General features: G+C 40.8%; 16 protein-coding genes across 20 annotated transcripts in view; 5 read left to right on the forward strand and 11 right to left on the reverse strand.

Moving 5' to 3' along the window:
* The window catches only part of scn12aa (sodium channel, voltage gated, type XII, alpha a), a 30,164-nt gene extending 20,669 nt beyond the window's left edge, over window positions 1-9,495 (forward strand). Inside the window, 12 exon segments of the mRNA XM_027019691.2 lie at window positions 525-639; window positions 971-1,125; window positions 1,997-2,036; window positions 2,039-2,074; window positions 2,077-2,168; window positions 4,947-5,069; window positions 6,223-6,495; window positions 7,012-7,065; window positions 7,181-7,322; window positions 7,423-7,523; window positions 7,619-7,889; window positions 8,264-9,495. Of these exon segments, the coding sequence (XP_026875492.2) occupies window positions 525-639; window positions 971-1,125; window positions 1,997-2,036; window positions 2,039-2,074; window positions 2,077-2,168; window positions 4,947-5,069; window positions 6,223-6,495; window positions 7,012-7,065; window positions 7,181-7,322; window positions 7,423-7,523; window positions 7,619-7,889; window positions 8,264-9,495 (2,634 nt within the window).
* Window positions 9,496-18,245: 8,750 nt separating this feature from the next.
* LOC113583392 (activin receptor type-2B) lies at window positions 18,246-27,596 on the reverse strand. The gene is made up of 11 exons (XM_027019709.2): window positions 27,164-27,596; window positions 24,748-24,955; window positions 24,313-24,422; window positions 23,882-24,033; window positions 23,459-23,602; window positions 23,071-23,214; window positions 22,488-22,633; window positions 22,250-22,364; window positions 21,822-21,960; window positions 21,415-21,545; window positions 18,246-20,795 (listed from the first exon to the last, which is right to left on the reverse strand). Exons 1-11 carry the CDS (start codon window positions 27,213-27,215, stop codon window positions 20,592-20,594), a joined length of 1,545 nt encoding a protein of 514 aa, XP_026875510.2. The 5' UTR covers window positions 27,216-27,596; the 3' UTR covers window positions 18,246-20,591.
* Window positions 27,597-31,734: 4,138 nt separating this feature from the next.
* Window positions 31,735-33,577, forward strand: ly97.3 (lymphocyte antigen 97, tandem duplicate 3). The gene is made up of 4 exons (XM_027019710.2): window positions 31,735-31,905; window positions 32,446-32,501; window positions 32,880-33,002; window positions 33,305-33,577. Exons 1-4 carry the CDS (start codon window positions 31,841-31,843, stop codon window positions 33,409-33,411), a joined length of 351 nt encoding a protein of 116 aa, XP_026875511.1. The 5' UTR covers window positions 31,735-31,840; the 3' UTR covers window positions 33,412-33,577.
* Window positions 33,578-35,403: 1,826 nt separating this feature from the next.
* Window positions 35,404-38,309, reverse strand: LOC113583371 (gamma-bungarotoxin-like). The gene is made up of 4 exons (XM_027019674.2): window positions 38,202-38,309; window positions 37,749-37,801; window positions 35,765-35,884; window positions 35,404-35,558 (listed from the first exon to the last, which is right to left on the reverse strand). Exons 2-4 carry the CDS (start codon window positions 37,795-37,797, stop codon window positions 35,458-35,460), a joined length of 270 nt encoding a protein of 89 aa, XP_026875475.2. The 5' UTR covers window positions 37,798-37,801; window positions 38,202-38,309; the 3' UTR covers window positions 35,404-35,457.
* A 3,575-nt stretch (window positions 38,310-41,884) lies between these two features.
* LOC113583381 (cytotoxin 7-like) lies at window positions 41,885-43,090 on the reverse strand. Its single transcript, XM_035528452.1, has 4 exons — window positions 42,980-43,090; window positions 42,630-42,682; window positions 42,298-42,408; window positions 41,885-42,086 (listed from the first exon to the last, which is right to left on the reverse strand). The coding sequence occupies exons 1-4, from the start codon at window positions 42,997-42,999 to the stop codon at window positions 41,986-41,988; spliced, it is 285 nt and encodes a 94-aa protein (XP_035384345.1). The 5' UTR covers window positions 43,000-43,090; the 3' UTR covers window positions 41,885-41,985.
* A 997-nt stretch (window positions 43,091-44,087) lies between these two features.
* Window positions 44,088-45,290, reverse strand: LOC118241727 (cytotoxin 7-like). The gene is made up of 4 exons (XM_035528501.1): window positions 45,185-45,290; window positions 44,833-44,885; window positions 44,501-44,611; window positions 44,088-44,289 (listed from the first exon to the last, which is right to left on the reverse strand). Exons 1-4 carry the CDS (start codon window positions 45,202-45,204, stop codon window positions 44,189-44,191), a joined length of 285 nt encoding a protein of 94 aa, XP_035384394.1. The 5' UTR covers window positions 45,205-45,290; the 3' UTR covers window positions 44,088-44,188.
* Window positions 45,291-48,229: 2,939 nt separating this feature from the next.
* Window positions 48,230-49,444, reverse strand: LOC118241733 (weak neurotoxin WNTX33-like). 2 transcript variants are annotated; one of them, XM_035528523.1, is made up of 4 exons: window positions 49,335-49,444; window positions 48,983-49,035; window positions 48,651-48,761; window positions 48,230-48,431 (listed from the first exon to the last, which is right to left on the reverse strand). In XM_035528523.1, exons 1-4 carry the CDS (start codon window positions 49,352-49,354, stop codon window positions 48,331-48,333), a joined length of 285 nt encoding a protein of 94 aa, XP_035384416.1. In that variant the 5' UTR covers window positions 49,355-49,444; the 3' UTR covers window positions 48,230-48,330. The 2 variants fall into 2 exon arrangements, with proteins under 2 accessions (XP_035384416.1, XP_035384415.1); XM_035528522.1 differs by having other exon boundaries at window positions 48,962-49,035.
* Window positions 49,445-52,391: 2,947 nt separating this feature from the next.
* LOC118241732 (weak neurotoxin WNTX33-like) lies at window positions 52,392-53,606 on the reverse strand. 2 transcript variants are annotated; one of them, XM_035528519.1, is made up of 4 exons: window positions 53,497-53,606; window positions 53,145-53,197; window positions 52,813-52,923; window positions 52,392-52,593 (listed from the first exon to the last, which is right to left on the reverse strand). In XM_035528519.1, the coding sequence occupies exons 1-4, from the start codon at window positions 53,514-53,516 to the stop codon at window positions 52,493-52,495; spliced, it is 285 nt and encodes a 94-aa protein (XP_035384412.1). In that variant the 5' UTR covers window positions 53,517-53,606; the 3' UTR covers window positions 52,392-52,492. The 2 variants fall into 2 exon arrangements, with proteins under 2 accessions (XP_035384412.1, XP_035384411.1); XM_035528518.1 differs by having other exon boundaries at window positions 53,124-53,197.
* Window positions 53,607-56,560: 2,954 nt separating this feature from the next.
* On the reverse strand, window positions 56,561-59,307 carry LOC118241749 (alpha-neurotoxin homolog 8-like). The gene is made up of 3 exons (XM_035528579.1): window positions 59,201-59,307; window positions 58,869-58,979; window positions 56,561-56,661 (listed from the first exon to the last, which is right to left on the reverse strand). Exons 1-3 carry the CDS (start codon window positions 59,247-59,249, stop codon window positions 56,561-56,563), a joined length of 261 nt encoding a protein of 86 aa, XP_035384472.1. The 5' UTR covers window positions 59,250-59,307.
* Window positions 59,308-70,092: 10,785 nt separating this feature from the next.
* Window positions 70,093-75,649, reverse strand: pigr (polymeric immunoglobulin receptor). The gene is made up of 8 exons (XM_027031964.2): window positions 75,407-75,649; window positions 74,111-74,455; window positions 73,863-73,944; window positions 73,157-73,383; window positions 72,903-72,991; window positions 71,649-71,698; window positions 71,544-71,552; window positions 70,093-71,272 (listed from the first exon to the last, which is right to left on the reverse strand). Exons 1-8 carry the CDS (start codon window positions 75,453-75,455, stop codon window positions 71,260-71,262), a joined length of 864 nt encoding a protein of 287 aa, XP_026887765.2. The 5' UTR covers window positions 75,456-75,649; the 3' UTR covers window positions 70,093-71,259.
* A 197-nt stretch (window positions 75,650-75,846) lies between these two features.
* Window positions 75,847-77,331, reverse strand: dad1 (defender against cell death 1). Its single transcript, XM_027031965.2, has 3 exons — window positions 77,022-77,331; window positions 76,546-76,706; window positions 75,847-76,052 (listed from the first exon to the last, which is right to left on the reverse strand). The coding sequence occupies exons 1-2, from the start codon at window positions 77,230-77,232 to the stop codon at window positions 76,576-76,578; spliced, it is 342 nt and encodes a 113-aa protein (XP_026887766.1). The 5' UTR covers window positions 77,233-77,331; the 3' UTR covers window positions 75,847-76,052; window positions 76,546-76,575.
* A 212-nt stretch (window positions 77,332-77,543) lies between these two features.
* Window positions 77,544-82,814, forward strand: abhd4 (abhydrolase domain containing 4, N-acyl phospholipase B). 2 transcript variants are annotated; one of them, XM_027031963.2, is made up of 8 exons: window positions 77,544-77,624; window positions 79,792-79,880; window positions 80,036-80,140; window positions 80,374-80,665; window positions 81,161-81,345; window positions 81,542-81,653; window positions 81,770-81,956; window positions 82,130-82,814. In XM_027031963.2, the coding sequence occupies exons 2-8, from the start codon at window positions 79,841-79,843 to the stop codon at window positions 82,217-82,219; spliced, it is 1,011 nt and encodes a 336-aa protein (XP_026887764.1). In that variant the 5' UTR covers window positions 77,544-77,624; window positions 79,792-79,840; the 3' UTR covers window positions 82,220-82,814. The 2 variants fall into 2 exon arrangements, with proteins under 2 accessions (XP_026887764.1, XP_026887763.1); XM_027031962.2 differs by having other exon boundaries at window positions 77,586-77,720.
* A 723-nt stretch (window positions 82,815-83,537) lies between these two features.
* tgm1l1 (transglutaminase 1 like 1) lies at window positions 83,538-100,517 on the reverse strand. The gene is made up of 14 exons (XM_027031961.2): window positions 100,299-100,517; window positions 94,971-95,263; window positions 94,507-94,698; window positions 92,859-93,110; window positions 91,341-91,459; window positions 90,276-90,383; window positions 89,634-89,811; window positions 89,050-89,188; window positions 88,491-88,683; window positions 87,905-88,058; window positions 86,137-86,421; window positions 85,370-85,530; window positions 85,128-85,264; window positions 83,538-84,611 (listed from the first exon to the last, which is right to left on the reverse strand). Exons 2-14 carry the CDS (start codon window positions 95,260-95,262, stop codon window positions 84,464-84,466), a joined length of 2,358 nt encoding a protein of 785 aa, XP_026887762.2. The 5' UTR covers window position 95,263; window positions 100,299-100,517; the 3' UTR covers window positions 83,538-84,463.
* A 1,908-nt stretch (window positions 100,518-102,425) lies between these two features.
* On the forward strand, window positions 102,426-111,817 carry LOC113591462 (nucleolar protein 9). Its single transcript, XM_027031960.2, has 11 exons — window positions 102,426-103,338; window positions 103,585-103,821; window positions 104,072-104,293; window positions 104,593-104,700; window positions 106,090-106,231; window positions 106,350-106,542; window positions 106,687-106,827; window positions 107,011-107,130; window positions 107,518-107,727; window positions 107,894-107,999; window positions 109,574-111,817. Exons 1-11 carry the CDS (start codon window positions 103,131-103,133, stop codon window positions 109,726-109,728), a joined length of 1,842 nt encoding a protein of 613 aa, XP_026887761.2. The 5' UTR covers window positions 102,426-103,130; the 3' UTR covers window positions 109,729-111,817.
* A 17,458-nt stretch (window positions 111,818-129,275) lies between these two features.
* Window positions 129,276-131,055, forward strand: foxl2b (forkhead box L2b). The gene is made up of 2 exons (XM_027031958.2): window positions 129,276-129,495; window positions 129,635-131,055. Exon 2 carries the CDS (start codon window positions 129,640-129,642, stop codon window positions 130,519-130,521), a length of 882 nt encoding a protein of 293 aa, XP_026887759.1. The 5' UTR covers window positions 129,276-129,495; window positions 129,635-129,639; the 3' UTR covers window positions 130,522-131,055.
* Window positions 131,056-134,938: 3,883 nt separating this feature from the next.
* LOC113591457 (ATP-sensitive inward rectifier potassium channel 10) overlaps window positions 134,939-139,357 on the reverse strand; it is an 8,262-nt gene continuing 3,843 nt past the window's right edge. The window contains exons 4-6 of one of the 2 annotated variants that reach the window (XM_027031956.2): window positions 138,959-139,090; window positions 137,796-137,973; window positions 134,939-137,378 (exon numbers count right to left, since the gene is read on the reverse strand). In XM_027031956.2, coding sequence (XP_026887757.2) covers window positions 136,984-137,378; window positions 137,796-137,973; window positions 138,959-139,090 — 705 coding nt within the window. In that variant the 3' untranslated portion in view covers window positions 134,939-136,983. Of the gene's footprint in view, window positions 137,379-137,792; window positions 137,974-138,958; window positions 139,091-139,357 lie in introns of both variants that reach the window. The other variant, XM_027031955.2, reaches the window with a different exon arrangement.

The following is a 139,357-nucleotide window of genomic DNA, read 5'->3' on the forward strand; positions in this document are numbered from 1 at the left end:
TCCTCTCTCTGTCACACACACACACACACCACAGCTGCATCCATACACTGGCATTACAGAGCCGTCATTATTGGATTGTGCTGGCACATTCAAGCCAGTAAATCCCACTAAATCATCTGAAATATCTGGCCATTACTGCTCGCTGAAGATCTCTTTAAAATTGCATTAAGAAGACAGAGATGTGGCCCCACCATTCTGAGCTCTGTCAGAGACAGTCACAGTTCATACACAGACTTTGGCTTGCACTGAACTGCTGATCTCAGATAATGCCTCTGGTCAATAACCTTTATGGCAACCCCATGTTCCACACTACAGAAATGAAATTGCAGTATCGAGCTAAATGGTGTGTACACATATGACACTGCCACCTTGAGTTCATACAGAAGTATTTGTAGTTTTCTGGGTTGAAGTTTACAGGTTTATTTAAGATGCTTGTCCAGTGTTGGGCTCAGCTGGTGTGGATAGCGGGAATGGCTGAAGTGGATGAATGGCTGAACTCCAGCCTTTTCTCTTGCGTCCTTCAGGAAGTGGTCAGCCTATCAGAAGGAAGTACCATGGACCTTAGGAAGTCATGGGAGGTAGACAAGCAGTCCATCCTGGACGAGGATGCAGTGGAGCCAGAGGAGTGCCTTCCTGAGCGTGAGAAAACGATGGCGTTCAAATTAACACTGAGGTTCTTGTAGATCAGCCACCCAGGTGAACTGTCCTCCATGTTGTAGCGTTCAGGTCCACCTCAGGTCACTTGATCCATCAATGTCTCTTGCAGACATGGACTTTTTAAAACAGCTGAAGGTAGGGGATTGGTAGCCACTGATTTAAACCATGTTTGGCAAAATTGTCTTAGTTATTATGGCATTAGATAACATGTAATTATGTGGGCACCCAGGCCGGATCTTCCTGAGCTGGTGGTGTTTGTTGTCTTACCCCTCATTTTCAGCCACTGACTCTAGTAATATTGGGTTTTGCACAGTCTGTGTGAGTCACTGTGAGTACTGTGAAGTCTACACCACACGGGGCCTGGGTCTGGCTGGGTGGACACTGAGGAAGACCTGCTACCAGATTGTAGAGCACAGCTGGTTCGAGACCTTCATCATCTTCATGATCCTCCTCAGCAGTGGAGCCCTGGTGGGACCCCACACACACAGTCTCAATGCATGGTTAAATGGCATTGGTGGAACGCCACACACACAGTCTCAACACATGGTTAAATGACATTGGTGGGAGCAACACACACAGTCTCAACGCATGGTTAAATGGCATTGGTGGGACCCCCCACACACAGTCTCGACACATGGTTAAATGGCATTCCCGGGACCCCCCACACACAGTCTCAACGCATGGTTAAATGGCATTGGTGGGAGCAACACACACAGTCTTGACACATGGTTAAATGGCATTGGTGGCAGTGGTAGCTCAGTGGTGCCAAGTTGCCACTGTTGGGCCCCTGAGCAAGGCCCTTAACGCTCAATTGCACAAGTTCTACTCAGTCATAATTGTAAGTCACTTTAAATAAAAGTGTCAGATAAATGTAAATGGGTGGGATGCCACATACACAGTCTCAACATATGCTTAAATAACATTCCAAGCACTGACAATAACAGAGACTTGTGTGAAAATAACAGCAGAATTTATTTTTTTGCTCTGGTCAAAAGTTTCTGCCTTTAAATATTGCATTTTTGTTCCCAGCCATGAGAAGAGTGGAAGGTAGATTTATGCTACATGTTTATGTCTAGCTTTATATTACTCTAGCTACAGGCAGTTTAACCCTCACCGCACTAGTTATATCATTTCCCCTGGTCATGTGGGATGTATGCTAATATTTACAGCATGCATAAATCAATGACATCTGCCAAAAGTTCTTTGAGTAAATAAAATATTGCAGCCTTACAGCTCAGATTTTAATGCGCTTTCATGTCATTTTTGAGATTGGACGGAATATGCCTGTTGTGTTTTCTGATTTAATATATGTTTCTTTATTTGTCCCTTTTTTCGTCAGGCATTTGAGGACATTTATATTGAACAGCGGAAAGTCTTGAAAGCGTTCTAGAATATGCTGACAAAGTGTTCAGCTACATATTGTGCTGGAGATGTTTTTGAAGTGGATTGCATATGGCTTTAAGAGGTACTTCACAAACTACTGGTGCTGGCTGGATTTCCTGATTGTGGATGTGAGTACAATGTTCTCTGCCACTTTGAATCAGTCCTTAGTATCACACTGTTGAAATCAGTAGGCTATAAATCAGTGATACATAATCTCTGTTTATGGCACTGATACTGACTTCTCCTATGATGACTAACTCTAGAACTTATTGTTTATTGCACAAATTTTTGTCTGAGATAGAGCTTATGCATTTTGCACTTCTAGGTATCAGAATTGATCAACAATATTCTAGTTCATTGACTCTAACGTACTGTATTGACTAGGGTGTATTCTATGAGGAAATGACAAAGCAATTTTGTAAGTCGCTCTGGATAAGAGCATCTGCTAAATGGCATAAATATAAATGTAAATCTAAATATCATGTTTTGAGATCAGTTGGTAACAATACTTTATTTTACATTGGAACAAAAAGCCTTTGTATTAGGTTGCTTGTCATAATGTGATTAATTAGGTGTTAGTGAAGATAGCACGGTGAGATTTGTAATTGGAGAAAGTCTTGTCACTAAAGTTCTCCCAAGGTAACTTCACTGTGGGAATCAGTTCTGCATTAAGGATGTACTCTTCCCAATAATTTATTTTGATCTGCAATATAAAAACTACAATATTTGATCAGGTTCAGTGAGTTTATTCTATGAAATTAATTTAACACTGGAGACATTTGGTGGATGCTGGGTAAGTGTTAAGTGGTTCAGTTCTAGTGTAGCAATGCTAGTGACAGAACTGGATACAATGGATAATGTGGTTAATATTCAATTAAGTGTAGCGTTTCCACACCCATAATTTTTACAGACCATAAACAATATTGTGAGGGTAATTGCTGCAGATTTGAAGTGGGGTTGGGTTTAAATTCTCTTTTTCACACACAGACACACACACACACACACACACACACACAAACACAAGCATATGAAGTAATTTGCACTGACTTTGTGGCAAGTGAAAACTATCAGAACCTCTTTTTACGTACATAAACCCTCACTGTGTCTCTCTTGGTCTCATCTTCCCCATATAATAGCATATATAGATCCCCATAGATCTCTACATATACCTTTAACCATAGAGTAAGTTCAAAGGTCAAAGGTTAGAGGTGAGCAAACCCTTAAAATGAGCTGCGACATTTGCATCATGGCAGCTTTTCTGCTGCACTCATTCCACTTTGAGATATAAATTTTATATAAAATGAAAATGCCCCTATCAATGCCAAGGTTAATCGCCACTAGATTTAGATTTGTTTCTTTACTAGCAAGTTTTTTATTTTACTATTACTTGCAACACTTCAGTCTTTAAATTAAATCAATTTAAATACTACATTTCAGCATGTGATGTTTGGGTTGCTAGTCTATGGATGGTCTCATGAAGTTGATCTTAGCTTAGCATGCTCATAAAAAAGCAAAATGCTATCAAATGCATAGAGTAAATGGGCAATTTAGTTTCACAGAGAATAAAGAGTAATCATTAGCTTCTTTAGATGTGTGCTTTATATTACAGTATTATAGTTTCTTTGTTTAATTTGTTCTTATATTTTAGAGCCACACATAGTGACACATTATATTTTTCTTATTAAGATATATAAAAAAATGAATGAAAGTGTTCAAGTTTGGTTTATTTGTCACATACATAGTCATACACAGTATAACTCGCAGTGAAATGCTATGTTCCACATAGCAAAGGTGATTCTCTGGCTATGATTTTTAAAATATTTTTTCCTACTCTAATAGATTAATTGTTGGCTAAAATTTGTGTGCTAGAACATGAAAAAATATCCAGGGAATTCAGTCCTCAGGGGTACCAGGGCTCAAAAGAGCACGCAAACTCTCTCAAGACAAAGTACTGTGACTTCCAAAAAATGTACAGTGAAAATTAGAAGTAACTCATGAAACCTATGAGTAAAAAGTAATCCATTTAAAACTGCTCATTGGAAGTACTCATTTATACATTGTTTTTCATTTATGATTCATTGTATTTATGATATTCTATTTACCATTGAAGTTAGTTGGACTTGGCATCTGTAAAATTTGTACTATTGAGCCTGACTTAATTGAAATTATATCATGGCCTGAATCAAATTTTTATTTGGGGTTGATTTGATTTTCTACATTTAGCTAGTGTTTTTTTTTTTTAATCCAAAGCACTTACAAATAAGACTGAATACAACTTGAGCGTTAAGGGCCTTGTTCAGGGGCCCAACAGTGGCAAGTTGGGGCTTGAATTGGCAACCTTCTGATTACTAGTGAAGTACTTTAACCACTGAGCTACCATGGCTAGGTAGGCTACAAGCAGTTTCCCAGTCTCAAGATATGAAATTAAAAGTATAAAAAGAAATCATTGCTAATAAAAGAAGGGACAAACTAGTACATTTATTATGAAGGAAACAGAGCTCAGGTGAAGTAATATTATTTTACTCAAACATATTAAAAATAATAGTCAATGAACTAATGATGTAGCATAAGTTCAGAAATGGTTCTCAGCATAAGTAAATATTGGATAAACGTAATTACAGCAATAACTACACCAACACCTATTAACTCACTTTTGGCATTAGTTGAAGGTCTTTGTAAATTTTAGCACTGCTTTAATGCCCTGAGAACATTCCAGGGACTACCACAGAACCAGTCTCAGATTAGCATGAAAATTAAACTTCTTCCAAAAGCAATACCAAACAAATGCTTAATGACATGTTCTTTAAGATAAGGACCAGTGAATATATGGATTATTAACCATAATGTCAAATCTTAAACAACTTACCTTAAACAGAGATGCTTCCTTCTCTGTCTTTATTTTGCAGGTATCACTGATTAGCTTGATTGCTAACTCTCTGGGCTACTCAGACTTTGGTGCTATTAAATCTCTGAGAACTCTGAGGGCCCTCAGACCCCTGAGAGCCTTGTCCAGATTTGAAGGAATGCGGGTAAGAATGCTGCTCTATCCTTGCTGTGATTCACTTGACAGAAAAACTGAACAGTCTGCATATGCCACCAAGAAAGCAGCTTTGGTATCCATTGAATTGCTTGATTATTGTGACTAACATTCCATGTGTTTCTCATAGTTATCTTACATTAGAACCAATATAGAACAATAATACAGAAAGGGGGCATAATATGTGTGACAGACGAGGGTTAAGCAGGATGCGGGGACGAGGCACGTCGAACAGAAACATAAGTTTTATTCACACATGAAACATACATGGTTTAACACAGACTACTTAGATCAAACACTGACAACCTTGACGATACGACACGAGACTTATATACACTCATGACGATTACACACAACAAGGATCAGGTGCACAACACAAGAGGGCGTGGCAATACGAACACACACAAACATGCACACAGATTTGAGGGGGGAGGGGCCGTACTGTGACAATATGTATAAAATGTTTATCATGAAATGATGATATTAATTATAAACTTATTTATGGTGAGAGAATATCACCACAAGAAGGGGAAAAATACAGTTTTAGTGAATTATTTTATTGTAACAAAATAATCTATCCCCCTTGTGTCTGATAGAAGGAGACTCAGCATTAATGAGTGTCTTAATCCCCAGTCATTTCAATTGTACAGTTTCCCTTTTTTATGACATCCAACAGCTCACTGTGCACAACAACTTTGGTACACCCTGAGAAAGGTTGAGTTAATTTTATATGCATACCAAATTTGTTCCAGCACTACATTAAATTCTAACATGGTTATCATCATTTGTATCTTCTGTTTGGCATGAAGTACACAACTTTCTGTATGTTCCAATATTGTTGGTTGGTAGTATAGGATAGTATAGCTGGGTGTGGCACCCTAAGGTCTAACATGTTTGTATTGTCTAATATTGCTGGTTTGTAGCACAAAACAGTATATCTTGTTGTTGCACTGTGGGGTCTAACATGGTTGTTATGTTTTATATTGTTGCATTGTAATGTGATTGTGTTGTAATATGGAATATGACTGGGTGTTACACTATAAGGTCTAACATGGTTGTATTATCATATTGTCGGAATGCATTTTGGAAGAGTATAGTTGGTTGTGGCACAGTGGGGTCTAACTTGGTTGTATGCTATTGGTGAGGTGGTGGTGAACGCACTGATCGGAGCCATCCCCTCCATCATGAACGTCCTACTGGTGTGCCTGATCTTCTGGCTCATCTTCAGTATCATGGGTGTCAACCTTTTTGCCGGCAAGTTTGGGAAGTGTGTGAACAGGATGGGATACATCCATAATGCCTCCATCGTGAACAACAAGTCTGACTGCCAGGCCATGAATGACACCCAGTTCTACTGGACCAAGGTGAAGGTCAACTTTGACAACGTGGGCTTAGGCTACCTATCGCTTTTGCAAGTCGTAAGTTCCTGATTTTTTTCTCCATATCCACATTCAGTTTCATTTAGTCTTCACCATTATAAAATTAGAAACTTACAATGTATTTGTTTTACATGAAATCCTCTCATTCAATTGGAGGTTATTTGGTGAGGTAGACAAGCAACCATGCTCCTAGCTCTGCTGAGTCACCTCACCTCCTCCCTGGGCCGAAACCTATCATTTACCTCTGGAAATAGTCTGCTCTCAGTCATTCACAAAAGCATGTAATTGCCTGTTACCAAGGCAATGCCTTTCCATGGCGACCGCATCCTAATGGTATTGTACAAACTCTTGGCTGAGTCTTTGTCTTTAGAAAGGATAAATGTAGGCACGCTATATCTACTTCAGCTCCTGATATGACAAATACATTTTATACCATCGTGATTTCTCAGAAATATATTCCTTTAGAGACATTGTACTCTCAGACTGAAATGCATGACTACTGCCATGCTCTGAAATTAGACTTGTTTAAAATAACCATGTGGCTTTGCTGCAAAGGCAACTTTCAAAGGCTGGATGGAAATCATGTACGCAGCTGTGGATTCCCGTGGGGTGAGCATTATTAATTCCAGGAAAAATCACATACACCATAGGTGAAAAAATCTGTGTTTTCAAGAGAAAATCAAAATCCACCCTTCTGAGTCATGTGTTGCTCTCTGTATTACAGGTAGAAGAGCAGCCCACCAGGGAGATCAACCTCTACATGTATTTGTACTTTGTTATCTTCATCATCTTTGGATCATTCTTCACCCTCAATCTATTTATCGGCGTCATAATCGACAACTTCAATCAGCAGAAGAGAAAGATAGGTGCTGGTGTTTAACTGTTTTGGCAAAAATAGTTCAGCTATTATGTAAATTAATGATTTTTAGTTAAAAAATAATGCTGATGTCTTTTTGCAATTGCAAGGTGGACAGGACATTTTTATGACCGAGGAGCAGAAAAAGTATTATAATGCAATGAAAAAACTGGGGTCGAAGAAGCCTCAAAAACCCATACCAAGGCCAAAGGTAACAAAACTGTTCCCAATGGCATACATCATTGACTAATTATTATCTTAGCTTATTAACCTTTAGCAGCTAACACACTCCTTTCGTGTATCCAGAACACTCTACAAGGTTTTTTTTTCGACTTGGTGTCCAAACAAGTCTTTGACATCTCGATCATGATGATGATCATCTTGAACATGGTCACCATGATGTTGGAGACAGATGAGCAGTCCACTCAAATGGAGCGCATCCTCAACAACATAAACCTGGCCTTTATCGTCATCTTCACCACCGAATGTCTCATCAAGATCTTTGCTCTCCGATACCACTTCTTCACCATCAGTTGGAACATCTTTGACTTTGTGGTGGTCATCCTTTCCATTGGTGGTTGGTACAGGCACCGTTTGAATAAGCTATAACTCTGTTATTACTGTGGGTTTTCCAGACTAGGGTTTACTAGATAGACCAACACAGTTTAATGTTTTCCTCAAGTTGGAGTCTTTGATTCAGATTGGTTTGATTAATAAAACACTAAGCTGTTTAATGCTGCATGCTTCTAGATATAGAGTTTTGCACTAATGGTACAGTTCAAGCTTTTTGTCTGTCTCCTTCATGTGTATTCAAAAACAGGTACAAAACTTAAAAAAATAAATATAATCCCTACTTTTTAAACAATTGCTGAACTTTAGTATCATGAGGTCAATGTTGATATTATTTAAAACTTTATATATTTTAAATGTGATTCTCATGTCTCCTCACAGGAATTGTCCTGGCTGATATTATTGAGAAATATTTTGTGAGCCCGACTTTGTTCCGTGTGATTCGACTGGCCAGAATAGGACGAGTCCTCAGGCTCATACGTGCAGCCAAAGGGATAAGGACGTTACTCTTTGCCTTAATGATGTCACTGCCAGCGCTGTTCAATATTGGTCTCCTGCTGTTCCTTGTCATGTTTATTTATGCCATTTTTGGCATGGCTAACTTCGCCTATGTGAAAAAGCAGGGTGGGATTGATGACATGTTCAACTTTGAAACTTTTGGGAACAGTATGATATGCCTGTTCCAGATCACCACCTCTGCCGGCTGGGACAACCTGCTGGATCCTATCCTGAACAACTCACCAGAGGAATGCAATCCACATGTAATCAACACAGGAACCAACACAAAGGGCAATTGTGGAAACCCCTCAGTAGGCATCACCTTTTTTGTTAGCTATATTATCATTTCATTCCTTATTGTTGTGAACATGTACATCGCTATCATTCTGGAGAATTTCAGTGTGGCTACAGAGGAGAGCAGTGAACCTCTCAGTGAAGATGACTTTGAGATGTTTTATGAGGTGTGGGAGAAGTTTGATGTGGAGGCCACACACTTTATTGAGTTTTCCAAGCTGTCCAGCTTCGCAGATTCGCTATCAGAGCCTTTGCGCATCGCTAAGCCCAACATGATCAAACTGATCTCCATGGATCTGCCGATGGTGAGTGGAGACAAGATCCACTGCCTGGACATTCTGTTTGCCTTCACCAAACGGGTCTTGGGTGAGTCAGGTGAGATGGATGCCCTCAAGCAGCAGATGGAGGAGAAGTTCATGATGGCCAACCCTTCTAAGATCTCTTACGAGCCCATAACCACCACATTGCGGCGCAAGCAAGAGGAGGTGTCAGCCATCGTGATCCAGCGGGCATACAGAAGGTACCTGGTCAGGCGCCGAATGAAACAGGCCTCCATCCTCTACCGAGAAATAAGCCAGGATACAGCTGGGGGTATGGAAAATGCACCAGCAAAAGAAGGGCTCATAGCACGTATGATTAAAGAGCACCATGGCATGTCAGAGGAGGCAGTTGCGGAACCTCTAAAATCATCTCCTCCCCCCTACAAAACCCTCATCATGGCTCCCAGCGACCTGTTCCAAATGCTGGCACCTACCCCCATTGTCAATACGTCCTGCAAGTCTTGCATCTCTGTAGACACTTATGAGGAGACCTTTCTTTAGGAACAACATTTTTATATATATGAAAAAGTGTATTTGAATTTTTTTTGTTTACTGTGTCTAGAAGTGTTAGGAAGGACATTTTCCAATAGGAACACCTTTACTGTTCAAAGCACACAGGAAAGAAGCAATGCCATTTGCTACATTGGGATATGCAAAGGTGCACAGGATGTAACTACTGGACTCTTACATTAGTTTACTTCTATGATGTTACCTTGCAGATTCCATAAGGTATTATTGTAACTACCAGCAGTTTCAGAGTAACAGTGTGGTAGGATGGTCAAAATAACATAAGTGGACAGTTGAGGTTAAAGGTCATGCAAGACCATACAAATTGTAAATTAATTGACTAGTATTTACCTCACAAGATGGCATTTACATCTATATTGACTATATGACAATATTGATGGATTTGTAGTATATCTTTTTCCTCAGAGGATAATTATATACAGTATATTGTCAAAAGTATTTGAACACTTGACCGTCACACCTGTAAGAACTTGTTCAACATCCCATTCCAAAACTACAGACATTAATATGGAGTTACCCCTCACTTTTTAATTGTTATAACAGACTCCATTCGGAAGGCTTTCCACAAGATTTTGGAGTGTCTGTGGGAATTTTTGCCCATTCACTCAAAAGAGTATCTGTAAGATCAGTCACCGATGTTGGATGAGAAGGCCTGGCTTGTGTTCAAATTCAACCCTGAGGTGTTCAGCGGGGTTGAGGTCAGGACTTGGCAGTCCACTAGAGTTCCTCCACACCAAACTTCTCACACCATGATTTATGGACCTCACTTTATTCACAGGGGCATGGTCATGCTAGAACAGGAAAGGGCCTTCCACAAACTGTTGCCACAATGTTGTAAGTGTGTAACTATGTAAAATATATATGCCATAGCATTAGCAATTCTCATCATTGGAACTAAGGAGTCTAGACCAAACTTTGAAAAACTCAACTGTCCTAGACTCAACTGTTCACTCATGGAAACCCATTTCATAAAGCTCCTGACACACAGTTCTTGTGCTGATGTTGCTTCCAGAAGCAATGTGGAACTCTGCGGTGAGTGATTTAACACCCTTCAGCACTCGGCAGCCTTGCTCTGTGGGTTTACATGGTTTGCTGCTTTGTTATTTCTCAATAATAGCACTTACAGTTGACCGGGGCAAACCTAACAAGGCAGAACGGAATTTCCCAAACAGATTTGTGGCAAAGCTGCCATCTTTTGACCCTGTGTAAGTCATGAAGTTCTTAAATACAACCAATTCCAGTACCAATATTTGTCTCTGGAGATTGCATGGCTATGTGCGATATTTTATACATTTTTAGCAATGGGTGTGGTTGAAACACCTGACCTCAGTAATTTGTAGGGATGTCCAGGTACTTTTGGCCATATAGTGTATATTTTGTATTGTCGTATATACATTTATATCCTAAGAAATATATATATATACACACACACACACACACACACACACACACACATATATATATATATATTTCTGCAGTTAGATTTATATATATATATATATATATATATATATATATATATATATATATATATATATATATATATATATATATATATATATATATATATAGCTGATTCCTATGTAGTCTGTGAGATTAAGAGGAAAATATCATTTGAGAGTGATTGTGAGTTAGAGAGTAAACTGTGCATTTTATATGGACATATATTTAGTAGCTCATTTTAATGAGCACAGCACAACAATGGGGTAAAATCTTCAGTCTCTGAATGGAGGTGTGTATATTTTGTAAGCAATAGGGACTGACCTTATGTTTCAGTGGTGCATAAAACCCACTAATCTTTGCAGTTTTGTTCTCTGGAAACTGTGGGCTGATGTCTGAAGCAGGACTTTTATTGTAAGATCTGCAGTACTTGCCTGTGGATTGATGATAAAAATCATACTCAGTCTGAAGCGGGACTTTTATTTTAAGAAATGCAGTATGTGCCTGTTCCTGGGATTTCGTGGTTCTGAACACCTCTAACAGAGTGGGAGAGCACGAGACGCCGTTGTAAGCAATATTCTAAAACCTGGTTAATATACACTTACATTACTGTTACACACCTGTCATATTTTACCCAACACTCATTGTTTTATTCACTAACAACTTGTACAATATTACTGAGATATACAATATCTAAATATAAAACTGTTTTTACATGTTTTATTTAGTGTTGAGTATATTGTTAAAATTATAATTTAAAAAGTATTAAATGGCATATTCTGCAAACATCTTTGTACAGTAATTTCCCATCAAATTTTCTGCAGTTAGATTTTAAACACAAAAAAAGCCATTTAAGATTCATCATTTGCCCCCTAAACAACTGTTTATGAATGTGAATTAATTTGAATTGTATAAAATGGAACATTGACTCCAATCCTTTCAGTAGTGATTCCAAACTTTTAAATGGTAGTATGTGTCCACATATGAGATGAATGGTCTGAATATTCTGTGGGTCTATAAACTTAAACTTACATTTAATTTCATGTCTTTAGTTGGCCATAACTGCATAGAATTATCATTAAATGAGTTTTGAAAAGTAGACTACAATGTGTAAAAAAAATCAGTTGATTTTGATGGATTTGAGTACATTTTCAAATGTTTTTAAACTCATTTATAAAACATCTGTACAAGAGAAATAAATTAGAATGTAATGAGGTATATCTATTACAATATGTAATATTTTATTCATCTGAAAAATTCTGAAACATTACATAAAGAAACAATAAAAGATCTTTCATGGACACGAACTGTAAATAATGTTTCTGGTATTTCAGAAGCTTTCTCTGGGTAAACTCAGAAGTCTAAATTACTACACAAATAAATTACTGAATTAGCCTTAAAAACTGACAAAGTGACAATCAAGTGACAAAGCACTGGGGGAAAAAAATATTTTGTTTTAATTGCAGATGCAAAAGTACATGTAACTGTTTCTCTCCCGCAGTAGTTTTTTGTCATACATCAGTAAGCAGGAACACTAGGGTTTGGACTACTCCTATCTACTGCAAATAAAATTCCTTTCTTTCTTTTCCAGTTCATATCTTCAGTGCACAAACTCCCTTTTTAAATGTACCACCATCTTGGTGTTTGACACGAGATAATCATCTGACCTTGATTATCTCAGCATCTCACTTCTCTTTAGAGATGAAAACATGCCCCCCCCCCCCCCTCCCACCTCCAACCTAGCACAGGTCAGGCACCAATACACATAGTTGCTATGCCTTTAATGTCAGCATTAGGATGAAAAATAAACAAACAAATATTAGGAGTGCGCCTTGGTAACTGATATGATGTTTAAGCATTTCAACATGTGGCCTGGACTAAGCTTTACCAGAGGGAGAACAATATTAGCATTATTGATAATTTCATCACTACATAAATGCAGTTGCGGAGTTGCTTATGAACCTAAGCAAGTGGAGCTTAGCTCAGGAGGGAAATCATTGTGTGCTAAAATGGGAAAGAAGTATCAAATTTTGTAACAAAGTAACAAATTTTGCAGAGATATCTGCCAGAATCTGGAAGAATTGTGGATCAAGCCTCAGTAATCTGTGTGTGAGTCCCATGATGTTGGTATGTTGGTCACCTTGACAACACACTGACACTCCGGGTACACCAGGGGAATCACTGATATGTTGCTGTGTTCCCCTTCAAATCCAAAGTAGATATGAGTGCCTTTATTTAGAAAGGTGAAAAAGAAAATAGAAGAAAAACCAGGAAAAGAAAGATGAATCGGAGAAATGGTCAAAAGCCAGAGAAAGCCAGAGTGAGAGTGAGAGTGAGAGTGAGAGTGAGAAATAAACAAGAAAGAGAAAGAAAGGAGATTTGAGAGAGAAGCAGAGGCTGAGACAGAAGGGAGGGAGCAGGAGAGAAGAGGAGAGGTAAGATAGAGAGAGAGGGAGGGAGAGAGAGAACGAGGGAGGGAGGGAGAGAGAGAGGGAGCAGGAGAGGAGAGAAAAGGTAAGGGATAGAGAGAGAGGGAGGGAGAGAGAGAGAGACATGTTCATTTAGGCCCAAGCTGCGACTAGGCTACTGCGAAAGAAAAAAGCCACAGGTTAAGCCCTGGGGTCTCTAAAGCACCATTAGACTCGTTTTAGGAAAAAAGGGCAAGAGAGGGAGAGAGAGAGACAGAGAGAGAGGGAGAGAGGGAGAGAGAGACAGAGAGAGAGGGAGAGAGAGAGACAGAGAGAGAGAGAGAGAGAGAGGGAGAGGGAGAGAGAGAGACAGAGAGAGAGAGAGAGAGAGGGAGAGAGAGAGAGAGAGAGAGAGAGGGAGAGAGAGAGAGAGAGAGAGAGAGAGAGAGAGAGAGGGAGAGAGAGAGAGAGAGACAGAGAGAGAGAGAGAGAGAGAGAGGGAGAGAGAGAGACAGAGAGAGAGAGAGAGAGGGAGAGAGAGAGAGAGAGAGAGACAGAGAGAGAGAGAGAGAGAGAGGGAGGGAGAGAGAGAGACAGAGAGAGAGAGAGAGAGAGAGGGAGAGGGAGAGAGAGAGACAGAGAGAGAGAGAGAGAGAGAGAGAGAGAGAGAGAGAGAGAGAGAGACAGAGAGAGAGAGAGAGAGAGAGAGGGAGAGAGAGAGAGAGAGAGAGAGAGAGGGAGAGAGGGAGAGAGAGAGAGAGAGAGAGAGAGGGAGAGAGGGAGAGAGAGAGAGGGAGAGAGAAAATAATCACATCATCATCACTCTTACTGGTATGTGGGAGGTTATAACTCACATAATTCCAACCGAAGCCGGCCGGACAGCCACTGCATTACATCCCAGGCTCGCTGACCTTAAGGAGTTTAAAAATTAAACACTAGAAGCTTTAACGTTCAGAGTGTCCATCATTTCCCTTCCCCTCTATCAGACCTTTCTCGTAGTCTTTCATCACGTAATCTGATGCAAAAATGGCCTTTTCGTTATGACATAATTACACCATACACTGGGTGTATATAACTGATTCTAGAGACAAAAGTTAATAGTGAATAGTGAAAAAGTGAATAGTGCAACCATCTGTGCAAAAAAATAAAAACATAATCCGTGTTTGGGGAAAAAAAAAGAAAAGAAATGCAGAGTCCATCTGTTGTGCAAAGCACTGTGGTCTCAAAGGGACCTTGGCGGAGAGAGGTGGCGTTGTGTCTGCCCTGCTGAAATATGACAAATATTTACCTCAGTTTTGTTGATTTCATCCGTAAATCCTTGATATTATTAATGGTTAACAATACCAAAGAGTGCACTGATATTGTGTATTGGTATTTCAAATGTATTACATAAATATATTAAAAATATATGTTAGAACATTAACACAAAATTGTCTTTTCATAACTGATAGGAATGGATTTGACTAAACTACCCTTTAAAGTCACTTACTGATGACTTCAGTCTACAGGCAACAATAGTGAAGCTACAACATGCACTGCTTTTCCTGGAAGGATAAATTAAAATGAAGGATAAAGGTGGATAAACTCACAGACAAAATCAACAGGCAGAAATGAAGTCAGTTATAAAATAATTGTACATTAATAAAAAAAAAAAAACAACCCACACATATAGGAAAATAAGGCTTTTAATCCTGAAATCTTAAAGACAGAAGACAGAAAAACAGACAGAAAAACAGACAGATAGAAAGAAAGACAGACAGATACTGTGGGGGTCCCAAACACATTAACCGCACATCTTTTCACCATAAGAATGTGATCTACCTACAATGATTAAAATAATTATTCATTCTCTCTCTCGGCTTAAAATTCTTATACGTGAATGGTATTTGAAAGGCTTTTTAATGCCCATTGTATAACCGAGTATAATTTTTCGTTAGTAATTTAATTAATCAGTAATTTGTTATTAGAATTTAATTCATTACTCATTTCATTCGTGAACAGTAATTGCATTGATATCGAAAGAACAAGCACGTTTCTTCAGAAACCACTGGTCTCAATACTAATTCTAACAAACAAACCTCTCTTGAAAAGCTTTTATCCTGTATATTGGAGACAAGGATTCACGGCATCATGGATGCGAAGCAGCAAAGCTATTTCCGTGCTAACAGCGCCCCCTTGTGACAAATTATGTTAAATTAATGAGTGAGTGACTTACAAGCCAGGTCCATGAGATTCTTTGCATCTAAGAAATCTTACGCGTTTTTTTTTATTTTATTTTATTAAACTTTAAAAGCCACAATTCCACAACAATACTGCCCTCAATGAACAACAAAGGCATCGTGCCACATAGATTCAGATTAAATTAAAACAAACAAACAAAAATACTCAACATACAATTAGGCATCTTGTAATGTCTACAGGGTTACATCCTAAACAACTGATAAACAACTGGGGACTACCAAGTAAATAGATTAAAATAATTAGAAGAATACATTCTATGAGAAGATAACATATCACTTTTTAAGTCGCTCTGGATAAGAGCGTCTGCTAAATGCTGTAAATGTAAATGTAAATATAAATGTGTAATAGTATATATTTACTTCTCAGCATATTTGCTTTTCTGCATAGGTTTTTGCTTAGTGTGTATGTATTTCGTCATGGTATGTAAAATATACATATTTGAAGGGAGATATGTCATTATGAATGTAATTTTTTTTAACAACGCATCACAATTTCTCATATTTCATAATGATTGTCAAAGATTTTAGAAAGATCTTGAGAAAACACGATCATTTAGTTTTTGGGTTTTTTTTTTAATAAAAGCTTTGGTATTAACAGAGCCATATGAAAAAGATATAGAAAAGGCTTTCATATATGTTGCTAAAGATTTACTGATCAGTCAGTAGGAATTCTAAGAAAGGGTTCACACTATCCTTTACTGGCAACAGTCTCAATCTCCAGGTGGTTACCTGAATGAACAAAACCACTGCTTTGGACTGAAGCCATTTTCTCGAAAGATGGTTGTTCAGTTTTTGTCAAGTAAGCCAGTTAGGATTCAAAGTCAGATTGGACAGGCTGCTGATATTTAAACGCGGAGCCACAACACTGCACAGGTTGTGCTTTCTTTTATCAACATCCAGCACATCACTCAACTCACCACAGGGTTGACAATTAGACAAAGAGCTGCATCACGCGTTACTGGGACAAATCCAACACAAATCACATCTAAGCAGAGTGGTGTTCATGCTATGTACAGATGATTCACAAAGACATGCGACAGAAGCATATATGCAGCCTATTGTAGCAATAGAGCAGGATCACATGTAGTCTACTGCAGCAGAAAGGCTCCATAATATGCTGTGTAACCCAGCAAACCACACATCTGGAGTGGCATGTGGATCTGTTTGCTCAAATAAGTCAAAACAAACGGTACCAGACTGAATCGAATCAACCACCCGTACGACAATCAGTCGACCTACTCACTGCGTTTGCTGGCCATGCTGCATTGACATCCAGATACATTCAAAAAGCATAATGTAAGTGCTTACGTTTTGTGAGCTGTTACATTTACAGCAGCCTCAAGTTGCGCTCAAGGTTGATTTGGTCAGCTCTGCGCCTGCATTAAACATTCTCCTCGAGTCTTTAGAGAGAGCTAAACCTTTACTCCCTCTCTGGTGGAAATATGCGACTGCAAGCAATTTACGGAAGAATAATCAGACGTGAATTGCGCCTCACATAGTTTAACAGCCTAATCTAATGGACAATTCAGCGAGTTAACAAATGAATGTCTTCCGAGGAGGTTATCAATTGCCTTATCCTAGCGACCGCAGAATTAGGTGTTATGAAAAGAAAAACTTTATTGTGCACATCTAACATCGGTGGGCCAACCTTCCATGAAGCGGTTAACGTTAACGTTTAATGTTAACTATCAGAGTGGCCAGTCAGCGCACAGTGCACAGTGTGGGAAGGCGCTATCTGTGGCAAAGCAAACCATTACAAAAACCTACTGAAGCCGATGCGTTGTGCCTTAAAACCTGAAACAACCTCATTAAGTAACATAATTCGTATGTTTACCGTATCAGTAAAGAAAATTCTAGGCTAAAATATTTTACCTGTTTAGTAAGCGTCAACACAGCAGAATAACTTTTGATTCCTTTTGTCTTAGCGTTGTCGCCGTCTCTGGAAATCATTCAATTTCTGACCCTTCTTGTCAGATCTATTCCGTTCACACTTTTTTTTTTTTTTTTTTTTTTTTTTTTTTTTTAAATACCTGTAGCCAGATGACACAAAAGAGGTCTTTCCATTTCAAATGTATCCGCGCTTTTAAATTTGCCAAATTGAAGACCAATAATCGAAACCTGAAATTCCCCATTACTGACATTGATAAATTATTAAGTAATATACAAATATTGTTAGTTCCAAAACTCTCTGTTCACTATCCCAGTGCATACAGTCCATATAAAAATAGAAGAAGCAAAAATAGCTCATTTAGAAATCACTTTCCTCTGATGATATGAATACAAACTCATTTACATAACCTGTTGAGCCTACAGCAGTTTAGCCACACCCATTTACATTGTACTTCTCAGGGGCTTTAAGATGTTAGTGCTAATTTATCTTCTTATACCCATCTTAAACGCAACATAATAGAAACAGCCTGTTTAATTCGAAGGGATAATCGTCACGTAAAATTGAATTATGACTGTGTGCCTTCATGTCCCAAAAATAAGCTCTGCAAGTGTACACGATAAAATAAGAAAACTGTAGGATATAGGCCTTTTAATTCAGCGCTGCAAGCCACGCCCTGAAAGGTAGATTAACTCACTCAGAGGAAAGACACTTTTAGAGGCAAGTTGTATTGCAGATGTATTTAATTAAATGAAATATTGAATGGGGGAAAAAATGAATAATAATAATAATAATAATAATAATAATAATAATAATATCAATAAAACAACCCAGCAAAGGACAAGACAAAAGAATTACACAAGCAGCAATGAATAAACTGAAGAACAAGTAAAAACAAAAACAAAACAAATTGCTTTCACTTCTGGTATCTTCCCTGCCACTGGAGATCTACTTGGGAGAGCACCACACACAGGGCACATGTACCTCGCCAGTGTAAGGCAGACTAACATCATTTTATGACAATCGAGCTCACAGTACCATTCCTTTTGGAGTGTACTGGATCAGTGGCTTAAAAATTGACCCATGTCAAGGTCAGTAAATACTCAATTTGGCACACACCAATCTGCGTACAGCTGTGGTACTTCATAAACTCAAATCCACGATCTCAGCGTAAACCTATGTGGACATTAGTCAAGCTTATCAAAACTGGCTCAGGTAGAGGTTAGGCAGGATGCTACTGTATACCTACACTAAAATATACATCACATAAATACAAACATAGCTGAAGAAAACATTTGGAAAGGTCACCATTATTCCAGAGTGGTTAAAATGAGGTAGGTTACACCTTTTGTAGAATAAAAAAGTAACAATACTATGAGAATCAACTGCTATTGCATGTACTCACTATGCACAACCACACGGACCTCTAGTCTTTACATTAGGTACACTGTGAGCACATAAAAAAACCCAGCACTTTCTTAAAAAAAACAAAAACAAAAAAACAAATAAAAAATCAAAATCACTTTCTTTAATAAAAAGAAAGGTCAAATATATATTAAAAAGTAGCTAAACATTTAAATACCATCATTTCTACCAGCAAAACCAAACAAAAACCAAACTGAACAGGGGAGGGGAGAGGGGAAACAGAAGTAGCATACTTTTTAAATAAAGGTCAAGGTTGTTCTATTGTAATGAACTTGGTTCTTTATAATATTAATCATCTCTCGTTTCAAAGGGATCTGACCACATACAAAACAGAAGCACCCAGCAGCAAACACGCCGAGTGCCAACCCTGACTACACAGCAGCACAATGAATGTTTATTCTTTGTTGCATGGCGAAGTCTTTGCATACAACACAAGGGCGCAATCTGTGCGTCGTTCTACTGACAGGACCCTACTGCTCCAGTCTATTGCTAAGAGCTTAAAACGCTAGACATACATGCAAGACACTTAAAAGATTAGACTACACACCTGCATTTACCTGAGAACTGTAACAGATCGCAAACACTCCCTTTTTTATCCTGATGTTAGTGCTATTGCTCATTATACAAGCAGCACCTGTCTGCACAAACACACGTCTTGCTCTTACCCCGAATATCTGAGACGACCGCCCTACCAAGCAGAACGTGTGGGAGTAGTACTGAATCAAGCATGTTGTAAATCATTCCCACCTTTCTAGAAACAAAGGACCATTTTATTCTGTGCCACAATTTTCCCGTTAGCCTGCAGATGCTACACTTGTTTTCAGGTAACCAACGGGAGTCCAGGGAATCCTAGGGCAACATCCAACATGTCCATGTCTATATTCCAACACCTCTGAAATATGGAATACTCAGACGGATGAAAACACCAAGATCAGTCAGTCAATCCGAGGCTCTAAGCATCTAAAAATCAGACAATCTGAGGCTCTAAGCATGTAAGATGTTGGCGCCTCAACTGAAGAAAATTAACACAGTCTTGCTGTCTGACAATTCCAGTGCTGTGCTGAATCCCAAACAAGCTTTTTAGCCTTCATAAAACAAAACAGACAGGCAAAGAGATAAATCATGAAAACTTTAAGAAAAGATTGCAAAGGTTTTTTTTTTTAAAAAAGGGAAGCTTTTGTTTAACAGTCTTTCAATTGGCCTCCATTTTACTAGTTCACTGACTAATCCATCATGGCGGCACAAACAAATGAGGAATGTGGTTTTCATAGGCCTTTGGATGGAGGTATTGGTGGAGTGAAGGCAGATAAAAGTTAGAGAAAAAAAAACCCTTAAAAGACAAAATCACACTTAAATTCTAAAATACATTCGAAACAGACGAGGTAACGTGTGCTAATGCTACAGCACTGTGAAGTGCTCACCTGAATGTCCTGTGAGGAGTCCGCTTTCTTGTTGTAAATTTGTGCTTTCCAAATGGAAAAATACAGTAGACTTAGTGTGAGGTTGCTGAAACTGATCAGACATGTAAAAACAAACTCATTCAATCCCCCCAAAACCCAAGCACACGATCAAAACAGCAGCAGAGTTCACATTATTGGACAGTCTTTACGATGTCTATTCAGTCATTATGGATACTGAACCATGGTGCACTGGCCTCTAAATTCTGGTTCATGTGCTGGACTCTTTGGGTGGTAGTTCTGAGTCGCTGTCTAAAGTAACCATGGACACCAGGCATTCCGAGGTAGAACTGCTGTTGGTACTGGTTGCCCGGGTAATGGTCGAGATGCGTTCCTGCACACAGCCTGCAGACAAGCGAGCTTCAGCGTCATGGTCCCAGCATTCGTCCACTGTCTCACACATCTGAGCCAAACCCTGAGAGAGAAAGAGAAAGAGAACCAGTTTACAAAACAGTTTTACAGTGCTTGAGTAGTGCCAAAAACTTTGTATTACATTACAAAAGGAAAAAAACAGCATTAGTGTGTCAGACCTCTACATGAATAAAGCCAGTCACTTCAATATGAAAACCAAAAGGTCTGATGACACGTCAAAAAAAAAAAAAAAGCCCTAGTGAGGTTCTGCTGACGGAACTCTCCTATGTCAAGGCCCGGTCAACCCTCTGGGGGAAACCGTGCTTTTTGCCAGTCTTAAAATGTCAATACACCACTACAAAATCCCAGAATCTATATCTTTGCATCTCTTTTATACTGATTTTTTAAAACAAATAAAGAAATAAAACACTGAATGAGCAATATGTATGTTAGTGTTTGGTCTGATTAGTGTGCAATCCTGGAAAAACAAGAAGTTAATAATCTGAAGAAACAAACTCCAACTACTATGTTTATTCTTTTTCTTTTTGTGGACTATGAAGCTAAAAACCATAAATTGGCTAAGAAAGTTATGAGCTTTTCCAGTTTATAGCGACTGCATTTGAATTTGAAGAATATAACTACATGAAGTTCTTGTAAGCAGGAAGCTTAAACCTTGTCCTCACCACATGTTTGAGCCAGCAGGGCTTCAGGATGGGTCTCATCTTCTTATGGACCACTACGTCCTGTAGGTCCTCCAGAGATGGGTGCTGGCCAACCTCCTCCTCAAAGGGAAGCAGGTACTCATCCACGGGCCCTGAAGACAGACACAGAATGCTAAGGTCACAGGAAAGAACATATGGAACTCAACTCAGCAGCACTGACTAAAGGCTAAAAATCTCTCATCCTAACCAGGGGTTCTTTATCCTGGCTCCATTGTTGCGAGAGAAAATGAATGCGATGAGAATTTGTCATTTCCAAATGATGGAAGGTTCAGGAACTTTGTCACCCTCTAGAAAGTTCTACAACTTTCTAGAACTTTGTCACCTTCAAGTGACAAAGTTCTACAGCTATGTATGCTCTAGAGACTCACCATCAGAAGCAGTGCAGCGGGACAGCAGCTCCCAAAGCACCAGGCCCAGAGCATACATATCAATCCTCAAAAACGCATCCCTGTGAAAGTTTATGGCGCCCTCTAGCACCTCTGGGGCCATATAGCGCCTAGTGCCAACCTGCAGCAGAACACGAACACGAACACACACACACACACACACACACCTTCTGTAGGTTGCAAGGTAGGGCCCATTTCTAGATGCAAAAGTGTCACACTAAGAAGCAAGATGCTGAATGGAGTTGATCAAAGTCTCCTTGGATTTAGCCTAAGAGTACCTTAAACTATACAGTCCAAAAATTAAATAACCAATTGCAGCTTTAAATTGTGCCATTCTGTCAGATTTTAACAGAAAATGATTATACAGCATATGGTTTCATTATGTAGTCTGGTTGTTTGTTTTTGTTCACCTGGCCATGAGTGTCCCCTGGCGGTTTGCCTGGTTCAAAGCGTGCTGCCAAGCCAAAGTCCCCAATAACAGCTGCCAAATCATTCCTGAGCAGAACATTCTTACTCTTAAAGTCCCTGCGAACGTGAGAACATGATCAGACATCCGACGCGTGTCTCACACACACACACACACACACACACACACACACACACACGGCCGTATGGTCTACTCCATCAGCCGTCCATCTGGTTGTGTACCTGTGTGCGATGGCAGGCTTTGGCAGCTCCAGTCTGTAGGAGAGATCCTCGTGAAGGTAGGCCAGACCTCGGGCCATGCTCTCGGCAATGTGGCACAGTTCAACCCATGTCACTGTGTTCCCCTTCAGGTAATCTGTCAGAGAACCCTGGGTGCGCACACACAGACACACCTTAGATAATGTTCATTTGGAAGAAAAAACAAACAAACAAATCTCTGCTCCTGAGAATCCTGACACAAGCTCCAAGAGAAGCCATTTAAATGACTGATGTGACCATTTAATCTAATGATACTGTTTTGACAGGAATTGTCTCCTGGTTCACCTAAATGAACCAAGACCAAAGAAGGAAAAAGCTCAGACAAGCATTCATCACAGACAAAAACTACGTAACAGATAAAAACTGACATGTAAAAGGTTGTAAGTTCATCTGATCTTAATAAGGAATGATGTATAGAATAAAACAGTTTCCCTTGAAGCAGATTTGATTAAAAGCTACCAGACAATACAAGGGTCAGAGGGTACATTACAGTAATCTAATGCATGAGCAATATGAAGGTATGGAACAAATGAAACAATCGATATACCCGCTCATGAAACTCTGTGATGAGCCAGAGCTCCATCTGCAGGTTGGTTCCTCGTTTCTCAGCAGAGATGAAGCGAAGCAGGTTCTCGTGCCTCAATCCCTCTGTCAGGTAAATTTCTCTCTCATTCTGCCATGATTGCTTGTCCTAACAAGGCGCACACAAACGTAATGGCCATTGAAATGCAAAGTGTTTGGAATAAGAGCAGATCTATTTTAGTATTCTTTACTGTGGAGAGCATCATCTCTGGGTAGCATAAATGCAATCTACCCAAACCTGCTACATGTAGTTACAGTTCTAGTCACATTTTCCAGGAATGGCATTTATTACTGGTCATATGTGGTAGGGTTAGTGATTTAATATCCAGTCTAAAAAGGTCTTGGAGGCTGACCTGAATGGGGAATATCTTGACTGCCACATATTCACTTAGTAGCTGGGCCTTCCAAACGCACCCAAAGCGCCCCCTGGCTTTCAACTCCAGCAACTGCAGTGGCTTCAGACCCACCAGAGGTGAGGGAGGAGCAGGTCCTACATCCTAACAGAGCAAGGTACTGGTGAGGTTAGCATCAACAATACTTCAGGACATAGAAAAGAAAGGTTTTACAAAAATGTGTTCATTTTAGTTTTGTGATAGCATTTAAATGTGTTCAATGTATGCTGCTCAACCAAAGGCATTAATATAAAAGTAACTGACAGAAAATGTCAACAGCAAAATCAATGCCTACGGTCTTACTCTACATCATCTGTCACTTATAGCATGTCAGTGAGTGCAGAAAGAGAAAGAGATTTGGCTTTTAGGACAGCACTGTCAGACCTGGCCAACGTCCACCTGGCCGTAGGGTGGCTTGCGCTGGTGGTAGGTCCAGCAGGCTAGTACCAGGGCCAGAGAAAGAGCAACCAGTGGTAGGAGAGAGTAAACCAGCACGCCCAGCATAGACGACCCTGCTGATGGAGGCTGGATCTTCACTGCAGCAGACACACACACACACACATTAAATATACTACCAAATTAATCATTCACTTTCATATTCAGAATTATAACAGGGGGAAATATGGCCCCTATTAAGGGCCAAAGCTTCCAACACATACTGAGCCAAAATATGTAGGTGGAAAATACTCCAGGCAAGAAGTTATTCATTCTGTCCACCTGACAGCCTGTCTATGTTCAATACTTCATTAAAGAAAAGTGAACGTGAACCATGACAATCTGTCTGGTGTCTTAATTCTAGCAACACCCACTCTCACCTGCTGGAGCAACTGCCTCAGGAAGGTGTGTGAATCTTTCGTTGCAGTGATTTCCCTCACAGCAGCAGAAAAAGACCTGAGGGCTTTGCTCAGTGGCCACACACTCCTGTCTGCTCTCACACACACACGCACGCATACGCACACACGCACGCCCGCACACACACGCAATTAGAGAAGGGGGATGACCGGAGGAAATAAGTTAACACGCTAATTGGACATAGGAGACAGACATTCAATAATGAGGGATTCCTCAGAGACAGTACTGTATTTGAAAATGCAACAGACATCTCAGCCAACTAATTAACACAGCTACCGCTAATCATGAATGAGTGGCATTTACTGAACATTCTTGGCTGCTTCAAAACTGGTGGTTGACTCATTTATTGCATTTTTGAAATTTCCAAAGAGAAGCGGCTTCTCCTCCGTCTCAATCACCTGTCGTAGCAGTTGAAGTCATCAAGCCAGCATCCCTTCTTGACCAAGTGGATGGTTCCCGAAGAGTTGAGCCAGGACGCATAGCAATGCTGCCGCTTGTCCTTCTCTCCCTCACATCGCTCATAGCCACTCTGATTGGTTCTCTCTGCCCGCCAGTTATCGTTGTAATAAACACATTCTCTAGTGCCCACCTCCCCCTGACCTGGACCTGAGAGACCAAGAAAGGGATGGATTAGAATCACATTAGGCCAATTACAATTAGAATTACAAATCTGAACCAAAATGAGAAAAAACTGTTTTCATCAATAAAATTCTGGGTCACACAAACACTAATCTCCCATCTCTTAGACGTCACACACATTGTTCTGTTAAATACAAATTCCTAATAAAAAAAACCAGTGTGAAACACCTATTAAAAATATTTTTTAAAATGACTTTGAATTTTCCATACAAAACAACGAGAGACCGACAAACATTAAATATATAATTTAATGTCAAACAAATATCGGTGAAAGTTATTTCCTGTTCCAAACGTGCCAACTGATATTGTGGGCAGCTAAAACAAATGGCCGTTTATGAGTCATTCAATCATTTCTTGTACAGGAAGATCATAAGCATATACAGTATATTCCTCAAGCCTTCATTATACTCCCAGCTGCTGAGGTGTAAGTTAGGAAAAGTGACCTAAAAAAAAAAAAAAAAAAGATACTGGTCACAGAGCAGCCACAATAAACCCAGACATGTGACGCGTCAGTGGGGGAAGACTCCAAGTAATACCACTCTATACTTTATACCCCACCCCCAACATGAAATACGAAAATGCACCCAGTCCCCGCCCCCCAATACAAAAATGCACAGGGAACTGGGTCAGATCATGTTTAGACTGGAGGAACAAAAAGAACCGAGGTTCACACACACACACACACACAAGAAATCTCTTCAGTCAACATTTAAGTTTTTAAAATATATGTATCCCTTGTCTCTTTCAGGACTGTAACAGTAGATACAACAATTCACTTAACCACCAACCATCTAGGCCTCTTCACCCAACTCCCCCGCCCCAGGTAGGTTTCAGAAAGTGCTACACTACTGGTAAAGGCAGCAGGGATGTGCATTTTAAAACCTCCAGACAAGCTCTAGTAGTCCTGTTAGTCACTCTGGATGTCACATGAGAAGAACGAATTACAACGTCCCCCTCCCACACGCCAACAGCTTTAGGACTTTACATGTACATTTCTGCTCCCCTGTAGAGATGTGCGTGATGCCTCAAGACGAATTACTCCTGTTACATCTGAAACAGCACTGCTTCTCCAGAGCGGGCCAAAAGCTCTTTTGTTTTGAAAGTGCCCGCCCCTACTCGTAGACACAGGTAAAGAGTCTGGTAGTCCATTATAAATCATAAGATTTAGGGATTAGGGGCAAAGTATGTGCATTGTGCTTCACAGTAACACAACTCATTAGACTGAAGTATAAACATACAGTATATTTATAAAGTATGTAAACGAAAGGCACAGGTAAAACACCACCATCCAACAGAGGTGGTGGGTTAACAACAAAATATGCACCTCAAGTAGCCTGAGTAGTTGGTTAACTGTGATAATGTCCATGTTCAGGTGTAAAATTGGAGACATGAAACCCATGAACGTATGACAATGTATCGGCTCTCCAAATCAATCAATCAATCATGTAGGATTTAAAAAGCACTCTCTGCTTTTCTATAGGACAGATGGTTAAAGTGTTAGGGAAATTAATTTTTTCCCCCCTCCTCTGGCTACTTCCTTATCCCATACAGGTCGAGTCTATTTTATTTGTATAATACAGTGTTGTGTACAATCAGCCTTTACAAAGTAGAAGTTATGGTACAGTGCCCTAAGAAGTAAGTCTGACATTTAAAAGAAAAACAGATGTTCTGAAAATCAAGGCTGCTTTTAGGACAATATTGAGTGGCTTGTTCTCACACATCGGGAGATTATAGGACATAAAGTCTGCGTTACTTAAAAAGACGCAAAATGCAACAGCGCCCCTAGTGGCGTGGGACAGCGTTAAAAGCAGCTGTTCATGTCATGCCTCGCAACTCTTTCTTTGTGCCGAAGCCGCTTTTTAGCGTGGTTACTCTTGTGGTCAGAGAAAGCATGGTAGACTAGTTTCCAATTCGTATTCGATTATTTAACTCCATTTCAAATGAACAAGCAAGCACATGACAAAGAAACGGATGGTAAACACGGGCCAGTGTAAACCAAGGTACAACAAAAACACTGAACAAAATTTACTGATGCACATTTGATCCAGTCACTCTTTTCCTTTAGTTATTGGGCTTAGTCTGAGCTACAGGTTTTATTTTGTAACTAGCTGCATATACACTGAAATTGATACAGTTTTTGTTACACATGTTAAAATCAGTTCAAGCACCTCTTACCTGCGAACAAACTTCCCCGAATAAGTGCAAATGTCAGCCAGCGAGCAAACATATTCCCGCAACGAGGGAGGCTTGAGCAAGACTCTGTCTTTTATGGCGTTTTCCTTTGGAAAGCATTTACGAAAAATTACCCGTAGCACATGAACGCCAACAAACGACCCGGGGCCTCCGACCGATTCCGAGTGTTACAACAGCGAGTTTGTCAATAGCGCCTCTTTCAGTACCCCCGCTCCCTGGAAATACGCGCAACAAAGTGAAGTCGCTCACAAACACAGCATTTTACGTCGGCGGGGCAGCAGCAAATCCTTGCTAGTAACGCAGCGTATCGAATACTGCAGACCGGTCAACAACAAAAAAAAAAACCGGGTACCCTTATTTTTCTCCCGAGTTGCACAAGCACGCCGCGCAGCCGAAGGGGCTAGAGCTGACATGGGAAAAGCTGAACCGCGTCCAAAATGGCTTCTGAACGGCGAGCAATGCCATCACAGGAACCCGGATGTTTCTATAGGCTACACACTGAAATAGGGGCATAGAACCCCCTCTACCCTTACAATTAAATATCAGGTCTGTTAGCATATAAACACCTTTTTTTTTTTAAATAAAGCAATAAAAAGTGTGTATTAACTTAAAATAAAAGCACACACACACACACACATATATATATATATAATTTTAACATATTAAAAAAAACTCAACAAGTAGCATGTATCAGCATTTATCATTGTTCTAACTATTATACATACATTCAAGAACTGTGTGTGCTCCCTCCTTTCCTCTCTCTCTCTTCTCTGAGTAGCCTCACTATTAACAGCACAAAGGCCCCCGGCATCGACTGACCCCGGAGGTCATGGATTTTACCCATCACCATTCTCGCCACCAGTCCTGCACAGACAACACTTCCAAAGAGAGCTGCCACCCCAACCCCCTCCACCCCTGAACCCCGCATGCTCACCTGTCACTCACCAACCAGTCTAAGGCATTCCTTCTCCTCCCCTCACAAAGACTCCCCCTGTTTCATGTGCTCACTGAAAACACAGGAGCCGTCTCCGGCCTCTTAGCTCACCACTTAAAACAGTTGCTGGATGTAGCAAGTGGTGGAAAGTAAACCAGCCAGGACTTATCAAAACTGTTTCAACTTAATCACATGTAATATAAATCGCTACACCTACGTGCTTAGTAATTTTATTTAATTGGTGGAAATATGCAAATATACAATTTACAGCAGGCAGTACAGAGTCATTCCCACATGCATATATGCAATGAAAATAAAAACAAACCAAAAAAAACCCTGTATAAAAGCATTTAAATAGATCGGTTCAACTGCTCCATTTATCTGACACTTTTATCCAAAGCAACGTAGAATTATGACTGGGTACAACTTGAGCAATTGAGGCTTAAGGGCCTTGCTCAGGGGCCCAACAGTGGAAATCTGGTAGCGGTGGGACTTGAACCAGCAACCTTGAAGTAGTGGACTGTAGCTGGGAGAAGGGCAGTGTTACTTGATATAGAGACTTTAGCTTTGTGCTTAGTAAATCGAACACTTATTAGTAAATCGAACACTCATTAGTAAATTGAACACTTATTAGTAAATCGAACAAAATTCAACAATTACTGATACAGCGTTTATAAAGTGTCACAGCACAGCTTTGAATGGGTGACTAAACTCAGTCAGATAAAAATGCAGACAATGCGAGTATCACACTGTTCGTTTCATGGAAGACGTGGAGGCATTGTGGTATTTGGAAATGTGTACACTGACAAATGTTATTATCATGGGATACAATTGTAAACCAAAAGCTCCAGGAGTGTAATATAATCCGTGACTAGAGTCTCCGGCAGAGACAGGATTAAGCAAAAGGCCTGAGTGACAATGCTGAGGCTTATCTGTGGTCAGTACTGCCCAATGGCGTTGTCTTACAGGACATGTCTGTCAATGTTAGAGGAGCATATCATCCAAGGGTGGAATAATGGAGCTAATCTTTTTGCCTTTTGACAAGTGCGGGTGTGAGCACACTATATCTCGGGCATGGAACAGGAGTGTAGTGCTGAAGACAAACTGTGCACGAAGATTTTGTTTGAGAAGCCATTTGTCTTCTAGTCCCTTTTATTCAAAGCCACTCCTTTACCGTGACTTGAAAAGAAAATGCTCGATGAATGATATCACAGCTTTATTGTACAGAAAGCTTATTCATGCTCGTGTTCAGTTCGAGGCACGCTTATGTTTCATTTCATAAAAACTCTGTTGGAAAATTGTGTTTGCTTCCTTCCTTTTCGTGCGTTCTATGCCTGTGACAGCCAGTAACTGAAGTTTATCATAATTAACAGGATGTAGGCCTGGGGTCCTTAGCTCCCTAATTTCATTTGTTCCTTTTTATTGCCCTTTAACTTCCAACATCTAGCCCTTCATAAGCCAAAGCAGAAGTGTCAGTGCAGGCAAAACACAGAACTGAGCACAGGGCCCTTGTTCTACATGAGAGCTCCAGTTCCAGTCTCAACACATGACACTGAACACACAAGAGGTTGTACTCAGGTCATTAATCACATTCTTCACCAGCAAGGAGGTAGACGAGAATTCCAATAACAGGAACTAAGCATCACCATTCCTTCTATTTGAGTTCATAGACTTAATATTTAACCTAAAACCAACTAACCCCTTTCAGATTGATTGAAGCCTTTTTTTAAAACAAATTTTACAGAGTGCTAATCAAGACTACTAATTAAAAACCTTGGCCTCAAGAACCTGATCCTAGGATAGGTTCTTGAGATTAGGTTCATGCTGCTTGATAAATATACTATAATCTATATAAGGGCTATGGAAAAAAATGGAAATTTTAGATTGTATTGAAGGGCGAAAATCACTGTTAAGATATTAAATGGTATGAATTCTCTTACTAAGTAGCATATACAGAAGCATACATCCTTAGGCCTACTGAATATTGATCTGTTCAGTCCTGTGCCACATAAACACACCTGTTTTAAACTCATTTTCATTCATATAGTAATCAGCATGTTTTTGTCTAAGATTTGAGGTTCTCTGGTGTATCTGTAGAAAAAGCAGAAATTATGTGGGCTGGAAAACATTTCACAAGGTTTATAAGTGTACACCCAACTATGTGTACTCTATGTGCACACAAAAAAATTGTGCAAATATATGCTCTCACATACACGCATGCACGCACGCACACACACACACACACGCATTCATAATGTTGGAAAGTATGTTTAATGTCCATAAGTCACAATCACTTGTTTTGTTTTTAGATATTTTATTAGACAGAAAATAAAACAGCAAGTGAATATAAAAGCCTGTTCATTAAAAAACAACAACAACAAATTTGGGACAACATTTGACACCTTCTAAATTTCAGACTTTATAGATATACAATCTTTATATAAAATCAATCAAATTTCCAAGACTATAACCACTCTAACACATTCTTCTGATGTTTAAACAACATTAATATTCCTAAATGAGCTATAAGAGAACATTTCAGACTCACTTAAAGACTATATTCTACTCCTATTTAAAGTGTAATATTTTAGAGCACTATTTATTATCAACATCAACAATGTCCACTTTGTAGAGTCATAAACATCTGGGCAATTTTAAAACACAAAGAAACATAAATAACTCTCTTTCAGAATAATACAGGCATTTGCAGAAAAAAAAAAAGATCCTGGATCTGTTCCACAGTGGTGGGTTGTTTGAACTCAGATACACCTACACTGTACAGAAAAAGATTTGCTCATTCAGTAGGTGAGATTACACCCTGCCCGTTTATTATGTTTCACTCTGCTGCTGTTTCCAACTGAGGCATCCTTAAATCAGGTCAAACTGTCCACTAGACAGAGAAAACACCAGAGCAACCAAGACTCTTTGGACAGTCTGATACATGTGGTCTATACACAGTGCTGGCTCCCTCTACAGTGCATCTATAATAGCAAGTGAAAGATCTTTGCCTAATGGACAATTTATATGCAGATACCAGAATTATGCTGCAGAGAGATAGACATTGTGTTGAATGCAAACTGCTCAGGATGGGGTCCGAAGGCCCAGAATGAACCATATGGAGCACCGGGTCAGACGCTTGTTTGTGTTTGTTTGGACAGTGACAAATGGACACAGCCAAAACAGGGCAGGCAGGCAGGCAGGCCCTTGCTGGAGATTAGGGGAAGTCACCAGAGCAAAAGATGCCAAAACACATCAAGTTTGTGATGTAACCAATAACCGCAGTGTGGGGAGAGAAGCTACAGTAGAAGCCACTGCTCACCTCTCATGTGCAGCAGCACCAAGTCTGCTTTGCAGATAAAGAGATCTGGAAAATTAGATTGCTATTGAATGTTGCCTGTTATTGCCTGTTATATGTGTGTGCAATTAAAGCTTCAGTTATTTTTGCATACAAACACACTGACAGCGTCGATGGGCAAACACTGGTGTGTGCAACTTGCCCCCTGCAAACACACACACACACACACACACACACACACACACACACACACACACACACACACACACACACACACACACACACACACACACACACACAGTTTAATGTTTAATGTCCAGACACTGTACTGCCTCTCTAGTTGATAGTCCATGTGTGCAGGCAGGCACACAATATTTGAGAGGGTACTGTTTGCCTGGCAGGTGGTGGGGGCAGGAATAAAGACGAACATATGCACAGATATAAAGGCCGAAGATTTCTGAGTGCACCAGTTTTCTGCAGCACTGTGAAGGAAAGGTAGGCTTTCAAATGCTCCTCTGTTTTCTTTTTCATATATATCATTCCTGTATATTTTGTATTTACAATTTGCTGTTTATGTTTTGTGTTTCCTATTGCCTGGTATTTCACTAGAGTCCATTTTGCAAAACCGTCCTGAGAAGCTATTACACTAGTCTGTCAAAAAACAATTTATAGTGAAGCAGAGTACTTTTTGTATAAAGCTGGTGAATATTGTGAACGGGTTTTAAAAGTAATGGAGCTGAGTTCAGACGTTTTAGTGTAATGTAGTGTATTTGTGCATTCTGGTTCAGCATATACTGCAAGATGAGGGCTTCCAATACCAGGATTCAATCTGGGCTTATGTGTGTCAAATATCACATTCAGTTTTCACACATCTAGAAGAAACGGGTTGTCCTAAAATGATCTGATGCTCAGAAATAAGCATGTTATTCTGGAAAAGTCAGGAAGTCACAAAATCTCAAAAGAGAATTCAAAAAAGAATTGATTGGCAGTCGCACACAGATGTGTCATCGGAAGTTTGCACTTGTTCTCTTACAGCAGCAAGATGAAGGTGCTGGTGTTTGCTCTTGTTCTGGGGCTAACGGTGTCCAGTGGTGAGTGTTTCTGTTGATTCCCTGATGAAGAAGATTCACCTCCATTATGCAAAAAGTCTGACTTGGAGCTACCCCACTGACCGTTCACCTTTCTTGACAAACACATGCTGTGAACCTCGTGTCACAGTGTTGTGTAGTAGTGAAGCACAATGGGATAGATAATAAAACATATGACAGTGGACCAGGGTTTCTGTAAGAAAAGTATTAAGTTATAGACACCAGTCAGTCAAATTTACATTCCTATTTTTAAATTGCTAGAATTCCTTGAGGTAATCATATGTTCCTGGTTTTACACTAATTTTAGACATAAATGGGTAAGTTTATAGGGAGTCATGGTGTGCACTCGAATAGGTGTGCGAATCTATACCTTCATTTCAGGCATGGCTCTGGACTGCTATCACTGTGTTCCTGCTAAAGCAGGAGGGGCTTGTGAGATCACCACGGTAACCTGTCCTGCTGGAAAAGATGCTTGTGCTGCAGCCAAGTTCCTCAGAAGCCCATGTGAGCTTGAAACACACACACACACACGGTGCACATAGTAATGATTGTGATAATTAGTACTATATTTGTTAAGGAGCTAATTTTAATAAGCAACTTCTATAGCACACTTTTTTAAAAGTATTGTATATGGTTTAAGACATTTTCTGTATAGGTGATTAACAAGTGGGTCCAAACTGTTCAACCTTACCTTAGATGACGTTGAGTTTTCATTGTAACTACTTACAATATGGACACTGTAAGACCTTTACCAACAGAGGGCGCTGTAAGGAGCCGTAATGCTGATCTGTGTTCCTCTAATGCAGTTGGACACTACCAGAAGTGTATGGCCATGGTTGCCTGCGAGCAGCTGAAGCTCAACGCTTACATCAAAGTCAAGTGCTGCCAGAATAAGCTCTGCAACACCTTCTGAGCCAGGAGACCTCTGACATTTGACATAGTGATGTGTCAGAAAAAGATGGTTGACATTTTGCCTGTTTGAGTGTTGGTTACTTTGTATGGAAAATATGGAAATAAAAAAAACAAAAGAATGAAGCATCAACAATCAACAACATGAATAAACATGTTTTAAAGCTGTTGTTCTTCAGTCTGTTCTTAAATTCAAAACAAAACAAACAAGACAAAACAAAACAACAACCCCCCCCCCCCCCCCCCAAATCCTACATGTAAGAGATGGTGTAAGAAAGTTGGTTGGACTCTTGTGACTTCGGTAAAAGAGTAAAACAAAGTCGAATTAGATCAGGATGTGATTGTGGACCTGCAACAGACCTATGACAAACATATAATGAGATTAAAGTTATTGATAGTGTGATACATCTAGATGTTCAAAAGTTCTTGTGGAATACTTTGGAAATATTTGTCTAGTGACTGAAGTTAAAGGCAAATTTAAGAAAATATGCAAAGACAGAGAAAATGCCTTTAGAGGGTTAAAATGCATGTTAGCATTATCTATATCATCAAAGCAAGAGAAGCCGTGTCACTATGTAATTTTAACGAGCCTGCTAATAATAGGAAGCAAGTACAAGTGACGATACAATAAGTTATCACAAAAAACAAGGCCAATAAGGACCAGACAGAGATATAAAAGGCAGGCAAAAGATAAAGTCAAAAAACAATCCAGTTTCCAATCAGAAGCAAACACGGATATGAGAGGCAGGCAAAAAAGTACACAAGAAAATGGTTCAGAAACATAGCTAAGGCACAAGAGACTTCACAATGAGTCTAAATACAAGAGAGCCTTATAAAGGGGTCAGGTAACATTCTTCAGGTGTATGAGGAGGCGAGGCTTGTAATCAGTAGCCTGGGGAGGCACAATGATAGATGCGTAGCAGAGAGCAAGGTTACACAGGTTTTTTGGGCATCCCATGTAGGCCATTTCAGCACTGAAGAAAATAAACCTATTATAAAATGATTTTTGAGTTTATGTCAGCACTGTCAAGAGAGATGGCATGAAGATATAAAAAGCTGTCTGATCTGATTCAGAATCTGTATCTGTGGAAGTATAAGGTCTCAGAAAGTCCAGCTAAGTCATGTGATTTTTAATAGGACCGCTTCCAGGCACCAGGCCAGTTCGTTGTGGCAATAACTGTCAGCATGTAATCTTGTTCATTAGATTACGTATAAAAACACACAACATCTTCAATGGACAGGAAATCAAAAACGGTTATGCCTTCTGGGGAAACTGTTGTGTTACATCATTAAGAAGAAAGAAATCCACAAACCACTGCTACAAACAACCTTACTTAAAAAGGTTACACACAGAGAATTAAGCAGCATTGGGTGAAGTATGAAATTGCTTGTAATCAAGCATTTAAATACAATTAATGCATAATGCTCACAGCTGTATATGTTTCAGCAGTGCTCAGCAGGCAAACTGCCCATCAGGATTCTGTGACTTCTGGCACTTTAAACTCAGTCCAGACTTTACTTACTTCACTTTAATCCAGACTGAGAGTCAGTGATTGATCAAGAATGTTGTTTAGGATCATCTAATGCAGGAGAGTCAAATACACCAGAAAAGTAGTTTTGGTATTTAAGTCATGTAACAAGCAGTACCACAAGACATAGAAGACAACCATCAAATGGACATTTTAAAAGAGCATTCTCACAGTTTATTTCTGAAAGACATAGCAACTTAATTTTAATTTTTAAATATTAGTTATCATCATTTATTAAAATGTATTCTTTCCTGTCAGTTTTTTAATCATTAGTTCTACATTAAATTATATTTTCCTCCCTTATTTTTAAGTTGTTGTTTATGGTGTTTTCATTGCACATTAAAGAGTCTTTGTGTTTTCATCTATCATGTTTTATTATCTGGAATTTGTTAGTTTAGTTGTTCTCACATTTCAGAGAGGTATCTATATTACTAATACAGACAAGGGGAACTGCAGAAACACAGAGATTGCATTCATGAGCACATCTTTATTACTGACAAGCAAGGTTCACCCCTTGTGGCTTAATTGCAGTGGTCTGACTGGCAGCATACGGCATTGATGCCAGGAGTCTTCATCAAAAGCATGCAGTCACTCATTCTGATACATCTCCTGATAATGTCGACTAAAAAGACAAAGGACAGATTAATAACTAGTACAAGCTCCCATACACAATGTGAAATAATTACATGTGGATGAATGTGGATTTTCTTCCAAACACCAGAATTACAAAAGACAGTGAACCCAGAGATATAGCAATTACTCATTACAGGTGTGTCAGCACAAACTGAGATGCCTAAATGTTTAGATAAAGAGCTACAACAAACATACAGGGATATCTGGTAAGAACACCGTTGATGCAAGCATTTTTTTCAGAGGGGCATTCTTCAGTGAAATTGGAACATGCATCACCAGGGAAACGAATACATGTGTAACACTTCAGGGTAGAGGCTGCAAGAGAAGAGCGGAGCATTGAGGAACAGCTGGGAACAAAACTTCATACGGAAGGCTTTTTTTGTTTGTTTGTTTTTTTTGCCCACCATCAGTTCAGAGGACTATTGAGACTTTGTTAGTTCTAATGCATAGTTAAAAGGTCAGTGAGAGTGTCCTATTGTAGAGGGAGGACAAAAGAACAAAAAATCTAAAAGGCAAAACAAAACAATAGTAATATTATGAATAGTAGATCTGTAGTACATAAACTGATCAATACACATGTATTACTACAGTACTGTGCAAAGGTCTTAGGCCACCATTGAATTATAAGTTATGTGGTATGGGGAATTTGGATCTAATATAGCTGTGCTTGGTTATAATGCTGCTTCTGAAAGTTTCAACTATAGGTGGTTAATGAAAGGTGTCTGTGTTAAGTTGGGGTAATTGTGTTAATTGTTGGGTATTGTTCTTGAGTGATGCAGACAATTTTTCTATTGATATATGCTCTAACATCAAGTTTTTCCAATGTGTTATGCTGATGAGATTTTTTGTTTTCCTGTTCATGAGTATGGTTTTCTTGGCGGTGATTAGTGCTACAGAAAGTGTTCCAGTATTTTTACTAGGTAAATTGATAATAGATGTGTCTCCATGTAGACAGAGTGACAGAGATAGGGGGATATGAGTGTTTTAATAGGATAATGGGAGTGTTCTAATTTCTTTGCATAAATGTTTGATTGGTGTACGGTGCCAGACGGCATGGATATAACTATCTGCAGTGTTTTGTGTGTATGGTCTACAGATGTCTGTGGTAGTGAATTCCATTGTATACATCTTTTGTCCAGTGTAAATCATTCTTGTGAATGATTTTATATTGTATGAGTTGTAAGTTGGTACAAGCGATCATGTGGAAATAGTTTTTACAGAAATCAGTACTGGGAGGGATTGAAAGGTCTTCCTCCTTTTGTCTAGGTAGTAAAATTATAGTTAGGTTTGATTTTGATATTAATCTATATATTTTAGATAAGGGCTTCTTTGGCAAAGAAATATTGGTCAATTTTGACATTGATGATGGCAATCTAATGTATTTTCTTGTATTAACTGATTTTTTGAGCAAAGAATAGATCTTAATTGATGGTATTCTAAAAAGGTTTTGCTCCTAGTGCCATATTTCTGAGATAGCTGTGAGAATTGTTTTGGGTTTTTTTAAGTTCATGTGATAAGATTTGCTAATATTTTTCCAGATTTGTTAATGTATTCAAGGTTTTTGTGTCTGAGTCTTTATAACTGTACTTTTGTTTTGTTTATCAGTTTGTACATCTGGAATTTGTGTTGTCTTTGGTCGTTTCATGTATAATCCGTGGAATTCCTAGGGGTAGTATTTTTGATGACGTTTCTGGAGAAGCATTTATTATTAGGAAGGATTCCCACTCTCTTAATGTAACTTCTGGATCACTGAGCAGAGGTGTGTCACCTGAATGTTGTTTTATGATGGTGATTTTTATTCCACATAAATGAGACAGGTACATGGTCACTAGTCTTGGTTACTAAACATGAAGGGATGGTTCTGTGCATGTACAATTTTTTGAATAATTGAATTGCTGATCAGAAAGTAATCAATGTGTGAGTATGAAATGTGTGAGTATGATTGGTGAATAGAATGTAAATTCTTTATTTACTTACTTACTTGGGTGTTTAAGCTGCCAACCTTCGCCAAGACCAAAATCATGTTTTTCAAGACCAAAAAATTTTCTGAAAACCTAAACCTGAATACCAATTTCTGTATAAATAATATAATAATGTACAATAATTTCAGACTGCAAATTGAGGTGTATTGGGTTATGACTGTGAAACTGAACTGAACTGAAACCTCCAACATACTCACCACTCATCACCAGCATGGCAAGAACCAGAGTCACAAGCAGGGTCCTCATTATTCTGCAGCATAAACAGTGAGGTTGTCTTTATGTACAAAGAATGATTCACAAATAAATATGTCTAAGGAACAAGCTCAGATTTATTCTGCAGCATAAGCAGGTTGGTAGTCATGTGAAATTATGATTCATAAATAAGTTTAAAGAACAAGTTCAGATTTAAATAATAAATTTTAAAAAAATAAATGCATAATTTGTTTCTTTTTATTTAAGAATTGAACAAGTATAAAATGTCCTGTTGAAATTGAACAAGTATAAAATGTAAAAAGATACAAAGATGTGTCATAAAACAGCTACATCAGTCAGAAGTCAGCCCAAGCTCTCATGGTGATCCTGTGCTGCTTGTAAAAGATCTCTAAATCCAATCTGGTCAACATTTGCAAGTATATGCCAAAAGGTCTTACCTTGAATTTGGATGCAGTGTAGTATGAATGCAGACTCTTGTCTCTGAGCTCTGGTTTTCTAGCTATTTGACTCACAGATAACTTCTTTTACTCTTATAAGCTCTCCCATGCAGGTGCCCTCCCTTCTGGTCACATGTCCCTAGAGTTGGTTTAAAAACCCACAATTATGTGTAACCAGGGTCTGGTTCAGCTTGGCTGCCACCATACAACAGAAGCATTACTCACAAGAACAACAAAAGAAGTCTTTATTCCTTGTTCAATATAGAAACTGGAGAAGTGTGGCATTCCATGCAAGTGTGGATTCCAAGCAGATCTATGGCACTGTGCCCACATACTTACTTAAGTTTGAGGAACATCAGTCTTGGATTTGCCCTCAATAAAAGTCGCTCTTCTCAGCATGTGCTTCCTGCTTCTGTTTGCCCTTCTTTACAATTTCTCTTATTCATTTATTTTTATTAAGAATTTTTAATCATGTTAATACTTTTATGATTTAATTAATTTCATTATTGTTATTTCATTAATGAACAAATGAACTATACTTTTTGTATTGTAATTCTTATTTTTTTCCTTTAGTTTTTTTTCATTTACTTTATTTCCATTTTAATAATTTATTTTAATTAATTTTTAATATTTCAATATCAAATGTGTTTTCCATTTAAATCAACTACATTTAATTTTATTTAAATAAATTGTTTAGGTAACTTTTTCTTTTTTTTCTTCTTATTTTGGCAAATACCTTATATATATATAAAAGCCTTGGCTTTGCATAAGTCAGGAAACTAGATGCTCAGATTCTTGGTGGTATTGATTGCATGTGCACAGAAACAGTCACCTATGTCTATCTATGCAGAGCAGACTTCAAAAAATAAAGGAACCATAAAACTATCAAAAATGGCAAAGAACACAAATCACATATATGATGCACCACAATACGTATATGGCTCAATATAAAACACATTTAGGAAGCATATTTTCTTACATGGTAACTTTGCAAAACTGAATTATAACCATTTTGTTTGGTTTTAAAGCCACTGATGTCAGAACTATGCTGACAAGGAGGATTTGGAATATGTAGTGATAACGAGTATAGTGTGTTAGTACAGAGTGTGGAGTGCTTTTGTAGTCATCTCGGTGCTTGCCATGTGATTGGACAAATGACTGTAAACTGGAACTGTAGATTTCATCAGGCAATCCACACAGGAAAAACCATGGCCCTAAAGGTCACGGTTTTTCCTGTGAATTGCTTGATGAAATCAAGGAGCATCAGTGACAGCGACAGAGATGACAAAAGTAGATGCATTTTAGAACCGCAGAGTGGAAACCCACATACTTAATTTGCAGTGAGGCAGAAGGAGGGTACTGGAAGTACAGTGTTCCCTGTTTCCATAGACACAGCTCTAAACACAAGAACGAAACCTCAGCAATTTGAACCATCATGTTTTAAGGATGTTGTTCTTTAGTCTGTTCTTACAGACTAACAAAATAACAAAAGACATAAAGTTATGAAGACATAACTAGAGGTCTAATGTGATTCAGAATAAGGTTATCTCTAAGTATAAGGGAGATACAGATTACCTAAATCAACCTAAATCATCCTCAATGAACAGAACAGTATCTTGCAGTATAAGGTCCTGGAAAGTCAGGGCTAAGTCATGTGATGTTTATTAGTACAGCTTTCAGGAACAAGGCCAGTTCTTTCCGGCAACAGCTACTGCCTTAAAATAAAATTGCAACAAATAAATTGCCACAGCAATCTGATTGTGGACATATTACCTCACAAAGCAAACTGTAGGAATTTCAACAGCCAAACCTGAAACAAAGTATTTATGCAAATGCATCAATTAAACTGACACACTCAAACAGAGCTATAATATGGGTAATGTATTATTTTACAAGATTGATATTATATATTCTTTTGAAAATTCTTAAATATCAGGTTCTGTGCATCTTGTGAAATAGATTGCATATAGACACACGTAACATCCTCAATGAACAGAAAATTAACTGCACTTATATCCACCTTGAAAACCGTTGTGTTACATCAAGAAGAATGCAACCACAAACCACTACTGTAATCAACCTGGCAGACTGAGAAAGGTTACACAAAACGAATAAAGCAACATGAACACAGTGTGAGCTTTGTCTTTTATTTTAGACAGAGGTCACACTGTGAAGCTTGGTGAAGCTGCTTCTTATAAACAAACATTTTTACAGGTGCTATTAAAGTGTTGTGTTTCAACACCCTTCTATAACTCATAATGCACACAGCTCTAAATGTTTCAGTAGAGCTCAGCAGCCAAACCACCCATCATAGTTCTGTCATGACTATTAGGGTCCAAGCAATTTAGTGCTTGGAACTCTTATGCTTAGGTGCAGACCAAACTATAAGTCCTAAAGACATGAACTTGGTCATTAAGTAATAGTCCCTCCTGATACTGAACGCATGATGCCAGCCCCATCAAACTGAGGTATTAAAAAGAGTGTTGACAGGATAATGGGGTTTAAACATTGAATTAGAAATGATAATAACATAAAGCATAAAGGATTCTCAGTCCTTGTAAAATACAGAGAGTGTACTCTTAGAGGCCTCTGCAAGCGTCTGCAAAGGATTCTGAATAAGTCATTTTAAAAGTTGGAATTCATCTTAAAACTTACTACCACTATTAATCTAACCATTATTATTACTCATATCTATAACTAAACAAAAAAATAAATAAATTATATTGTTTATACTTTCGTTTTAATCTCTCTTAAATATGTCTGAAAGCAGGAGGAGCATCTCTTTCTCTTTTCCTTCTCCCTCCACTCCATCTCTCTTCTCTTCTCCCTTCATGGCAGGCTATCGGCAGGCGGGTGTCTTCATCAGTCCTTGAGAATGTTTTACATGATTTGTAATTTTTAACTTCCTTTTACTGTATTTCTTCTGTAGTATCACACCTGAACATGAAATTATTCTCAGCTCACGCTAACAGTTACCATGTTCAGGCTAACCCAAGCTCACACATCAGCAGGGAAGCTAACTAGATAACGCTACCCAAGTTAGCTACATGTTAATTAAGCAACAATAGACACTGATTTTTTAGTGTAGTCAAATGTAACTGCTTTAACTACACTGCGTACTACATACTCAAAAACTAGTTAGCTTTAGTAAATAGTATGCAGTTAGGACAAACCCTCAGTGTCAGTGATTGAAGGCTTAGCATCTATGGCACTTTAAAGTCAGTAAAGACTTTACTTACTTCACTTTAATTCAGACTCAGAGTCAGTGATTGATCAAGAATGTTGTTTAGGATAATCTAAAGCAGGAGAGTTAAATATACCAGAAAAGTAGTAAGGCAACCTTTTGTATTTATGCTTTTGTATTTAAGTCATGTAACAAGCTGTACCACAAGACATAGAAGACAGCCATGAAAAGAACATTTTCACACATTTCTTTGCAGGACATGGCAAATTAATTTATTTTAAATATTAGTTATTATTATTTATTTAAATGTATTATTCCGTTATTTTATAATAATTAGTTGTGGTTGAATATTGCTTTTCATGCTACAGTAAAAAGTTGTGTTTTTCTCTTCTATCAAGTTTTATTATCCAGAACTTGTTAATTTAGTTATTCTTGCATTTCAGATAGGTATGCAATATAGCCAGCAGGATACAAAAAAACCCCAGCAGAAACACAGAAGTTGCATTCATGAGCACACCTTTATTACTAATTTGACATTTTTATCTTTGATTTGCCATATCCCCACTGCAGATCACACAAGCACTTTGCACTCCGTATGGCTTAATTGCAACGGTCTGTATGACAGCATACGGCATTGATGCCAGGAGTTCTTGACAACAGCAGGCACTCGGTCATTGTGCTGCATCTCCTGAAATAGTTGACTAAAGAGATGAAGAGAAAGGACAGATTAATAACTAGAATAAAGCTTCTATACACAATATGGAGGAATTACATTTAGAATGTGGAATTTGTCCCGATCATCTGAATTACAAACCCACAGATATGCTGGCATTAATGTCAATTACTCATTACAGGTGTGTCCAGACAAACTGAGATGGCTAAATGTTTTGACAAAGAGCTAAAAAGGCTTACAAGGATATCTGGTGAAGAGAGCAGAAATACAGGCATTATTGCCAAATGCGCATGTTTCAACAGTGTTGTAACATCCTTTATTAATACATCTGTTACATTTCAGGGTAGAACCTGCAAGACAGAGAAGAGTGGAGAACTGAGGAACAGCTGGGAGCAAAACTTCGTAGACATGGAAGACATTTCAAAAACCTGAATACTGATTTATGTGAGACGTGCCTGTGAGCTTTTGTGCATGTCAGTGTAATGTGCACATGCTTAATAATTTCAGACTGCTAATTGAAGGACATTCGGTTATGAATGTGAAACTGAACTGAAACCTCCAACATACTCACCACTCATCACCAGCAGGGCAACAACCAGAGTCACAAGCAGGGTCCTCATTATTCTGCAGCATAAACAGGGTGGTTGTTGTCATGTGAAATCATAATTCATAAATAAGTTTAAAGACCAAGTTCAGATTTAAATAATAAAACTTAAAAAAAAATGAAACTTTAAGTTTTAATTTATTTGAGAGTTGAACAAACATAAAATATCCTTTAAAAAGATACAAAGATGTGTCATAAAACAGCTACATCAGTCCGAAGTGAGCCCAAGCTCTCCTGGTGAGCCCGCGCTGCTTGTAAAAGATCTCTAAATCCAGTCTGGTCAACATCTTTTGCAAGTATATGTCAAAAGGTCTTACCTCGAATTTGGATGCAGCATAGAATGAATGCAGACTCTTGTCTCTGAGCTCTGATTTTCTACCTATTTGACTCACAACTAATTTCTTTTACCCTTTTAAGCTCTGCCATGCAGGTGCCCTCCCTCCTGATCACATGTCCCTAGTGTTGGTTCAGAAACCAACCCACAATTGTGTAACCAGGATCTACTCCATCACTGCAGCAGTGCTGCCACCACACAACAGAAGTGTCTCACACCAGAACAAGAAAATCACGAGTCTTTATGTTCAAATATAGCAATGATGTGACGGTTACGAGTACTAAGTTCCATGGAGAAGTGTGGCATTCCATGCAAGTGTGGATTACAAGCAGATCTATGGCATTGTGCCAAGATACTTGCCAAGTTTGAAGAAAATCAGTCTTGGAGTAGATAAGATTTTGTTGAAGTGATTCATCAGTCATGAATGTTAAATTTGCAGTGGATAGAACCAAAGTATACATGAGTTTAAACTAAAGTTTAAATATAGTTATTTTCATACTTGCCAAAGTCTCTCAAAACTGTCATGAAGACATCACACCATACCATGCATTTGGTAAGGATAGAAAAAACACTTAAAATTGCTTTTGAGTTTAGTCCAGTTGCAGTTGAGTACTATTGTCAAGAGAGATGACACAAAGACATAACTAGAGGTCTAATGTGATTCAGAATAAGGTTATCCATAAGTATAAGGGAGATACAGATAAGCTAAGACAACCTCTAACGTATCTTGCAGTATAAGGTCTTGGAAAGTCAGGGCTATGTCGTGTGATGTTTATTAGGACAGCTTTCAGGAACCAGACCAGTTCTTTCTGTCAATAGCTATTGCCTTAAGATCATTTGCCACATATAAATTGCCACATCAGATGTTTTAAATACCAGTTACCATTATTTATTTAAATGTATTATTCCCTGTTATTTTATAATTAGTTGTGGTTTAATATTCTTTTTCATGCTGCAGTAAAAAGTTGTGTTTTTCTCTTCTATCAAGTTTTATTATCCAGAACTTGTTAATTTAGTTTTTCTTGCATTTCAGATAGGTATGCAATATAGCCAGCAGGATACAAAAAAAAACCCCAGCAGAAACACAGAAGTTGCATTCATGAGCACACCTTTATTACTAATTTGACATTTTTATCTTTGATTTGCCATATCCCCACTGCAGATCACACAAGCACTTTGCACTCCGTATGGCTTAATTGCAACGGTCTGTATGACAGCATACAGCATTGATGCCAGGAGTACTTGACAACAGCAGGCACTCGGTCATTGTGCTGCATCTCCTGAAATAGTTGACTAAAGAGATGAAGAGAAAGGACAGATTAATAACTAGAATAAAGCTTCTATACACAATATGGAGGAATTACATTTAGAATGTGGAATTTGTCCCGACCATCTGAATTACAAACCCACAGATATGCTGGCATTAATGTCAATTACTCATTACAGGTGTGTCCAGACAAACTGAGATGGCTAAATGTTTTGACAAAGAGCTAAAAAGGCATACAAGGATATCTGGTGAAGAGAGCAGAAATACAGGCATTATTGCCAAATGCGCATGTTTCAACAGTGTTGTAACATCCTTTATTAATACATCTGTTACATTTCAGGGTAGAACCTGCAAGACAGAGAAGAGTGGAGAACTGAGGAACAGCTGGGAGCAAAACTTCGTAGACATGGAAGACATTTCAAAAACCTGAATACTGATTTATGTGAGACGTGCCTGTGAGCTTTTGTGCATGTCAGTGTAATGTGCACATGCTTAATAATTTCAGACTGCTAATTGAAGGACATTCGGTTATGAATGTGAAACTGAACTGAAACCTCCAACATACTCACCACTCATCACCAGCAGGGCAACAACCAGAGTCACAAGCAGGGTCCTCATTATACTGCAGCATAAACAGGGAGGTTGTTGTCATGTGAAATCATAATTCACAAATACGTTTAAAGACCAAGTTCAGATTTAAATAATAAAACTTTTAAAAAAAATGAAACTTTAAGTTTTAATTTATTTAAGAGTTGAACAAACATAAAATATCCTTTAAAAAGATACAAAGATGTGACATAAAACAGCTACATCAGTCCGAAGTGAGCCCAAGCTCTCCTGGTGAGCCTGCACTGCTTGTAAAACATCTCTAAATCCAGTCTGGTCAACATCTTTTGCAAGTATATGTCAAAAAGGTCTTACCTCGAATTTGGATGCAGCATAGAATGAATACAGACTCTTGTCTCTGAGCTCTGATTTTCTACCTATTTGACTCACAACTAATTTCTTTTAACCTTTTAAGCTCTGCCATGCAGGTGCCCTCCCTCCTGATCACATGTCCCTTGTGTTGGTTCAGAAACCAACCCACAATTGTGTAACCAGGATCTACTCCATCACTGCAGCAGTGCTGCCACCACACAACAGAAGTGTCTCACACAAGAACAAGAAAATCACGAGTCTTTATGTTCAAATATAGCAATGATGTGACGGTTACGAGTACTAAGTTCCATGGAGAAATGTGGCATTCCATGCAAGTGTGGATTACAAGCAGATCTATGGCATTGTGCCAAGATACTTGCCAAGTTTGAAGAAAATCAGTCTTGGAGTAGATAAGATTTTGTTGAAGTGATTCATCAGTCATGAATGTTAAATTTGCAGTGGATAGAACCAAAGTATACATCGAGTTTAAACTAAAGTTTAAATATAGTTATTTTCATACTTGCCAAAGTCTCTCAAAACTGTCATGAAGACATCACACCATACCATGCATTTGGTAAGGATAGGAAAAACACTTAAAATTGTTTTTGAGTTTAGTCCAGTTGCAGTTGAGTACTATTGTCAAGAGAGATGATACAAGTTTCAAGTTTGGTTTATTTGTCACATACATAGTCATACACAGTATAACTCCCAGTGAAATGGTTGAGAGTGCTCTGTCCAAACTGAGGAAAGAAAACAGGGGTGCATAGAGAAATATAGATATTCTATATATGTGAAATATATATATGCAAAGAGAAATATAGATATTCTATGTATGTACAAAATATATTAACAATGTATGTACAATATATGTATATTATGATTATATACACAATGTACAATGTATATGGTTGTGTATATATGTACACAATGTACAGAATGTACAGATCCGTTTTGTAGAATAACATAACATATTTACAGTTGTGTTACAAGGTAATTGAATATATATATATATATATATATATATATATATATATATATACACACAGTTATACAGTTATGTTACATGGTGGTGGTGGTCCCCACAGTTTATCAGTTTCCCTGATTCAGGGCCCAAATGGCCTGTGGGAAGAAGCTCCTCTTCAGTCTCTCTGTCTTGGTCTTCAGGGAGCGAAAGCGCCTCCCTGACCTCAACAGAAAGAAGAGTCTATTGTTGGGATGGGTGGGGTCCTTCACAATCCTCCTGGCCTTGGTCTGGCATTGCTTGTAGTAGATGGTCTGCAGGTCAGGAAGTTCCGTGTGAGTGATGCGCTCTGCTGAACGCACTACCCTTTGGAGTGTTTGTCTGTCCTGCTTGGTGCTATTCCCAAACCAGACTGTGATGTTCCCCATGAGGATGCTCTCGATGGTGCAGGTGTAGAAGTTCCACAGTACCTTGGAGGGCAGTCTGAAGTCTCTTAGGCGTCTGAGGTAGTAAAGACGCTGACGAGCCTTCTTTGCCAGGGAGTTGGTATGGTGGGACCAGGACAGGTCCTGTGAGATGTGAACACCAAGGTACCTGAAACTATCTACTCTCTCCACTGTGGTTTCACTGATCCTCACAGGTTGGTAGTGCTGCTCCTGCTTCTTGCTGCAATCCACGATCAGCTCCTTTGTCTTACTGACGTTTAGGAGGAGATTATTTTCCTGGCACCAGTTTTCCAGGTGTTTAATCTCCTCCAGTTAGGCCCTCTCGTCGTTGTCCGAGATCAGACCCATGACAATGGTGTTGTCAGCAAACTTGACAATGATGGTGGAGTTGGAAGTGGCTGTGCAGTCGTGGGTGTACAGTGAGTAGAGCAGGGGGCTTAGGACACAACCCTGAGGAGCTCCAGTGCTGAGGGTGAGGGTGGATGAGGCACAGTTGCCCACCCGTACTGATTGTGGTCTGTCTGTTAGGAAGTTGGAGATCCAGTCGCACAGGGATGTATGCAGTCCTAGATCCCCCAACTTAGTAGTGAGCAGGGAGGGGATGATAGTGTTAAATGCTGAACTGTAGTCGACAAACAGCATCTTAACATAATTTCCCCTCCCTTCGTCCAGGTGAGTCAGTGTAGTGTGGAGCAGATGTGCAATTGCATCGTCAGTGGAGCGGTTGTGGTGGTATGCAAACTGCAGTGGGTCCATGGAGGCTGGCAGTGAAGATGTGATGAAGTCTCTGACTAGCTATTCAAAGCACTTCATCACAACTGATGTGAGGGCAACAGGGCGGTAGTCATTGAGGTCGGAGGGTCGAGGTTTCTTCGGGACGGGGACGATGGTAGATCGCTTGAAGCTGGACAGGACGATACCGAGCGTCAGGGAGAGACTGAAGATGTCGGTGAATACCGGGGCTAGCTGATCTGCGCAGGCTTTGAGGACCCTCCCGCAGATACCGTCTGGTCCCACCGCCTTCCTGGTATTCACCCTTTTAAACACTCTCCTCACGTCACTCTCCGTGATGATGAGAGGGCGCTGTTCTATGGTGGGCCCTGCGCATGCGCTATTAGCTGCGCCGATAGTACCATTAGCACTAGCGCCGTTAGCATTGGCGCTGCTAGCATTAGTGCTGTTAACAAAGACATAACTAGAGGTCTAATGTGATTCAGAATAAGGTTATCCATAAGTATAAGGGAGATACAGATAAGCTAAGACAACCTCTAACGTATCTTGCAGTATAAGGTCTTGGAAAGTCAGGGCTATGTAGTGTGATGTTTATTAGGACAGCTTTCAGGAACCAGACCAGTTCTTTCTGTCAATAGCTTTTGCCTTAAGGTTATTTGCCACATATAAATTGCCACATCAGATGTTTTAAATACCAGTTACCATTATTTATTTAAATGTATTATTCCCTGTTATTTTATAATTAGTTGTGGTTTAATATTCTTTTTCATGCTACAGTAAAAAGTTGTGTTTTTCTCTTCTATCAAGTTTTATTTTCCAGAACTTGTTAATTTAGTTATTCTTGCATTTCAGATAGGTATGCAATATAGCCAGCAGGATACAAAAAAAAACCCAGCAGAAACACAGAAGTTGCATTCATGAGCACACCTTTATTACTAATTTGACATTTTTATCTTTGATTTGCCATATCCCCACTGCAGATCACACAAGCACTTTGCACTCCGTATGGCTTAATTGCAACGGTCTGTCTGACAGCATACGGCATTGATGCCAGGGGTTTTTGACAACAGCAGGCAGTCGGTCATTCTGCTGCATCTCCTGAAATAGTTGACTAAAGAGATGAAGAGAAAGGACAAATTAATAACTAGAATAAAGCTTCTATACACAATATGGAGTAATTACATTTAGAATGTGGAATTTGTCCCGCCCATCTGAATTACAAACCCACAGATATGCTGGCATTAATGTCAGTTACTCATTACAGGTGTGTCCAGACAAACTGAGATGGCTAAATGTTTTGACAAAGAGCTAAAAAAAAAAAAAGGCATACAGGGATAATTGGTGAAGAGAGCAGAAATACAGGCATCATTGCCAAATGTGCATGTTTCAACAGTGTTGTAACATCCTTTATTAATACATCTGTTACATTTCAGGGTAGAACCTGCAAGACAGAGAAGAGTGGAGAACTGAGGAACAGCTGGGAGCAAAACTTTGTAGACATGGAAGACATTTCAAAAACCTGAATACTGATTTATGTGAGACGTGCCTGTGAGCTTTTGTGCATGTCAGTGTAATGTGCACATGCTTAATAATTTCAGACTGCTAATTGAAGGACATTCGGTTATGAATGTGAAACTGAACTGAAACCTCCAACATGCTCACCACTCATCACCAGCAGGGTAACAACCAGAGTCACAAGCAGGGTCCTCATTATTCTGCAGCATAAACAGGGTGGTTGTTGTCATGTGAAATCATAATTCACAAATACGTTTAAAGACCAAGTTCAGATTTAAATAATAAAACTTTTTAAAAAAATGAAACTTTAAGTTTTAATTTATTTAAGAGTTGAACAAACATAAAATATCCTTTAAAAAGATACAAAGATGTGTCATAAAACAGCTACATCAGTCCGAAGTGAGCCCAAGCTCTCCTGGTGAGCCTGCACTGCTTGTAAAAGATCTCTAAATCCAGTCTGGTCAACATCTTTTGCAAGTATATGTCAAAAAGGTCTTACCTCGAATTTGGATACAGCATAGAATGAATGCAGACTCTTGTCTCTGAGCTCTGATTTTCTACCTATTTGACTCACAACTAATTTCTTTTAACCTTTTAAGCTCTGCCATGCAGGTGCCCTCCCTCCTGATCACATGTCCCTTGTGTTGGTTCAGAAACCAACCCACAATTGTGTAACCAGGATCTACTCCATCACTGCAGCTGTGCTGCCACCACACAACAGAAGTGTCTCACACAAGAACAAGAAAATCACGAGTCTTTATGTTCAAATATAGCAATGATGTGACGGTTACGAGTACTAAGTTCCATGGAGAAGTGTGGCATTCCATGCAAGTGTGGATTACAAGCAGATCTATGGCATTGTGCCAAGATACTTGCCAAGTTTGAAGAAAATCAGTCTTGGAGTAGATAAGATTTTGTTGAAGTGATTCATCAGTCATGAATGTTAAATTTGCAGTGGATAGAACCAAAGTATACATCGAGTTTAAACTAAAGTTTAAATATAGTTATTTTCATACTTGCCAAAGTCTCTCAAAACTGTCATGAAGACATCACACCATACCATGCATTTGGTAAGGATAGGAAAAACACTTAAAATTGTTTTTGAGTTTAGTCCAGTTGCAGTTGAGTACTATTGTCAAGAGAGATGATACAAGTTTCAAGTTTGGTTTATTTGTCACATACATAGTCATACACAGTATAACTCGCAGTGAAATGGTTGAGAGTGCTCTGTCCAAACTGAGGAAAGAAAACAGGGGTGCATAGAGAAATATAGATATTCTATATATGTGAAATATATATATGCAAAGAGAAATATAGATATTCTATGTATGTACAAAATATATTAACAATGTATGTACAATATATGTATATTATGATTATATACACAATGTACAATGTATATGGTTGTGTATATATGTACACAATGTACAGAATGTACAGATCCGTTTTGTAGAATAACATAACATATTTACAGTTGTGTTACAAGGTAATTGAATATATATATATATATATATATATATATATATATATATATATATATATATATACACACAGTTATACAGTTATGTTACATGGTGGTGGTGGTCCCCACAGTTTATCAGTTTCCCTGATTCAGGGCCCAAATGGCCTGTGGGAAGAAGCTCCTCTTCAGTCTCTCTGTCTTGGTCTTCAGGGAGCGAAAGCGCCTCCCTGACCTCAACAGAGAGAAGAGTCTATTGTTGGGATGGGTGGGGTCCTTCACAATCCTCCTGGCCTTGGTCTGGCATTGCTTGTAGTAGATGGTCTGCAGGTCAGGAAGTTCCGTGTGAGTGATGCGCTCTGCTGAACGCACTACCCTTTGGAGTGTTTGTCTGTCCTGCTTGGTGCTATTCCCAAACCAGACTGTGATGTTCCCCATGAGGATGCTCTCGATGGTGCAGGTGTAGAAGTTCCACAGTACCTTGGAGGGCAGTCTGAAGTCTCTTAGGCGTCTGAGGTAGTAAAGACGCTGACGAGCCTTCTTTGCCAGGGAGTTGGTATGGTGGGACCAGGACAGGTCCTGTGAGATGTGAACACCAAGGTACCTGAAACTATCTACTCTCTCCACTGTGGTTTCACTGATCCTCACAGGTTGGTAGTGCTGCTCCTGCTTCTTGCTGCAATCCACGATCAGCTCCTTTGTCTTACTGACGTTTAGGAGGAGATTATTTTCCTGGCACCAGTTTTCCAGGTGTTTAATCTCCTCCAGTTAGGCCCTCTCGTCGTTGTCCGAGATCAGACCCATGACAATGGTGTTGTCAGCAAACTTGACAATGATGGTGGAGTTGGAAGTGGCTGTGCAGTCGTGGGTGTACAGTGAGTAGAGCAGGGGGCTTAGGACACAACCCTGAGGAGCTCCAGTGCTGAGGGTGAGGGTGGATGAGGCACAGTTGCCCACCCGTACTGATTGTGGTCTGTCTGTTAGGAAGTTGGAGATCCAGTCGCACAGGGATGTATGCAGTCCTAGATCCCCCAACTTAGTAGTGAGCAGGGAAGGGATGATAGTGTTAAATGCTGAACTGTAGTCGACAAACAGCATTTTAACATAATTTCCCCTCCCTTCGTCCAGGTGAGTCAGTGTAGTGTGGAGCAGATGTGCAATTGCATCGTCAGTGGAGCGGTTGTGGTGGTATGCAAACTGCAGTGGGTCCATGGAGGCTGGCAGTGAAGATGTGATGAAGTCTCTGACTAGCTATTCAAAGCACTTCATCACAACTGATGTGAGGGCAACAGGGCGGTAGTCATTGAGGTCGGAGGGTCGAGGTTTCTTCGGGACGGGGACGATGGTAGATCGCTTGAAGCTGGACAGGACGATACCGAGCGTCAGCGAGAGACTGAAGATGTCGGTGAATACCGGGGCTAGCTGATCTGCGCAGGCTTTGAGGACCCTCCCGCAGATACCGTCTGGTCCCACCGCCTTCCTGGTATTCACCCTTTTAAACACTCTCCTCACGTCACTCTCCGTGATGATGAGAGGGCGCTGTTCTATGGTGGGCCCTGCGCATGTGCCATTGGCTGCGCCGATAGTACCATTAGCACTAGCGCCGTTAGCATTGGCGCTGCTAGCATTAGTGCTGTTAACAAAGACATAACTAGAGGTCTAATGTGATTCAGAATAAGGTTATCCATAAGTATAAGGGAGATACAGATAAGCTAAGACAACCTCTAACGTATCTTGCAGTATAAGGTCTTGGAAAGTCAGGGCTATGTCGTGTGATGTTTATTAGGACAGCTTTCAGGAACCAGACCAGTTCTTTCTGTCAATAGCTATTGCCTTAAGGTTATTTGCCACATATAAATTGCCACATCAGATGTTTTAAATACCAGTTACCATTATTTATTTAAATGTATTATTCCCTGTTATTTTATAATTAGTTGTGGTTTAATATTCTTTTTCATGCTACAGTAAAAAGTTGTGTTTTTCTCTTCTATCAAGTTTTATTTTCCAGAACTTGTTAATTTAGTTATTCTTGCATTTCAGATAGGTATGCAATATAGCCAGCAGGATACAAAAAAAACCCCAGCAGAAACACAGAAGTTGCATTCATGAGCACACCTTTATTACTAATTTGACATTTTTATCTTTGATTTGCCATATCCCCACTGCAGATCACACAAGCACTTTGCACTCCGTATGGCTTAATTGCAACGGTCTGTCTGACAGCATACGGCATTGATGCCAGGGGTTTTTGACAACAGCAGGCAGTCGGTCATTCTGCTGCATCTCCTGAAATAGTTGACTAAAGAGATGAAGAGAAAAGACAAATTAATAACTAGAATAAAGCTTCTATACACAATATGGAGTAATTACATTTAGAATGTGGAATTTGTCCCGCCCATCTGAATTACAAACCCACAGATATGCTGGCATTAATGTCAGTTACTCATTACAGGTGTGTCCAGACAAACTGAGATGGCTAAATGTTTTGACAAAGAGCTAAAAAAAAAAAAAGGCATACAGGGATAATTGGTGAAGAGAGCAGAAATACAGGCATCATTGCCAAATGTGCATGTTTCAACAGTGTTGTAACATCCTTTATTAATACATCTGTTACATTTCAGGGTAGAACCTGCAAGACAGAGAAGAGTGGAGAACTGAGGAACAGCTGGGAGCAAAACTTTGTAGACATGGAAGACATTTCAAAAACCTGAATACTGATTTATGTGAGACGTGCCTGTGAGCTTTTGTGCATGTCAGTGTAATGTGCACATGCTTAATAATTTCAGACTGCTAATTGAAGGACATTCGGTTATGAATGTGAAACTGAACTGAAACCTCCAACATGCTCACCACTCATCACCAGCAGGGTAACAACCAGAGTCACAAGCAGGGTCCTCATTATTCTGCAGCATAAACAGGGTGGTTGTTGTCATGTGAAATCATAATTCACAAATACGTTTAAAGACCAAGTTCAGATTTAAATAATAAAACTTTTTAAAAAAATGAAACTTTAAGTTTTAATTTATTTAAGAGTTGAACAAACATAAAATATCCTTTAAAAAGATACAAAGATGTGTCATAAAACAGCTACATCAGTCCGAAGTGAGCCCAAGCTCTCCTGGTGAGCCTGCACTGCTTGTAAAAGATCTCTAAATCCAGTCTGGTCAACATCTTTTGCAAGTATATGTCAAAAAGGTCTTACCTCGAATTTGGATACAGCATAGAATGAATGCAGACTCTTGTCTCTGAGCTCTGATTTTCTACCTATTTGACTCACAACTAATTTCTTTTAACCTTTTAAGCTCTGCCATGCAGGTGCCCTCCCTCCTGATCACATGTCCCTTGTGTTGGTTCAGAAACCAACCCACAATTGTGTAACCAGGATCTACTCCATCACTGCAGCTGTGCTGCCACCACACAACAGAAGTGTCTCACACAAGAACAAGAAAATCACGAGTCTTTATGTTCAAATATAGCAATGATGTGACGGTTACGAGTACTAAGTTCCATGAAGAAGTGTGGCATTCCATGCAAGTGTGGATTACAAGCAGATCTATGGCATTGTGCCAAGATACTTGCCAAGTTTGAAGAAAATCAGTCTTGGAGTAGATAAGATTTTGTTGAAGTGATTCATCAGTCATGAATGTTAAATTTGCAGTGGATAGAACCAAAGTATACATCGAGTTTAAACTAAAGTTTAAATATAGTTATTTTCATACTTGCCAAAGTCTCTCAAAACTGTCATGAAGACATCACACCATACCATGCATTTGGTAAGGATAGGAAAAACACTTAAAATTGTTTTTGAGTTTAGTCCAGTTGCAGTTGAGTACTATTGTCAAGAGAGATGATACAAGTTTCAAGTTTGGTTTATTTGTCACATACATAGTCATACACAGTATAACTCGCAGTGAAATGGTTGAGAGTGCTCTGTCCAAACTGAGGAAAGAAAACAGGGGTGCATAGAGAAATATAGATATTCTATATATGTGAAATATATATATGCAAAGAGAAATATAGATATTCTATGTATGTACAAAATATATTAACAATGTATGTACAATATATGTATATTATGATTATATACACAATGTACAATGTATATGGTTGTGTATATATGTACACAATGTACAGAATGTACAGATCCGTTTTGTAGAATAACATAACATATTTACAGTTGTGTTACAAGGTAATTGAATATATATATATATATATATATATATATATATATATATATATATATATATATATATATATATATATATATACACACAGTTATACAGTTATGTTACATGGTGGTGGTGGTCCCCACAGTTTATCAGTTTCCCTGATTCAGGGCCCAAATGGCCTGTGGGAAGAAGCTCCTCTTCAGTCTCTCTGTCTTGGTCTTCAGGGAGCGAAAGCGCCTCCCTGACCTCAACAGAGAGAAGAGTCTATTGTTGGGATGGGTGGGGTCCTTCACAATCCTCCTGGCCTTGGTCTGGCATTGCTTGTAGTAGATGGTCTGCAGGTCAGGAAGTTCCGTGTGAGTGATGCGCTCTGCTGAACGCACTACCCTTTGGAGTGTTTGTCTGTCCTGCTTGGTGCTATTCCCAAACCAGACTGTGATGTTCCCCATGAGGATGCTCTCGATGGTGCAGGTGTAGAAGTTCCACAGTACCTTGGAGGGCAGTCTGAAGTCTCTTAGGCGTCTGAGGTAGTAAAGACGCTGACGAGCCTTCTTTGCCAGGGAGTTGGTATGGTGGGACCAGGACAGGTCCTGTGAGATGTGAACACCAAGGTACCTGAAACTATCTACTCTCTCCACTGTGGTTTCACTGATCCTCACAGGTTGGTAGTGCTGCTCCTGCTTCTTGCTGCAATCCACGATCAGCTCCTTTGTCTTACTGACGTTTAGGAGGAGATTATTTTCCTGGCACCAGTTTTCCAGGTGTTTAATCTCCTCCAGTTAGGCCCTCTCGTCGTTGTCCGAGATCAGACCCATGACAATGGTGTTGTCAGCAAACTTGACAATGATGGTGGAGTTGGAAGTGGCTGTGCAGTCGTGGGTGTACAGTGAGTAGAGCAGGGGGCTTAGGACACAACCCTGAGGAGCTCCAGTGCTGAGGGTGAGGGTGGATGAGGCACAGTTGCCCACCCGTACTGATTGTGGTCTGTCTGTTAGGAAGTTGGAGATCCAGTCGCACAGGGATGTATGCAGTCCTAGATCCCCCAACTTAGTAGTGAGCAGGGAGGGGATGATAGTGTTAAATGCTGAACTGTAGTCGACAAACAGCATCTTAACATAATTTCCCCTCCCTTCGTCCAGGTGAGTCAGTGTAGTGTGGAGCAGATGTGCAATTGCATCGTCAGTGGAGCGGTTGTGGTGGTATGCAAACTGCAGTGGGTCCATGGAGGCTGGCAGTGAAGATGTGATGAAGTCTCTGACTAGCTATTCAAAGCACTTCATCACAACTGATGTGAGGGCAACAGGGCGGTAGTCATTGAGGTCGGTGGGTCGAGGTTTCTTCGGGACGGGGACGATGGTAGATCGCTTGAAGCTGGACAGGACGATACCGAGCGTCAGCGAGAGACTGAAGATGTCGGTGAATACCGGGGCTAGCTGATCTGCGCAGGCTTTGAGGACCCTCCCGCAGATACCGTCTGGTCCCACCGCCTTCCTGGTATTCACCCTTTTAAACACTCTCCTCACGTCACTCTCCGTGATGATGAGAGGGCGCTGTTCTATGGTGGGCCCTGCGCATGTGCCATTGGCTGCGCCGATAGTACCATTAGCACTAGCGCCGTTAGCATTGGCGCTGCTAGCATTAGTGCTGTTAACAAAGACATAACTAGAGGTCTAATGTGATTCAGAATAAGGTTATCCATAAGTATAAGGGAGATACAGATAAGCTAAGACAACCTCTAACGTATCTTGCAGTATAAGGTCTTGGAAAGTCAGGGCTATGTCGTGTGATGTTTATTAGGACAGCTTTCAGGAACCAGACCAGTTCTTTCTGTCAATAGCTATTGCCTTAAGGTTATTTGCCACATATAAATTGCCACATCAGATGTTTTAAATACCAGTTACCATTATTTATTTAAATGTATTATTCCCTGTTATTTTATAATTAGCTGTGGTTTAATATTCTTTTTCATGCTACAGTAAAAAGTTGTGTTTTTCTCTTCTATCAAGTTTTATTATCCAGAACTTGTTAATTTAGTTATTCTTGCATTTCAGATAGGTATGCAATATAGCCAGCAGGATACAAAAAAACCCGTATGGCTTAATTGCAACGGTCTGTCTGACAGCATACGGCATTGATGCCAGGAGTTCTTGACAATAGCAGGCAGTCGGTCATTCTGCTGCATCTCCTGAAATAGTTGACTAAAGAGATGAAGAGAAAGGACAGATTAATAAATAGAATAAAGCTTCTATACACAATATGGAGTAATTACATTTAGAATGTGGAATTTGTCCCGACCATCTGAATTACAAACCCACAGATATGCTGGCATTAATGTCAGTTACTCATTACAGGTGTGTCCAGACAAACTGAGATGGCTAAATGTTTTGACAAAGAGCTAAAAAAAAAAAGGCATACAGGAATAATTGGTGAAGACAGCAGAAATACAGGCATCATTGCCTTTAAAATTGCCCTGTTCAATATAGCAACTGGAGAAGTGTGGCATTCCATGCAAGTGTGGATTCCTGTCATGGAACGCTCCCCTTCCTGCTGATTACGTGGTACGTAAGTTTTTATAATTTACTTTATTTCTATTTTAATAATTTATTTATCTTTTAATGCATTCTAATTAATTTTTTACATTTCAATATCTAATATGTTTTCTATTTAAATCAACTACATTTAACTTTACTGAAATAAATTGTTTAGATAAGTGTATCTTTCTTTCTTATTCTTTTGGCAAAGACCTTCCTGAGGTGATAAATCTCAGGAAGTAATAAACTGTATTACTTTGAATGGGCCCTGTGAATGAAAAGCGCTATACAAATAAATTTACCTTGGCTTGGCATAAGTCAGGAGACTTGATGGTATTTATTGAATGCACACAGAAACGAGTCTAACTATGTATGGTTTCTGCATAGTATTAGTCACGAGTCTAACTATGTATGGTTTCTGTATGGTATTAGTCACGAGTCTAACTATGTATGGTTTCTGTATGGTATTAGTCACGAGTCTAACTATGCAGAGCAGCCTTTAAAAAGAAAAGGAACCATAAAACCTGGCAAACGTGGCAAAGAACACAAAACACATTTAGGAAGCATAACATTTTCTCACATGGTGACTTTGCAAAACTGCAAATTATAATGCTTTTGTTTGGTTTTAAAGCCACTGATGTCAGAACAATGTTGACATGGCAGAGTTGGAATATGCAGTGCTAAAGAGTACAGTGTGTTAGTACACAGTGTCAAGTGTTTTTATAGTCAAGTATAGTATGTTAATACAGATTATGGAGCGTTTAAAAGTCATCCGGGTGTTTGACATGTGATTGGACAAATGACTGTTGACACTGGCAAAAGAAATTGAGCCAACATGACTCTTAAAACTCTTATATGTGGAGGTTTATCTTCTGAGATTGTATTTAAGCACAACATGCATGCCATTCACTTGCAGAACTGGAATTGGTAAATTCATCAAGCAATTCACACAGGAAAAACCATGATGTCTAGCCTGGAGCATCAGTGACAGCGACAGAGATGACAAAAGTAGATGTATTTTAGAACCACAGAGTGGAAACCCACATACTTAATTTGCAGTGAGGCAGAAGGAGGGAACTGGAAGTACAGTGTTCCCTGTTTCCATAGACACAGCTCTAAACACAAGAACGAAACCTCAGCAATCTGAACCAACATGTTTTAAGGATGTTGTTCTTTAGTCTGTTCTTAATTGAAAAACAAAACAAAACAACAACCCCCCAAAAATCCTACAGGTAAGAGATGCTGTAAGAAAGTTGGTTGGACTCTTGTGACATCTGTAAAAGATGATATCCGTCTTCAAGATTAACTTCAAGATAACCATTAGAATGTGAATTAGATTAGGGTGTGACTGTGGACCTATGACAGTAGCAACTGTGACTGATAAAGATATTATAATGAAATTAAAGTTATTGATAGTGTGATATATCCAGATGTTGAAGCTTGGAAATATTTGTGTAGTAGCTGAAGCTGAAATACCTGTTTAATTTTTAATTCAAGGGTGTGTACACCAATATCACCACACAGAGCCAAAAGTAAGAGAATCTGTTTTACTATCCAAATATTCTAAGGTTTTCTGGATGGACCCCATAAGCCATTTCATTAATGAAGAATACAATTAAAATGATTTATGAGTTGAAGAGATGAAGATGAAGAGAAAGGACAGATGAAGAGAAAGGACAGATTAATAACTAGAACAACCTTCCATACACAATGTGGAGTAATTACATTTAGAATGTGGAATTTGTCCCAAACATCTAAATTACAAAGGACAGTGAACCCACAGATATGCTGGCATTAATGTCAGTTACTCATTACAGGTGTGTCCAGACAAACATGGCTAAATGTTTTGACAAAGAGCTAAAAAAAAGGCATACAGGGATAATTGGTGAAGACAGCAGAAATACAGGCATTATTGCCAAATGCGCATGTTTCAACAGTGTTGTAACATCCTTTATTAATACATCTGTTACATTTCAGGGTAGAACCTGCAAGACAGAGAAGAGTGGAGAACTGAGGAACAGCTGGGAGCAAAACTTCGTAGACATGGAAGACATTTCAAAAACCTGAATACTGATTTATGTGAGACGTGCCTGTGAGCTTTTGTGCATGTCAGTGTAATGTGCACATGCTTAATAATTTCAGACTGCTAATTGAAGGACATTCGGTTATGAATGTGAAACTGAACTGAAACCTCCAACATGCTCACCACTCATCACCAGCAGGGCAACAACCAGAGTCACAAGCAGGGTCCTCATTATTCTGCAGCATAAACAGGGAGGTTGTTGTCATGTGAAATCATAATTCATAAATACGTTTAAAGACCAAGTTCAAATTTAAATAATAAAACTTTAAAAAATGAAACTTTGTCCTTTTAAAAGATACAAAGATATAAAAGATGTGTCATAAAACAGCTACATCAGTCAGAAGTCAGCCCAAGCTCTCATGGTGATCCTGTGCTGCTTGTAAAAGATCTCTAAATCCAATCTGGTCAACATTTGCAAGTATATGCCAAAAGGTCTTACCTTGAATTTGGATGCAGTGTAGTATGAATGCAGACTCTTGTCTCTGAGCTCTGGTTTTCTAGCTATTTGACTCACAGATAACTTCTGTTACTCTTATAAGCTCTCCCATGCAGGTGCCCTCCTCCTGTCCCTAGAGTTGGTCATAGCGTTGCTATGCCAACATACCTAATTGTAAGCTACAGCTTGTTAGAGATTTTCTTTGATCAAATAAAAAATGGAAATTAATGATACTTTTTACTGTACTGCATTATGACGACAAAGACATTCCCATAGAAGAGTGCTGCTTTATTTTCTAACCTTATAGTTTTACAGTTGCAGTTTTCTTTTTAGACTTTTTTTTTTTTTTTTAATATACCACAGCCTTCAAAAGTTCACCACAGTAAACAGTGATATTAATATCCAAATGAAATATGGCCCCTGTGTGGGATTAATTGATATTACTCATACCTATAATTAAACCAATAAATAAATTATATTGTTTTTACTTTTATTTTAATCTCACAAGCAAATCTTTCATGTTCAAATATAGCAACAATGTGAAGGTTATGCATACTAAGTTCCATGGAGAAGTGTGGCATTGTGCCAAGATACTTGCAAAGTTTGAGGACAATCAGTCTTGGAGTACATTAGACTTTGTTGAAGTGATTCATTAGTCATGAATGTTAAATTTGCAGTGAATAGAACCAAAGTGTTCATGATTTTAAACCATAGTTTTATACTTTTCATACTTGCCAAAGTCTATCAAAACCGTCATGAAGACATCACACCATACCATACATTTGGTGCAGATAAGAAAAACACTTTTTTTTTTTTAGGAAAAACACTGATTTTTAAGTTTATTACAGTTGCAGTTGAGTACTAGTGTCAAGAAAAATGACATGAAGACATAACTAGAGGTCTAATGTGTCAGAATAAGGTTATCTCTAAGTATAGGGTAGATATAGATAACCCAAATCAAACTCTAATGTATCTTGCAGTATACGTTCCTGGAAAGCCAGTTCTATATCATGTGATGTTTACTAGGACAGCTTTCAGGAACCAGGCCAGTTCTTCCCTGTAACAGTTGTTCCCTTCAATTTTTTTTTCCCACAACACATAAATTGCCACATCAGACTGTTTTTGTACATATTACCTCACAAGGCAAATTGTGGGAATTTCCAAACCAAACTTGAAACAAAGTATTTCTGGATTAAAAATGCATCAGTTAAAGTGACACATTCAAACAAAGCTGTAATATGTGTAATATTTTACAAGATTGTATTACAAATTTGTTGCAAATTCTTAAATATGAGATTGTGTGCGCTGGAAAGATGTAACCTCTATCACTGTTGGAATGTAATGTTGTGAATTATGCTGTATACAGACACACATAACATCCTCAATGAACAGGAAATCACCAGCAGTTATGCCCGCTAGGAAAACTGTTGTGTTGCATCAAAAAGAAAGGAACCACAAACCAGTGTCATAAACCACCTGGCAGACTAAGAAAGGTTACACACAAAGAATAAAGCAACATGAACATAGTGTGACCACAGAGGTCACACTGTGAAGCATGTTGAAGTATAACACTGGTTCTTATAAACAAGCATTTTTACAGATTAAAGACAAAGGTGATGCTTTGTTAAACTTATCAGCTCCCTTTTATAAATCATAATGCCCACAGCAGTGCTCAGCAGGCAAACTGCCCATCAGAATTGTCTGACCTATATTTAAAGAAGTTTAAAGTTTAAATGATGCCATATAGTTATTTCATGCTATTGTGCCCCCTCTTTCTGCTTATATGTTTATTGTGTAATGGTGTGGAATGGAACACAATATCATGTTTACTTCAGAAAAATTATAAGATATTCTAACATGCCATAAACAATCAGCATGTGGCAGGTCACTCTTGTCAAAGGTAGGAGTCATGGGTGTGTGTCTGCATTTGATTGTTTTGTGTTAGTTTAATGGTGGGATACTGGGTGGGGGAGGGAGCCTAATGTAACCAAGTACAGGAATGTCTCTCTCTGAGCATCTCACTGTGCATATCTGCCTGATCTGTTTGGGTTATTCAGCCCACCCATGACCAGTTTTATTCAAAGGTTCTTATTTTCTTACAGTACATCTTCTTTCATTATTATTACTATACAAATAATCGCAAAATGCATCCCTTAAAAAAATACAAGTCTCAAATTAAAACCCCTAAGCGAGTGAGAAATAGAGACAACAGAGTGGAGATGGAGTGGAGTTGGAATGAATTTGGAGCAGAGGTGAAGCACAGATTGAGCGGAGTTGGAGCAGAGTTGGAATGAATTTGGAGCAGAGGTGGAGCACAGATTGAGTGGAGTTGGAGCAGAGTTGGAGCAGAGATGGAGTGCAGTTGGAGCATAGTTGCAGCAGAGATGAAGCAGAGTTGGAGCAGAGATGGAGCAGAGTTGAAGTAGAGTTGGAGGAGAGTTGGAGGCTCTGCAGAGCACTGTGAGTGAGTTATGGTATTATCCAAAGCTCTTCTCCACTCACAGACTCTGCTTCTGACAGCACATGGGAAGCATGTTCAGACTACCCCCTTAGAAAGAAGCATACGGACAACTGATGCAGCTCCAGAAATAGTTAACTAAGGAGATCAAGAATAAGGCATTTTAGTAGTCAGCTCAAGCCTTAAGCCTTTTTAAAAGGGATTTTAAGATTTTTTATATTGATACAGATACCTAAGATACAAAGTCAATGACCCTACCTGGTATTTTAAATTAATTTTGAAATAATTGATCGTTTCAGCTTGTAGTCCTCTGGTATGGCACTACAAGTGTGTTAAATAGGAACATACATGGCTAATCAATTGAATAAAAAGTTAGAGAAGACATACAGGGGCAGATAGTAAACAGCAGAGGTACAGTCATCTTATATATATTTATAAATGCACATATGTCAATGATAGTAGTGCATCTGCTAATAGCACTTGTGAGAACACAGTGGCTACATTTCAAGGCAGAACCTAAGAACACTCTATTTACATTTATTAAAAAGTCAATATGTAAAGTTTCATTTTTTAGCATCAGCAAAGCAGAAGAGGCAAAGAATACATTTTCTTCAAACAAATGCGATTAGGCAAAGAGTAATACACACATACTACACAAATCAAGTATTTAAAACAACACTTTAACCATTCATTTTAAACCAAAGGACCTATTTGGAGAGGAGCACAGCATTCTGGGAGTCCTCGTTGTGCGCCTCTCTGCTCTCTCATTGGCTCAAAGCTTAAGCCCATGGTAGATGCCACAGTGTTCAAATCAAATCAAATCAAATCAAAATGTATTTATATAACGCTTTTTACAACAGATGTTGTTACGAAGCAGCTTTACGAATGTCCAAGACCAAGCACCTAGTAAGCAAGTCAAGGGTGAGAGTGGCAAGGAAAGAGCATGAGGAAAAAACCTTGAGAGGAACCGAGACTCAAACGGAGGGGGGATGTGCTTCCATTGTTTTTCCAGGGTTTTTCCCACCCTGTTCCAGAATGCACTGCAACTGAAATTATTCACATTATTTGAGGTTTTCCCGCTATTGCATAAGAGCAGTATCAATCCAGAGGTGGGCATGCCATTGTATCTTTATAGGCTAATGGCTATTTTATCAGACCCTTGTTGTCTGGAATCCTTCCAATCCCGATATTGTGATCATTCTATAGCCATGTGCAATAACTTAGATGTTTTAGACCCCACATCTGTGCAACAGTCCTAGTGAAACATGACTGACCCTCAAAACCATAATAAACATTGTGTAAACCCATGGGCTGAGATATGTGAGAACATGTATGCAAGCTTTATGTATGTATCTGTACTATATGCACATGCAGAGAAACAAACACATATTCAGTAAATGTTCCTAAAAGAAGTAGAGATGTGAAGTATGGCTATTGTTTACAAATAAGAAAGAATTATAATTTTAAAAATTCATTTGAAAAGCTCCATTAGTATGAACACAAACTCTCCTAATTCTAATTAAAAGAAGTCTGATGCTGTGCCACTTGTAAAAGGACTCAAAGATCCCTCCAATTTAGTCTCTATTACATGTATAGACCAAATAATTTACACTGAATGTGGATTGTTAAGTATGAATATTGACAATTGTCAGTTATGTATCTGTTTTGAATCCTGGTTCTTCTGTCCAGTTTAATCAAATTTGTCTTCCTGAGGATGACCCTCTCAGTTACATGTTTCTATTGCTATAGTTGTGTAACCATCTTCCGCTCAATCACTTTACAGGGAAAATACATTGTCATTCATTTAGCCTCAGGGGAAGTGTGTAGTATATGACTGTACACATACAGTTGGCCTATATACAGTTAGAATCTACTGGATTACACCATTTCACTGATATTTCTTTCCTGTCTACCTGACCTCATACTGGGTAATGTAAACTGCCCCTTATAAATATTTTTTCTATATACAAGGGAGATACAAAAAACAATTCTTCATTAAGCATGTGCACACATTTCTGTAATTCATTCCTGTAATTCCCCACACACCATATGTAGCAGGAAATTACGGCAAAGGGTGAAAGTATTTCTACTGCAGAGTTCCCATATCCAAGCTGTGTGAATAAACAAACGCAATCCAGGCCTTACTGAAGGCAAAGCAAATATGGTTTATTGACCAAACACCACATGATTTTACCTCATGCTGGGGAGACCGCAAAAGGGGGAAATATTTAACAAAATGAAAGAATGGAACAAACCAGCCATAATCCTCCTCTACATTACTTCATTAACTAGCCCACTACTAAAGCACATGGGGCATTTACCCATCTACTGGCCACCAATGCACAGACACCCCCATGCTGCTATACACAACGCATCCAGTCGACGAATGTCGTGTGATCTGAGAGTTTGCTTGCATCAGAAGTGAATTACAAGATCTGCAGAACAATTTTTACATTGTATATTTGTTGTGATGTATTGTCTAGATGCATCATTTCATATTAATCTTTTCATTATTGTGCAACTTCACATTTATTTAATTTTAATTGTAAACTTTAATTCTTTTTCAGTGTAATTTTCATACATTGAAGTAGATGGTATTAAGACAAGCTGTAATAGATATTCAGATGCAGGTGTGGTGGTGCAGGGAATCTGTGCATCATACACTGGTGGAATTGCTAGACCTTCATAAGGAGCAAACATCTGATATGATACTGATTTATCAACTGCCCTCACAATTAGACCTCTGGTACATGAAACAACACCCGCATAATGCAAGTAGGGTTGTCCCTATCGCTACACTAGAAAAGACACTTAAAATGATACGTTTCCAATTTCTAAAAATTGAATCAAACCAGTAATACTGTTATTTACTAGAATTCTCGGTCAATTGATTGCGTAGTGACTAACCTGCAAAATGCTCTTGTAATAGAAGTATCAGGTGTAGTATTATTTGGAAAAAACAAAAAAAAACAAACAAAAAAAAACAACATAACGCGAGGGAGGTGGAAAGCGAACACACTTGCGGAGTGGCGGCGCCTTGGACTTGAGACGGAAATTAATTACATAGGGAAACCATAATAGAAGGGACGCATGGGATAGAATAACTAAATAATATGTTTAATAACAGACACAGACTAACAGTACAGAATAGAGCAAAAGAACAAAACAGGTTAACATAAGAGTAACAGGCTAACAGGGTGAGGGCGAGAACTAGGGAATTAAACATAAAAAGAGCTATTAAACTAGAACATGCGGGGAGAACACAGAACTGGACTACATCTGGTAGACAAACAACAACAACCAAGACAAAAAACATAAGTAATAATAACTCAAAGAAAATCAGATAAGCCTTGCGTATATATTAAGAGGAAACAAACAGAAGCGAAGTGATGGGAGAACACCGGACGATGAAAGAGAGCGGAATCAAACAAGCAAACATTAACGGGGAAAGCAGCGTAGACAAAAACATAGAGACAGTAGAACAGACGAGCGAACAGCAGACAACTAGCGAACATGAACAGGGAAAGCAACACAGACAGAGAGGGTAACTTAACAGGGAGCGCGGGACAAGAGCAAGCGGGATATGCCTCAACAATGACCGACAAACAACAGACGCAGGAACAAGGTTCACACAGGACCACAATTAGGGACAAACTAGGAACAGCTGGAGGTAAAGGGAGGTGACAGGGAACCATGGAGACAGACGAAAAACTGGAAAACACGGAAGAAAACACTGGAAGTTCATCCGGTCAACATTCTTATTAATGGTAACCCACCGAAACATGGAAGACTCAAATCTCGCTTCAGTCTGATTTCTAGTCTTAAATTCATCTGGTACTCCCCTAGGAACCCCAATGACATCTATGTATACTTTATCATCAAAGCTACCTAATACAGCAGCACAATTATGAATAGGATCATTATTGTGTCCTCTTAATGCAACCTGAGGGACAGAAACCATAGAAAAGGGAATCACCAACATCACGTTTGCACAAAGATCTGTCCATCCCGCTGCCGATGTTACATACAGCTCGTCATGACAACATACCCAAAAAACATCTGCTACCATAACCCCGTCACCCCTCAATGCTCTAAGAGGATGGTCAGTTTATTGTAAAACAAGTGACTACTAGTATTAAAATAACTAAAACCCCAAAGTGTTTGTCTAGCATGATTCACAACCTAAGTTCTCTTATACAAACCTGTGGAATTTGTCATATTTGGACCAGATCCTCATGTAGAATAAAAAGGAAATGACCTCACCAGTTGTCCACCTCAACTCATGTTTCAAATCTGATTTTTCCTTTGTAACATACAAAGGATTCGGCCATTTCTCTCGCAGGAAGCTACCCAGGTACTTGTGCAGTCTCTTGTGATTTCAAAGCTAGACTCCTGCAACTCACTACTTGCTGGTCTTCCTGTAAGAGCCATCAGACCTCTACAACTTGTTCAAAATGCAGCAGCATGACTGTTCTTCAATCTTCCAAAGTTCACATCACTCCACGGCTGCTCTCCCTTCATTGGTGTCCAGTAGCTGCATGCATCAGATTTAAAACCTCGATGCTTGCCTTCAAAGGTGTCACTGTCACTATTGTTTTTCACTATGAGAAAAGAGTGAGCAAATTCTCCTTTGTGACACATTCTGGCATCAGTGAGAACATCAATGAGATGTATGCTGGTTGCTACCGCTGTTGGCCATACTGAGAACGCTGTATTCAGAACACAACAGAGACCAAATATGAAAAAGTAAATCTGACTCACTTTCACACTTTTACAATAAAAGCATATGTAGAGCTGCACCCTAAGCAAAGGTTTTTCTGTCTCTAATCACTGTTGTCATGTTTTAAGGTTTACCAGCATTCAGAATTTTTACACCATTTAATTAAATTAACAGGAACTTACAGATCTCCAATGGAGCACCAATACCAGCCAGCATAAAATAAACTTTGTTTTTTTAATATTCTTAATGATGCATACGTTGCTGTGTTTTGGTCAAACGTGAATGTGATTTTCAGTGTAAAATGTAAATGTTTTTGCTTAATTAAAACATTTTCAAATGAGAGAGAGTAGAATTTAAAGGTTTTTAAAATATTCTTATCAATCCATATTTTGGTGTCATTTTTTATTTCACAGTATTTAATTGTTACATCCTACCGCAAAGTTAAAAGTTTCCTGCTCAATGGATCCTGATTCAACTGAAAAAGCAGATTAATTAACTAGACAGGACAATCATTACAGCATGCAGTAATAAAAATTTCAAGACATCAATCTTTGAAAATATAAAAAGGCACATTTGGTGCACATACTTCATACCTGAAGTTCTCCACAAACCAACCTGATTATTGTTCTAAATGGTCATTCATTCATAATATAACATTTCATTTTCATTTTTTTTTAAATGCTTAGTTTTCTTAGTTACTGGCGCACATCTCATATCCCAAGTTTACATTTGTAAACTTCCACAAAAATAAAGTCAATAAAACCTCATATAAAGCATAACTCATGACTCGCTTGAATGTAAAAACCCCCCCACATATTTTAGGCATCTTTCCAGTTGTAGATGAGGAGACAACATGTTAAATAAGATATGAGTTGAAAATTAAAGTGGCCCAATCTTTTATCTTCAGCATGTGATCAATCGCCATAATACATAAGTTACTGTTGTATTTTCATTTATTGCAATTAAAAAGGTATTTCATTACAACACAAAAAAAGAACCCTTACTGTATTTAATAAACTAAGGCAGCACCATCCTGTAGCTGACACATGTGGGCGCTATATAATTGTGTGCATTACACAAACACAGAAAAAGCAAAATACAGAAAACAGTGATTATTAGACCATTATACACATTAACAGGATCAAATGGAAATACTGAGGACACTTTGGCAGTTACCCTTTTTACTCTAATGGGAAGGTTTTGCCATGTTTATTAGTGGATTGGTCCATGTTTTCATGTTTTGCACTAAAGCAGCTTCAGAATGTGTGATGCTGCAAATTTAGATGGAAGAAGTGAGGAAGGTAGTGAGGCACTAGTGTTAGTGTTCTAAACTAGTGTTAGTGTTCTACACTAGTATTGGTGTTCTACACTAGTGTTAGTGTTCTACACTAGTGTTAATGTTCTATGCTAGTGTTAGTGTTCTACACTAGTGTTAATGTTCTACACTAGTATTGGTGTTCTACACTAGTGTTAGTGTTCTACACTAGTGTTAATGTTCTACACTAGTATTGGTGTTCTACACTAGTGTTAGTGTTCTACACTAGTGTTAATGTTCTACACTAGTGTTAATGTTCTACGCTAGTGTTAGTGTTCTACACTAGTGTTAATGTTCTACACTAGTATTGGTGTTCTACACTAGTGTTAGTGTTCTACACTAGTGTTAATGTTCTACGCTAGTGTTCTGGGACACTCACAAAACATATGTAGAGTCAAAGCACATTTAGTAATATACACTTACTCTCTCTTCCACTGTTGGAGAGAGTATGAGTATGCAAGTCAAATAATACAGGTTTGCCATCATGAAGTAAAAACAGATGGGAGTATGACCAAAACATCAGCAGAAAATCATAATTCACTGGTCAACAAGGTATGTTTTGAGACGAGAAACTACATGGTTAATAAGTCATCATCATTCGCTCACTCACACTTGCTCCAGATGAAGATTTTCCAGAAAGTAACGATGGCATGAACCCACACCAACCATCACTTGCATTGAAATGACTTCTGTGTATGTGGTTACCTGGTTAAACTCTCCAGATGCACATGTCAGAAAAATCATTAGTCTTTCATGGTCCAGGGCACAGCTTTATTTTGACCTTCTGTCTGACCCCTTTTCTTTTTAATGTGAAGCACAGAGCTGTAGATCACCCCATCATCTGTGGCTATGGGAGGCCACTGCACAATGGGGCAGTTAAAGAGATCAGGCACATGGGGAATCTTACACTCCTACAACCCTGGATGCTCTTCGGTTACTGACTGTATCACCAGCTGACCAAAAGACTTGGTAAGGACAGCAAAGCAGAATGTAAGCTAGAAAAAACAATTACAATTATAATTATACAGTTCTCATAATCAGTTACAGTTACTACAGTTATTACAGTTCTCATAAACAGTTACAACAGTTAGCACAGTTGTCATAAACAAATACTGCCTTCAACCAGCTAAAGCTCACATGTCTTGAATAGTCTTTGGATCAGAACAGTGAAGTAATGGCTATATCCTTGACAAGTGGCCTGGCTGTACTTTTAGCAGCATACTTACAGTTTTACATTTGGGAGCTGCTGTTACAGAGCACTAGATGACACCTCCTGTTTCAAGCTGTACACATGAACACAGTGGAAACAGTATAGTCCTCAGTGATGAGAAATGGTTGCTGTTTGTATTCACTGATGCACAATGTATCTAACTGCAAAGATGGCCAACATGCATCACTTTCTGTGCACTCTGAATCAAATATCAGTTCCTGTATGATTTCTGTCATTTAGGAAATTTCAGTAATATTAGTGTCAGAATTTCCTATAAGGAAAATTATTTTCTGTATAAATCTGTCCTTTAAAAACATTATTTTAACACAGGTATAAGATGCCCTGCAAACCAAGAAGTTAAAGCTAGTTTCTGTGTCATTGGAAAGTTCTATAATGGAACACATCTGTATAGGTTTCTTTTTATGCTCCACTATAATCTTCCATTACATATGATCCATTACTTTACATGATCTGCCAGTACTGCTTGGTCTCTGAATAAGATGCTTTGTTTTAATGACAGACAAATGTTCTTTCTGGAAAAAGCAACTGTGTGGAGAATATGCTAATGTATAAATAGTTGTTTATTTTTACTTCTATACCCTGAGGTGTGAATAGTGACTCAGTGAGCTTCTCAGCATCTCTGACTCTCACTTGTTCCGAGACATGTGCCACAGGGCCCCGAGGAAGAGCAACCAGATCAACAGTGGTTGACGGTAGGACCAAAAGGAAGGAGAGGTTAAGGAAAACTCCTGCCAATCAGTCATCACCTTGATATCTCTAAGGGAAGCAACCAAAGCTAAAATTCAATAATATGGAGACATCAAAGTTCATCACATTCACATACTGGATTACCCTGTATTATAGATCAAATTCAAGTTAGGTCTATATATAGATCAGACTTTATTTTCAATACAGTAAAGCAAAAGATAGGGGCTCTTGTATTACATTCTCAGTAAAATAGTTGTGACGGTAGAAGGCTAAGCAGGACACCGACAATATTCAGAGTTAAACAAGAGACTTATACACACACACAATAACAATATAAAACGAGGAGTAGGTGTGCAACACGGGGAGGGTGTGGCCATACGGAATAACGCACACACTGGGACACGTCTGGGAGGAGGAGCCGACAACAGACACAGGGACGGACAAACTGACGGGTACAGGCACAGACACAAAGTGGAAAACAAAGGAAACTGGCACAGTAAGTGAGAGATACAGTGATCGAGACAGGCCCATAAACAGAACTACATAATGGATTATTAAACAGTCCGGGGGAGTAAGCAGGAGCCCTAGCCAGTCCTCCCGTCGTTGACTGGGTCGGAGTCCGCCCAGTTTGGGGCTGATCGTCCTTTGTCGGCTTGGTCGGCAGCGGTTGCACAGGCTTTGGCACACATGTGTCAGGAAGCGTAGCGGCTGATTTGCCCATTTCAGGGGCGTGCACTGGTGACGCTGCCTTCTTGCCTCTACAAGGCAAGGAGAGGGAGTGTCTTCATTGGACGACGGTGATGCCTATCTAGCAGCCACACGGGGAAGCCAGCTTGCTCCAGAGCAGCACCTCCTGGGTGGAGCCGTGGGTGGAGCCTCAGGTGCCGGAGGCTCTTCGCTCTCCAGAATCCGGTGATGGGGTGTCCACAACCGAGGGAGAATCCGTAAGGAGGACCTCCTCCACCGCCATCAACTTAATTTTTTTTTGCTTTATTTTAAATATTTGAAAAGTTACTTTACAAGAGAGCATAATGCTAATACTGAGTGTGGATTATCATTGTTATTTACAGTTTTATTGAAGACTTGCAAGAGCAGTTAAAGGCAATAGACACATTAATCTGTAGTTTACTGTATCTAGATTCAGAAACATCTATTGATTACATTTTTACACTCTTTATCAAGATGCATGGGGTCGAGAAATGAATAACAATGTCCATTCTCTTATTTTGCTGTACAAATGTCTCCATTTCATCAGTTTTTAAAGTTCTCCACAGAATGGGCTACACAGTCCATTAGGGCACTTAGGATTACTGCCAAGGGTACCTTTCCAAAGTCTTAAACACAGCACCTATACAAGAAATCAAAGGATTATAACTCTTCACAAGCCTCATGTGTTCTCTTTGAAAAAAACATGGCTGTTCAACATCTCTTTGTGAGCTGGTGCATCAGGCCCCACAAAGCCTCCTCAACCCATTCTTGTCAGATGTCTTCCTTGAGGGTTGTTCATCCAGGCCCTGATGGCCGGCATATCATGGCATTCTCTATCACAGCATGTGGACCTGCTGGGCTGAAGTGTTCAGGAAGACGACCGGAATGTTCTTCCATTCCCCACCATTTACCTGACACACCTGCATTTTGGGAAACAACCTAAGCATCTCTACAGCTTCAACTCTTAAGAGACTTAGATGAAGGAGTGTAGGAATGTGTCAGTGTCTGGGACAGACCGTGAGTTTAGCTTCTGTTTCGTCCATCCCTTGTTGCTCAGGAATCTTCTCTGTGAAATAAACATAGGAATGTAGGCTTATTATCTGTTTAACTTTTTCCATAGCTGAAAAGCAGGGTAACATCAATTTACTTGGATATTTTGAGCTTGTATAAACCCACAATAAAACCAAGCCTAACTAAATTAATCTAATTTAATATGATCTAACCCAGGTGTTGAACCAAATGACCCTCTCAGCTAGTTTTTGTATGGACAGATGCTGCCTTTTACTTCAACACAAAACAGGTTTACCACTCACTTATAACAACACACTGTTAATGTAAAGGAACTTTACAGTAACATGCTATTGTAGTAACACATTTACTCATTGCAACATATCACAAATTGGATGCAGATTTTATAATCCCTATCCGAAAAGTCTTAAAAGGCTCATATGAACTGTGTGCCCCAGAAGTCTTTGATTTCATGCATTTCTCATGCCCAGTTGCAAACCAAAACTGAATTTACTGCATTGTGCCAAAATCCTCCATAGGACCATGACTGCAGCTAACAAAAGGAGCAGAGAACCACACACCAGCAGGGGAGACTGCCAAAACAGGGCACTGAAAGAGCACAGCATAGCTAAATTCACTGCATGCAGCAGACCAGATATTGGCAGACTAAACACAGTTCATGACGTTCACAATCAGTGCTCATTGGTTTAGCTGATTGTATAGCAGACCATGTTGATGTCAATCAATCCAGAACTAAGTACTATTAAATTCATGATTTCAGTCATTTATAACAATTTCATGACATGAAGGGCTAGGCCATATTGTGAAGCTCTTGCATTTATTCTGGAGTAATTGGGAGGGAAATGTGGGTCATACTGCATTTATCTGACACTTTTATGCGAAGCAACTTACAATTATAACTGAGTACAACTTGAGCTAGTGGGGGTTAAGGCCCTTGCTCAGGGGGCCAACAGCAGCAGCAGGGCTTGAACCAGCAACCTTCCAATTACAAGTTAAGTACCTTAACCACTGCCCAGGGCTGAGGTTGAGTGGTCAGAGGAAGTGGTCAAAAGAAGGCCACTAACACCTACAGCACCTCCAGTGTGCCACACCAATGCTGAACTAGAGAGTGAACCGACAACCACCCAGCACATCCAGCTCCTGGTGTTCAGGCCCTAATCATGAATTTGTGTATGAGATATGTGGAATCTGATAGGGCTATGAAGAGAAGGGGCGGAGGGTCAAAGAGTTAGTCTGCTCACCTGTTGGAGATTTGAGCCTTTGCAACAGATGAAGGCTGCGTTGTTAATTGGACTAACTGTGTGCAAGAGTGTTGATGCCAAGAATGATGCTGCAGGGAATAATTTATGATAATACATTTAATAGATGGACTTTATTTAGATTTTCTTCCCATATACATCATAAGTTGTTCAAACTTGTCTTTGACCTGACACAAAAAGTAATAAAAGGCAAGTTCTTTTAACTGTAGTTGTGTATTTGTGGATCAGACACATACTAGTGGTTGGTTTTGCCGTAACCGACACATGAACAGTCACTTGCTGTTGGCCAGCACCACACCAGTACCATCCGGCATCCCGCATCTCCAGCCTCCTCATTGTCACGGTAACAGTGTCCAGCCTGTCATCGAGGATCAGCACAGACCTGCTGCTGAAAGTCCCGGTAGAGTCTGTCACCAGGCAGGAGCTCATGTGGCCACTCCTACACCACCTCTTATCACTCTCCCTGACACAAAACAAAAAAAGGGCACATTTTTCACCAATAAAATGGTCTTATTCAGTAATGATGAGGTTTCCACTGTCATCACTGGTGAATCCTGGTTGCTCTACATTTTTCTCCTATTCTAGTTCATAATGCACCTAGGACTGATAACTAGACATTGCAGTATCACAAAGCCTAGTGTTTCTTAAACTAGTTCTCAGAATTTACCAGGCAGTCTACATTTTCTGTCCATCCCAGCTCCCAGTACACCTGTTGCAAGTATCCAGTATCCTTAATTGAAGTGTGTTGAGAGCTGAGTTGGAGCCAAAATGTGGTGATTCCCAAGGACTCTTGGCAAATGTTATAGCAGCTCGGGAGTGTTAGCAGTTGATACTGAACTAAAATCCATTTTGGATCTTTCTGGATTTAACTGAAACTAAATTTCTCTGGCATAGCATGCTTGCTTCTGAAAAGTACAATATAAGTGTGTTTTCATGTAGTACCTGTGTTTCTCACTGTAAAGGCACTGGACAGTAACATTGCCACCCTCCTCTCCACTCACCATACTGTTCACTACAGAAATGCCTGAAGCACCAAAACACATCATCATCACAGCTTCATGGTTATGAGTTTTTTAAGTATCTGATGGATATGTGCCCTGTTAGCATGAATGGGACGCTAAAGTGAAAAGTGTATTTTTAAGAGTTTATTTATCAATATATAGTCAATGTAGATTGACGGCAGCTTTCACCATGTATGACGCTGATATAAAGAGATGCAGTGCTGTCTGCACTCCATATGCCCCCAACCTCCACGGCGCACCAGTACCAGCCTGAGTCTGCCTCCTTCAGCTCCCGCATAGTCACCGTGAATACGTGTTGACTTGGGTCGTCAGCGATCATCGCCCTGCCCTTCCCAGGCGGGGCTGAGCCGGGGTCATCTGTGCGAGCTAGACTGGTGCAGAACTCCCGCAAGGAACCCTGACAGCAGTATTTCACATGTTGGGTGTACTGAGGGTTGTAGTGGCAGGGAACTGTGACAGATCCACCCTCTAGCACTGCTAGGTCTCCAACCGTCAACACACTACAAACAGCACCTAGACCAATTGCAGAGAGACTGTCTGCCTATTGCACTGCAATGTCACTGTGCATAGTACTCATCAGTAGTAAGAATTATGAATTACATTTCATGTGATTAAAAGATAACCTGTAGCAATATTATTTTAACACGGAATATGCGAGATGGCTCTCTACACTACTCACAACCAGATCTTAAATGGGGCATAGAATGGAATTTGTTTCAGTTTCCTCAAAAAGAAAAACAACAAAAACAAATGGCTCAAGACTTTCACATCTCATCTACTCTTTCTGGTCCTTGTTTATTATGAAGAACACTCTAGCATTAAATTAATGCATTAAGTAGTACAACTATTAGAAAATTTGATTTCACTGAAGAAACACTTTTTAAATCCTTCATATATCCATGTATTTCTCTTCAGTAGGTTGGGAGAGCGGATACTGCTCTTATTTTAAGGACTGTTTAAACTGGGGCATGAGCAGGGGAAACATATTTCACAACACCCTTGAAAAACAACAGCTTCAACACTGGTGTAGGTAGGAGCATTCATAACCACTATACTATAGTCACCACACTGCCTTTTGTCTGATTTTATAAGGCAACCTTGTTTTTACCATTTCAAGAATTATTTGTCCTATTACTAGTAAAACATGTGATTCCATATGTGCTGTCAAAACTGATGAATGTCTAAACAATGCAGAAGCAGCCTGCGTCAACGAATAGCTCTCCAAACTAAAACCATCTGTGCTGTACAAGCCTGTGGAATGTCACACTATATGGTGAGCATAATCACCATTAATAAAATTCAGACACACTTCTCATTCAAATACCCGTTTCCAGTTTCCATATTTCTTTTGCAGTAAGCATAAGAAAATGTTCAGCTGCACATTTCATAAAATGCACATACTCCAACATCTGCTCTCAACTCACTCACGGTTTGCAATAAGTGAGAAAAAAAAGACCCACTCACCTAGAAACTGGTGAAGGAGAACAATAAAAAGAAAGCAAAGCGAAATCATTGTAAAGTTTTTTGTGAAGGGCCAGCTCGGGAGGGACAGGCCTTCTTCAGCTGTTATGAGAGATTCCTTTGGCACACTCTGTCACTTCCCTTCCGGCTCAACTGAGCAGTTCCAGATGTAAGGGGCTCTTTTTAACTCCTTGTGATCCAGTACAAGATTACAACATTCATTTTCACACAGATATTAGAAAAAAATATAACACCTGCCACTTTTATACTTTAGACTTTTATATGCTTTTTCAGGGAGATTTTCAAAGCAGCAGCATACCATAAATAAAATCATGAAATGAAATTGTAATATAGAATAATTGTTTAATACCATGTATGAAAACTAAAGTATACGTTGATGATTCTGAAGCAAATCCTTAAAGGTTAAACAATTTCACATACGGTTATTCTTAATCCTTTTATTTATGTTTGAATAGTTGGAGGACTTTAGAAAAGTAGAAAAGTTTGTTGTTAAGAGAAACAAAACAAGATTGGAAAAATTACATCATCATTTGGGCAATTCATATTTAACATAAGAGCTCTACATCCTGATGGCACAGCTGTTGATTAAACTGTAGGTCAGGAAGACATCCATATTGAGTCTTCATGCCTGGAATAGATCAACAATCACTGGTCAGCGGATTACAAAAGAACTAGCAACTACCAATGGAGCTACATGACAAATATTAATTGATTTATTCTGGCTTCCCAAGTCACTCAAAACAATAAATAAAATTGTATTTTTAACTCTCCCTTATACAGCTTAACCTGACTGCATGAACACTATGATCCATCCAAACATGTAGCACTAAAAGTGCATTAAAACAGCATATTTTTTGTCCCTTTTTTAAAAATAGATTAAAATGTTAAAACGCTAAAAAGCATAATACATTTACAAAAAGCAAGTCACCAATGTGCATGTCCGTGCAAAATGTGTCCTTCAGTTCATACCAGTAAAGAATTTAAAAATCTCTTCATGCACAAAAGTATGCAGATACATCATGCAGATTTTCAGTCTGTGATAGCAGTACACCATGCCTGAGTACAGCTTGCATCTAACATAAAACGCACATTACTGGCACAAACGTGATGACGCCACGCACCTGTACAAGGTAGCATCATAGAGAAGATCTTCAGCCAATGAAATTAACGACAACTAGGTGGAGAACAGTATGGGCAAACAGGAAGTCTGCAAAGGCCCGCTCTGGCGACACCGTCAGGAATTCTCCTTTATTCTGGGGGTTAATCTGGATGCGCAAGCACACTGCAAAGGAAGGAGAAGCAACGACACGCAGCCTCAAGATCACTTAGCTGAAACAAGCCCGTTTTAGACTACAATAAATAACTTAGGACTTTATTGTAGAACATGTAGCTAATGCGGGTTCATCTTTTTTGAACCATTATAAGTTAAATGATGAAAGCCTAAGAGCAAACCAGCTAGCTCGCCAGTGTTGATTTTAGTTAGCATAGCTAGCCAGCTATCGTGCACTGCATGACTCCGCTATCCAGATAAGGCTAGCTACACATTTAAAATGTTATACCACAAGCCCACTACAGAGTAAAGCCAGACAATGTTTACCTGCAAGAATAAACGATCCGACACAGGAAATAAAGCCAGACAAAAAACTATTAAATGGGAATGTGCCGACCAGTAGGCAATACAGAAACTGGAAGGCCCCAGTTAGTAAAATGTAGAGCAGGTAAGCATCCACCACTTTAAGCTTGTTCGGCGTGCTGGTTGTGTACTCTTCCAAAAAACGCGATATGACAGAGATGACTGAATTCGACATTGTTTCGGTGGACAAACAGCCCGATATCACTAAAGACGAAAAGTGAAGCAAATGAATGACGTGTAAGCGAACGCTGACGGTTGTCACCACAAAATGTGCCCCCTCAACAAAACGTTTGTGAAATTTAGTTCCGGATGATTTTGCAATATTCCCCGATATTTTAAGGGCAATGACGACCTTCTGCTTTGGCAATACATAGCTATGTTATTTCCATAAAAACGCAACGAATTTAATTCTGTTTTAAAACCTGTTTATTTACATCATAAATAGTTCTACCAAAATAAATAATTCGTGTATAACATGTGGGACCCGCCCCTTCCAGTCATCTGACACTAAAATGTACAGGATACAGAACCCGAGGATTTCAGGTGTTCACAACTGGGATTAAAAACGTGAGTCCAAGGTAACCTATGTCGTGGTTGCCAGTTACTAACTAGCTATTTTAGATAGTTTTTGAGTGCCAAAATGCAAGACGAGAATGAATTTGAGTAAGTAGATTCTCAGATTCTTATTATATTCTCAGGTAACTAACCTAGGTTTGCTATCTTAGATAGGTTAACTGTTATCAGGCTAGATATGATAACTTAAATATATTTGTTGTTGGCATTTTGCCCCCATGCGTTTATTTCAGTAAACAGTTAATAAGATAATTGCGTTGTACAGACTTGTTTGTGATACTGACTCCGATCAAGTTGTTATTTGTTAGAAGTAAGAGAATAGTTCTTATTTGAAATGTTAACTAGTCATAATTTTGTGCTTAGTCATGCTGTGAAGTTGGACAGCTTGACTCTATATATTTTATTTCTACTACGTTATTACGTAATCATAACTTTTTTGTAGTGCAGGTCTCGATACGTTGTCTTCAACATGATGTTTACTATTAATTATTTTTGTCAGTAAGTCTGTCCCCATTATTAAACTTTTAATTTTATTTGGTAAACGACGTTCACTTAAACACAAATTAAACCTTCTCGGGAATGTCTGAACTATAGATACGCTCAACAAAATATAACGTGGCCGTTTTAGACGCATTTCTAAGGTTGATCAAGTCCAAAAAGTATCTCTAACTCTTGGAAGTACACTGAGTGTTTTTTTAACAAGAACGCGATGGTCATGTCACTGCATTTTTATTTTAGTAAAAGTAAAATAATTGTTTGCCGCTTTTAAATTCCCAGTAGTTGTGAGGGCAGAGAATCGATTCGCAGGGAGCACACATACTGTCATACAAACATAAATATGTACGCTGGTCTGATAAGAGCATCAGACAAATGCTGAAAATGTAAAAACAATTGCTTAACCTATATGACTTGTAAACACAAACAGGGTGTGTGATCTTTAAGTTGATCTGTGGGTCTGTTTCCCAGAACCAGATTAAGCCTAGACTAAAATTAATTTAATAGTTATTCATGCTGCAGTTTAGTCAAAGGCTATATCAATGTCCAGGACACAATTACATAAATTGACATTTAATCCTGTATCCCAACAGCAAGTTTAACACGTAAAAGGGTGTTCCATTTCTTCCCATTTATCATAGGGTTTCGTTTTGGGCTTCGTTTTGAGTATGTGTAATGTAAATGCCAAGAAAGGTTGTTTTCTTTTTCTCTTTTTTTTTTTTATAATAGTAAGTCAAGACGACTTGACTTGTAATCTGGAAGATGTTTTCCCGCTCATCATTGCAGTCTAGTGTCATTCCTAAATTCCTCTTTATGCTGTCATAATAATTTAGATTTCATTCAAGACTGAAAATTCTGACTTGAGGATTAGTTGAAGATAATAGATGGTCCTGGTCTTTATTACTCTTCAGTGTTAACAAGCATTATTGAGGCATCCTCTGGAAAATGTCTGAGGCGTACACAAGAGCTAAATGTGTATGAAGTTATCAGGACTGATTACGTAATCACCCCACCTTCCTTTACATACTAGTGTTTGAAATCTCCTCCATTATATCCAAACAATACATTATTTAATATATGCAAATTGATGTTCAATACCAATACCGGTTGGAGCTTGGTACCATTACAATCCAAGACTTCTCTCTTAAAAAAAAAAAAAAAAAAAAAAAAAAATTCACTTCATTTTATGATAAGGCTGTTTTTCTGTACCATCTTGTACCTGGTGGAGAGATGATGTGCCTTACACAGAGGTCTGCAGAAGCCTACCCAGAATCCTGTACAGAAACCTGCAGAGGCCTCTACAGAGGCCCCTGCTCTGTAGACAGGTCATTTTATAAGGATACAGAATCTCTATGATAATCTATGTTTTATGTTATTAATATTTCTAATTCAATGTTTAAACCTCTTTTTCTGCAAACTCTCTTTTTATTACCTCACTAATTAAGACTGTTAGGTAAGTGGCAAAACATCTTAAATATGAAATATAAGTCCACTCATACAGATTTACTAATACTATATATTCTATGGACTGGATGACTAAAAGACCTTCTTAGGCACAATGGCTATGTGCTGTATGACTCAGGGCTAATGTGTGCATGTTACCTGACTGATCTCTGACCTGCTCACATAACATATCTTTTGTACCTTGTATTTGCTCTTTGTGTAGGCAAAACTCTGGGAACAGGTCCTGGTGGCCTTCTTGGCGACCGACATCTATGTCTTTGTTGAAGAGTGCCGAGGCCAAGATTCTTGCTTGTAAGCAGCAGAAAGCACCCTTTAGTTGTGTAGCTATAGTTCTTGTTGCTTTGTAATACTTCTAAAATGCCTGATGTCACTGGTGTAGTATTATCTTCTTGTGTGTTCTCTACTCTGGTGCAGCTATAGTCTTATTCATTTTCTCATATACAAAGGTATCCAGAATGAAGTGTGTTCCCGTTTTGTCACATTGCCAAATCAAAACAGACTATGGACTCTTACAGTGACCAACAGGACAGCACACAAATCTTCCAGCCAAGGTAATTTCTCATACCCATCATCTCCTTTTCTCCAAATGAAATGGCTTTAGCAGTGGTATTGTGTTTGAAGCCAACACTCCTCTTATATTTCCATATAAAGTTTTCAGTGTCTCTTAGCTTGCAACTGCTGGTAATTCAAAAGTATGTAGCTGATTAATGATCTATAATTACTGACATGGAAGAATAAGAAATAGTCCCCGTAATCTGTAACCAGCCATGCTGCTGTGTTTCAGTGGCCTCTTGCACCCCTCTTGTAATGGTCCATGGCTTCGGAGGAGGGGTTGGGCTGTGGGTCCAAAATCTGGACGCTCTCAGTCGTTCGCGGCGAGTCTACGCCTTCGACCTACTGGGCTTCGGCCGTAGCTCCCGCCCTTCGTTCCCCACAGACCCCTCATTGGCTGAGGAGCTGTTCGTCAGCTCCATAGAGCAGTGGAGGCAGACCTTAGGTTTGGAGCGCATGATCTTATTGGGCCATAGCCTTGGAGGTTACCTGGCGGCGTCTTATTCCATTCAGCATCCTGAGAGGTACTGCACCTACCTTAAAGTGAAGAGCACATCACTGAAGGTCTGCTCCTATCCGTACTAGTTCAAGAGATGTTTCAAACAACACATAACATTTCTAGAATGTAATGTATATACAGAACAAAGATGCATTGTGGAAAAAGTATGAAAAATTCCCAAACTAAATTGTATGTGAAAAATATGAAAGAAAGAGAGAAATCCAAGCTTCAGCCCAAAAGGTCAAGTCAGGGTTAAGAGGTCAGGAACCTGGGACAGGCACACTGGGTGAATCCACTAGAGGGCAGAAAATCCACTTTGCTTGCCCAGTACAGAGAAATGTGTGAAATATATTTAGTACACAATCTCTGAAACATCCAGGCCACTAGGTGTAAGTACAGCATAAACTGGTTTCACAATGTATAGAAGAACCATTGGGAAAATGATTTTTATGTAGACCAGTATGGACTCACTGAAGAAACTTCTTAAACAACAGATTAACATCATGTCCTTGTTTCTCAGAGTTGCTCATCTCATTCTGGTGGATCCCTGGGGTTTCCCAGAGAGACCCCAGCCTCATACTGAAAGGTCCTTAAGTCAAGGTTTAGAGGCCAAGAGACCAGGACCACCACGCTGGGTGAAAGCAGTCGCATCTATCTTCAGCCTCTTCAATCCACTGGCCATCATCCGAGCAGCAGGACCATGGGGTAATGCAGAGAAATTTGAGATGATTCACCGGTATTCTTTATTTCTACTTAAAGATGCATTTTTAGAATATTTTTAGTGCAGGAATGCATGGAGATGAACCGTTTGTTCCTACTTGGGTCCCAGATCGGTGAATTTTTGAAGGCAAATTGGTCTAAATGGTTAATGTTGTTGGCTTCCTACATTCCTGTCCTTAAGGTCCGGGACTGGTGAACCGATTCCGGCCTGACTTCAAGAGCAGGTTTGAGGACCTCTTTGATGATGACACGATGACTGAGTATCTGTACCACTGTAATGCTCAAACACCCAGGTACTGATACTGCAGAGCATAACATTGAAAGTAATCATTCAGAGTGTTTAGAGAGTGTTGAGAGTGCTGTTTTGTTTGTTGCTTGTATAAGTTAGTGACTATTCTCCGCTCCCCAGCGGTGAAGTGGGATTCAGGGCCATGTCTGAGTTTCTGGGCTGGGCTAAGAGACCAATGGTGCAGAGGGTCAACCTGCTGGCCCCCTCCATGCCTGTTACCATGCTGTACGGAGCGCGTTCCTGGGTGGACAGCTCCACCGGCAATCATGTGGCTGCTCTCAGAGGCCACAGCCCCACCCGGGTGCTGGTGAGTCACCCTGAACCATTGATTCTGGGACTAAGACAGGGGAATATATTGGATCCTTGTTTAGGATTGTGAAAGTGAAATGGGAACAAAATGTTGAAAGCACAGTATATGACAGAGTTTAGGTTGAGTGTATGACAAAATCCTCATTGTGTTTCTTACCCCCCCCCCGCCAGCTGATTGATGAGGCCTCCCATCATGTGTATGCTGACCAGCCTGAAGAATTCAATCATGTGGTGGTGAACATCTGTAATACTGTGGACTGAATGTTACCAAGGGTGGAAAACCAACAATCATGCGTGGGTGTGATTGTGTGTGCTTTCTGCATGTGTGATGAAAGACTGAAGTAGCCAGTTATAATAAGCTCAGGTATGTTAGTTTTAATTGTATGATGCAAGAATTGTATGATGTAAGGTCGAAGGTGGGCCTTGAAATCCAATTACTGACCACATGACAAATCTGTCATTTTAGCTTTGTGAACTGTTATGTGTTCTAAGGAGGTTTGTTTCTTCATTTGTGTCAGTCATACAGATTCCTAATCTTTTTTTTTTACTGATTCATTGCATTACGTTTGGCATCACTTTAATTTGCAGCACTTGGATACTGTCTACTGTTTAATTAGTACATTTTATAAAACACTGACTCTTGCAGCAAGATAAGTCTGTTCAGAAAGATATTTAATATATTTGTTTAAAACCTATTTAACTAGTGTGTATTTAAGGGCAACTTAAAATAACTAATAAAATTTCATTATAATATTTAATTGTATTTTATAGAAGAATATCGTTTACATATCTTAAAAACACCTGTTGTGTTTTATTTCTTTTTATGACATTATTTTCAGAATCCTCTAGAGGGTAATAAAATATCAGTTTGATACAAGCAAGTTTGTTATTTCTTTACTTTAAGCTATATTTGATTCCCAAGGTTTAAAGCTACAGTCGTACTAAGAAGAGAGAGTGTTTAGCTTGAAAATTCAAATGAGAACTTCTTGGCCCCTCCCCTCCCCTCCCCTCTGCACTCCAGCCCCGCCTGCAAGCTCATGAGGGAGGCTGCTGTGCATGTTGTGAAATGTCAACATTGCTGGCTAACGAACAGAAATAAGCCTTTTATACATTACAAAGGAATCTACAGCAGTATCTATTCAGTAAAAGAATGAGCACATAGTTATTTCAGTCTAGGTGTTTGTGACAGGACATAGTTTTAGCAAATATAAATGATTTTTATATGGGTTACCTACTGCAGCTTAATCTGTGAGTTGACAAAAATGGCATTTACGATTCTCGTCCTAGAACAAGGATTCGTTTTATTCAGATAACCCCAAATGTGTTGAAACTACAAAGGTTTTGTTAAGCTTAACTGTGTACATTGGTATTTGTGTTAGTTGTGAAATGAATAGAACATGCAAGAGATCAGAAGTACTAGAGTCCATGATAAATTTCCCCAAGGGCTTCATTTAACGTATAAGATATTCATTTCAGTATTTAAGGCTGGGTATTGAAACTGCTCAACCTAGAGTAAATTCAAACCTTTTGGCTGTGCATGTGTGTGTTTGTGTTTATTTACATGAAAGGAACACTGGGATGAGCAAATTTTTTTATTACAATAAAATATAACATTTGTTTGGGAAAGAGAATGTATGCTGATAAATAGAAGTTTTCAAAAAATTGCATTTGATAGTTTAATCTGTTTCAAATTCCAGGGATTAGTGGGCAGGGCAAGAATATGAAAAGAAGTATGGCTCTGGGCTAGAGTTTCCGAGCTAAGACGACGTTCAGCAAAGTGATTCACTGCATCATAGCCACCATACACGCAATTGTGGTGAAGGTGCATAGCCCATCACTGTAATACTGACTTGCCTCTGCTTTTTCCTCGCATAGTGAATAAGAACAGAACTACCCTAAGCATCTCTTCTGGAACACTGTTGGAGCAATGTTAGACTAGAAATAAAAAATACATTCTATATTGTTTTTAATACAGTGGACATGTTGGTCATATGTTTCACTGTATATACAGTTAGATTGTAAGCGTAAATTCATCTTTATAAAGCCTTCATACTTTGTCTACTAGGCAGTAAAAGGTCTTTACACTAAGCATACATGATTAAAATAATTAATTTTTATAATTAAAACCAAAAGAGGTATTTCTGTCTCACTGCTAATAATACATATGTGTGCATATTAACATGTATTAACCTGACTATACAGCTTTGCACAGAATGGCAGACTCACAGTCTAATATGGCTCAGATAATGAAATTACTTTGGGGCAAGAATATCTGAGTAAGATTCACACTTATATTCATAAAGAATTTCAGTAAAAACTGACATGCCAAAAAGAAATATCTTTTTTTAAATTATTATCACCTGTAGTACAGGTATTCTTAATCAAATATTGCATTGTACAAATACTTCTGATTAAAAATATATACTACTATGCAGAACAAAATGTTGGTGTGTAACAGTGTGGGATGGTGATAGTGAGCAGACGCAGGGGCTGCTATCACTGCTTTCACAGGCTCTCATGCACGACGATGTCGGCCACGCCATGCACCTGGGTGAGCTCTTTACAGTCCAGAGAGGCCACCAGCTTCCTGGTCCCGGCGAGAGACGGGATGAAGTGCTCCGTCACGGTCACTGTGCTGTGCTTGCCCACGTCACTGAGATAAACAGACAAAGCCAGGTTAACTAAGCAGAGGTAAAACATCTGTTCTGCCCGAGCAATCACACACTGTTACACCAGAGAGGCAGCAGAAAGCAGGTGCATCGTGGCCTCTTTTTATCAGAGTGTCATTAAAAAACAGGTGCTGCCAAAGTGTGGCACAGTAAAATAGAATGAAAAGTAGAGCAGAGAGAAAAAATACAAAAAAATAAATACATTAAAGATGAATAAAATGAATAAAACACTAAAAGAGCCTCAGTTGACCAAAGGGGACAAATAGTACAAAACAAATAATTGGATGCTATATATGTCTATACTGCTTAAACTACTGTGACAACATATGCTTCAAAAGTAGAATAAAACAGTATGGGAGATGACATCATAAAAATAGATAAATTGATTGATATCCAGCAATGGAAAAGGGCCAGTCAATATTGACCCTCACTGAAGAAGAAGCAAAATGGTGGCCTTAGTCTGTAAGGATGGAGAAGTGGCAGGTGTTCTGTTTTCTCACCCTACGGTAATGGGATGGAGGTTCCTCAGGCCCAGACCCTCCACGCGAAGCACCACATTGTGGAGGGCGCAAGGCAGCGGGTTGGTGAACGTGAGCTTGGCGGACGCTTCCTTGCCCACGTAAGCTTCTCCAAGAGGCTACAGAGAAGTTCGACAGGGTTAAATCATGGACTGGTAGCTTCCCCGTCCCTTACAGCACAAGAAGTTAACTACCGGCTATCATGCTGTCGAGCCTTCTCTCACCTGGATGCTGATATCTGGGGTGCGGAGTCGGAAGATGGTCTGAGAGGCCAGCACCTGCTTCGTCTCGCTGACCCGACCGGACAAAGTGAGCATCAGTGCCGCCTGGTCCACCAGCTGGTTCTGGTAGTCCTGGTAGGGCAGGACCCAGTCTATGACTTTCTCTGAAAACCAGTCGACAAAGAGGCTGTGAGTCAACGCTGGATTGGAAATGGTTCTAAATGATCCTGATAACACAAAAAAAATATTTTAACATTTACATTTAACAATAACAACATTACAATATATTATGTATTGTGTTATAAATGTAGTCCCATATTTTGTTCTTTTTTTGATGCCTCACTTTAGAGGGAATATTAAATTCCATCTTGTAAATGTAGTGCATAGGCCTGTCATTTTTAGCACACACAAGGCTATTTGTATTATTAAACTGGTCAAAATTAAAGCATAAAAATAAACAAAAATCCCACCTGGAAAGAAATGATCTGTGAGAACAGCTGTGTATGTGGCAACACTATAACATTTATGGCATGTAGCTGACCTTTTTATCAAAAGCAGCTTATAGTCATGACTGAATACAACTTGAGCAATTGAGGGTCAAGGACCTTGCACAGGGGCCCAACAGTGGAAACTTGGCATTGGTGGAGCTTGAGGTGGTAACATTCCGTTTATTAATCAAGCGCCTTAACCACTGAGTTACCACTGCCCAACAGTCTAACTGATACAGCCTGCTCCTCAGTTGCCATGGAAAGCATTCCCCTGCCACTCACCTTCATTAGGCATCAACTCCACAGGAAACCTTTCACTCTTCACAGTGTCCTTCAGCACACCTGTATAGTAGATTACAGCCACCTTGCTGTGGAGGATTGCACTGCGTGGCTCTGCACTCTGGTTCTTCACACAAATCTCAAGGCGGGCATCACTGCCCATGCGTGGTCCCTCCCCCTCCAGCTTAACCTCCAAGTTTACATCCTCCGCAGTTGGAGATCCATACACATATGGCTTGGTGCCATAGCGACAGGCAGTCTCCACGGCAATGCGCTCCTCTTCTGAACCTGGTTGGGAAGAGGATACATTAGGTGATGTGGTTAACCACGCTTTTTTTTTTTTTGCAGTGGTTAAAGGTGCAGCTTGTAGCCTCACTGCACCTAAACCTTGAGTTCTGGTCGAACAAAAGATGATGGTAATATATGCTTGTCGCTGCCTTACAAGTAACCATGATGCTGTGACGTATTCAGTTTAATGCAAAAGTACATATCAACACAAGTTTTCCCAAATGACCACCATTTCTATCCTTATGTAGTTGTGCCATGAACAAGTCACATGGAGAGCTCATGTGAATTCACCTGTGTAGCTATTGCAACATACCTGGTTTCCATTCTGGCTATTTATATATTTGTAAGGTTGTTGTCTGCTGGGTGATAACAGCTTTCTTACATCGTTTTGCTGCTCTCTTGTCTCTTGGACAAATACTGTTTAAATATTTATATTTTATTTTTTTACATACTGTATAATTCCAGGGCCAAGATTAAAAGGTCAGCCTCTCACAGTATGCCTGTGTCTGGCCATACTGCACGGTTGCATTTATTCATGTCAAGGACAGTCAGAAGTGTTTAAATGTATCGGCAGATAATAGGTCAACACCGGTGATTCACAATTCTAAGGCTGGTTTATACTGTGAAAGTTTGATACAAGAAGTTGCATGTAACTTAATTTACAGTTACATGAAGCAATTCAAAAACAAAGTCTCATTGAACACTCGACTGTTCCAGTAGTTGGTGGGATTAGTATTCTATAATCTATTCATATATTGCATTGTTCTTGCTGGCGTATATGAAAATCTTTGTGGAATTATTTACAATTGCATGTCATTTCCATCGCCTTGTATAATTCTTTCAGTTGTCAACTTTGTGTTGGCAGTGTCTAAGCTATCAGTGCAGGATACTAATATGATACATATTTTAGATCGCCACACGGATTGTGATTAATAATAGCAGGCTATTAGACAGAACAAGGGTGGTTCATGAAACTGTTCCAACAGCTGTCATATTAATTTTAGATGCCAAGCCAGTTATTTTAGCTGACTGACAGCTTAACTGGTTTTATTTTCTTGTTCACAATGTGTCGACTGAAATCAATCAGTTGAAATCCTAGCTTTTGACATCGTCTCGCTGTACTTCATCTGTGTTTTCACTGGCTGTCTGACAAAACTTGTTTCACCAAGTTGTGACATTGCAATTGTTGCAGCTGAGTTTCAAACAAATTTCAAATTAATTCCTGGTGATGTTACATTATTCAGTGCCAGTGTTTTTTTGCAAGTTTTAAGCAACTATAGGTGCTTACAAATCTCACCATGTAAGGCCATTCTAATTTTCCCATGCACTGCATTTCTCATTAAACTCTAGAATGATATGAAACTCAAAATCAGGTTGCATGACTAAGGAAACATGCAGGTGCAAGAGCTAGCTGACACACTGCTGGTGTTAAGAGTGCATAGGTGTGTGGTGGTGTCTGTGGCAGTAATACATATATTCTAACCTTCAGGGTGTTTGTACAGGTCTGTGATGTCAACGCGCTCGTTGGAGCCGACAGCCTTGGTGCTGATGCAGTGGCCCACGGCATTCTTCTCCAGGTGGATCTGGGAGAAGGTGCCATCCAGGTTCCTCTGCCAGTAGACCTTATCACTGTTCACCTAAGGCAGCAGGACAGAAGCTTCAGGGGCTAATTACGCCTTTTTGCATTATGAAGAGCTGATCGGTTTTAAAGCAGCGCAGTTCATGACAGTTCATGTTTCTAAACATAAAACTACATTAAAGTGACCTTCAATTCATGGGTACAAGCTAAGTGCTTTTTTTTATTTTCATCCATTTTTCTTCGTGCGGTTTGCCATTGCCCATTCCCACATGTTATCTAGGGCTTCCCTACTGCAAGAGCGCAAGGCATGCTCATAACAACCACCAGGCCGCCTCTTATACAACACTCTGAGCGAGCTGAAGGGGCATAGAGGAGCGCTCTTAAGTCCCACCCTTCTGTATGCATGCCCTGACCATCACTGGTGATTGGCTTGCGTTGCCCTGAATGGAGAGTGAGACCAAGAGTGATCCTTCACAGGTCCACAACCCACCTCAGCAAAGACAAAAGGTGTGTCGTGCATCAAGTACACCTGCCCCATGCGGACACCCGTGATGGAAGCGGGGCCACAGCGGAACGTTCCCTGGCTGGTTTCCTGGGGTGTGGAGTCAACTGCCTGCCAGCCGCCCATGGCAGGCGGCAAATCAGGACGAGCCATCCAGCAATCGTTCCACACATGGAAGTTCCTACGGAGACAAAGACAGCAGGACCAAGAAAGAAGATCAAGGTCAGAGTTCATCTTTTGCTGGTATGTACCTATACCCCAATGTGCAAGCCTTTTTTAAAATTGAAATGGTAGCACTGCTACAGATGGCAGAAAAGGTATTACCATTAACATTTAAGATAACAATTAAGAATATAAAAAAAATACTCACTCAATCTTGCACTTTACTCTTTCCTTTGTTATACTCATTAGAGACTATCACGAACTTGGTTCATATTTCTGTTGACTTGTTGCACATTTCTGCATGTTTCTGATCAGCTGAAGTACAGTGAGGGTGATTTAGCTAGTGTCTTACAGAACCAGTGGCAGATGGAGGACAAACACTCACCACACTGAGTCAGAGTTGAGGTCATTAATTGGCTCCAGATTCTCATCGAAATACACATCAATGGTCAAGGAGACATCAGTGTCATGAGCAGACTGGAAATTTGTCACACTGCGTGTAGGAATACCAAGACACCTCATTACTGTGAGAGAGAGAAAAAATTAGAATGAGTGAAAGAAATCGAAAAGGGAGCGAAAGCGACTTTTTTTACAATTGTGAAGAGTTAATGAAATAACTAAGATGCCATCTGATCAGAATGGCATGAGAACCAGAGTCAGAAACAAACACACACACACGCACAAGCACACGCACGCACGCACGCGCACACCAACCAAGCACATGATCCAGTGGCACGGTAGAGAGGAATGGCTGGAATGCAGTTGGGGTATTTTGGAGCACAGGGCTGTGTTAGGGACATGCTCTCATTGGTCAGGGTCAACTATGAAACTGGAGATGAGCATGATGAGGCGTGGAACCCTGGAACCCTCTCCTCACACACACACACACACACACACACACACACACACACACACACACACACACACACACACACACACACACACACTCACACATACTAACATGCATACCTGTTGTGGTGACACCAGAGAACACCCAGCACTGGCCATATTTGACGGGCACGCCCCCTTCTCTGTGATATTTCTTCAGGATGTCCACACTACCACTCCAGGCTGTGGGGGGCGTGCCGCCTGCATAATTCCCCGACCAGTTACCCTCCAGTACCCCGTGGTCATCAGGAGAGTTGATCTACAACATGGAAGGACAGAGAATGAACTTTAATTTTCCTTTAGCAGATGCAATGGATTTTAAAATAACATCAGAGCTTGTTTTTGTTGTAAACATTAGGGCTGCACAATATGTCATGCTTTTAATTATTTTTGTAATACTGACCTTTGCAATACAGATATATTAGAAGACTACAATATGCATTAGAGTGTCATAATGTTTTATTATACACACTCTGACCCTTTACACTTTGTGTGTTCTGGTGAATTGTAATCACATGATCCAACACAAATAATTTTGGTCAATATAATATTTAACCATGCTACAATGCTACATCAACCTTCAGCTAATGCGGGTTAACACCTTAGCTACACCTTTTCAAAATATTATCATGACAGCTTTTACTGTCTTTTAACTTTTTTAATTAACTATTAGGATTACTGTTGATGTCCATGTAGAACTTCGCTTTTTCCTTGCTTCCTCACCATAGCGGAGATGACCCGCACCATGTTCACTGGGTCTCCTCGACCAGATGGAGGAACCTCACTCTTCTCCAGCACATACAGGCAGGCTTCCAGAATGCCTTCATGAAACTGAGAGAGATAGAGAAAGGGGAGGAGAGAGAGAGAGAGAGAATGTTAGAGAATAAAATTGGTTAATGGGGTGCTGCATTTTGTACAGATCATCCTGAAACTGTTACACATTGAAGTAGATACTGTTCATCCCCTGAAGCGTGCACTCTAAGCTATTTAATCAAAGCTTACTCAATTCATTTTCTCAGTTCACTTGTACTGTCCGCATTTGTCCGTATATCCGTATTTGTGCTTTTGCACTTCCTCTCATAGATAAATAAAACTCATAAAAAGCTGTGCCATTCAGGACAATGTAAACAAATATGATTACAGCTTTGCAATTTTTTCACATCTGCCAATGTGAAAGATTGCCAGACTGATTACAACAGCTCTGAACTGCTTCAGAGGCCCCAACTGGAGCCGTGCTGACAGCTGACAGCAGCTTCAACTCTTAAAATGATCCAGGCTAAAATGTTTCATAGTTTATGATGATTATGTAGGCTACATGGCTTACAGCAGCTCTGGCTGAGAGCTCAGGCCTGCCGCCATGCCTGTATCTGCCCTCTTACTGCCCCCATGCCTGTATCTGCCCTCTTACTGCCCCCATGCCTGTATCTGCCCTCTTACTGCCCCCATCCCTGTATCTGCCCTCTTACTGCCCCCATGCCTGTATCTGCCCTCTTACTGCCCCATGCCTGTATCTGCCCTCTTACTGCCCCATCCCTGTATCTGCCCTCTTACTGCCCCCATGCCTGTATCTGCCCTCTTACTGCCCCCATGCCTGTATCTGCCCTCTTACTGCCCCCATCCCTGTATCTGCCCTCTTACTGCCCCCATGCCTGTATCTGCCCTCTTACTGCCCCCATCCCTGTATCTGCCCTCTTACTGCCCCCATGCCTGTATCTGCCCTCTTACTGCCCCCATCCCTGTATCTGCCCTCTTACTGCCCCCATGCCTGTATCTGCCCCCTTACTGCACCTGTCCGAAGTTCCATGTGCGAGCTCCAATCTGCTTCTCTGTGCCATAGTAGATCCTCCCTGTGTCGTTCAGGACGTATTCCTCCTTCTCCTCGTCCTTCTCCATATACACTGTGTCCTCTGGGAAAGAGAGAAAGAGAGGTTATAATTAAACACCTCTGCACAAAGTCGTACAGAACGCTGTGTGTGTGTGTGTGTGTGTGTGTGTGTGTGTGTGTGTGTGTGTGTGTGTGTGTGTGTATTCTGCGTGCAGTCTGCACTCGAACAGAACGCTGGGCACATGGACACGATTACCTGAGAAATGTGGACAGAACAGTCCACACACAGAGAGAGAGACTGAGAGGTGTGTGTGAGTGTGTGTATTCAGTTATAATAAAGATAAGGGATGCACTAAGTAAGCTCAGTGATGAAGCCTAATGAACAGCACAGATTGTTTGTGTATTTTTGGGGGTTGGGGGTGATGGGAGGCTAGACACATAGATATCATATTCACTGCCCAAGGAACTGGGCAGGCAACCATGTCGTGAAATGACCCCAAGACCTCATAATCCTGCCTGAAAGAGCTGTGAGAGAAAAAAGGTAACGCAGTTCAGACCTCCACAGACAGGAAGAGGTTCCCACATGGGTGGAAAGTGGAAATCCAGCAAAGAATAGGCTTGGGAGCAGAGGCCAAGTGACTGGGTGGGTGCTGGTCATGTCACTGAGGATCAAGGAGGAGAACATGAGCAGTGAAAGTGTTAAAGAGGAGAAATGGAGAGAAAACAGAAAACAGGCAGATTGCAGCGAGATTACAGTGTATGGAAAAAAGTCTTGTTCAGGGCTGGGATTTGGCAGCTGTTTTCCGCCTTATTCCGCATCTCCGGCATCTGGCTGTGGAAAGTGAGAGAGAGCGATAAAGAAAGAGAGAGAAAGACTGAGAAATACAGACCAGGAATGTGAGAGAGAGAGCAGGGAAGAGAGAGCAAAAATGGAGAACATGAATGAAAAAGAGAGAGAAATAGTGAGAGCAAGAAAGAGAGAAAGACTAAGAGTGAGAAAGAGAGAGCTTGAAAGACAGGAAGAAAGAGCAAAAAAAGAGAATGCATGACGACCTGCAACAGACCCGCTCATTCCCAGATCCTGGTGGGAGTCCTCCCTGTGTCAAGGGAACACCCAAGGAAACAGAGTTCAGTGGAGAGCTCAAATACTAACGTGCACAGTCTATGAGACGAACCCCAGGGTGAAACCAGCAGCACGGGGGCTGTGACAGACAAATCAGCACCCCAGCCAGACCATTACCGCTGGGAAACTATACACAATGCAAGTTCAAAGCTTTCCAGACACGCCTGACATTCCCAGCAACCTGTGAATATTGCATACGCAATCGATGATGACTCAAAACAAATGATGGAATCAAGTGGAAATCTGTCATCGGATGGGGCAACTGTTCAAAACAAAGGTACGTTTTAAAGCAACACTACTTAAACAGGTAGCACTGAGATGTCGGGTGGTTTGTTTCTTTTTCACAGTCTTTTGTTACCTTCACACCAAGGGTTGAAGAGTATGTAGATGTCTTTTTCAGGGTCGTGCGTCGTGACTGACTCCCTCTTCGGACAGTGGGTGGTGACAGAGAGCTTGTACTTGCCAACAATGGCGTTGGCAGGAGAATTGACGGAGAGTTTGACCCGGTTGCTGTTCTGTTCCACGATCTTGGCCTCCCAACACAGGTCCTGCAGCTCTTCCACCAGAGGCACGATGACATGTGTGCCCTTTGACACCAAGGGCAGCAACCCTGAGAGAAAGACGTCATACCATTCATTTTAAAAGTTTCTCAGAAGAATTGCAAAATTTCCTGTTCTGAGCATTTGAATAGGAGGGGCAAGTTCCTGAGCTCAGTGACACACTCATCAATCAGTGACACAATCATCGTGCCCGTTTTCGTACGAGAGTGCTAAGATCCAGACGACCGTTTGGCCCACAAGAATTCCTGTATGTTTACAGTGTGAAACACAAATGGCCCCAGTCATGTTCTTACACTACCCCAAATGATATATCACAGAGTAAATATACCCATTGCTGCAGTCGCCAAGAACTGCTGAAAGGCTGTTTGTGCTTCTGATTCACTTGTATCTGTGTATCAGTGATCGAGGGGCTTCTATGAGACTGCAACCAAACTGATCGAGCTGTTATGACATTTACGGAAAGAAGCGAAACCCTGTGACTTCTTAGCCTAAGAGTCAGAGGTCTTGTAACAGGTTGATTTCCTGTGACTCGTACGCGATGTGACAGAGGAGCATTGTCATGATGCCAGGGCACCCGACTGACACTGCACAAACACCACCCTTCCTCTGATTTGCTTCACACCCAAACAGACAGAAACTCCTTAACCAACACTGTGAACTGCAAGTTATGGAAGACAACAGCACATTCATTCAAGTTATTGAACTGAAAATTAAGTGCTTTTGGCTTTGTAGTGGACATCATTGCACAACAGGTCTCAGACATGTTTTCGGTATAATTTGGTGGCCTGCTGGCAAAAGAGTGGCCCACAGCTGAATCACCCTCACTCCATCATATGCAGAATAACTCAGTTTTGGTTGATCCTGTAATATGCACACTGTAATTGCTAAGCATGAAATGGAAAAATGGGAGAGAATAGAGAGTGTGAAAGAAGAATACAATAGTCTGGCTTAAACCACTCAAAGTTTAAAAGAATGGATTCATGTTTGCAGAGCTGAGAAATAGTTTAGCAGTAATCCTCCCTTTCTCTCTCTCTCTCTCTCTCTCTCTCTCTCTCTGCCAATTTTTCTTAGACTATACCCCTAAGGAGCGGGTTAGGTCAGCCTTTCATTCTTTTCATTAAGGAAGAAGGCATGCGTAAAATGTATGAAAACACACTCTTATCAAGGAGCTGAATACATACTGCACCACTGTCTCTTTTTGCATACATTTGCAGGCAGGAGCATCTATATTCTTACGAAATGCTTAAGAGCCTAAAGATGTGTACAGGAAGTTCTTGCTACACAAAAAACAGTGCACAATGGGCAAAAATTAGCCATAAGATAGAGTCACACCTTTTCATGTGACCTTCCTCTACACTTATATTGGCTCACACCAATGGAAACATCCCCAACATGTCGGTCAGCATGCGTGGTGAGGTTTAAGCCAGCACACTTCCACACACTCACCTGTCTTCAGATCCAGATACAGTTTGTCTGTGTTGATGTTGAAAGGTCGCGAAAGGTTGAGCTCCATTTGGAAGGTCTGTCCTCGCCGGATGATGAGCTCATCACTTTGGTAACGGTCGGTGTGGTGCTCCCTACGGTTTTGTCCTGACTTCAGACTGAGCAGGTCCACAGAACGCACAATCAGAGACAGCTCTGAGTGAGAGAGAGTTGTGCGTGTTTGTGTGTGTGAAAGTATTTGTGTGTGTTTGATGAAAGGAGACAAGAGAACGAGAAGGATATAAAAAGAATTAGAACTGTCTGGTTTAACTGCATGAGCTCTGGATAAGCTGTAAGAATAGCTGGAAATTTTGCCCAATCCTGTGTAACCCATAATAAGGAGCTACACAGGCATTACATTGCCTACCCCTTACCCCTTGAACCTGCCTCCCTCATGTTTTAACCGAGTGGTACATTATAAGGCTTACCCTCCAGTTCTCTATCTTCTGGGTGAGTCTGGGAGCGTTCTAGGATTGGTGTCAGTTTCTCCCCATTCTTGGTGACATCCGCATCTTTTTCATTTGTGATGTCATAAGAAGTGCTCTGTCGTCGACAGCAACAAGGGCACGCCTTCTGAAACCAGCGGCGACAGAACCCCTCCTCTTTTACTTCCTTACTTGCTGGCTCCTTCTCGAGGACCGCCTGTCCGTTGCTGGCGGTGGCTCCATGGAAACGCCCAACAGCTGAGCTGTCTCTGACTGACGTTCTTGACTCGGGCATTCTGAAAATGGGGGGGGGGGGGGGATTAAAAACCTTATCAGTGGAAAAACAAACACGCTCCAACAAAACATTTTACTGAAACGTTTGTCAAGGAAGATGCAGTATCAGAGGGAGGACTGTGTCTATCACTGATATGATCACTTGGCTATAAGGGTTTAGTGAAACATCAAAAAAGAAAGTTTGAAGCAGTGTATCAAAGCTTTAAACCAAATCACTGATCACTGATACTCTCAGAGAACTTTCACACAGTCTCTTTAAGAATTTCTTTTACTGTTTTTAGGTCTGCTACACTGTTTCATAGGACCACATTTTTTGCGCAATCTCTGTAGAATCAGTGCATTTTTTAAACAAAACACGCACTGAAACTTAATCTGAGAAGTGAAAATGGTATCACACCTGAAAATGTGTATATCAGTTCATCCCTACTCGGCTACATGGCTCTCACAGACCTATGGTCAAATCACAGAGTTCAAATGATAGCCAAGACCAAGCCCAGTGCCCTTGCCTACTGCTGCATGCTGAATGTGTGATTACCAACATTTTCTCCATTCCTTTAGGGCTATAAACTTGATTTCAGTCGTCAGGCCCTATACACAGGGATCTATGCAAAACTGTAAAAGGAGGCTTGGACATATGCATGTGTCTTTGCCTAAGCGAAACAACACGAAGTAAACATAGGCTTGGTCTCTGAACGAGTGGCGCACTGATCCACATCCTTCATTTCACACAAGCACTGCATTTCATGGGGAATCAGAGCAAACACTGATACCGCGTTCATTAAGTCACAGCGATGTCGTAAGACCTCACAGTCAGAATGCATGTCTGTGCATTAATGGGGCCCATGTGCATGACTCCCTTCTCCTTCCACACGGTACGGGCAGTGTTCTCCCCACAGCGCTCTCTCTCTCTCTCTCTCTCGCTCTCTCTCTCTCTCTCTCTCTCTCTCTCTCTTTCTCTCTCTCTCTTTCTCTCTGTCTCCCTCACTCTCTCTCCCCCTCATAGTCACTGCATTCCATAAAGTGGTCTGCCTCTCAAAGATCACAGAGCAACTCAGAGCCTTTTTTGCTTACAACCATAAAGATGAACTGCAAAACATAATACACACACACACACACACACACACACACACACACACACACACACACACACACACACACACACACACACACACACACAGAAACTATGTATGTACTGACATTCAAATCTCACAAATATCTGACATTCATATCTCAAGAAGTGCTACTATATCTTATGTCATTATTTTTCACACAACACATCTATGCTTTCACACTATTCCCCTTTTCACTAATGTGTAACTACGCATATTTGTGGTATCAGTATATGTATATCTATGTGTATGCGTGTGTGTGTGTGTGTGTGTGTGTGTGTGTGTGTGTGTGTGTGTGTGTGTGTGTGTGTGTGTGTGTTTTCGTGATAAGATGGAATGTGATATGATGGAATGCATGTGATGAAATGCAGACCTAGACACTCCTGACTCTCTAAACTGCCCCTCTTGTGACCATGACAGCAGTTACCTAGATACAACAGGCAAGAAAAGGAACATGCACAGAAGCCTGAGGAGACAAACACAGTGACTGAGAAACCACATGAACTGCTCTGATTTAAGAGAGAGAGAAAGTGACCATGAGAAACAGAGAGAGAGAGCAATTAGCATTCCGATGCCCACTCTATGTTACAGAATGCTTGGCTCAAGACCTGGACATATTTAACAAATACTATTTGCTGCAGTTGGATCACAGGATTCCATTGGGACTGCTCACTCTTTGAATAAAGCATGGGAGATGCAATGTCCCTTTAGTCTATAGTCATGCCCCTTTAACTTCACCACGCACGATGGTGAGAAAACATTCCTAACATCGGAATCCAAGACTTCACCTTCACCCTTACTTATGAAATACTCGTTCACAGTAATAATCAGATCAGTCAGCAGTCATTCATCATCCTTCGTTCCCCATCAGTGTCCGAGCAGCTGTACGTTTCAAGTGTCTACATTCACACCACATCTCAGCCCAAATGCCCAGTGCTGGAATGCTATCTGAGGCCGAATCTTCGGAACCCCTGAATCTTCGCTCTGAGACGCTACGTTAATTCCCGCCATTTTCACTACCATGTCCATAGAGAGAGCAGAACATGCCACTCTGCAGAGAGACATTTTAATTGATCTTTGACTTTAGAACCAAGCCCCTTGCCACAATCCCAATCAGAACATCTGTATCTGGTCCTCTGCTGGTCTTCAGCCACAGGTTTAAAGTAACCTAGCTGCTGGTGAGAAGCCAAGGACGAAGGAAGGCAGCAGCTGCTAGGGTGGCAAAGCTAGCCCCAGGGCGCACACTACTACCAGGCCTCGTTTAGACTCCCTTGTCTACAGTCCAATTCCGATAGAGTTGCAGGCTACAGTTCAGTTTGTCGACCTGCAGCAATGCATCCCAGCACAGCAGAATAACCTACAGAACAGAATAGGATACAAAACGGAATAAAGGACAGAGAAGAATAAATGACAACACGCAGCCAGTAGTGGGCACATATGCTATTCGTCTGTTGCCACACCCTCTACCTGGCTGTGGTACTCTTCCATTAAAACCTTAACGCAAGGCAGATTATGCATTGATGTATGTTTGTGCAATCATGTTTGTGTTTGCACAGGTGCCTGTCTGTTCAGGTATAGGCATGCAGTTATTTTATATCATACCTTATTAATCCATATTCATAATAATAGGGGTACTAACTGTGTCCACTTTCCAATACCATAGTTCTGTGAGAGTTTACACTTGGCAACTGCATCTCACACATCTAAACTGTCAGGGAAACAATGACCGATTAAAGTTATGAGTCTGGGGGTTGCTGATACTTTATAAAGGCCTGAACTGACACAATGACTTATGGCCAGCACACCACACCCTTCCCACGCCCACATTCCACACTCTGACACAGTGGGGACTATGTATTTACACAACACATGACCTAAACCAGGGCTTGTGTAATTCAACCACAGTTACCTCTTGTTTGCAAATTTATGGAAATTTACACAAGCCAATTGATGAAATATTACAAACTGCAGATCAGTGCTAGTAGACAGGTTAGCATTAGGGTTAGCTTCTCATACAACTTTGTGATAATCCAATAATCGACTTGATGCTGGTCATTCAGCCAGTCTACATCTTCATCTAACTTAACAGATCCTATTTTAGCTGTTAGGTTTCATGACGGGACAGATAATCTGTATTTCCAAAATACGTTTGGCCTTTACAAGAGTTTAGCACTCAGAAAATAATGTCATTCCCACGAAATGGCCACGCATTTCGTCAAAAGACCCGAACTGTCCAACTCTCGTGTTCCGTTCATTCTAACACAGCACTGGTCATGTTCATCATTTTTAACCCTGGGAGTTCGAACAGGCACCTGACTGTGAGATGGTGTCTGATCGGTCTGATAAACAGCAGTGAAAGGGTCTGATAGCAAGAGTACTGCTGCTGGTTTATTCTTACCTAGTTCTCCCTTTTACCACAGGCTGAAATGAACGGAATATGGCATTGCATGCTCTAAACCTCGGCCTTCTCCACTGACTTCAGATTATCCTTCAGTATACCCTCTCTGTTTCAGGAGGTTCGTTCTACACTCTTTCACTCGTTCACTTTCTATTTTCCTTTTCTCTGCCTCCTCTTTCACCTCCTACTATTGGTTCCTCAAACCCTGTTGTTCAGTCCCTTCTCCCCTCCTGCGGGTGTTACCGCCGGCTGGCTGGCTGCTCCTGTTGCTGGAATGCGAGAGGGCACTCACTGGGCAGCCGAGATAAGCTAGGCTCCAGACCTGAGACCAGCCTGTAAAAATATCCCCCCACACAACCTTCCTCAGCTCACCGGAACCCCCCGCCAACACGCACACACACACACCCTTTATACACCGATGCATGACATATGGTGTGAATTACATTTACATTTATGGCATTTAGCTGATGCTTTTATCCAAAGTGACTTACAATTATGACTGAGTACAACTTGAGCAATTGAGGGTTAAGAACCTTGCTCAGGGGCCCAACAGTGGCAACTTGGCAGTGGTGGGGCTTGAACCAGCAACCATCTGATTACAAGTTATATCTGTCTGACAGTATAACAATTGTCTTACATAGGTTTATCAGTGGAACAAATCACTAAATCTTACATGTACAAGTCACAATCTCAACTCTGAACAAATTATATGGGTGTGAGTGTGTGTGTGTGTGTGTGTGTGTGTGTGAGAGTGTGAGAGAGAGAGAGAGAGAGAGAGAGAGAGAGAGAGAGAGAGAGAGAGAGAGAAAGAGAGACGTTTATCTAAAGTTAAGAGCCACAATCTCAACTCTGAACAAATTATATGGATGTGGGTGTGTGGGTGTGTGTGGGTGTGTGTGTGAGAAAGAGAGAGAGAGAGAGAGAGAGAGAGAGAGAGAGAGAGAGAGAGAGAGAGAGAGAGAGAGAGAGAGAGAGAGAGAGAGAGAGAGAGATCTTCATCCTGGCCAACATAAGTTCTCTATGGCCCTGAGCATTCAGGCTGCACTAGAGCATGACTTCTATTAAGATATCTTTCTTGTAGAGAAGTGTATCATCTATCTTTTTGTGACAGCATTAATTTTTAAGTCACAAGAAAGAGTTAAATGTTCATAGCGCACATCTTAACTATTCGCTACACTGGAACGCTATTTTACACGAAAGGCAAAATGTTGCTACTGACGAATGAAAAATCATTGACTTTCAGTGCGAACTCAAGAACATTTTAACTAAAGGTCCAGGTTTGTAAAATCAAAGTTTTGTATAAATCTAGTCTAATCAATGAATCAAGCCTGTTCGAAATAGTCGGGCGTTTGGCAACATTTGAGATTGGAATAGCGGTCTCGGTGACGATATTTCAGGAAACCACAAGTGAAAGTGGTATATTTGCAGAATCTAAACAAAACCCCACAGTTAAGACCAACCCGAAAGGAAGAAGAAGTGAAGAAAGAAGAAAAAGAAGAAATACATTAAATTTAAAAAATATTAGGTTACCTGGCTAAAGTTTTTCTTCTCTGATGTCTGCTCGCGTTTCAGTTAGGTTAGTTAATTGAAGAATTCAAAACAAGGACGAACAGACTACCGTTTGCTGAGTCGAGCTATATCTTACACTCTTAAGTATAATCGCTTCGCTGTATTGCACTTCAAAAACCCTTCTGAGAAACAAGAAGTGACGGCTAAATATCTCAGCCCCATGACCGCCCTCTACTTATACTCTCCATCAGTGTGTAATATCAAATGAACCCTGCGGGGATGGGGGCGTTCCTGAACTGTGCGGAGCACTGTGAAGGCGTGGCTCTGGCGCTCTTGGGTCAAGAGTGCACTTCCGAAGGGACATGTCTTCAGGCCCTGCAGCTCAGGATCACATGACGGGCCAACATGCAGTAAAATAAATTGTCTTCAGAAGTAATAGATAGGTAGCTAAACACCCCAACCCCGACATCCATGCGACAGTAGTTTCTTTGTTTCGTGTCCAGCATTCTGACTGCCCCTGAATCGTAGTCGACATACATAAAGGCCTGAAATAAATTATCAAGCGTCTTTCTTGACTTCGTTTAGACTTTGTCAGAGTGGTCAGAAGCTTGTGAGCAACTGTCTCACTTTTTAAGGTCAAGTGAGCATATTTAAACAGTCCTTACTCGTTTCCACAGCAAAATGCATCTTTTTGATAGTGCTGTAGCAACACTGGTACAACACAACAGTTACATTGTTATTACAGCCATATTTGCAACAGTACCCAGGTCAGGTAAAAAGGGGAAAGAGCTTTATCGAAATCGGCTGAAATCGGCACAGGTTGTCACTTTACACTGACGGTAACTAAACACTACTGTAGTTAGGGAGACAGAGGTCAGGTGATTGAAAGTGGTAGGACTAACATGAGTTTGACTAGTCTGTCCTATTTATTCACATTCATAAAGACAGGAGATCATTATCATTATGTAGACTGCTCATTATACATTTCCCAGAGAAGGGCTGATCACACCAAGACGTCATGGTGACATCAATGGTGAGGCAACAATCTACTTTAGTCAGTAGACATTTACAGACGTGTGTGTGTGTGTGTTCATTCAAGGTATTCTGATGCCATGCTCATGATTTATCAACAAAAATCATTGCCTAGTCATTCGTCATCATGCCCCGCACATGAATCATCTGAAGATCCATCAACCGCATTTCACAATCACTCATCAGTTCACATTCACCAGTTTATTGATGAATTCCTTGCACCTGTTCCTCACTTCCCTATATAAGTTCAGGTGCCCATCTCTAGTGCTTCACATTTGAGCCCTATGGTGGACTGCTCTTAAATGGGTTTTTTTCTGGCAAATTTACTACTGCCTCTGCTTCAAGCATCTTTATCCCAGTCTGTGTCTGCTTTTTTGCTTTTCATTAAAAAACCTTGTTGTGTTCTATCCACTCTCTCTGTGTCTACAACATGTTACATTCGTCCATTCGTGAGGCACTACTTAAAGCAATAAGTCTGGGATTTCATTGTCTGACTCATTTAGTAAAAACAACGAATTACCATGGTGAAAGATAAACAAAGATCAAGGGTCCCTCTAGTGGTGGTTCATTGTACTCCAGGTGTGTTTTCGTCCTGTAACAGCTGCTTGACCTTACAGCCTATGTGGAAAAGAAAGATGTACTATAGCCATAACATAACTAAATAAAATAATATATACATATAAATACATATCAGTTGCAACAACAAAGCATAACTATTCACCAGAGAGCGGTTTTCAGTTATTATTAAGTAATGAATATGTTAATGTAACAAATGCAATAACATTTTAAACAGAACCAGTGTGGAATCTATTGTCTTTGGAATTCGGTGGACAAAACATAATTATAACGATTTCTATGATGAGCTGAAGTGAAGTCCTTCAAATGTAGGATTTAATTCAAAAGATTTTTCTCAGAATGTAAGCAATGAATTTGATCAGTGAATAAAAACTCGGAATCTTTGGAATTAGCTGAATAAAATACTCAATCATGTAGACATTTAAAATGGGATGAAGGATGACAGTATACAAGGTTTTTATAATAGGCTTTATTTTTTAAAATAACTTAAAAGGTTATAAAGGTCCCCCGGTCGTTGCGTCATCACTCTGCGACAAAGTTTTCGACACTGCACATGTTAGCTATTGCTGTCGCTCTGATATTGTAAAACATTCTGCTGAAGTTTCTATTTTATAGGGTAGAAGGCTTTGCATGGCTCACACCATATGGTAAATTTGGGTGTCTGAAGACTGCACTGATTATCACTTCACTTCTACACGGTCGTTTTGGTTTACCCTTTGAAAGCTGACTGAATTGAAAGGAATTCAACGTTGAGTTAGCTAGAACTGTTTTGATTCTTTTGTCGTTTATAATTGAGACATATAATGACAACACTGCTGATTTCGACTGCGAATAGCGATCTGGTCTAGCTAGCTAACAAACCTTTAATGACTTTACTTGATAGTTTTGCTACTAACTGCACTGCTAGCCCAGCCACAGCTGACCAGTACACGTGTTTCTTTCCTCCATTACCTGGCTGGCTGCACTTTCCCCCCCTTTTCCCCGTTATCGCGCGGTTCCAACGTTATTTGGATCAGTGTTTGCAGCACTTTCAGTCCTTTTGGCGCCTTAGTGCGTGCTTGTATTTGTTTTAAAACTTTCATATGAATATGGGAGGAACCGAGGAAGAAGTGTGATCTAGATGCACCCGCGAAGACAGCTGGATTTAAATGAAGTGGATTTAAACGAGAAACCCCCTCCTCTGTTTCTCTACGGAAGACGGACACCACACTGACAACAGCGAGTGTAGTGCAAGCGGGGGCGTAGATGGCAGCGAAGGCGCAGCGTTATTTTGCTGACCGGGGACAGGAGAAACTGAAGAAGACATCCGACGAAGGCAAGCGCAGGCGAAAAGGAGCAGACGGCGGCGCCGAGGGACGTGGGAGGGCAGCGCGCCTCGACGCCACGTCGGTGGGCTACTTCCGCCGAGTCGGCGACAGACTGCGCGAGGAGTTCGCGGACGACGAGGAGCGAGGTCAGAGCGGAAGGGACGCGCGAGAGCCACGTGTTGGCGGGTCAGCACGTGGGCATTGCTGACAGGTTTCATAGTGAAATCTGTGACCTAGGATTGGGTTCAAATATAGGGGTTAAAATAAATGTGTTGGCCGGCCTGCTCTGTTTTATAAAGTGCTCACGTCAGAATAATGTGGTGTAGAGAAAGCTTGCTGGGATCTCAACTAGCCCGTTCAGTGACATGGTGTCACCTTTTCTCTCCCCTCAGCTCTCTTTGTAGAGAATGTGCTTACAGAGGTGAAAGGGAAGGCCGGCCTTGTTGCCATGGACATGACAGGCAGTCTGGCTTTCCAGCAGCTGCTGTCATTGGCTGACCCTGCCCAGGTGGGGAACATGCTGGCTGAACTGGGTGGTGAGAAAGGGTCAGAGTTCAAACTGATCTCATGTGACCGATGTGGAGGTCATGTCATAGAAAGTGCCCTCAGGCAAATGGCCAGGTGGACAGGTAATGATAAAACACTGAAAATCTAGTTTGAACTCTTAAAAATAATTATCTGCTGTATTTCATAAATGATCAAATGTATTTGGTATATCAATGAAGATTTAAATTTGCCTGCTGAATAGCATGTCTTCGTCAAGATTTAACTTGCAAAATTGTTTGACTTAAATAATAAAGAGAGGAGTGTTCTGGAGAATGTTACGAGCAGAACGTTCACCCAAAAAGCCAGACTTGTAATGTTTCTCTACCTCTGTAGAAGGCAGCCCCTCAGAAGAGAAGAGTAACATGTCAAACGAACAGGAAGAATCAGAGGCAGGGGGTTGTGGGATGCTTGAGGCTCAGGTGCTGTGTCTGTGCCAAGGGGTGAGGGAGAACATTGTGGACTTCATCAAAGACCCTCATGGATCCCATGTGCTCCGGACACTTATCCACGTCCTCAGCGGCTGTTCCGTTCAAGAACAGTCTGACCCCCGTCCAGGTAGGACAAGGATCCCTCATTCTTCCACCTATCCAAACTTTCTGATACACACATACTCACACTACTGTTTAATTTCAGGTTTACCAGAAAATGCAGACTCTTTTATTTTGGCCAAACATTGCAGCAGGTTATATAACAGATATTTTATTAACAGCTATTACTATGAATAGTAACCATGAAAAAAAATGTATGTCTACATCCATGCATGTCCTTATACTGGTGACTTAATACGCAAGCTTGATTTACATTTCCATGAATGTCGTCATTTAAACATCTGGATTTTTTTTTTCTCCTTTTAGCAAAAAAGCAGAAAAAACAAGAACCTGAGCTCACAGACTTTGATGCACCCACATCATTTTGGTGGGAGCTGAAGTACCTTTCAGACTCTCTGATGGAAAATGTCAATGGTGAGACTGAGCTCCCAAATAACACTTTCAGATCATCTGTGCCTTACAAGTACCACTAATCTAATGCAATACACCATGCGTATACTGTAGTAATATGTGTGTATATCTAATATACATAACTATGTAAGAAGATACAGTATGGGCTATATAAGAAAAGGGTAATTTTCTACAGCATATTCTTTTTTAAATATTGATTGTATTTTAGTATTGACCTAGCCTTTGCAGACTTTGCAGACTTGCTGTCCTCTCTCTGTGTGCTGACCTCACACACACTCTGGTCTGTGACTGTGCAGCCACCCTCTCTGTGTGCTGACCTCACACACACTCTGGTCTGTGACTGTGCAGCCACCCTCTCTGTGTGCTGACCTCACACACACTCTGGTCTGTGACTGTGCAGCCTCCCTCTCTGTGTGCTGACCTCACACACACTCTGGTCTGTGACTGTGCAGCCACCCTCTCTGTGTGCTGACCTCACACACACTCTGGTCTGTGACTGTGCATCCTCTCTCTCTGTGTGCTGACCTCACACACACTCTGGTCTGTGACTGTGCAGCCTCCCTCTTTGTGTGCTGACCTCACACACACTCTGGTCTGTGACTGTGCAGCCTCCCTCTCTGTGTGCTGACCTCACACACTCTGGTCTGTGACTGTGCAGCCTCTCTCTCTGTGTGCTGACCTCACACACACTCTGGTCTGTGACTGTGCAGCCACCCTCTCTGTGTGCTGACCTCACACACACTCTGGTCTGTGACTGTGCACCCTCCCTCTTTGTGTGCTGACCTCACACACACTCTGGTCTGTGACTGTGCAGCCTCCCTCTTTGTGTGCTGACCTCACACACACTCTGGTCTGTGACTGTGCAGCCTCCCTTTCTGTGTGCTGACCTCACACACTCTGGTCTGTGACTGTGCAGCCACCCTCTCTGTGTGCTGACCTCACACACACTCTGGTCTGTGACTGTGCAGCCTCCCTCTTTGTGTGCTGACCTCACACACACTCTGGTCTGTGACTGTGCAGCCTCCCTTTCTGTGTGCTGACCTCACACACTCTGGTCTGTGACTGTGCAGCCACCCTCTCTGTGTGCTGACCTCACACACACTCTGGTCTGTGACTGTGCACCCTCCCTCTTTGTGTGCTGACCTCACACACACTCTGGTCTGTGACTGTGCACCCTCCCTCTTTGTGTGCTGACCTCACACACACTCTGGTCTGTGACTGTGCAGCCTCCCTCTCTGTGTGCTGACCTCACACACACTCTGGTCTGTGACTGTGCAGCCACCCTCTCTGTGTGCTGACCTCACACACACTCTGGTCTGTGACTGTGCATCCTCTCTCTCAGTGTGCTGACCTCACACACACTCTGGTCTCTGCATCCTCTCTCTCTCTCAGTGTGTGCCACACACCCTATAGCCAGCACCGTGCTCCAGACCCTGCTGGCCATTTGTCACAGGAAGAGACCCATCCTGGGCAAGAAACTGAACAAAGGCATCATGGGATACCTAACCTCTCTCAGTTCAGCTCCTGGTGTCAGGTGAGATGGATGGACTGATTGAATGATGGAAGGAGGGACATAGGGATATGGAAACATGTCTCATCGTTCTGTCTAACAATGCGTTTCTATTTGTCTCCGTCTCTGTCTCTGTCTGCAGTCCGCTCTTGGTGTTTCTCAAAGACAAGACCTGCAGTCGCCTCATTCAGACAGTGCTTAAGTTCTCTCATAAAGCCCTCCTCCGGGACATCTACAAGAACCATCTTAAGAACCAAATGATGCCTCTGGCTCTTCATTGCTTTGCCAACTATCCAATCCAGACCCTTATAGCAGCCTCAGTTAATTACAAAGTGGTACATCCCCTCATCCCCACACAGTGCAGATCAGCAGAACTACAGTTTATTTCATGAATAAAAAGCTCTTTCTTTATTAGTCGGCCTGTGCGTTCCTCTCAGTTCTTCTTAGCCTACGGACTTGTCTCCCCGGCTTTCTCCCAGTTCCTGAAGGTGTGCGACGAGCTTGCAGACGGCTTAGAGGCCATTTTGGCAGCGGGACATATGGGCGTCATAGTGCAGCTGGTGGAGAGTTGCGTGCAGAGAGAGGAGCGGCAGGCGAAGGTGATGAAGTGCCTCCTTCAGGTGAGATCGAGTAACGGCACGTTCACAAGAAATGGAACATCATGACCGATCACGTCAACAAGCCAAAAGATAAGAATGATTAGAGGGTTGAGCGCCAACCACAGATGTATGCCGCATGTATTAAGTAGAGAATGTTACAGATATTTAACTCTATTAAGCTGCTTTCACTGGACGTTCTGCCAGGCTTTCCACTGCTGTGAGCCAACCACACGACATCTCTCCTGCCTCCCCGTCTTCCTGTCCTTACTGACCTATGAGGTGTACTACAACTCGGAGACAGCAGAGGGCGACACTGCCCTTCAGGTACTGATCAAAAAGGTTGGGTAGGGGATTGCACCTTTGTTGCTGAAGGCATTTATTAGATATCTTTAAGCTGGAACACGTTAATGTCCTTGAATGACTTGCTTGTTTCACATGTGTTTCGTGTATGTGCAAAATACACAGTACAGAAAATGAACATAATTCTAGGTACGAGGTGCTGAATTAGGGGAATAATCTCAACATCTCTAACTGCAGAGTCACAAAACTGATCGGAATGTTTCCGATGTTTTGTTAAAGAAGCGTGCCATTGGTGGCGCTGGAGACGAGAGAGGGCTCAGTCCGCACCTGTTTCTCAGCCAGTCGCTCCAACTGGCCTTGGGACACAGAGGCACACGATAAGATCGTTTTTCCCATGTCTCTCGGCTGCAGCGCCCCCTGTCAATCTGCTACCATGGCTCCTGTCTGGTCCAGGCGCTGGCCTGCTTCAAAGACCGCTCGCTCCTGATGAACAGCCTGCACAGCCTCCGTCCGGCCGAGCTGCTGTCACTGGCCACGCACCAGATGGGGAGCCATGCCCTTCAGGCCCTCATCACTCTCTCCAGTGACAAAGGGAAGGGCAAGATCTTAAGGAAACTGGAGGTGAGGATGCGGGAGAGCAAGGCCTCGCCGGCGAGCCGGAGCAGGAAAAAAAAAAACTGTTAAGGACACTGGTCTGTTCACCGCTCTGAACACATTCTCTCTTTTTACCTATCTTTTGTTTCCCGTTCTCTCTCTCTCTCTCTTCCCCACTTTCTCTCGCTCCCAGGGACTGTACACCCAGTTAGCCTGCTCAAGATATGGCAGTCGTCTTTTGGAGGCTGTGTGGAGCAGTGCCAGCATTAGCCAAAGACAGGGCATTGCGGAGCAGCTGGGTGAGCTGATCTGAAATCACTCACGCACAAATATATTTACAGGAGTTCTGAGCCCTTCCCTTAACTGGTCATCGTTATCCATGAGCTGTAAAACACATTACACTGTGCTCAGTACAAAACCACTTTAGGTCTGATGTCTTCCTGTTTGAACATTTGCCTGTTATGTCCCTGCAAACTGCAGTATCGTCCCTACCATCTACATTCACTGAAAGATTTGCCCTAACAAGTATACATATGTGTCACTTTTCACTGTGGCTTCCACTGTTTGGATGAAAAAATGGATACAATTTAAGCTGACACGTGTGCAGGACATACTGATTAACCGATTAACGAATTATAATGCTACACAGTTCACTGCATTGCGTCATTATATAATTACTGTGACTATTCTGTGGTTTAGTGTGCATGCTTTTATGTTGATGCGATTTGTTGCGGTGCATGCTAGGCCCATGAGATCGTGTGAAATATGCTGTCGTCCAATCGCCCCTGCTAGACATATTAGAATGACTTGGAGTCAGAGGGCTGCACACTGCTTTCTCATTTCCTTCAGTATGACGACTTTATTGTACAAATGTTGCAATTTCCGTCTACTCCAAACAACAACCAGAAAAAACGTGTAGAGCACAATTTGTGTCTTTTAAATGTAGACCTTGTATTGAATCACTCTGATGAAAGCCAACGTTCTTGTTTCTCGGGGAATGGCCTTCAGTGCATAGTAGGTTTGTAAGGCCGACTCCAGTTTAGATGTGCTGTCTTGCGCTTTTAGTGAATATTGTGTTCCCCTTTTCCAAAAACAGACGTATTGGGTACAGGGAATGCCTAAAAAATAAAAGTGAACAGTTTATAAAGTGTTTTCAAGGAAAATGAAGATTAATAAAATAAAGAGGTAATAAAACATGTATAAATTAGTTTTTAGAGTAAAAGACAGCAGTGAACCACATTTATGTGATTTATGTTTGTATATGATTCACTTGTGCTGTGTTCACACACACACCGGTTCGTGGATTAGAGGAAGCGCTTCATAGAGGACAAGTAAGCAGCTCATGGGAGAATGAAACTAATCCTGCACCAGGAGAAATTGCTGGCCCTTTGAAGGAGCTTTTTCTCCTCTCGTGGTTGGTTAGCCAGTTATTTTTAAAAAATTATTTATTTTTTTTTAAAAAAGTAGTGGATATCACTCACACACCGCTAACGGGGGACGGCACGTTTTCTGACATTTGAATCCTCTGACCAATGCAATAGTTGGAATTCATTGGTGATTCCCAGTATTATTGGCAGTTTTCCTGATCCTAGTGTGCGTGCCTTCTTTGCTTTTCATCCTGATTGCCACAATTTAATAGTCTGTACTTTTATAAAAACTAGGTTAAACCTACTGTTTGCCAAGCAACAAAGTGAACACAGACTAGAACATAGACTTAAGCTTTAACTAAATAAATGAAATATATCCCCAGTTAAATAGTTGTATTAGCCTAGCATTTTGTTATATAATATGTATGAAGTACTATATATTGATAGGTAGGATGTTTAAAGTTGATCAAATGGATTGACTAATATCTGCACGTCTTTTCTCCCAGTTCCTAACGAATCACAGTTGCGATCGGATCAGTTCGCTCGTCACGTCTGGGCTAAGTTTGGCCTAACCCATTTTCAAAAGAGACGTGGCGCATGGATGGAGCTCCAGACAGGAGAGTCTAAGAAGAGGAAGATGTTCAGTGACATTCTGGAGTGACTGCAGCTTTTTATAAACAAAAGCGTTGAAGCATTGTAATTCCTCAGGAGTTTGGTTCAGTTACGCAGTACCGTTCGCATTTCACGTTTTCCTGTGTAGGAGACGTGGCTTTCATACATTTTCCACGCAAACAAAATATGGATATTTTTCTATTTTTTTTCTTTTTTTTTTGCATTCATCCTTTCACCAATAACGTCATTTTTCATGTAAATATAAACCGTCGATGTACTACTACACCTCCGATGTAAAGTGTCTGTGACGTTAAAGTCAGTCTTTTCCCCCAGCTCCATCTCCCAGTGTGTGGTTCTGCACAAGAACGATGGCGGTGTGGTGCTGACAGTGGTGGCTAAGATATGTGTGAGAGCTATTGCAGATAGACGGAGCGGAGTGCAGCTGTGCTGACCCCCCCAACCCTCCCACCACCCCACCCGTGTTCTTCCTCTATCTGAGTGGGAGAGGCGAGGAGGACCTACGGCGCTGCGGACCACAGCGGTCTGACAGGAGGGGCACCGTGACATTCCCCTGCCAGACTCCCTTGGCCGAGTCTGCACCGAAGCCCGACAGAAAGCTTTCACACGAGGGCCCGCGGAAAGTCAAACAACTCTCGCTAACAGCCATTAGCTGCCGCTTAACGCAGAAACGCGCTAAATTAATAGGCCGTGGTGGTTGTGTCTAGGGCTACTTTGTGTCATTCAACTGCAGAGGTGTGTGAGGTTCAGTGTGGTCCATTAAAGAACAATAACAATTTTATACTATAGACTTATAGCCTTCTATAGTCTTAAGGGACTTCCGTGTAGTGCTGTGAAATGGTTCTCTTGAGACTCATGTATGTGGCTCATAGCTCTGAAGGGCAAATATTTAAAAATGCAAGCAGTAGTTCTAATGTGTAACTTACAGATTGTGTCATAGGATGAAGTCGGTTCTCATCTAGCCCCCCCTATAGCTTTTTCATTTGCAATTATGCCACAATAGTGATTCGGACCTGATTGTTAGAACTGCACGTGTTGTGAACGGGTATCTGGCTTTCAAATACTAAAGCTCAACCTGGTTAAAATTAATATTTTGCATATAGGAATAGCTGGATGCTTGGTTCCACACATGTCCTGCTGCACAGTTATCCTCTGGCAGCGTTGTCTCTTCCATAGATTAACTCATTATGGCACCTTAAGTGTCAAACTCTAGGGAACGGCAGGCCTTTTCTCTGTGGCCCAGTGACAGTCATCAGGGTTGATTCTCCCATAGGGTCTTGAATGGTGGGGATTTCCTGGGGGGGGGAGCAGGGGGATACTCCGCTGCCTTAGCCCCCTTCCCCCTCATTAGCAATCCGTTGATGGATAGCAAGGCTAATTGTGGGCCTACAGACCAGCGTTGGACCTGCCCATCTGCTCCTGATATGCAGCTGTGAATGCTTATCAGTTAGAAGGTCCTTCAGTGGAGTTTCTCCAGCTGGACTCTCTCCCTCTCGCACTCTTTTTCTCTCATGCACATAAATAGTCATCAAAACTAGTTGATGGCGCTGCGCTATAGTTGCTAGCTTCATTGTGGCGCTGAGATAACATTTGCATTCTATAAAGCACTTAAGTGCAATTTTTTTTTCAGTTCTCTTGGTTCGCATGTGTGTTCTCACGCCAAGATACTGTAGAACATGTTTAACAGATGAAATGTACACCAAGAAAATGATTTTTGTATATAAAAGTTTTTTTGTGTTCTGTGGATTCATTGTACATGCAGGCACTAACAGGTATATGTGTTCTTGCAGAGGTTGTTTCAAATTGTAACATTTCATTTTTGTCATGTTTGTTAATGGGCATTTTATCGATGGATTTACTGTTCTTTTGAGTTCTTTTGAATTAATCTGTGACATAAGAACTGTTTGCTGATGAGAGCTCCTTATCAACAAAAAGCCAAATGTATTTAACACTGTTCATGATGGTCAGTGTCTTAACATGTGATCATTTAACACTGTTCAAGATGGTCGGTGTCTTAACGTGATCATTTAACACTGTTCAAGATGGTCGGTGTCTTAACGTGATCATTTAACACTGTTCAAGATGGTCGGTGTCTTAACATGTGATCATTTAACACTGTTCAAGATGGTCGGTGTCTTAACATGTGATCATTTTCCTTTCTTTACTTTGCTTTCTAAGAACAAGGTATTTACACTACTCACTCCATAATCCCAGTTTGTCTCTTGTTTGGCTGCGGGCCAATTTCAGCCAAAAGGCTTTACCATCCCCCCCCCCCCCCCCCAGTTAGTTTCAAATTTCAGTTAAATCTCACAGTTAGCCGGCTGTTTTAACTCATCTGCCTAATCGTCAAATGCCTGAGAGATGCTTAAATGTATCCCTCATCACCAATTACGCACCCTCCGTTTCAGTCTCACGTTCCATAATTATCCCATCTGCATGTCCGTGAAAGACAGAAGTGGGACTGGCTATCTCTGTACGAGATATTTTTGCATTCTTATGAGAAAGCAGACAGCAAATACTCAATAAGAGATCGATTAAAATCAATTGTGCAATCGCCCATTATCTACAGTGAAGGCCATTAGGCCTAGTGAAACATGCAAGAAAAACAAACGTGTTGACATGAAGATGGCGTTGATGGGCCGGGCGGGTGTGAGATTGAGTTTTAGCACCAAAATTGTGAGTTAAATTGCTTTCCCTGTTGGAATCTAATTCAGATTTCCTTTCAAATGCATTGCAGATTTCCTTTCAAATGCATCGCATTCCTTTCATTTCAAATGATGCAACGATTTAATGTATTTACAAACACACACACACACATAGATAAATAGGATGTTTCTGACATAGGTCCTTCATCAGCTGTGCAAGCAAAGTGCTTCTCATATATATATATATATATATATGAGAAACACTTTGTTTTTGTTACTATATATATATATCCTTCTCCAATGCCATATGAACACATGCTGTAGCCAAACTTGATTTCTTTTTTCTCTGATGTAAAATTGTAAGCCATCTACCATAAAAGGCTTTTAACATGGTCAAGGCCAAGTCTGAACACTTCGCACTGACAATGTGCGGCACCCCGGCGTTAAACCGGTAGGCCGTTCGGCTGCCTAAAAACAACCGTCTACACATTAGGACGTCTACATGCGACCCGCATCCGAAGGCCGTTTCCTGTAACCATTTGGAGCGGCTCAGGGCAGCGCACAGGGTCATCACGCCACGGCTAACACATGCGATTTGAGAGGAAGCCACGGAGGTTGTCCGCACACAGGGTTTTGGCTTGAGCGCCTACAATGGAAGGATACATCGTAAGGATGTTATTCTAGAAATGAAGGCATCAGTGGAACTGACGCTGATGACCAGGGGCCTCCACATTTCATGTTGGATTGGTCTGATGACTGACGGCTGGAGGTGTGTGTGCGTATGTGTGTACTTGTCTTCTGCCATTTTTTTCTCTGCATATTCATATGTTTGTTCATGGTTTTGGAGGGGATGGCTGGATATGACAGAGGGATTAGACGAAGACCTGTAGAAAAGAAATAAACAGCTGTACTAAAATATGAATTGTAGTCAAAATCAAATAGCCCAGATGCTAATGCTGATGTTTAAAATACACATCTTGATAAACATTACCAATAATTGACAGAATATTGCACCATGTAGCCTAGTGGTTTGCCTAGAGCTGATTTTTCCATCACCTTTACTGAATCAAAACAAGAGGATTGTCTTTCATCTCAGGAATTACACACGAGCTGACCTCATCACGCATAAGAGAAGAAAGGGTGTTCAACGGGCAGCGCATGGCAAGGGTGGATTTTATCATGAGCCTTCGCATACTCAAACCGGAAAAAGATGGAAATTTGATTAGTGACCTTGGTAACATGACAACGAGGTCACAATAGTCCAAATAGCTAGATATGATGGTTGAAAGTAGGCTACATGCTAGATAAAGAATGTAGTGTCCCATTATTCAACCGTGTGATTTTCACTTGTCTTCATCCTGAATATTCTGTTTTTCCCTATTTACTGATTGCTAGTCGGGCTTTGTGTGTTTTGTGTCCACGGTGACAAGCTGTGGCTAATAGTTTCAGAATGGTTACAGCCTATAGTGTTCAGAGGGAATAGGGTGACTCATTAATAGAATTTAAAAGCATTATGGGAGTGTGGCTTAATGTGATAAAGGCCCGAAATAAGACGAAACAGTCCTGCAGGCCGTGAATGTGTTGACATCTGTGATGAATCTTTTGATGTCATAAACGTGATGGTGACCGTGGTTGAAATGTGCTGTTCAGGGGAAAAAAACTGTACATGGATCATTTGGTCCTCTGTGCTGCAGCTTGAGTCTATTATTGATGTCATCTTGATCCAATTTGATGAATTTTTAGGGGTTCGCCCAAAGAGAGGGGCCGTCCGGAGCAAACCCGGGTCACCTTTCTCCAGATTTCACCTCGTTTCTTGCACTGATGCTCTTCTTGTGCACAGGCGCTCTCTCTCTCTCTCTCTCTCTCTCTCTCTCTCTCTCTCTCTCTCTCTCTCTCTCTCTCTCACACACACACACACACACACACACACCAATGTACTAATATTCATGGCTGATGTATAGTTATTGCATTTTCTTTTGTGTGAAGATTCCAGTGTGCTCCTTTTGCCAAGCCTATCTCTTTCAAGTTGACCTTGATCTAGCCCATTCTTATGTGAAAAACTGCAAAACCTTGCAGAATCTCATTCAAGACTAAACAAGAAACAGGTTGTTCTAGAACATGCTTTACTTGAATAGGGTACTGAGGTTGCAGATTAATCAAACGCCACGCCAAAGGTCGCTAGTGCTAATATGCGTTAAGAGGTCCAAGCACATGCATAAGAAGCCTATCCATCGGAGCCTCCTTGGGACGGATTGTGTTGCGTAATAAATCGTTTACCAATTTGTTTTCTAAATTAAAACCCATTCGCCTCCGCCCTCTGTCAACATAAGGCCCGTCTCATTTAGTTTAAATTTAATTTACTTCTCCCTGGCTCATATCCGCATCCGAAAGCGCCCGGCTTTGATCCACCCGTGGCTCCGTGAGGTAATGGCATGAGTGGTGCTACGTTGTGTTGGGCGAAGACGAGGATCTGAACCGTGTTGGTTTCTCTGGAGGGGGCAGGGGGTTGTGCCCCGGCCCACTGTCCGGCGGTCGCTGCAGGCAGCTTTGGGACCCGCCCGCAGTCAGGCTTTATTGGGTCTGGCAGGCCTGAACTGTGTGACCCTTGCATGCGCTTACTGAGGTGATGGGGTGAAAGGCAAAACACCGACGGAAAAGGTGTAGCTTGACCCGAAAGGGGATTTGTGAGGCATGGCCCAAAACCGTAAGGAGAAAGACAGATAGATTTTCAACTTCTGTGTTGCATTCTTATACTAGACTCTCTCTCTCTCTCTCTCTTGCTCTCTTGCTCTCTCTCTCTCTCTCTCTCTCTCTCTCTCTCTCTCTCTCTCTCTCTCTCTCTCTCTCTCTCTCTCTCTCTCTCTATATATATATATATATATATATATATATATATATATATATATATATATAAAACAGTGTAATTTTAAATTTGGCTTTGTCTGAGTTAATTCACCTACTAGAACAGATTGCTTTTTTGATGATTATGTCCTGGAATTGAACGTGCTTTTAACCCAAAAATGGATACGTCCACAGGACATGCATGAGTTGGTAACACACAAGTGCACACAGAGAGGCCAAAAGCAGGATACAAGTGTTTTTGCAACCATTTCCACGTTGCAAATACAATAGTTGTCATCAGCCAGGCAGTTTCAACTAATAAGGGACTCGTTTGGCACAAAGCCTGCTTCAGCAGAGGAAGTTGCCATGCAAAAGGATCTCATTCTCTGAATATTGCAGCCAATTTTAGATACATGGTTTGAACCTTTTATGGATGTGTGGATTATAAATATGTAATTATTTATTAATTACATTCGTTTAGTAAAGCATGCTGTATCCTTATTTTTCATTTTTATTCTGTGAGATTTGTTAGCACATTTTAATAGCGGAATTGAATTACATAAATCTTTTACTTTTGAACAGTGATAATTAGCACCTTACCTTTTCCCAACCTTACACTGTAACACAACTACCCTTAATCTTAATCTAACCATACACCGCAACTAGCCTTAATCTTAATCTAACCATACATCGCAACTACCCTTAATCTTAATCTAATCATACACTGCAACTACCCTTAATCTTAACCACAAGAGTCAAACTGGGAGAGTAAGACAATCCTACTGTGTCTTATTTTTTCAAGAGGAGGTTGGGTTCTGTAAAGTACTTATACTAGAGCATGGATGAGCACGAATGCTTTCAAAGAATCAAGGTATAGCAAGCAGGCCCCAGCATGACCTCCGTGATGCAGATTAATGTGTATGTGATGCAGAACAAGCCTGCTAAGCAGACAGTGCCATGGAGATGTGGTGGTGTGGTCAAGCGTATTGTGTGGGCTGTTGTTGTTGGGTTCTGAGATTACTACAGCCCCGAACCTCCCTTTAGTATTTGTGCAGCTTCATTCAAACAACATAAACCTAAAATGTGCATCTGGAACTTGATACATACTGTATATAAGGGTATTTCCATTACTAAAGGAAAGAAACCTAACAAGGCTTAAAGGTAGATGTGGCAAATGTTTAGTTCCTCAATGATTTTGTGATTGTGCAGATACAATTAAATTTAATCTGAACATTTAATCCTAAACTTGAACCCAAATCCTGATCTTCACCTTTTTCTGTGTGCTTGTTTGCTCTACTTTCCATTAACCAGCTTGTTTACAAACATTTTGAGTTCTATATGACCTACAGGGCACTAGTCTATGCAAGCCTCTATCAAACTTTCAGTCGAGACATAATTACTTCAACCGCACACCATGATCCTCTAGCCTCGCTCTTTTACTCTTGTGAACTCCACTTTTATCTATTGTTACACAAACGTTAAGTCCAGCTCGACCTGACAGCACAGAGAGAGAGCCATCAGCTCACACCTGCTGCCCTGCTCGCCCTCTGAGCCGCACGGTCCCCCCTCTGCCGTAACACCTGCTCCTGGCACCCGGCTGAAATAAAGCCAGGGGACAAGGCATGAGACAGGGAAGTGTTTGGGGTCCGGGAGTCCTGCCGTAAGCACTGGCACCTGGGTGGCCCTTCAGGCCCAGCTGCCAGGCAGGGAGCTTGTATGAGGCTTGAGTGTCGAGGTCCTAGATAGAGACTGTATATTTTAGATGTGATCTGCTTAAACCCTGTTTTGAAAACACCAGAGTGCAGACCACTCTCACAAAGCAAATGTTGCTGCGTTGCTCAATTATGCTATAACGCATGCTATAAATCATGCTTTGCTGGCTTATCTGAAGTGTTAAATTGCCTTTAAATTGGTCTGACAGTCATTGATCCATAAAACATTTGCCATTTCAATCCAGATGGCTATAAGGGACTATAAGAGAGATTTATATAATTATAAATGACATCATTCTTTATTAAAGTTTTATTACTTTTAACTCTGTTAGACAATAGAATGTACACAGACATAGTGCCAAGCCACCTACCCTGAACACAACTACCAGCTTCCCCAAACATTTTTGTCACTCGACCCTCAAATTAGCTGTTTACCTGCCCCAGGTCTGGCTAGGTGGTGGGGAAAGCCTAGGTACCCTCCTCCCACAGCCAAGACACCTCTGGCATCTGAGAGAGCTGTCACGAATACCAGCATGCACGAACACCACCCTGGCATTGAACCCAGCAGCTTCCAGCCTTCGTCCTTATCGCAATGATCACGTCCTCCACCCCCCCCACCTTCTTCATGCCTGCTCCTGCAGCTGGGGCCCTACTCTTTTCATCTGGCAGAAGGAGGCGCAGCCCACTCTGATTCAGCCGAGGCCTCAGACGGAGCGGGAAGTCATGTTTCGATGGGAATTTCCATGTGGAGGAATGTCATGTGTGGTAAAGGTTCGGGTTTGGAACCGGAATGCAAGACTTGTGTTGGAGCAACCAGAAGAGCAAATAATACAACTGCATGTTATTTGGTAGGGGTTTGGGGTTATCTTGCTTCAATTTCAATCATCAAGCACAAATGCCCCACCATGATAAATCAAAAGCAGAAGGATCTTCTGATTGCCAATTCACAGGAATTCATACAAACCAACTAGCAGGAATAGCCGCAATGTCACTGGATTTCCTATGATGTTGCCCAGCACAAGTTATAGTTCCAACAATTCTTTTCCAGACCAGGTTCAAAGATCTCGTAGATATTTAGGCCTGCCATTTCAGAAAAAGCAGGTGAATCAGCGGTCTGGGCGATGATCTTATCTCTTTATTCCTCAGTGCGCTTTAAGACCTCGCCCGCTCTGTTGATTAAGCCGCTGTTAATCTCTAGACGATGATGACACCATCAGCTCTGATAGGGCTCGCGAACGAGACAGCGCAGCCCATTTCTCCCAGAGCCTCCTGCTTGGCGCTGGAGAGGGCTTTCACTGAAGGGGCCTGTAACGTGTATAGACAGGCCCACGGAGAGGGGCTTAGCCACTGCGCTTGCTCCCCAGGAAGGGGGAGGCGGGCGCGAGAACATTCCACTTCGAATTTATCTCCCGCTTATGAGGATATTTATGTTTGTTCATCTAGTGCTTCGTCCTCCCTGCCAGGATGCCTTCAACTTCGGCTTTCTTTCCCCACCTCTTTCTCGGTCCCTTACTTTTCTGTCCCTCTCTATCTCAGTCACTGTGCATTGCTCTTCTTAATCCCCCAGCCATGATATTGGTACAAGAACACTAAAAGTGTATACTTAAATTTATTGTGTGTACATGTATGCTGAAATAGATTAAATTGCTCGCCACTGACTCATTCATGGATTTATCCATCTGTTATCCCGCATCTTTTCCACTGCCAATAATGTGACTCTTTGTAAAAAAGCAGCTTGTACAGTTCACTGCATGGCTTGAACTCCTGCTCATCTGAAGCGTCAGTGTAATCAATGCCGTCGTGCAGCAATACAGCACTCACAGCATATAGACCGTTTCCTCCGCAACACAATGCAGCAGGTACACGGTAGTATTTACTGGCTTTTTACTTGGTAACTATCAGAGCTCAGCCATCTCTCCCAGTGTAAACATCCCCCGGGCGCTGGTAATGCTATCTGGCCCGCCACCACCCTCTCAGCCCTGAGAGAGAGAGAGAGAGAGAGAGAGAGAGAGAGAGAGAGAGAGAGAGAGAGAGAGAGAGAGAGAGAGAGAGAGAGAGAGAGAGAGAGAGAGAGAGAGAGAGAGAGAGAGAGAGAGAGAGAGAGAGGGTTGGGGGCAGAAGGAGACACACAATGACAGATTCACACCTGCAAAATCTTGAACACTTAAATGGAACAGGTTTGTTCCCTTAAGATTCTACAAATACGCAATTAAGAACCATTCCTGGATTACTGCTAGTATGAATAGTCAACCCAGATGCGTAAACTTGTGTGATAGAAAGCATGATCATGGACAGATATGGTCAGAGCTCCAAATATTTAAGTAGCTAGTGTAACAATATGGTACAGAAAATAATGTTCACAACACCACTGTAACAGTGGCACCGATATTTGAGTACCAGTTTGAATTGGCCCCCACAGTAATTCAAGTAAGTATCACATAGAAGTTCAGATTATGTTCAGGCCTTGTAATAGCAGACTAATTAATACCCCAAGAGTGAAGCTGAGCCCATATTGACCTGGTTCGTGTTCTTTTCCAGTATCCCGTGTGCTGTGGCTTCTAGTCCACTCCCGTCTTGCCCAGCAGACAGCAAGAGTCCTCCATGTGCTCCATGGATCCACGTCCTTGGCAGATCCGTCTTTCTGCCCAGAGCTGTCTAGCAATACATCCGATGGAAAGTTTAATGACAGCGGTATTCCTGACATTTTGTTTTATTACTTCCATTACCTGCATGGCAGGCATTATCAAACATTGATTTCTCTGTAAATAAGATAATCTTACAACATTTTAGTACAACAGTGGAATAATGTATTATACTGATTTTTTTTTTTTTGGTTGAAAATATCAGAACTAGAATGCATTCAACACTGAGAATCACAGAAATACAAGATCAGACTTTTCTATCTGAGCAGAGAGACATTGGAGAAGATAAAACAGGCACTGCTTCTCCTAGCACGCATTCCCTGGTGATTTTTCTCTAGAGAACTGTCCACTTCTCGACTGAATTTTTTCCTGCACTGCAAGTCATTGGCCTTCACCCCCATCCTGGTGAGGACCTTCAGTGTCAGAGAGACGGTTCTGCTTACCTGCTTTTAACAATACTCTGAACACCTGCAGAGAGTGAGGTCGAGGTAGATGGGCGGGGCAGGGTCAAGTCTAATCTGGGTGTGTCGGGGGGGGGGGGGGGGGGGAACAACTTAGGAGATGGGAGGGGGTGGGGTGGGGGCATAGGAGGAAGCTCCCTCACAGGTGCATGCCACTATTGTGGCTGAGTGAGGGAGGGTCGTGTCCCCGCACACACTGCCCCACCTGTCACTCACCTGGGGCCTTTGATATGGGCAAAAGTACTTCAGTGGCTTCCTGTATGGGGCTTAGCATTCCTGCATTCAGGGGCCGGAGAGGGCCTGCTTTAAAGAGGCATGTGTAGGCTCAGGGGTGGGTTGACACTGCCGTCATCACGGGCCAGGTTGACAAAGCCACACTGGAACTGTTTGGTCAACTGTCTGAGGATTACCAGCCGTGCCTGTCTTGCTGATCAAAACAGCCCTTCGGCTAATGGCTATGATGAGCGGTTAATAATCGAATGTACTGTAAAGAATTTAACCACTTTGCAGTGGTAGTGGCATACTCTAACAGGCCAGCTCAAAATCACAACAAACTTGTGATTCCGTCTCAGAGAGAGAGAGAGTTATGAGAAGTATTTTATTTTTGCTTGGTGCAGAGGGTTCGTTATGCCACAAGAGAGTATCAGGGGAGCTGACACAGCCAAGCCTATCAGCTCCTGCATGTCAACAGTCGATAAGGCGGGAGTGGGAGTCGTTTTCCCGTAGAAGAGGCATGGAGACTTTGACTATCCCCCCCAAACTACCCTCTGCCATACACACACACATGCACACGCATACTCACACACACACACAAACACACACACACGCACACAACACACAACACACATACACACACACCGCTGTGCCTGCGTGACACTTTGTACCAAGATATAGGCAGAACACAGTGAGCTGATACAGGTCTAAGCGTCCGATAGTGAGGACGGAACGAGGCCTCTGCAGTAGTGGAATATTACCTGCTGATAGATGAACTAGTGCCACCACAGCTCTGATTCAGTGCCCATAGACTGGACATCAAAACATCAAACCCTCTGATTCACTGCCCATAGGCTGGACATCAAAACATCAAACCCTCTGATTCAGTGCCCATAGACTGGACATCAAAACATCAAACCCTCTGATTCAGTGCCCATAGGCTGGATGCCAAAACATCAAACCCTCCGATTCAGTATCCATAGACTGGACGCCAAAACATCAAACCCTCTGATTCAGTGCCCATAGGCTGGATGCCAAAACATCAAACCCTCCGATTCAGTATCCATAGACTGGACGCCAAAACATCAAACCCTCTGATTCAGTGCCCATAGGCTGAACACCAAAACAGCAAACCCTCATCAAAACTCTATAGAGCCAGTGCCTAGAGCTTCATTAAAGGAGATGTATATTATTCTACTTAGGTTTTATTTTCTTGCATTTTTTAATAATCTGACATTCTGCACATAAATGGGCAAAACTGACCAATTGTCCAAAGTAAAACATTGTGTCAGACCAAAAGTACTATACTGAGCTTACACAAAACTGTTTTTGCACAGTTATGACTGGTAACTGGTAAAATATTTTAAAAACTGTCCTTAACTGCCCTACAGTTATTGTTGCCAACTGTGTACGTCAGTGCCATGAGATATAAACATTTTGTAGTAACAAGTTGTAGTAAACATTCTATGACACTAGCCTCAATTGAGCTTGCTAGTAAATCTCCTTACCTGTGTTGTTTATGTTTAGTCTGTGTGTGGGTACTACCCATGCTATTTCAAAATATACCCTTGTGACTTAGCAGAGCCCATAATAGAAAACAGCAATTTTTCAGCAACTTATGGCAATGAGGAGTGTTTTTCTGTGTCGCTGTTATGTGCGGCACCATTCTATAGGAGCAGCTCTATTCTTAGGAGGCTGATAAAAGAATCGGAATTCTAAACAAAGAGCACTGTGTTATGTCTGGAGCGTGCACTATCGCGGGCACCATGCAGAAGATGGCATTTCACATTGACGATGGCACCTACTGGAAGCCTCTGCGTCACTCGCTGTGAGCCTGGCATGGAACCCTGTTGTGTGCAAAGTGTGTGCACACTGGCAGACTGAAGAGCAAAGGCTTTGTTCCACATGTGAGGCGGTATCCATGTGGGTCCCTTCACCAGAGTGGATGAAGGACCATCTTTAACCTGAACCGATGAACTCCTTTCCGGGGAAGGCAGGGGTGCCATCGGGGAGCCACTCCAGCATAGATGAGCGTTTAGACAGCTCCCGGTTCCTCTGGGCCGCCGTGATTGGAGCGCACATAAAAGAGGTGCGGGCAAAAGGGTGGGAATGAGCCCCCTTACCCTAATCTCATTTTATCAGTTAGACGAGACAAAACACGGAGGGGGTCGCTCACATGGGCCGCAGTGAGCCACCGGTGTTCCCCAGTTTTGTCTGCCGCGAGTTTCACGCCTGAGCACGGAACGAGAAAGCCATTGTGGCAGGATGTGTGAAAATGACTGATCGCCCTCAACGGTGCGAGACACGGATGAGTTCTCTCTCTTTCACTGAGGCGCTCTTTTTCTCACTGGCTCCCTAATGCTTCTGTACATTCACTGTCCCAAACACACACACGCACACACACACATGCTGGTTACAATCTGCTCTATCATAGCAGAAACCATGAGGACAGGCAGTGTTTAGCTCTGGATTCCTCTAGGCTCTAGTTGCAGTGGTTTGTGTGCTGTAATCCCCAGGGAAATGCGCTGCAATTTTGTCCTGCTGGGATCTGTTCTGTTTTTATCTGCCTTGAGGCCCAGCTGCTTGTCCTGAGCCTTATTGTTTAACACAACACTCCAGTCCTCTAATACTGACCAATCAGACAGCCTTTCAGTTTCACTAGTCTTAGCACCATTTTTTGGATGATATATCAAGGCACAAGAATGGCAAAATAGTGTTTTATTTCTCTAGGGGAAGAAATGGTTCTAAACAAAGTTTACTCTTAAGAATTTTACCAAATCACAAGGAAAGTTTATTACATAACTCTTTCAAAAACATGTCCAGCAGAGACAATTGGTTTCCGGGGAGTTCTTCATATTGTGGCTGTAGGGAAACCCTTTTGTAGTGACCAAGAACCATCACAGTCACACTAAAGAGTTTGATAAACCCCCTTCAAAGAGTAGGATCTTTCAGGCCATATCATCTTTCTATCACAAACAGGCGACATGCCTCATTCAACAGCAGACAGAAAGCGAAGCTTCAGATCTCAGACATTCTCATCCTATTTAGTGTAGTGAGAAGGGATTTAAACCTGCCATGTTCTGGCTGGGGCCTCTACTTTTCTACTGCACCACTTCCAAGGTGTCTGTCAAAGTTTCCAAAATTCACGACATGTTAGTATTATGCTTTGCTATGTAGGCATGCTACTTCAGACCACTAGGAACCCCAAGGAACAATTAGGGAAGCAGAAGTGTTTTTAAAATTGAAACGATTCCACCCAGAACCCAAAACCTCACACAAACCCCTCGTAGGTCCATTTTAAAGAGTGTAGCAAAACCACAAGCCACTAAACACATGCCTGTTCATTTTTCCCCTTAGGACCCAGTCATGCATTGCTTAAACTGTGTATTGGGCGTTCACTATTACCTGACTGTAAAAGCTTTCCCTTTCTATTCTCAGCTGTTCTTTATTAGCGGTGGCACCTCCTTAAGCTCGATATTTGTTTGTTTGGCTTCGCAGGGGGCAGAGCTCTGAGATACTCTCATACAGACCCACTCATACAAGACGGAGATGGAGAGACAGAAGGAGAGGATGAAGCGCGGTGGAGACAGACAGGGGGACAGGAACCTGATGCTCCTGTGTCTTGTTAACAAGGAAGGTGCTTGTTTTCCTTACCTCTCCTTTCCTTCTTTGCTTCCCCCCCCCCCCCCCCCCCAGGAGGGAAGAGCTGAGTGCAGGGTTGTGGGTGGCGTAAGTAGAGGATCAGGAGGGAGACTGTGTGTGTGTGGGGGGGGAGGGTTTCTCTGGAGAGCTCTGTAACCTTTCTTAAATCAGGCCTTTTTTTGTTGTTTGTGTTTCCTATGATTGAGAACACATTGGCCAGGGCCGGGGCCGCTGGGGTCCCTCTCTCCAGGGTCGCCCCTGCTCCTTCCTCTGCTTAGAACTGCAGCCGGAGCGGCCCGGTCGGGGGCTGCAGCCTGCCCCCTAGAAGAAAGGTCCCGCGGCGAGATGACCCTCTAGTACCCCCGACGGGGGGTGACCTGCATGGCACCGGCCATCCTCTGTCCCTCCGCGAGCCCCCCAATGAGCACACAGACGTGGCACCCACCCCCCACAGAGACGGCCACGCTCACTCAGACCTCGTCGCTCTCACATTACCTGATCATCCATACGCTTTATATACCCCGCATCAACAAAGGGTGTACCACTACGTCCTAAATGTGAAATGCAGTGTTAGGCCATAAGAATTTGGGGGACGGTTCATATAAAGGAAAAACATGAGTGTGTTTGGATAAGTGAGAGCAGAGGGGCGAACGAGGCCACTCACGCGCAGTATGGCATGGCTTCCCTCAGGAAGACCGCGTTGAGGTTCAACATAAACAGGACATCCAATCATAAGCAGCCGCCTCCGTCAGCCACAGCCTAGCAACACATAGGGACGCCTGCGTTGGATCCCCTTCCAGACAGAACCTGTCAGGCATCATCTCACCTGGTGGGCTGTTTCTTGGTGGGATAGCCCTCCTGAACCAATTCACATGAGAAATGCATCTTTACTGAGTGGATTCAACCTGAGGATGATGGGCACAGTTCCTGATGGGCACTTCAGAATGACATTTCCTGCAAGTATATAGTCAAAGTCAAAGTAAAGTTTATTTATATAGCGCTTTTTACAACATTCATGGTCACAAAACTTTACAGATGTCCAAGTCCAAGCATCCAGTGAGTAAGCCAAAGGTGACAGTGACAAAGAAAATCTCCCTAAGAGCCTCCAGAAACCTTGAGAGGAACCAAGAGCACAAGAGGGTGGGGGAGCATCCTACTCTGGATGACACAGGGGAACAAAACTGAGCTTCAGAGAACTCTACAAACTAAGTCCTTTGAAAGGTTGCTTGGAGAAGAGCTTCACCAAGTATGATTCCTTTTCAAATTGTTCTCTTACCTATTCTGTGGTTCCAGACTAAGAAGCTCCTTAGTTGTGTAACACAGAAACTACAGTTTTGTGCCTAAAGAGAACTGCAAGTTGAACATATTACACTCACCTTTATTCAATTTCAAATACAGGTTTATATGCAAAACACATGTCTAGATGCAAAACACTCACGCCCTATGCTATTATATCAAATATTTGTGAATTCATTTAGAACATATTTTGAAATATTTTGAAATCTTGTTTTTCTTTTTGGAAAAATCTACAGGAAATAATTGTGTGCCTTCATAACACTGTTCTTTCATGTGAATAAATACTTAACAGTGGTCAAAATCTGTGAAGTATTTTGCTGTGAAATTAAAATGCAGGCAATAATACTAAGATGATAAAAGTGTTGGCATGCTAGATATTTATCTGAGAGCTGTTAAGACAAAAATATATAACATTTATACATTTCTGTTTTTCATATTTAAAGGTACAGTCTTGATGGAAAGGGATGTTTCATCTTTTCATATTACTCATGGCTACCATGCCTCCGAAGACACTTTTAAGTAGTCTCAGAAACTAAAAGAATTATTGAGTAAGAATCTTTGGTGAACTTCCTTCTTCTATAATATTCTGTTATATAATAATATAATAATAATAATAATATATATAATAATATAATAATAATATTCTATAGCAGTTCGGCTCCATGTTCAAAATGCACATCCTACACACTCCTCCCAATTGGTATTCTGAATCTGTTGTGACAATATTCAAGTTTGACCACATACAAAACTACGGGATAAAACTGAAGAATTTGGCGACATGAGGCAAGCTCACCAACACCTTGTTCAGGTTGAGCAAGTGAATGGTGGCAGGGCCTATTGATTGTCTGACCCGACTGAGGCCCCAACTCTGGAGAAGAAAGACAAAAACAGAGGAGGTGAGGCACACGACGACGCCCTCACACTGCCCACGTCTTTCAAGCATAAAAGTGTCCACAGCTAAGGGTGAGAGGTATGAGGGCCACACACCTGAGCATAAAGGGTTGGTAGTAAAATGACCCAGATCATGGTTGTCGCCACAGTGTGTGTGAGCCATCACAACATTGTGCCATTAATGAGTGACACACTGAGTGATTGTGAACCAAACCCAATGTTTATCAGTTACTCAGAACGTGATCTTATTTCCCTGTAAGTTAAACTGAAACACTGGCTAAATGTCAAAATGACACATCGGGTAGACTTATTCAAGAGATGATGTTAATGGTACTTGTTAATTCTTCTCCATCATGCTGCCCTGTAATAGCTTAGATCCTGTTTGAAGGAAAAACTCAGTTCTTCAATAAATCACATTCCTGGATTTATTTTCAGGTAACTGAAAGGCTGTCCAATATCTGTAATATAAAATTGTTCTCTTCTCAAAAAATAAAAATTAAAAATAAGTTGATCTTTGAGATGCTTGCAATGTTTGTGCTGACACAAAATCCAGAATCCAGAAATGGCCAATATATTCTTAATGCTGTGTAAAAACTGCTGGGTCAGGATTGTCTTTAAGCTTGCTTAGCAGAGCGTGTATACCTGAGAAGCCTGTGCTAAACTGTGTTATGACTTGTTTACAGCGGTCCTGGTCCTGATCAAAGCAATACAGCGTAAACCTCGGCACCTTCACCTGCTCCTCTACCGAAACAAAAGAACTGGAGGCCCAGAAATAGCGCCATGAGAACACTTCCTCTGGAGCTGAATCGCAGGCGATCAAAGGCACATTTGTGAGGCTTAATTCCCCACGGCTGTGCGCGGCAGATAAGGATCAAACCCCAGAGCTCGCTATATATCAGAGTCCTCTTGAATATGCCTGAAAGTTAGACACGCGTTTTTACTGCTTCAGCTATCTTTATGCTATACGGGGCGCTGTCGTCGTAGGTTTTTCTCTGCTTAGTCCAATGTGGTGAGTTTTATTGCAGTGCTGTGTGTTTCCGGGACAAAATAATAAAACTGTCAATGTAGTAACACCAGAAAGCAATTACCAAATCTGTCAAAAGAGGGGAAAACCTGACTAAATCTGACAGCTCTTATTTCGTGGCGTGCCTCCCCACATCAGAAACAAATGCATTTGTTTTTAAATCTGTCCAAAGGAAATATAAGAAATAAAACTCAATGTTGTCTGTCTCTGGGACGTTATGGAATATTAAACAAATAAGCGAAGTAGACTAATTTTCAGTCCCACATAATGCGTGTTTGGGATTTATGGATATATATTTTTACATGGTGCAATGCATTACAATAATTTGACAGGCAAGTTGTTGGAAGAATGGCTTAAAGCTTCCCATAAGTTTCCTGTCGGTGATAAGAAAGGTAAACATGGCCTGTACTCTCAAAACAGAAATGCCGAGCACCTTCAGGAAGAGCGGAGCTGCACCGAGAGCTTTGTAACACGCTTTGTAATTTAAGGCAGAGGTCAATCCCGGGCTTTACAAAGTAAGGAAACCCCCGCCCGTTCATTAGCGCTAAGAATTTTCAGCCGCTACAAACGTTAAATTCCGACTTATAGGGCTTTGGTTGACTTGTGTGTGTTCTTCCATACGTACAACACAGGACGACGGTCTGTAGGTGTCGAACCATCATTAATAGGCCTATAGCTCAGCAAAGGCCTTAAAGCTGAACACCTAATGTTTACGCACACCACGTCTTTTTAACCCATACACCGACATATTATAACCACAACATAATCTATAGCAATCAGTTAGGCGTAATAAAATGTGGTCATTTTAAAAATATTAACAATTCTGTCATACTCCTATGTAAGGTCCGTTAGAGACCGTTTAACCATGTCAGTTATCTCAACCAGCGTCTCTCTGAAAATTAAAGCTGTAATCGACCGAATGGTTTATGTTGGTCATTTAGCCTCGGCTAAATAAAATTAAACAGATCTGCGCTGTCCTTCTGACCTGAAACGCTCATATCCCTCCGCATTCTTGCACTCTGAACCGTAAACATCCTCATTTCAAAGAGGGAGGCAGGAAGCTTGAAAAGCCTTTCAAATCCTGCTAAACCTGTCACATTTTGCTGCATAGATTCATCTGTGTGTCATCTTGCGATCTGTTGCGGTCTTCTTCCAAGTGACTCATATTGTGTATATTCTGCTCGCTCATCATTGGTGTGTTTAATCGCATTACATCGTCCTTGTAACGATTATCTTGGACGTCCGCGCTTCAAATGGTAAAGCACATGAATATTTTAATTACATTTATACAAATAAAATATGAGATAACAGATGAACCTTGCAGATTTGCCTACTGAGAAATATAATACATTTAATATTAGTTATTAACGCATTAAAATGAAATCAATGTAAATGATGATGATGACGACAACGACGACGACGACGATGATGACAATGATAATGGTGATGAAGATTATTATTATTATTATTATTATTATTATTATTATTATTATTAAATGTAGAAAATAATTCACATAGCCTGTTTTGGGGTCGGCGGGGGAGGGGGGGGGGGGGCGGTTGGCCGAATCTTCAGCAGCCTATCGAGCATGTCCAAGAAAGGTGTTGACATACGGGACAATGCTGTTGCACCTGCGTCAGCTCAGACAGTGGTCAAAGAGTTCTCTCCTGGTGAAAACCAGGCTACCTGCATGGGTGGTCAAAGATATATCCTGCCTCTTAGCCCCATGCCTTACTATCATATATAACTGGCCGTTGACCTTATAAAAAATAAGGCTACTATACAAATAAAGCAACTAATTTGATTATTAGTATGTAAATAACCAATGCCCCTACTCACACAAAACATATTTTCCGAAGGGTAAAGGTAAGTCAGTTGGTCTACATCAATAAATATATTTTTATTATTAAATATTCATATATATTTTGAAAAATCTAACAATTATTTCATTGAACAAGTTTAATTTTTATCCTCGAGGTAATAAAGGCGTATTCATATATCCTTATTGCTTATACTAGAATATTGCCAGTTCTGACATTTAAAAACGGAAATTCGGATACTCTTGGTTAAAAATGCTTTGGATGAAGAGCAGTTGAGAGTGCCAGTGGATAAGAGAAAGTGACGAAAGCGGAACACTACATCATCAGAGCTTGCTGTACTTGGGCGAATAGGATACGCGAGACACAAGACGAAAGCGCCGTTCGGGCTTTCAGAGGAAAGAAGTAGTGGAACTACACGGCGGCGCATTTTGTGCTTGGAGGATACAGAGTTGTGAGAGACATTCGCAAGAGGAACAGAGCCGTACAAGAAGGAAAAAAGTGTTCCAACTGCTAAACGAGAACACCGAGGATACACAGTTATATTTTCATGGAACTTCAGTAGTTAAAGCTATTAAAAGGCATGCAAAAAGAAGACATAATCCCTAAATAGCAGGTATGTTGGTGGACACTCGGGCGCTCGTGCCATGTTATTTATCTTTATTGTTACAACTACAAGTCTTAAAAGTATTCTGTGTTTTGCCTTTTTTGTTCTGATGTTTTGGTTTGTTTTGTTTTGTTATGTTATGTTTTAGGAGTGATGGCATCTTACCATAGCTTAGAGGATGACGCAATGACTTTGATGGTCCATGACACCAACGCGGTCAAGACAGAGGAGTTTGTCAAAGATGAGCCGGTTCAGGAGACGAGCTCAGAAAAAGCGGACCCGTCTCAGAAGCCGCCTTACTCTTACGTAGCTCTGATTGCCATGGCAATAAGGGAGAGTTCGGAGAAGAGGTTGACTTTATCTGGCATCTACCAGTACATAATTAACAAGTTTCCTTTTTACGAGAAGAACAAGAAAGGCTGGCAAAACAGCATACGCCATAACCTCAGTTTGAACGAGTGCTTCATCAAAGTTCCACGTGAAGGCGGCGGCGAGAGGAAGGGGAATTACTGGACCCTGGACCCAGCTTGCGAGGACATGTTTGAGAAAGGAAATTACAGACGTAGACGACGGATGAAACGGCCATTCAGACCGCCCACAGCTCCCTTTCAGCCGGGAAAATCTCTCTTCGGCGGGGATGGATACGGTTACTTGTCCCCTCCCAAGTACATCCAGCCCGGATTCATGAACAACACCTGGCCGCTCAGCCAGCCGCCGCCACCAATGTCTTACGCTTCGTGTCAAATGGGAAGTGGAAATGTTAGTCCCATCAACGTTAAAGGGCTCTCGGCTCCGACCTACAACCCGTACTCCCGAATGCAGGCCATGGGCCTCCCGAACATGATGAACTCATATAACGGCATGAGCCATCATCAGCCACAGCAGCTGAGCGGAGCCGCGGCTGCGCCTTCTCCGGTACCCACCAACAACACGGCGGGCCTCCAGTTTGCCTGCGCGCGTCAACCAAGCGAGTTGTATTCTTACTGGGACCACGAGGCCAAACATTCAACTTTGCACTCTCGGATTGACATTTAAGTCGAACACGTTCAATATCCACGAGACGCAGGAGACCCACATGGGATCTGATGTTGATTTGTTTGAACGTTTTATGCCGCCTGGAAGGTGGTTATTACATTTCACTCTCATTCCAGTACACGAAATGCAAACAGGGTAAAACAAACAGCGAGAGAAGGAAGATGAGACAGCCTATAATCTTCAGTATTGGTTATCTACAGAGCGCACATGAACACCTAAGTGGGAAATCGGAAATTTCATGATGTAGCTTATACTACCTACATTTGCAAAACAACAGCAACAACAAAAGTGTTCGGACTGTGTAGACAGAACTTCAGCAAGTGCTATTAATGCGAAGTGTTCTCTTATGAATCCTGTGAACCCTAAAGTAGTCGCGTCTGGTGTTTGCCCCAGTGTAGATTAGCCTCTTAGCATACCGATACAATAGCTCTATAGATTGTTAAAATATCTTTGTTTTAGAAATGGTAAATCACGAGACCTTTTCGTTCATTTTTCTGTTTTGATACTCTTTGGAAATTGTTGGGACCATGTTAAACCAGCACTTATTTTAAATAAAAGACTTTCATTAAATATTATTTTTGCAGACCACTACTCTGGGTTAGCTTATCTACTGCTAATTGTTAGCCAGTAGACATGTGTAGGCTTTATGATAAAAGAAGGAAACGCATTAATATTCGTAATGTCAAAATAGTCATGTTAATAGCATGTGATAAGATAAATGTTCGTCTGCAAGTAATACAAATTTTGCAAGGAGTAGATAATAATTTTGGACCATGGACATGATTTTTTGGCAAAAAAAAAGAGGTATTCTTACAAGGTAACCGATACATTTCTGTTGATTATTAACGTTCCAATCGGTTGTTACAATTTGTTTACAGAGATTTACCAAAATAAAAATAACAATAGATGATAACAAGGGCTATATAGGCCTAACATATCATCTAGACCTACGTTTACATCGTGGCACACTAAAATAAGGGAGTTTACATTTTTTATATTCTATTTAAGTTTTTTTTCTTGACTGATACGTCAAATGTAAATTAGTATAAATAAGCAGGGCCCTGTTTCCCGAAAAGTCGTAATGTGAAGATTATCATAAATGTGAGCGAGAGAGTGTGTGTGTGTTTAGTGTGATACTCACTCTACCATCTGACGACGATCTTTGTGTTAACATGCTTTTTGGAAACCGGCCTGATCAAAATGAAAAATAACATGGTTTAATTATCAAAGCTAAGTAGCACGTAGCTATTATAACCTGTGTATTACTGTCAAAACAAAATGCAAACTAACACATTTACAAAAAAATCAGGCGAACTGATTGCACTAATTTGTTTGTTTACCTGTTATCATCCTTTGTTTAGATTTAAGAGAATCAAAATAGCGCAAACATTAAAAAGAGCTAAAGAAAATATTAACTTTTTCCTAAAGGGGCTTTTATCTAATACGCTTACATGACCTAATATGCAATGTCGTTTCAGAGAGAATTATATACATTTGGTTTGGGATATAACAGTAGCAAGGCTTTATATCATACCCAAAACAGAGCCAACAATATAATATTATCAAACTGACCTGATCTGTTTTTAAGGCGACTAGGATAAAATCCAGTGTGCTTTAAACATTTATAATATTTTACTGTATTTGTTATGTATTTTAATTCTATGAAAAGGGTCTAAACTAAATTTATTTATGCTTTAGTTTGTAACATATATATATATATATTATCCTGTTTAATATACTACAGAGTAATTTGAAATTAGTTCAAGTTTGCTAAAAACCAAAGTCACGTCACAGGTCCAGTGTTATTTGAAAAAAGCACCTATATGAGAACAGCTTAATGAGACTAACATTTAACACTTGCTATGGTGTTTTACGAAGTCTCGATCTCTGCATGTGTGACTCAAGGCATGTTTGTGGTGTAACATGCTGCAAATTAAAATACGTAAAAAAAAAAAAAAAAGTTAAAGGAAAACAGGGAAGCTGGAAATATTGTCGGTGAACTCTAACTGAATATGAAAATGTGAAAATCGTCGGACCTGTGTCTCCGTTAAACATTATACAGTAAAATTGGAGTTAAATTAACATCTATTAAAATAATATCTGTCAAACGGAGACTTGCAATGTAGCCTATACTGAATACGAGTGCACTGAGCAATGTTCCATAATTGGCCAAGTCCACATTTATCTTCACATTTTCTTGAGTTTCGTCATAACTGTCTTCAAATCAGTTCCACAGACATAACGTTTTTCCAATTACCGCTTATGCGCCACAGTGCTGTTCTGTTGAGCTTTATGTCAAACTGAAGGTTAGAGGCCAGTCGAGTTGCTAACAAACACTGAACAATTACACCCCATTTATAAAAGTAAAATATATGTTGTGTGCACACGCGCGTTGAGTAGCGTCCCTTTAATCATTCAGCTTCTCCATCTACAGTTTATGCATCTCATTCCAGGATGATGTCATAGCTACAGATTCGCTACAGCACGGTTGATGCTTATGAACTAAAATTATAGCGATACAGAGGATTTTAAACGTCGTCAAGCTTTACCCCCTCCTCTCTATAAGCTCGAACGCAACATCCTTTATCGACTTTTTTTCCCAAACAGAATAAAGTCCATATATAGGTTATGAGAAATAGGGGATGACCTCTCTAGAATAACAATACATTTTAAATTTAAAAAAGAGCGAACTCTATTCTCAAGAATTTTGACAATAAATAAGTGCGTCTGGTTGTTTAGTTATTACTATTGGGTAGGTACATTACTCAGCATTGCTCATCAGTGAAAGGTGGTACAGGTAGGCTATATGATCGTTAGTTTCCACCCAAAATCTAAATGCAAACTGATGACTTTTAGTTTTTAAACTAATAGGGATTATTAAACTAACTCAAACTTCACTCTTTAGCCGGAGCCCCTGTAACTTTTTGTTTATTGCCTCAACATTGTAATTATGGTCCTAATTATGGTCTCATTAGTTGATGTAAGTAAACATTAATTAAAACACTTAAATAACATTTTTAATAGCTATGGGATTTTGAATAATTAATTTCTATTGATTTATCTTCTTTGAAAAAATATTTTACTTTTTAAAAACGTTTTTAATTTGAAAAGACTTAGCCTACTGAGGTTCTGCTTCCTCTCTCTCACTCCTGGAATGATGATCGAATTGGATTCTGCGTGTTTCGCCCGCTTCTACTGAAATAAAAGAAAAGGGGTCATCGCTATTTATTATACAATAAACATTGACTGGAATATCGGGAGAAACCGGGCTTTGCAGGAGTCCGGGAATTGTTTAAAAAGCATTGCTCAGGTCACACATGTTTTTGAAAGCTATTTATACAGGAGCTGTGAAAACTACATTCTTCAAGCTCCGTAGATAACAATATTATTACTATGTCATACTTGTCTTTGTTTATCAACAAAATCCTCACTGCACTGTGCTGATACACTTTAGCGCGATGGGCTATCAAAATAGTAAAGTGTTGTGATGTTCGGTGTGTAGGCTATTTTAATTCCAAGGGCAATTCAAACTATCGAACTATCGAAGCCATGTCTTACTTCTTTCAGTAGTACCCCTCAGAGTCACTGGGCTTGCCTACCAAGGAGAGAGCTTTGCTCCAGTGCTGGGCACCTGATCAGCCTGAAGTTCCAGAGGGTCCTCTGGAACACCTCAGACTGAGGGAGAGGTAGGCCACAGCAGCCTTGCAGCCTGTAGCTTACTATATGCTGAACCATGCTACTCTTTTTAAAAAAAAAATCTCAGCATCTAAATGAATGGATGGATTATCAAATGCAATAATGGATTTTTAAATGCAGACAGACTGCATAGCCAATATTGTTAACTAGATGAATAAAAATGTCTTTAAACATACTGGTGATGAAACAGAAATAATAATAGCGATAAAATGGTCAGGAATTTAGGAATACAGGTCGAAATGCATCCATACGGGTCAATATGCATCCATAGGGGTTAAACATGCATCCATATGGGTTAAACATGTAGTTAAGAATCTGCACATATGTTCTGATTGTGAATTAGGTTTTAAGCACTCATTGATAGTGTTACTCAGTCTGCCTTCATTCAACTGATGAACATTGCACAACTTAGATTATATATTAGTCTGTTGATAAATGGTTCTGTCATTTTAAAGTTGATAAATAGTACTGTCTTCTCTTGAATATTGTAACTGTTTACTGGGTTGCTAGAAAAGCTTTTAAAAAACTGTTTAAAAAGTCAGCTGCTAAAAAACTGCTTGTCCATAATTCTGCAGCCAATGTTAACAAGAACACATTACGCCCATTCTGGCATCATCATTAGCTTCCTGGCATTAGTTTTCACTCAAACGCATCAGCATCAAGAGAAATCTTAGAGTATTGCTGTGTAATGAGCCTGTGAATAACAGAAAGCAAGTTCAAGTGATGATTAGATATGTTTATTGGTGAAACAAGTTTGGCCAGGGGCAAACAGACATTTCAGAGATAGGTAACAGGCAGGGTGAAAAAAACCCAGTCCAGATTCCAATCAGGGACAAACATATTTCAGAGGGAGGCAAAATTCAGAATCCAAACACAGTTCAGCAAATAACACGGAACATCTAAGAAAAGCAACTCAGAAACTTAGCCAAGGCACAAAAGACTGTGCAACGAGTCTAAACACAAAAGAGATTTATAAATGGTTCAGGTCATGTCCTTCAGGTGTAGGATAAGTGGCTTGTAATTCATCCACTGGTGAGGCAGAACAAGGGAACCCACCAGAGGGAGTAATTGGGAGTGTGACCAGTGAAAGTAGCAGGGGGCATGACCAGAGGGCATAACTGGGAGCGTGGCCGGAGGGCGTAACTGGGAGCGTGGTTAGAGGGTGTAACCGGAGGGCGTAACTGGGAGCGTGGCCGGAGGGTGTAACCGGGGGGCGTAACTGGGAGCGTGGCCGGAGGGCATAACTGGGAGTGTGGCTGGAGGGCATAACTAGGAGCGTGGCCGGAGGGCGTAACTGGGAGCGTGGCCAGAGGTCATGGAAGGGGGCATAATCAGCATAGTGGGGTGACCAGGGGGTGAGGCAGAAGGCACGACATGCTGTTGGTTTTCAAAGCATTAAATGGATTAGCAGCATCATGGACTGTATAACTCTGAATGCTTGATGTCATATTATTTTATTTTGCACTTGATTTTTTTAATTATTGCTCTTTTTATTTTTACTTTGTTTTCATTTTTGTTTTATTTCGTTGCCTATTTCTTATTGATTTCATGTTTGATTTTTGTTTGTTTTGTTGTCTGCATATTTTTAAAAATACTTTTATTGCTTTGTGTTCATCTGATTTATGTGCATATGTGTATATATTTCTTTTTTGTCCCTTAATCTTTCAAAGCACTTTGAGCTACATTTATGTATGAAAGCTCATACATAAAGCTTATTATGAATACTAGATTCAAGACAGGCCAAACACATGGCTATCATTTGTATTGTATTATTTGAATTGTACTTCATTCTTTTTCTGTGTACCTTAAAGTACTGTTATTTCAAAACCTCAATTCCAATCCTTTAGTTTTCTCTGGCTTACCTATAATAAGAAAGCAAAACTCTGTGGCTCAGAGTCTTAAGTAATGACAATCAGGAGAGTTTCTACAGCATTAGACAAGTGAAAGAAAATAAATGTAACTAGAAAACTTGTTTGTACTGACTGGTAACTTACAGGATCGTGTTGTCTATAGTTTGCAAGTTTCAGTGCTGAAAGGTACTAATAAAATATCAACTTAGTCAGTTGGACACAATTTTGTCAACAAAGGGCTGGTGTAGCTACTGGCTTTCGGTCCAGCCAAAGAAGATCACACCTAGTATGACTAATTTGTTTAAAATTAAATAATTAATAATAATAATAATAATAGGAAGAAGAAGAAGAAGAAGAAGAAGAAGAAGAAGAAGAAGAAGAAGAAGATAAAAAGATTGCCTTTGCCTGATTTTAAACAGTTTTATCATCATCATCATCAACATCATCAGTAATGTCACCTATATTCTCAACAGATAAATGTTTAGAAAGATAGTCTTGGTATTTCAAAAAAAAATGAGTGGCTTCAGTAAATGCAGCTGGACAGCATATTCACTGATGGTCCTGCACAGAGACGTGGGTCATGAATCAGCCACTAGAGAGCGCTATTGTCTCATTATTACCTACTTATAGCGACAAGGTGCGTTATATAGGTTCATATATCGAAATGAAATGCAGATGTTGTACTGTATATTGAGTCCCAGAGGTTTTAGTAGTTTAAAAATCTTTCCAGAGCCACTCTTTTGGGAAACTCTCTAAAGTGCATCTTATAATGATAGTATCACTGACATTAAAGCCAATCTACGTTCACTCTGCAACTGAAATCAGTACCGCAGTTTTCTGTAAACCATTCACTTTGTCCTATCTGTACGAGGCACTATCCGTGCTTGTGCGTTGTGCAACTGAGCGTGTATGCGCGTTAAACGTTGCTGATCCTAACGCTGAAAGGGCTACTGTTTCTCACTCTCTCTCTCTCTTTCCCTCCTTCCCGATAACTTTGCTCCAACTGCATCTTCTCCATGTCACCTCCTCCCACCACTCCACTCCCCTGGTAACGCCCCTGGCCAGTGGGCGGGGTCTGGCTGGAAAGGGGCGCTGTCTTGGCCTTGACAACTTTGTCGAAGTAGGCGAGGTCTGCAACGTACTTCCCCATTGGAGACAGAGAGACGATGGGCGGGAACTCATATCCCCACAGGATCTCACTGGAGAGGTAGGAAGTGCGCACTTGGCAGGTGGCAGAGGTGGGTTCCACTGTGGAGCTCATCATCACCAACAGCTCGAAGTTAGCCACTTCTGGGTCTACACATTCTCCACCTGAGAAAGAGCCAGAGATACAGAGAGCCTGAGCGCTAGTTGTGAAGGTACAAATTTCACACCAGATTTGAAAGATTCATCCTTTTTGTACACAGGCACATAGAGACACAATCTTTTTTATGCTTAATGGATTCAAAATTTAAAAAAAAAGCAATGTATTGTACCTTAATTATTTTTGTTGTGTGCCTTAATGTACTGTACTTTTATTCAAAATCTAAATTCTAATTCTTCAGTTTCATCTGCCTTCCTATAATAATAATAATAAAAAACCCTATGGCTCAACGCTCCTCTGAGTCCTAAGTGTAGTGATGACACTCAAATGAATTTCTACAGTTTTAGGGAACAGAAAATGCATTAGAAACAAAAGATAAATGTTTCACACACGCAGACAAACACTCCCACCCAGAAACACACCACCTTTGGCAGCCCAAGCTTGAAGAGGGCTGTCGTTATTGATGATGTGGTAGAAGGTGAGCGGGAGGATGAGGAAGGGGCTCTCGCTGGACGTGTCCACGCTGAAGGTGACGTTCTTCTGGTCCAGACGCACCGTCTCACCCTCCTTAGACACACAGGGCTGCAGCAGCTTCCCTGTCACCTATACAATATGCTTCAGTTATACATGCACATATGTACCATGGCATCCAAAGAAACCTTTCACACATCAAGGTTGCTACCCATCAAACCTTTATCAGCCTTCATTCTAATCCTCCCACAACCATTAGCAAAAGAAAATAATAAATGTGTGCAGGACGGGTTTAAGCAGAGTTCAAAAATATATTTTAAATTAAAAAAAAATTTAATTAAAAAATATATTTAAATTATATTACTTGTTGAGGAGACTCCTTAAAAAAAAAAAAAAAAAAAAAAACGACAGCAAGCAAAAAAGACATTGTTTTTTTTTTTCAAGTAATGTTAAAGTTGTTACACACCCTTGGGAAACCATGTAGAGAAGCATTCAAACAATTTATGATTATTTTCATTTCTAGTACTCACTAAAAGTGCCAAACACTTGCTTCCTAATGTTCTACTGTTTGACTAAACGTTTCCATGGAATCATGCAGTGCAATCATGCAGAGTTAATCAAAATCCATGAAAACTGAAACATTAAACACATCCATCTACAGTTTATCATAGCATTAAACACATTTTTGTTGTAAGAATAAATATAGATTAACACATTAATGGACATATACCCTCGCTGCTGTTGCTTTTTACAAAGTAATGACAGTTTTTGTTGCATGATTGCTCAGATATTTACTGTTTGTTTTGTTTTTATACTGGGGGTTACCTTTACAGTTTTATGTATTTGGTTAGTATAGACTTTATGCAAGTTTTGTAGTGTAAATCTAGACATTCTCGATTGCACCCAAATACTGAAAATAACCCCCACCCCCCACCCCAACCTTAAAATATCTTTCCATGCACCTGAACACCTTATTAATTAACCATCACACTGAATCAGTTGTCACTAGGCAGAAAATATGTTGGATAAATGTGAAATAGCATTTGGATGGAACTCCATTGTGTAAATGTAAGCCCGAGAGTTTATCCCTCTGGTAACAGGCCCCGCCTTCCGTTACCTGGCAGCCCAACAGGAGGCTCTTGCGCATGTTGGCCACCCTGATCATGAGACAGGGCCGGCCTTCATGATTAGCTATCACAGCATGTTGGCTGAAGCGTACCGTCTCACCACGCTTCTTGGGCCGAGCCACCTGAAACAGGAAAAGAGCAGAGGGAGGAAGAAGTAGGCAAGGCACAGAAGCAGAGACAGCCTCAAATAACTGCTATGATACGCTTCACAGGTATCAGCATGGCCTGATATAGTCAGACCTGTGGCAGCTTACTATACTATGCTTCGCCTAACACATACCTCTAAGGTTGCTGCTTCTGCGAAGAGCCATGTACATATCTCTGCAGTGTGACACCAAGAAGGGAGTCATGGGTAAGCATAGCACAAAGGCTAAAAAATGCTCTAGTTT

The sequence above is a fragment of the Electrophorus electricus genome, chromosome 7, assembly GCF_013358815.1.
Source record: "Electrophorus electricus isolate fEleEle1 chromosome 7, fEleEle1.pri, whole genome shotgun sequence".
NCBI lineage: Eukaryota > Metazoa > Chordata > Actinopteri > Gymnotiformes > Gymnotidae > Electrophorus > Electrophorus electricus.

What these genes read in the sequence shown, in the direction of transcription:
- dad1 (XM_027031965.2), bottom strand. Translation starts at nt 77,232, where the DNA reads ATGTCGAATTCAGTCATCTCTGTCATATCGCGTTTTTTGGAAGAGTAC. An exon ending in CGGATCGTTTATTCTTGCAG is followed by an intron (nt 76,707 to 77,021) that starts GTAAACATTGTC and finishes CTTCCTTTGCAG; the next exon opens with TGTGCTTGCGCATCCAGATT.
- foxl2b (XM_027031958.2), top strand. Translation starts at nt 129,640, where the DNA reads ATGGCATCTTACCATAGCTTAGAGGATGACGCAATGACTTTGATGGTC.
- abhd4 (XM_027031962.2), top strand. Translation starts at nt 77,698, where the DNA reads ATGCAAGACGAGAATGAATTTGA. An exon ending in ACACAAATCTTCCAGCCAAG is followed by an intron (nt 80,141 to 80,373) that starts GTAATTTCTCAT and finishes GCTGTGTTTCAG; the next exon opens with TGGCCTCTTGCACCCCTCTT. An exon ending in TCCATTCAGCATCCTGAGAG is followed by an intron (nt 80,666 to 81,160) that starts GTACTGCACCTA and finishes CTTGTTTCTCAG; the next exon opens with AGTTGCTCATCTCATTCTGG.
- LOC113591462 (XM_027031960.2), top strand. Translation starts at nt 103,131, where the DNA reads ATGGCAGCGAAGGCGCAGCGTTATTTTGCTGACCGGGGACAGGAGAAA. An exon ending in AGTTCAGCTCCTGGTGTCAG is followed by an intron (nt 106,232 to 106,349) that starts GTGAGATGGATG and finishes CTCTGTCTGCAG; the next exon opens with TCCGCTCTTGGTGTTTCTCA. An exon ending in GGGCATTGCGGAGCAGCTGG is followed by an intron (nt 108,000 to 109,573) that starts GTGAGCTGATCT and finishes CTTTTCTCCCAG; the next exon opens with TTCCTAACGAATCACAGTTG.
- LOC113583392 (XM_027019709.2), bottom strand. Translation starts at nt 27,215, where the DNA reads ATGTTTGCTCGCTGGCTGACATTTGCACTTATTCGGGGAAGTTTGTTC. An exon ending in TCACAGAGTTTCATGAGCGG is followed by an intron (nt 22,634 to 23,070) that starts GTATATCGATTG and finishes GTGCGCACCCAG; the next exon opens with GGTTCTCTGACAGATTACCT. An exon ending in CAGGGGACACTCATGGCCAG is followed by an intron (nt 21,961 to 22,249) that starts GTGAACAAAAAC and finishes GTTCTGCTGCAG; the next exon opens with GTTGGCACTAGGCGCTATAT.
- LOC118241727 (XM_035528501.1), bottom strand. Translation starts at nt 45,204, where the DNA reads ATGCTGCATCCAAATTCGAG. An exon ending in TGCCCTGCTGGTGATGAGTG is followed by an intron (nt 44,612 to 44,832) that starts GTGAGTATGTTG and finishes TCTGTCTTGCAG; the next exon opens with GTTCTACCCTGAAATGTAAC. An exon ending in TCTCTTCACCAGATATCCTT is followed by an intron (nt 44,290 to 44,500) that starts GTATGCCTTTTT and finishes TCATCTCTTTAG; the next exon opens with TCAACTATTTCAGGAGATGC.
- LOC118241733 (XM_035528522.1), bottom strand. Translation starts at nt 49,354, where the DNA reads ATGCTGTATCCAAATTCGAG. An exon ending in TGAGCATGTTGGAGGTTTCA is followed by an intron (nt 48,762 to 48,961) that starts GTTCAGTTTCAC and finishes TCTGTCTTGCAG; the next exon opens with GTTCTACCCTGAAATGTAAC. An exon ending in TCTCTTCACCAATTATCCCT is followed by an intron (nt 48,432 to 48,650) that starts GTATGCCTTTTT and finishes TCATCTCTTTAG; the next exon opens with TCAACTATTTCAGGAGATGC.
- tgm1l1 (XM_027031961.2), bottom strand. Translation starts at nt 95,262, where the DNA reads ATGCCCGAGTCAAGAACGTCAGTCAGAGACAGCTCAGCTGTTGGGCGT. An exon ending in GCACATGGAACTTCGGACAG is followed by an intron (nt 90,384 to 91,340) that starts GTGCAGTAAGGG and finishes TATCTCTCTCAG; the next exon opens with TTTCATGAAGGCATTCTGGA. An exon ending in CCCCAGATATCAGCATCCAG is followed by an intron (nt 85,265 to 85,369) that starts GTGAGAGAAGGC and finishes ACTTCTCTGTAG; the next exon opens with CCTCTTGGAGAAGCTTACGT.
- LOC113583371 (XM_027019674.2), bottom strand. Translation starts at nt 37,797, where the DNA reads ATGAGGACCCTGCTTGTGACTCTGGTTCTTGCCATGCTGGTGATGAGT. An exon ending in TGCCATGCTGGTGATGAGTG is followed by an intron (nt 35,885 to 37,748) that starts GTGAGTATGTTG and finishes CTTCTCTTGCAG; the next exon opens with CCTCTACCCTGAAGTGTTAC. An exon ending in TGTTCTTACCAGATATCCCT is followed by an intron (nt 35,559 to 35,764) that starts GTATGTTTGTTG and finishes TTGTCTTTTTAG; the next exon opens with TCGACATTATCAGGAGATGT.
- LOC118241732 (XM_035528518.1), bottom strand. Translation starts at nt 53,516, where the DNA reads ATGCTGTATCCAAATTCGAG. An exon ending in TGAGCATGTTGGAGGTTTCA is followed by an intron (nt 52,924 to 53,123) that starts GTTCAGTTTCAC and finishes TCTGTCTTGCAG; the next exon opens with GTTCTACCCTGAAATGTAAC. An exon ending in TCTCTTCACCAATTATCCCT is followed by an intron (nt 52,594 to 52,812) that starts GTATGCCTTTTT and finishes TCATCTCTTTAG; the next exon opens with TCAACTATTTCAGGAGATGC.
- LOC118241749 (XM_035528579.1), bottom strand. Translation starts at nt 59,249, where the DNA reads ATGAGGACCCTGCTTGTGACTCTGGTTGTTGCCCTGCTGGTGATGAGT. An exon ending in TGCCCTGCTGGTGATGAGTG is followed by an intron (nt 58,980 to 59,200) that starts GTGAGCATGTTG and finishes TCTGTCTTGCAG; the next exon opens with GTTCTACCCTGAAATGTAAC. An exon ending in TGTCTTCACCAATTATCCCT is followed by an intron (nt 56,662 to 58,868) that starts GTATGCCTTTTT and finishes TCATCTCTTTAG; the next exon opens with TCAACTATTTCAGGAGATGC.
- ly97.3 (XM_027019710.2), top strand. Translation starts at nt 31,841, where the DNA reads ATGCACAGATATAAAGGCCGAAGATTTCTGAGTGCACCAGTTTTCTGC. An exon ending in GGGGCTAACGGTGTCCAGTG is followed by an intron (nt 32,502 to 32,879) that starts GTGAGTGTTTCT and finishes CCTTCATTTCAG; the next exon opens with GCATGGCTCTGGACTGCTAT. An exon ending in CAAGTTCCTCAGAAGCCCAT is followed by an intron (nt 33,003 to 33,304) that starts GTGAGCTTGAAA and finishes CCTCTAATGCAG; the next exon opens with TTGGACACTACCAGAAGTGT.
- LOC113583381 (XM_035528452.1), bottom strand. Translation starts at nt 42,999, where the DNA reads ATGCTGCATCCAAATTCGAG. An exon ending in ATGCTGCATCCAAATTCGAG is followed by an intron (nt 42,683 to 42,979) that starts GTAAGACCTTTT and finishes TTTATGCTGCAG; the next exon opens with AATAATGAGGACCCTGCTTG. An exon ending in TGCCCTGCTGGTGATGAGTG is followed by an intron (nt 42,409 to 42,629) that starts GTGAGTATGTTG and finishes TCTGTCTTGCAG; the next exon opens with GTTCTACCCTGAAATGTAAC.
- pigr (XM_027031964.2), bottom strand. Translation starts at nt 75,455, where the DNA reads ATGATTTCGCTTTGCTTTCTTTTTATTGTTCTCCTTCACCAGTTTCTA. An exon ending in TACGGCAAAACCAACCACTA is followed by an intron (nt 72,992 to 73,156) that starts GTATGTGTCTGA and finishes TATTCCCTGCAG; the next exon opens with CATCATTCTTGGCATCAACA. An exon ending in AAGGCTCAAATCTCCAACAG is followed by an intron (nt 71,699 to 72,902) that starts GTGAGCAGACTA and finishes TTTATTTCACAG; the next exon opens with AGAAGATTCCTGAGCAACAA.